A 121,896-nucleotide genomic window follows, 5' to 3' on the forward strand; every position below is an offset into this window, starting at 1 on the left:
AGGCAAATTCTTGACGGAAATAGAAGTAGAAGGAAGCTTCGGATGTTGTGTTGAAGGTTGGGAATACCTAGGATTTTTCAATTTATACTAGTACTATATTTTACGTAGTTTGATGATAGTAAGGTATGAAAAGATCGAAATGCCCCCATTACTACCAAGTAATTTTTTATATTGATACGAGTACAACCCATGGGTTCTTACATGGGTTGATTTGGAGTCGGGTGATGCAACTATGATCGAGGTTGTGGATATTCTGATATTCTTACATGTGGTGTTCGATGTGGTTTAAGGTAGTTCCTTAGAATCTCTTCATCTACTGTAACCTACAATTCGGGATTTGCTTGATTAGTCAATGAGGACCCTGAAAATGATTTGAATGAATATTATCAGCATAAGATTGAATATTGGCTGTTTTTTCATTTAACATTAAGAGAAAATGAACTGTAAAGATGCTAACTATGCTTCATCATTTACATCAAACAAAAGAGTAAACGAATACATCAAACCTTATACACGATGATGTCTGATGATATCTGGAAAAATTCAAATAAGGATTACAAACAGATAGGATTATTGCTTCAATAGGGTACATCATATAATGCAATGCACACCAGAAAGAATCAAAGAAACATGCTCTGTATTTCTCTAGCAAAATTCTATTTTTCACATATATAATGACCTACATCCATAGCTTGATTGACAAAATGTTGCTGCAACCTTTTTGCTTGGCTTGATTCGTGAGACGTTGAACTTTGAAGACCTGCAGTGAAGGATTTGGACTCGTGAATTTTACAAGTATATCTTTAAGAAAATTACTGCCTTATCTGCAGTTGATATATGAGGGAACTACATATGTTTTATGACTATAATATCATAATGGCTTACCTGTATAAGCAGCATCACACAACCCTGACAGAGATTTTATAACTTTGAATCTTTCCTATGTTTACGTATCTGGAAGTGGAACAACTGCTTCAAAGGCTTCAACAAGCATAGACACCCTCCGTTTCCGAGCTGGAGTTAGTTTAGTGACAATATGCTGAACTGCATAATCTAGCATCCACTGCTCAGCCTTTCTCCGTTCGTCCATCATTTGGCTTTTCAAGTCAATTTTCTCTGGTTCTGGATCAGCCATCTGAGGAGAGGACTGATGAGGTTGTGGTTTCAGTTTCCTAGCCTTTTCCAGTGCTTTAATGGATCTCTTAAGGAGTATGAGCTTTTTCAGTTTGCTCCAGTTCTTGGCTTTGGGCAGCTCAGATTTTTTGCTGACCTTCGATTCCACTTTCATTTCGTCGTGTGTACTAACAGTGTCATGTAACAAGCTTTTTCCTTCCTCGTCCATTGAAACTCCATCTTCGCTCGAAAAGTTTTGTCCTCCAATTTCACTGGAGTTCCTTTCTAAGAAGTCTTGATCTGAAATAGACTCGCTTGTCACTGACTGAGTATCAGAGGAATCATCTTGAATTTCAGGTAGGAGGATTTCATCAACTGCCTCTTTTATGAGTTTGAGAGCATCAGATTTTGTGAACCCACCACTCAGATTGCTCGGAACATGATGCTTTTCATTTGAATCATCGGTAGACTGCGAAAAATGGTTGGGATAGTCACCATTGTTTATAGCAGGTGATTTAGTATCTTCCCCTTCTTCGTCGTCTGCTCCATCAAGAAGTTGATTTCCAACTCTTTCAGCAATACCTGATACCACATGCTGATATATCATGTGCCACATCTTGATATAATTTTTCCTATCCATTCCAGTGCTGCTTCGGCCACTATGTTTCGTCTGCTCCTCTATTCGATCGGATCTAGCATCTTCTTGAAGACATTGTGTGGTTGGTATAGCCTCTGTCTCTGTCTCGTCTGCCATGTATTTCTCTAAGCTCTCAGCATGAGAAGCTGGACCAGGAGTTCTCTCAGTTGCCGCTGATTTTCCATTACCATCAAGAATCAAGCTTTCGGTTGGTAAAATTGGGTCCCCATTTTCAGATTCTGGACCTTCTGGCTTTAAGTTTCGGTCACTTGACATGAACTCACAGTTGAAATACCCAGATTTCAAAATGACATTTGCATCTTTATCACCTCCTGCAGTTTCTCTTGGATTCTCATCTTTGGATGATGAAGGTACAGATTTCATGATTGATGTAAACATCCCAGTCCTTTTTTCAGCCAAACTTTGAGACGTTACTAATGATTCACCAGAATTATCATTTGAATCATAGAGCTTCTCAGCTTTCTCGGTCAACTTAGAGCTAGTTTGTTGGTTCAACATTGCTTTTCCAGTAACAGGCGCCTCCTCTTTACTTCTTCCGTATCTATCAGCAACAGACTCATCAACTTTGTGGCTAGTGCTACAGATATCTGAGCCATTACTATTGAGCCTGGGGATTCTGAATTGAACTTGTGGCTCTTCTTGAGTTGGAACCACCGTTTCGAATGCTTTTACAAGCAACGCTACTTTCTTCTTCTGAGTTGGGGCGAGCTGACTCACTGCCTGGCGAAGTGCAAAATCGAGCATCCACTCTTCTGCATTTTTCCTCTCGTCCACTGTTTGAGGTCGAAGATTGACCTTTTCTGCTTCAGGATCAGGATTAAGTGGCAGATGCCGTGGCTTCCTGGGGTTGAATTTTCTTACTTTCTCCAATTCTCTGATGAATCTTTGAAGCAGAATCCACTTTTTAAGATTACTCCAGTGCTTCGGTGCTTTCTTCTCAGATTTGCTTACAACCTTTTCACTGGTCTCTGTAATCTTTGGAAATGAAGCATCATCAGTTTCCTTAATCACTGGACCTGAAGCATCATCAGCTATATGACTTTCCTTCTCTGAAGTAGATGACACATTGCCGTCTCCTTTATGATCATTAGTTTCTCCATCATTTTCTGGCACACAAAATGTGAAAAAATGGGATGGTCAGTTCAGTTCCCTGTCTATATGGATATGGAAGGAAGGAAACTGAGGCAATAAACATGTATATAGCATTATTTTTTTCTTTACCTTCACTTTGATTATTTTTGAGGAATTCTGGTCGTTCACTTTGATTCTTTTCTGTGAGTTCTGGTTGGGGAGTGATTTCACCTGTAATTGACTGGTCATCAGATGTCTGATCTTGAACCTCTGGGAGAAGAATTTTCTCGATTGCCTCTCGGACAAGCTTGATGGCAAATAATTTTCGGACTTCAATATCTTGAATTTCTGAGTCATAGTTCACTGTTCCCATATCTGAATCACTTAACTCCCTGCCTGAGGTAGAACTTTCCTTTGCAGGAAGAGAATCGGAACCATCCACCACACTTTCACTATCGGCATGTTGAAGTTGCTTTTCCGCTGATTCAGCAGCCACATGTGACGACATATGCTGATGTATGAGGTTCCACATGCTCATATGGCTTCGTTTGCTGAACTGCAGCTTGCTGCCTTCATGAGTAGGAGAGTTTGTTTCAGAATCCTTAACTTCCATAGCATCGTCAGCTCTGGAATCGTGGGAAGAGGTAGATTCAGTTGTAATGTTCCCTTCTTCATCAGAATTGGTATCAGTTGATGTTTGGCTATCAGAAGCTGATGAAAACAAGCTGTTCTTTCTGGTGGCTTCATTGGATATGACTGGAGTTTCTGGACAAACTTTGTTGGATGCTTCATTTGCGATATCCAAAGCTGCATTGTTCTCAAGATCGGTGCCGACCAGTTCTTTTGGCTTCTCAAAGAGGGCCGATGGATTTGAATCCAGAACATAGGTATCTCCATCCCGAGGAATCTCACTTTTGTAACCATCATCAAGACTTGAGGAAGAGACTTTATTTAGGGACAAGTTGGCATCAATTTGTCTAGGACTGGACGTAACTTGTTCTTTGATATGGCAAGAGCATCTAAAACAATAACCATTCGCCCCGAAAGACGGCCCTCCAAATTCTTGCTCCTGTGAAGAGTATTTTCTCAATATATCAAGATTCTCAGTGTAACTTCTCTCAGGGAATGATGTTTCGCCAAACGCCATTTCAATGAGGCCCGCCTCTCGGATCTCGTCATATCTATCTCCAAATAGCTGAGCTTCCTGTTTAGCATAAATATCTGCATAAGAATCATCACCATTTTCATTTTCAACACCAGAAAATGTTATGCCATCACTGACTCTCTGCCGATCCAATGTTTCAACGATAGGAACAATTTGGCTTTTCTGTAGATTCTTCTTTCTACCAATAGAGTCCTTTGCTCCAAGACTGGACTCAGCTTTAGGTATTATGCTCTTTTGCTTCTTCAACGTCCGCCTTCTTTTGTACAGAAAACGCTTTGGCGGCGGAACAGGACTTCCATGGCAATGCCCATGTAGAGAGCAATGATGGTATCGACAAACTTTCACAGCCGACATTTTCTCCAATTCCGTTCCCCCATCATGAAGCTCCACCGGCTCAGGAAACTTTGAATCCTTGAGAGTTGAAGAATACGTTGCTCTATCAACTGCAACATCCTCAGAAACCTTACCGCTAGCCCTCTTCGGCTTGAAACTAGTCTTCTTTATCAGGATTCTCACACTTCTCAGGCTAGATGTTCTTGACAGAGCTTGCAAAGATTTATGCTGTGGGGAATGCATTTTTTTGCCTTCGGAACAGCTCGTCGCCTTCAAATAGTGAGGCGACGACTCAGAAGAACCGGTCACTGAATCACAGTGAGAAGTTGCTGTATCATCAAATAGCGTAACAGGGGATCTAACAAATCTTGATTTTGCTCTTCTTCTGAATGACCTAACACTCCCAAAATCACTGAGTGCCTTGTTATTCCTAGTTCTGTGTTTGATCCCACTGTTGGTAAGTTTTGGAGCATAAGGTCCACTAACTGCTGATCCACAAGCTGAAGAACTAACAGAAATCATGTCTTCACAATCACTTCCTCCCTGTTCATAAAACAACACATGAAATCCCAAACTTCAGATTTTGCCATTAATCTACCTCTGCTACTCATCAAGATTTCTACTCTCCTGGGACCCCCACCAACACAAGAACACTAATCAACTAAAACACAAGAAATCCAAGTAACTTTTTCATGTCAATCTTACTGCTAAACAATCAGAAGAGACAATTTATATTCATCCAAATCTTTCTATATACATCTTATGAATTTCAAGAATTGGAAAACTCACCGGAGAATTTTCCTTCTTTGCATCAAAACTGGTTCTGGCCCTGATATAATTTGGAGATGAATCACAAGACTCCATCAGGACTTTTGCTGCTGCAAACCTCTGATTAAAACACAGAGTTCTTGTTTTTTCCTTTTTGCTAACTCCTCTGATTTCTGCAATAATCTTGCATAAGAGGAGTCAACTGCAAATCAAAGCCTCACCTTACATGTATTTATCAGAATTTACCATGGTCGGGAGCAAATTTTTGGCCATAAATTATTACACAGGTAAAACAAGAATCTAGGAATGAGTTTTCACAGAATCAAGAAAAGTCGCAGGTGTGGATTTGTGGCGGAATTGCTGAACAAGAGTTGGCTATGAAGCTTCTTGGGTTTGGACCAAAGGTTTGTGACAGTATATGGTTGTCTAGAAGATTATTTGGCAAGAAATGGGAGGTGATGACTGAAAATGCTGAAGATTTCAAAGTGGGATTTTGTTTTCAAGCAATTTGGTATTTACTAATCTAGAGATGTTTGTCCCTAAATATGTATGTTTATTTATGTCAGCAGCAGAAACAGCAAGACTTTTTACTTGTGAATTCCGGGTGTCTGTTTCTGAGGTTTTGACTTGTAAAAATTGGTGTCTTGACTTGGCCTTTTATATATATCTCACTTCACTGTCTGCTTTACATTTAGAAAGAAAGAACTAATAATAAAGATAGATTATATTCTAATTATGTAAATATATTTTTTTATTTTTACAAAATTATAAGTTTTTTCTTTTTTAAAATAATTCGTAAAAACTTGAAGGACTAAATTTGATTAGGAGGAAATATGAGGAACCAAATTTGAATAAATGGCATACATGAAGGACCAAAAATAATATTTACCCTTTAATTCTACATGTATATAAAGTGTATTTATAATTAAAATTTAAAAACACACTCACAGAGTATTAATATAATTTATCATAAAAACAATTAAAAAAAAATGTGTATGAACTTTTAGTGTTTGGCCATGATGAATTGGGAGTAATAAAAAATCATATTATACAACATTTGGATCCAATCTGAGACATCTATCTGTCTGCCAACATTAATTGTTGTTTGATTGATGATGATTTTCAGTGTTTGTAACTTTGTACAGCAGACTGCAGACCAGACCCATTTATATATTAAATATATATTTAATAAAAGAAAGATATAATTACATTTACATTACATAAAATCATTTTTTTTATAATTACACGTACACTCACCCTTTAAAATTAAAATACATGAATGATTTATATAAACAGATCATAAATTAAAAGTGTAAATATAATTATTTTTAAAAGAAAATGATGGTAGGACAAAAGCATCAAAATACAGACATATTAATTAGATATATTCTCAAAAGTAAAAGTGGTGGTTGAACATAATATTCAGTATTAATAACTTGTGGTTAGTCATTGTGTGTGGCAGCACCGACTTGTTGACATTTATCCCACCAATTTATTTTTTTTCAACAAATAGATTTTTTCGTTAATTTAAATTCACTAAATTTGTTAATATTAATAAAAAATAATAATAATAATTTATATTTTAACTTATTATTGAAAATATAATGAAAAAATATATTGAAAAATTAATAATTATTTCCAAATTTGTGAAAGAACAATAATAGAGTTTGAGATGTACAACAGCTAATATGTATAGATTTGTCACATGGGATTCCAACTTTTTCCTGTCCTATGAAAATTTAAGTTCAAAGTGTAAACGCGTTGATCATAACACCGCTTTTGTGCCAAGAATCAAAATTTTCAAAGATCATTTACGCCTTTTTCTTTTCTTTTTTATTTCAACTTCAATCACCGTAATGATGGGCTAAGAATATATATTAAGATAATAAATAACATTGAAGAAATATAAAATAACTTGATGAAGGGAAATAATAAAAGACTAATATACCCTTAGTATGAAGGATAGAGATAAAGGCACAAAAATAGAGATTAAACCTATTACTCACGTGGATAAATCTCAAAGATGGTTAAGGGCAATCTTATACCCGAAAAAGGTGGGCCACGATCGCGAGATGACCGGTCGTGGAGGCGGGCATAAGGATCGTGCAGAGGACACGCAAGGGGTCAGTATAAAGAGAAGAAAGAAGAGAGAAAAAAGGGTTGGTCTGGCTTTTCTATTTCACTTTTCATAATTTTTAGTACTTCTATTCTTTACTGGATAAAATTCTCAATACTGACTTGAGTGTCGGAGCATCTACGCCGGCACCTAATCCGGCTAGGTGAAGTTTGTTCTGTTGTCAGGATATAAAGGATCCGTCAGAGCTGAAGGGGACGATACCAAGCGCGACCCGCGATCTCGGTCGGATCATTTGGCGCCGTCTGTGGGAACGTCAGGTGACGGATTGGAACGCGTTTGAGAAATGGAGACTCCTGCAGAAGATCAAGCACCCGTTGTACATTTGTCACGGCAAGAAATGGATACTCCCATGACGGATCGGGAGGGAACTGTACAATTGACACGAAGGGAATTACAACAAATGATGGAAGAAGCGGGGAGGAAGGCCTTGGTAGCCTATGAGAGAAGAACGACAACTCCTTTAGAAAGGGAAATCGCGGGAAAGAGGTTGTTTCAGGAAAGAGTCGAGGTGCAAGACAATGAAGGAATGAGTAGACCGGGGGCGAATAGAAAGGGCCCGCAGCCCTCTGATGTGGGATCTAGTAGCAGGGCTTTAAGTCATCCCAGAGGGCTAGTCATATCTCGAGCTGAAGTAGATAATGTCAGTAAGCAGATAGCCCAGCTAGGAAAGCAAATAGATGAACTCAAGAAGAGAGGAGAAATAGTAGCTCACAATCGTAATTCGCCATTTGCTAACCGTATACTTATAGAACTGGTCAACCCGAGCTTTAGGATGCCCGACCTCCCAAAGTATGATGGAACTCGGGATCCACAAGAGCATCTAGCTGCTTTCGATATGGTAATGAACTTGTATGGACAGTCGAGCTCCATAATCGCCAAGTTGTTTGTTACCACGCTAACAGGAAAGGCCCAAGAATGGTTTACGAACTTGCCCCCAGGCAGCATAGATTCGTATGAGCAACTAGCACAAAAATTTGCATTCCACTTTGCGAGCAAGAGAAAACAGAAGAGATCAGCTACACATTTATTTACCATTCGACAGGGGGAAAATGAAAGTCTGAAAAATTTTATGGGACGTTTTAATAATGAAACGTTGGAGGTGCAGGATCTTAGGATAGACATGATGACCAGTATCCTAATCCATGGATTGAAGAAAGGAGTTTTTGCATCGGCTCTGGCACGGGACCCGCCAATAGATGCAGAGCAGTTGATGGCCATGGCGCAAAAATACATTGATGAAGAGGAGATGAATGCAATGAAGGATGAGAAGTGGAGAGTTACATCAGAACGAGCAAGAGATAGGAGATTCACCAGAGATCGTGATGTGCGACCAAAAAAGGAGAAAGAAAGGGAACCACCTTATCAGCCGAAATATAGCAGGTATACTCCTTTAAATATGACTAGGGCAAAAGCACTCATGCTGGTGGAAAAAGATAAAGTTTTGATGTGGCCGAAGCATACGAGGGTTACTCCAGCCAAAAGACATTCGAATAAGTATTGTCGGTTTCATCGAGAAAGAGGGCATGATACGGAGGAGTGCTATCAATTGAAAGATGAGATAGAGCGACTAGTGCGACAAGGGTATTTCAGGAGACAGAACCCCCATAGCTTTGAAGAAAGGAGACGAAATTGGAGGGGCAGATCAAGCAGTAGGGATCGTAGGTCAAATTGGGCAGAGGAACGAAGGAACCAGACAGTGGCGGAGAACGCGCCTGTGAAAGGCATTATCGACACTATTGCAAGAGGATCAGAGGGATGGTCGAGAAGAGCTAGGAGGAGATTCGAAAGAGAGACTAGGTGGGAGCGACGTAAGCAAGGGGTGCATATAACGAGCAACCCCGAGATCGTGTTTGGAGATCAAGATGCAGGAACCAGGGTCGTGACAGATAATGATCCCATGGTGATACGAATGGACATAGCAAACTTTACGGTCCATAAGGTTCTGATAGACAATGGGAGTTCAGCAGATATAATATTTAAGGAAGTATTGAATAAGATGGGGCTTGATAATATAAGGCTGGAGCCAGTAAATATTCCCCTGGTAGGGTTCGGAGGAAGCGAGGTCGCATCACTGGGGACGGTGAACTTACCTGTCTCTTTGGGAGAAGAGCCGAAACGCAAAACATTGATGGTAAAATTTTTAGTTGTTGATATGCCTTTTGCTTACAATGTTATCCTGGGGAGACCTGGGCTTAATTCTTTCAGGGCAGTAGTATCAACATATCACCTCAAGATGAAGTTCCCTACTCTATCCGGGATAGGGGAGGTCGTGTGCGATCAGATTGAAGCCAAAAGGTGTTATAATCTCTCTCTGGGCAAGAGTGAGAAAAATGAAAAGAGAAAACTTCAATGTGGGAAGAAAGAAGATTGGCAGGCACTGAAAGCGGGGAGAATAGAACCTGTTGATCATAAAGAGGTGGAGTTGATACAAGGAGACCCGACCAAGGTCACCAAAATAGGCACCAACTTGGGACAGTTCGAGGGAATCATGATTACTTTCTTAAGAAGTAACGTGGATATGTTTGCATGGGATCCGTCAGATTTTCGGGGTATAAACCCGGAGGTGATAGTACACAGGCTAAACGTGGACCCATCCATGCGACCTGTCCAACAGAAGAAACGAACTTTCGGAGGCGAGAAAAATGCGATCATTGAGGGAGAGGTAAATAAATTACTTAAAGCGGGTTATGTATCTGAGGTTCAATATACGGATTGGTTGGCTAATGTGGTCGTGGTACCGAAGCCGGGGGGTAAGTGGAGAATGTGTACAGACTTTACGGATCTCAATAAAGCATGTCCGAAAGACCCTTACCCACTACCTAGGATTGATGTCCTAGTCGATTCGACGGCCGGATATAGGACATTTTCCATGATGGACGCGTATCAGGGATACCATCAGATTTTTAGGGCACCAGAAGATCGAATAAAAACCTCCTTTGTAACTGACCGTGGGATTTATTGTTATAATGTTATGCCTTTTGGATTGAAAAATGCAGGGGCAACATATCAAAGGTTGGTGAACAAGATGTTTGCTCGGCAGATAGGGAAAACCATGGAGGTATATGTGGACGACATGTTGGTTAAAAGTCAACAACCAGATGAACATTTGGAGCATTTGAAGGTAGCTTTTACGATCATGAGAGAACATGGGATGAAGCTTAATCCTAGCAAGTGTACATTCGGAGTAGGCGGGGGCAAATTTCTTGGATACATGGTCAGCGAACGTGGGATTGAAGCTAATCCAGAGAAGATAGAGGCCATACTGAATCTGAAGTCGCCTACATCTATCAAGGAAGTTCAAAAGTTAACAGGTAGAATTGCTTCTCTTAATCGCTTTATTTCTAGGTCTGCAGATCGCAATTTACATTTCTTTAAAATACTGAGGAAAGTGAAAGGATTCAATTGGACCGAGGAATGCGAGCAAGCTTTTCAAGAGTTAAAGATTTATCTGAGATCGCCGCCTCTTTTGGCGAACCCTAGAGAGGGGGATGTATTATATCTTTATCTGGCTGTTTCTGATAATGCGGTTAGTTCGGTATTGATAAAAGAAGAGGGAAAGGTTCAGAACCCGGTGTACTATGTAAGTAAGATGTTGCAAGGAGCAGAAACTAGATACGCGGAGATCGAAAAATTAGCGTTGGCGGTGGTGGTGACGGCCAGGAAGCTAAGGCCGTATTTTCAGTCGCATCGGATAGTGATAAGAACTAATCATCCACTCCGAAACATTCTTACCCGACCAGAGGCTTCAGGTAGAATGATAAAGTGGGCGGTCGAATTGGGGGAGTTCGACATCACCTATCAGGGTCGAACAGCAGAGAAAGCTCAGGTTTTGGTTGATTTCATGGTGGAGATATCCGGTACTCAAAAAGATGTAGAAACATGGATGTTACATGTGGATGGATCCTCCAATGCCAACAATGGTGGAGCAGGAATACTGATCGAAGGACCAGCAGGCATGGAGATTGAGGTCGCCGCTCGGCTGTCTTTTCCTGTTACAAATAATGAAGCCGAGTACGAAGCTTTACTCTTGGGTTTGGAGCTAGCACTAGAAGCGGGAGCGCAGATTCTTGAAGTATACACTGACTCGCAACTAATCGCTATGCAGGTTGATGGAGTATATGAAACTAAAGAAAGATCTATGACAGATTATTTGAAGAAAGCAAAAGAGTGGATGCAGAAATTTTCCAAGTGCACTGTTCGACAAATTCCCAGGAATGAGAATGAAAGAGCCGATGCGTTATCAAAGTTAGGGGCTACGCTGGTAGGAATAAAGGACAGAAAAATCACAGTGATCGTGAAGGAACGATCAGCGATCTCAGAAGGGATAGAAACCAATATGGTAACTTCAAGATGTCTGTGGATAGAAGACATAGCAGCATACTTGAGGGAGGGGATTTTGCCTACTGATGCCGGACATGCTAGACGCATCAAGTTTAAAGCTCCAAGGTTTGCCCTAGTAGGGACACAATTATATAAAAGAACAGTCGAGGGACCCCTCCTCAAATGCTTAGAAGACGCACAAGCCAGGTATGTTCTACAAGAAATTCATGAAGGTAACTGTGGAAATCATTCGGGGGCCAGATCCTTAGCTCAGAAAGTAACCCGACAGGGATACTTTTGGCCCACACTAATGAAGGATTGCAAGGAGTTTGTACGAAGATGTGAGAAGTGCCAGAAATTTGCCTCACAGATTCACACTCAGGCGGTCCCGATGATCCCTGTTCCAATTACATGTCCATTCGACCAGTGGGGTATAGACATAATAGGACCGTTTCCTCCAGCTCGAGCTCAGAAGAAGTTTGTCATAGTTGCGGTGGAATACTTCTCGAAATGGGTGGAGGCAGAAGCTGTCTCAAAAATCACGGAAGGAGAAGCAATAAACTTTATATGGAAAAACATAATCTGTAGGTTTGGAATACCTGGGGTGTTGATATCCGATAATGGGACCCAATTTCAAGGAAGAAAAATAATTGCGTGGTTGCACGAGCTGAAGATACAGCAAAATTTCACGGCAGTAGGCCATCCCCAATCGAATGGTCAGACGGAGGTCACAAATAGAACTATATTACAACATCTGAAAGCCAGGTTGAGTTCGAAAGCAGAATGGAGCGATGAGCTCCCAGGAGTACTATGGGCCTATAGAACAACTCCTCGAACCTCAACAGGTGAGACTCCTTTTTCTTTAGTTTATGGTTTTGAAGCTGTAATTCCTGCAGAGATAGGAGAAGAATCGCAAAGGATCATAAACTTCGATCCAGAAAGGAATGGAGAACAACGAGCATTTGACCTAGACATATTGGAAGAGAAAAGAGAGGCAGCGCGAATAAGGATGTTACACCATAAAAGTCTAATGCTGAGAGGTCATAATAAGAACTTGAAGCCCAGGTCGTTACAGGTGGGGGACCTGGTATGGAGAAAAGTGGAGGTCTCGAAGCATGTAGGAAAACTCGATCCCAACTGGGAGGGGCCTTTCAAAGTGGTTGAGATCGTCGGGAAAGGCACATACAAGTTACAGGATGCTCAAGGCAAGGAGTTACCCCGACCATGGAATATTCAAAACCTCAAGCGATTTTATGTTTAAAACCTCTATCTATTGATTAAATACTGGAGGATATGGAAAAGGTCGTTACGTTCGAATAGAACGATCTTAGGAAAATTGATCTGGGAAAGATTGTGTAGTCTGAAAAAGACTGATGTAAATAATAACCTGCGAAAGGTTAAGGCATGACCTGAAAAAGGTCACTAAAGTTAGTTTTCCTTCTTTATCTGTGAAAGATCATTTCAATTTTAAAGCTCCATCTATCTCAAGTTTGCTACAAGTAGTAAGTTGATCGCATTAAACTGTATCTGAAAAAGATCAAATTATCAATACCTTGAAAGATCGAGGTTACATATTATCAGAAGAAAGATGGAAGTTACATATTTTCTATTTCATCCCTAAGAACAGAAAATTCATCATTTTCAGAGGGTGTGTCATCCTCCTCAGGTAAGGGCTGAAGGTTAGCATCCAAACTGGGGTTGAGGCGAGATATATCAAAGTTGGGAGCAAATCCTTGAAGGCGAATAGTCTGAGATTTGCAGCGATCAAAACCTTGTAGCAGGTAGTTGGCGGCTTTAATTTCCACAGCAGAGTCAAAGGTGGGGGTCTTTAAAAAGTCCCGAACACCTTGGAGGCGGATCTCTCGAACCTGCTGATTAAACTCCTCCGACTTTAAGAAGATCTCGCGACCTTCAGCAACGCCCACGATCTTCCCCGCGGCATGACCTGCATCAAAGCCTCGTTTTTCTCCTTCGGAAGCTGCTTTGGAAGCCTCAGAGACCACTTGCGCTTCAAGCTCTTTGATGCGAGCCTCCTGGGTCGACATCGATCTCGACCATTCTTCTTCCTTGGAGGAAAAACTAGCGAGTTGGGCCCTCAAATCGCGGATTATACGCTCCGCTGCCATTTGGTTATGGCGAAAACCAGCACACTTCAGACTAAGTCCTCGTACAAAGTTGGATGCCTAAACAGAAAACGATTAGGGAATATCAGGGACAAGCAAAAATAAGAAGCATGAAATAAAATACCTGTACAAGTGAGTGGGCACAATGTTCTTCCATTCGGGTGAATGAGGTTTGCAAGAGAGCTGCCTGATCGAGAGGAAGGCAGTTAGCATCATACAGCTCCCAGGAATCTTGGCCTGAGCGAGTTCGAAATACTGAGCTATTAGGAGAGATTTGCCAATCAGGGACCCATTTTTCCCCTTCCATTTGGGCCACTGGATGATCGGGGCCTCGAAGGTCTGATCGAGCAGTTCTCCAGTAGTCAGTGAGACCTCGCAGTACATCCATATTTCGCCTAATCTCGGACCCGGTTCCGGTCCCATCCGAGGGTAATCCTCCACCAGAGTGAGACTGAGTAGGCCCTAGGAGGTTAGGACGGAAGGGTGATTTCCCCCGGGACTTCCTCTTTCGGGAGGACTCAGCAAAATCTCCATCATTCAGAGCATGATCCTGCAACCTCCAGCTAGGAGACTGAGCGGTAGGATGATTAGGGGGAAGAAGGTTGTGGGCCTGAGTCTCTTCACTACCCACTTCGATGGGAATCGGACAGGGAGGAGTAGTAGTATCTGGGGTTGAGGAAGCGGCTGCCACAGGTTGTGAAGAGGCATTTTGCATAGTAGCTTGGGCGTGAGACCGAGCCTGAATCTGAGCTCGCAGACGCTTGTTAATACGAGCTTGACTCACCATGGAAACTGCAAATAGAGAAAGGAGAATCCAGTTAAATGTGGTAGGATAAAATAAGAAGAAAAAGTAGAAAATCGGATCACCTAAGGTACCCTCCACCTGGAGAGGGGCAGGAGTTAGATGGGCGAGCCAAAGTATCTCTTCGACTAGAAGCTTCTTGGGATTATACCGATAGGAAGTAATGCTGCTTATCTGATCCCCATCTAAGCCCTCACCTTCCGTAAGAGGGGTAGGTTTATCTACCTTCCAGTCTAAGGAGAAAGGCCATTCGCGACCAGGAGGGGGTCTAATAAAGATAAAATGGGATTTCCAGGGACCGACGTTGGATGTAAGGGGGTCGAGGAACCTACATTCCTTTCGGGAGGTTAAGTAGAAGAAACCATAATCTCCAGATCGTACGGAGGTCGTGAAGGAATATAACGACCAAAAATTTTCGAAGCTTAGTTCAAACCTATGTACACGCATAACAATGATGAACAGAATAATGTGGCGTATGGAGTTGGGGGATAGTTGCATAGGGCATAGATTCAGGCGGCGAAGGATTAGGGCTACACTAGGGGGCAAGGGAAAACGTAATCCTGCCTCAAAGTGTTGCAGAGAAAAAGAACAAAACCCTGGAGGAGGACGGTGCATATGATCGGATGACAAAGGAATTATTATCTCATAGCTAGAAGGAATGAAGAATTTTTCTTTTATCTTCTGTGTTTGTAACTTCACAGTGCTAACTATCTTGGCCCAGGGAGTAGGCTGTACGACCGGTTGGGGATTCTCAGGAGCAGGAGCCATACTTAAATTTAGGTTTCTAGTACGATTAGAACGGGGTCTGCGCCTAGGGGGAACTAAATCCCTAAGAAGCATGTTGGAAGGAGCGGACGAAGAGATATCAGCAGAATTAGAACCTATGTTAGAGGTATTAGAGGAAGACATGGTACCTGGCCGACTTGGGGAAGAAGAAGAGTTGAAGAAGAAACAGCCAGCTAGAGGAAGAAAAACACTCGAAGATGGAACGCCTCGCAGCAACAATACTCGAGAAAAAAGCGGAAGGGAGAGAGTAATTTGAAATGCTTTCGTATATATATATTTGGGAGGGCGGTGAAGAGATGACCGTTACCCAATCAGCATACAACAGCTGCCCCTTTGAAGAACGTAAATCGATGCGCAGCTCGATAAGAGACACGTGGACAATCGTAAGGATATCAAGAACTGCAAGCGAGCCGTCGGACAGAGCTGTTCAACTTCTTGAAGTGACGACACTTCAAAAAGTGGGGGAGTAATGATGAAGGGAAATAATAAAAGACTAATATACCCTTAGTATGAAGGATAGAGATAAAGGCATAAAAATAGAGATTAAACCTATTACTCACGTGGATAAATCTCAAAGACGGTTAAGGGCAATCTTATACCCGAAAAAGGTGGGCCACGATCGCGAGATGACCGGTCGTGGAGGCGGGCATAAGGATCGTGCAGAGGACACGCAAGGGGTCAGTATAAAGAGAAGAAAGAAGAGAGAAAAAAGGGTTGGTCTGGCTTTTCTATTTCACTTTTCATAATTTTTAGTACTTCTATTCTTTACTGGATAAAATTCTCAATACTGACTTGAGCGTCGGAGCATCTACGCCGGCACCTAATCCGGCTAGGTGAAGTTTGTTCTGTTGTCAGGATATAAAGGATCCGTCAGAGCTGAAGGGGACGATACCAAGCGCGACCCGCGATCTCGGTCGGATCATAACTATAATAAATAAAAAAAATTAAAATTTAAAATTTTAAAAATAAATAATAAATCAAAATTAAGTAAGACGTCAAAAAAATACGCTTATTTTATAATAAAGTACAAATGTAATAAGAATATTATAAAAGGAAATATACCAAATTGGGCTAATGATGGGCTATTTGTTTATAGTGTTATTAATTGGGCTTCAGCCCATTACATCAAGTCCAAAAACAATCTATAACTTATCATTGGGCTATTAGTTCTTCCGATTCAAGCAAATATATGTAATGGGCTTTCTAGTAAGGGCCTAGAGGAAAAGGCCCAATCTGCACGTCGTCCCAATTGAATCAACATTGGGAAATTATATCTGTTTTAATAATGACAACGAGAAATTATCATAATGCAATACGTTTTTGTATATTTCTAACTGAACTAATTTTAAATTTAAATAAATTAAATTTTTCGATTTAAAAAAGATATACGTTTACCCAATATTGACAAATAATAATACAAATATTTTTTAAATTTTATCATTTGTCAAGGCAAAAAATTTACGATCAAGTCTTACCTTAAAGTACACGAAAAATGTTATTATATATATATATATATATGTATATATTATTTTTATTTTAATATTCTCAATTGTTTTAATTCTAATAATCTTCTTTTATATACTCAATTTTCAAGAGAGTATTGTTTCAATATTCCTCAAAAAGACATTTTGTTACATTACATGATTTATTCTTTATGGATTCTTATTAACTCCTAAACATGATTTCTTGCGAGCATAACTTGTTCCAAATAAATTTTGGGGTAACATTATAAATGACTTTCTTGATATTTATTATAATTATAAATATTTTTATTTATAAAATTATAAATATTTTCTCATATTTATTAGTCGTATAGCAAATACTCTTTATAATGTGCTCTGATAAGGGACATTTACCAAACGGCTATTAACTTAAAAAAATTATAATTTTTTAAATAATAAACAAATATTTTATAATTATGATAAATTTAAAAAAAAAGATCATCTAATTTGCCCTAAATTTTAAACTCCTCACAATTGAAAATTTTCAACAAATAATTTGATCTTCTTTTTGAAAAAAGAACATAGTAGGACAAAATCTTGAAATTTAAAACAAAAAAGAAGAAGAAAGAAACTTGTCATAATTTGGATTGCCTCCTCCGTGGAACAAAATTCCCAAGAAAATTTTGAGAGCCCATCACGGGGAAATAGACATTGCAGTAAGGAAGTCGTGTACTCCTTATCTTCTCCTCTGACAACAAATAATTATGTGTCTTTTATTATTATGTAATATGCATGCGTGGATGGTTGTATGTGTATTTGCATATTTTATTACATGTTAATCCTGCGGTAGGCGTCGCGTAGGATTGCATCAGACCTCACTTTTTTCAACTGCGAAACCGTATCGTTATCTGATCTGATCCAACCTTCCGGGCTTTGCGACTCCCAATGCGTGTAAGGGTTGAATTCGTTTTAATATGTATGTCTACGTGTACGCATGCGATCTCAAGTTTGAGGTGCTGCCTGCCTGATTCCCTTTTCTTGGAAGAGAGATTAAAATATTTGTGGTGAACTATCGGCTGAACAGCGTGTTTTCTTGCATTCTTGTTGAGCGGTGGAACTGTGAAGGGTTTGTTGTGGGGTTGATTTGAGGACACTTTTTGGATATTGATCGAGGAGGGACCGTGAAAAGGTTGAATCTTGAGGGACCTATTGTGGGTCTTTCTCTCGTTTCGATTTCTGGGTTTTACTGTGGTGAAGAAAGCTTGTGATTTTGGGTGTCGAGAGCTGATTCTTGATCGAATTGATCGTCAAAGAGTTCAAATTTAGAGGTTTGGGGGCTCTCTTTCTTTGGTTTTCCTTTTTCAAAAAATAAATTCAAGCTATTGCTTTTGATTCTTGATCGTTTTTTTCTTTGATATATTGGGGAATCTTTGTTTAGAATTCCTGGAGAAGTCAGTTGTATATCTCTCTTCTTTATGTTTTTTTATTCTTGCGGCAACTGCAGCTAGAGTTGTACCACGAAGAGTTGTTTATTGGGGACTTTAATTGTCATTTAGGAGATTTTGTACTTAGGTATTAGCTTCTCCTCGCCATTTGGATAGAATAAACCTTTAGGATTAACTCGTTGGTTTAGCTGAAGGCATGGATATAAGCAATGAGGCTAGTGTTGATTCGTTCTCGATCGGCCCTTCTACGCTCTTTGGGCGGACAATTGCGTTTAGAGTCTTATTCTGCAAGTCTATGTCACATTTAAGGCATCAAATCTTTGGGATGTTGTTAATGTACTATTACAAATTCAAGAACTGTTTAGGGAACTACCTGTCACCTGTAATAGCATGGTTTCATCCTCGGAATCCACAAGGGATATTAGTAATGGTGACGGTGATTGCTTTCTTGCTGAAACGATACACTAATGTGAAAACGAGAGCAGAGATGGCGTATAGGAGGAAGTTTTGGAGAAATATGATGAGAGCTGCATTGACCTATGAGGAGTGGGCTCATGCTGCTAAAATGCTGGATAAAGAGACAGTTAGGATGAATGAAGCAGATCTTTATGACGTGGAACTTGTGAGAAATAAACTTCAAGAGCTCCGCCATCGGCGTCAAGAGGGTTCTCTTAGAGATATCATATTCTGTATGAGGGCTGACCTTGTTAGAAATCTGGGTAATATGTGCAACCCAGAGCTTCACAAGGGGAGACTCCAGGTGCCCAAACTCATAAAGGAGTACATAGACGAGGTCACAACTCAACTGAGAATGGTGTGCGACTCCGATTCGGAGGAGCTTCTATTGGAGGAGAAGCTTGCTTTTATGCATGAAACCAGGCATGCTTTTGGAAGGACAGCTTTACTTTTAAGTGGGGGTGCTTCTTTGGGAGCCTTCCATGTCGGAGTTGTGAAAACGTTGGTAGAACATAAGCTTTTGCCACGGATAATTGCTGGTTCTAGTGTGGGGTCAATAATGTGTTCTGTTGTTGCTACTAGGTCATGGCCTGAGCTTCAAAGTTTCTTTGAGGATTCCTGGCATTCGATTCAATTTTTTGACCAGATGGGTGGAGTCTTTACTGTTTTTAAGAGGGTCATGACACAAGGTGCAGTTCACGAGATCAGACAATTGCAGATGATGCTGAGAAATCTTACAAACAATCTAACTTTCCAGGAAGCCTACGATATGACAGGGCGGATCTTGGGTATAACTGTTTGTTCACCAAGGAAGCATGAACCTCCTAGGTGCCTCAACTACTTGACTTCACCCCATGTTGTCATATGGAGTGCTGTGACGGCTTCTTGTGCTTTTCCCGGTCTTTTTGAAGCTCAAGAGCTGATGGCAAAGGACAGAAGTGGAGAAATTGTGCCTTATCACCCACCATTTCATTTAGGACCTGAAGAGGCTTCAGGTTCCTCAGCTCGTCGCTGGAGAGATGGTAGCTTGGAGATTGATTTGCCAATGATGCAGTTGAAAGAACTCTTCAATGTGAATCATTTCATAGTGAGTCAAGCAAATCCTCATATTGCACCTTTGCTGAGGGTGAAGGAGATTGTTAGAGCTTATGGAGGCAACTTTGCCGCAAAGGTACTTTTTAGCAGACTTCTGTTTCTCAAACTGTTATGCTCATCTTCCATGATGTATGAACCCGTATCATAACATTAGCTAGGATGGATGCTTTGAGACCCTCAGACATGGAAGTATATAGTCGTCTTGAGATTTCTTATCTTTTGCCCATTCCTGATTAGATCAATGAGCTAAACTCTTTATTCAAGCACTGAGAAGCTTTCTTAAAACAGCAAAGTTTAACCGTATTCTTTTCCGTGTGCATGAAAGCTACTGCAATGCAACCAGGAACTGTTGCTAACAAGTTCTTCCACTTTTTCCTTTTATTATCGAATAATTTTTTTCTGGTTCTCCTTTTGCATCATCTTTGCTTAAACAAAGAAACTGATGAATTATCTTTTCTTTTTTGTTTTTGAATTATCTGACGCTGCAGCTTGCTCAGTTAACTGAGATGGAGGTAAAACACAGATGCAATCAGATATTGGAGCTTGGGTTTCCACTGGGGGGAATCGCCAAGCTGTTTGCTCAGGATTGGGAGGGTGATGTAACCGTTGTAATGCCGGCTACTTTAGCTCAGGTATAAATAAAGTATTACATATTGTTTATGTTTCCCATCACAACTTGGTCTATTTTGTGTAGATTCAGCTACTTAAAGTTTTCTTGAATTCTTTCGGTTTTTGATTTCAGATATCAAAGATAATTCAGAATCCATCTTATGTGGAACTTCAAAAGGCAGCAAACCAGGGCAGAAGATGCACTTGGGAGAAGCTCAGTGCGATAAAAGCAAATTGTGGGATCGAACTCGCTCTCGACGAGTGCGTTGCTATACTAAACCATATGCGTCGGTTGAAGAGGAGTGCCGCGAGAGCAGCTGCTGCTTCTCATGGTCTGCCCAGCGCAGTCCGATTCAATGCCTCAAAAAGAATCCCTTCTTGGAACGTGATTGCCCGAGAAAATTCGACTGGATCACTCGAGGAAGACCTACTTGCAGACGTCGCATCTTCTTTTCACCAAGGAGTAGGCGGTTCGACGGGGCAAATGGGAAGAAATTGGCGCACGCACCGGTACACACACGACGGAAGTGACAGTGAGTCGGAGAGCGTTGACCTCAACTCCTGGACAAGGTCTGGTGGTCCCTTGATGAGAACCACTTCAGCAGATAAGTTCGTCGACTTTGTACAGAATCTGGAGGTGGATTCAAGGTTGAACAAAGGGATGACGGGCCACTCAAACAGCGTCGTCATCCAATCCCCTGGAAGGGATCAAGTCCATCAAGCCTTGAGGATTGCAATTCCTGACAGAACTTCAGACACGGAACATGACCAGAGAGATCTCGGTAATAGAGCTCCAGTGATAAACGCAAGCATCATGGTGGCCGAAGGCGATCTTTTACAGCCGGAACGAATCCACAATGGTATAGTGTTCAACATCGTGAGGAAGGAAGTCTTGACTCCGTCCAACAGGAGTATCGATTCCGAACACAACAGCTCTCCTCACAATTCAGTTGCTGAGTGCGTGCAGCTGGACGATCCCGACAAAGAAATGGATGCTAGCTCGGTCTCAGAAAGCGGTGGTGATATCGGAGAAGACATTCACGTCGATGGGGCCGTGCATCACGGTGACAATGTATGTGATGATAAGCATGTGATGGATGGTTGATGGTTGGGTGAATTATCCAGATGCACACGCAAGAAATCTTAAGAGTCCATTCATCTCTTCCTAGTAGTTGAAGTTCAGGTCAAGATTTGTAGGTTACAGTTGTATGAATTCATCTCGAGAAAAGAAAATTGCCCCTGTTTCAGAGCAAAATTTGTAGGAATAAAAATGTAAATTCATTTCCAATTCAATGGCAGGAGATCCCTCTTGCTGATAAGATGTTGAGGATTAAGATCGTCAAACTTATATGCAAGCATGTCACAACGTTCAAGTGATCAAAATTATCACTTTTAGCCCCCACACACTTCTGATCTCGTACGCCTAAAGTTCACTTCTGCGCAGTTTTTTTTTGTTAAATATATAAGGAATACACTTTCCTTTTCTAAGGTTTGGTGTATTTACATGTAGATCCTCTATAGTTTACGAATTATATCTAGCACCTCTAAGGTTTGCTTCCATCTAACAAATAAGTCCCTTTGTTAGTCAAAATTCACTAAATTTGCTGATATTAATAGAAAAATCAAATGAAAATTGATATTTATCCTCGATTGGTTTATTACTGATTTATTGTAGGTTAAATAATTTTTTTCCGACTAAACTAACATTATAAAGGTGAAATATACTTCTTCACATGCATTAGCATGAAGATGTATGCGAGTAATTTGAATATAAAAAGATTTATTTGACCTGTAATAAGTCAATCGAGGGTCTTTTTTATTAACATTAGCAAATTTGGTGAATTCTGTCTAACGAATGGACTTATTTATTAGATAGAAGCAAATCTTAGGGGTGTTCGATGTAATTTTTCAAACCACAGGGGATTTACGTGTAATTACACCAAATTTCAGGGGAGAGGATTGTAACTATCCCAATATATAATAAAAATAAAAAATGTATCATGGAATTAAAAGTATTATTTTTTTAAAATTATGCGATCAAAAATAATATTTTCGTAATCAATAACACCAAAAATAAAAAGATTTTAAATTACACAACGCAAACTACTATTTTCCGATTCGAATTTCATTAAACGCGTTATATATATCAATAATTGAAGGCAACTAGAGAGGAACAACAACTCCAAGTGGATACAATGACAATCCACTAGAAATTGGGAACCAACAACATCTGACCCATGGAAATAATTAAACAAATGGTGCATCAAACAGTACTAAGTATTCCTCGTCTGTGGCCCTTTACTCCCCACATGACTTTGTTGGAAGTGCTCAAAAGACAAGTTCACGTAAATACAGCCACACACACACAAAATGTAATAAAGTTGGTCAAAATTCAAAATGGCCTTTTACACTGTCCGAAGCGTGTTCCTCTTAATTAGTGGTCCAATACATATTTTTGGGCACGTTCAATATTTGTTTGCACTTTGTCAGCTTAGCTTGTCATGACCCCCATTATACTACTATAGTATTTATTTATTTATAACAGTGCGCCTTGGATATAACTATCTTTAGTGCTTATTTATCAAGAATATTTCAAATAAATTTAAGTTGACAAAACTATTCATAATGTTATCGATAAGTATTGCTGATATAAAAATAATAAATTTAACGAAATTTATAAGTCAATTAGAGATTTTTAAGTAATATTTAAGAAGAAAGGTGGTCAACCCTTGACACGAACAATTTAATGCGATAAGGTATAGAGATTTTGGACGGCCGCACGGACCACCTCTTAAAATAAAATTGAGTTAGAATTATAATTTACCCCTTAATTTATTTATTTTTTAATCCACTACTCCATAATTGTCCCACTCATTCTCCATATTTTTTTCCACACAAACTTTTAAATATTTAATAAATCCACAATTATAATTATTTTTTTTCTCACCTTATTGCTATTTTTTCTTCTCATAATCTTCTTTCTTTTTCCTCAACTAACACTACATTTGTATCGTCTCACTTGATGCTATATATGTCTTAAAATTGACCAAAATATATAATTTAAACACAATGATTAATATAGAGTAACATACATTGAGGTCGGGTTATTTACACAAATACTCCCTACCTTTTTATAAAATTACAGTTACACCCCCTAAGGGGTGTTAGTGGAATATTTTTTAAGGGGTGTTAATGTAAGTTTTGCATTTGAATAGGGAGTGTAATTGTAATTAGTACTATAACCTCTTTGGGTGTAACTGTAATTTTGCAAAAAGAAGATAGTGTTTGTGTATTTTGACATAACTAATTTCAAGGAGTGTCAATATTATTTACTCTAATATTTTTATCATAATTTTTTTATTTGTCCACACATAGCGTGTGCATGAACTGCCAGTTATTATAAAAAAAAATTTTTTATCGTATTATATTTTGAATATTTAAATATATTTTTAACAAGATAGTCAGAATAGTAATTTCAATATTTCTTAATAATCTTACAATTACAAAAAAAAAACTCCTCTCAACCACTACTCCATATTTTTTTTTCTTATAAATTTTTATATTTTTAATATATTTACAGTTACAATATATTTTTTCTCTTTCACCTCACCCCACGTTTCTTTATTCTCACAAGTTTTTTCCTTTGTCATCCTCACACCACAATTATCTCTTTTTTTTTTAAAAAAAAAAATTATCCTCTTCATCAAACCATATTTCTTTTTTAATATATTTGCAGGGACCACATGCATCAACAACCAATATATATAATATAATGTGTGATATGATCGATGCCCTATTGTGTATTATCTAATCCGATTGGTATAAATTTTAGGGTAAATTATAATAACCTCCCCTGAGGTTGACATAATTACAATACCCTCTTGTTGTTTGAAACTGATTTTAACGGTCGTCTAACAATTAGCCAATTCCATTAGTTTTTCTTAGGTTTCCCTCCATTTTTGTGATGAATTAACCAAAATGCTCTTGTGGACTAAGAATTATAATTTTATTTATTTTTAAACTTTTTTATTGACTAAGTGGATTATTTTTTAAATTTTTTCATTCAGATCGTCCGATTTTTTTACAATTTTGTAATTTTTTTAAAAAGAAAAAATACAGTAAGGACATAATTGATAATTTCATATTCCATTCAATAATTACATGATTCCATCTAATATCAGGGAGGTATTTGTAATTTTTAAATAACGAGAAAGTATTCGTAATTATGTCAAATCTCATAAAAGATTGTTGTATTACTTAAATTTTACACACAATAAAAATACTCAGGGGCATTAGCCCATGTGCAATGAATATATTCGAACGATCAAGTTAGTAAACTTAAAATAAACATTGAAACATATGTAATTCGAATTTAAATAAATAGGCACGGATCTCCATCCTGTTTCAAGAGACATCTTGATTCAAAACACAAAATCCACATGAATTAGGACTAGGGAATAAATTTGGTAAGAGAGAGAGAGATGTAGTAATTCCATAAGAACTTCCACTAGAAAAAAATTAATTATTGTATATAATTTTAATAATTATGTACTAAAATATCATGATAAATAATTTTTATTAATCATAGTTAAATGCAAAAACATCAAATTCCTACCAAGAAAATGTTATTTGAAATGGTTAAGTGCCATGGTAAAAATATTTGCCATGACAATGTTTTAATCACCCTCGCAGATATCGATGTGAACAACTGTTGTATTGCCGTGGTAAATGACTATTTACTATAATCATTTTATTTTTAATCATAATAATTAATTATAATTAAATATTACATTTTTTTTTTGTAGTGTCCAGCATATGCAGAGATGTAGGTATGAATGCTGAGGTTAAGAGAACATAATTTAATTCTGAAAAAGCAAACAAACTGTAAGACACAGATGTTTGTTTGACTCATCTGTTGCTTGGTGTAAATAAATAATATAAGTGAGATGTATATATATAGGACAGGCGATTTTTCAGTTTTTACTACAGAAAGCGTGCTCATATATATAATAGGATTTCATAAGCACATGTAGCTGGAAAGCGCACTGCCCAAATTCGAATATTCAATTTCCTGATCAGACATCCTCTGTAGTCTGTACCATCATTATAGGTTAATATTGCTCTCTATGTCTAATGTCTGTCCACCCTTATAATTTGTTTAAGAGGTATTTATAATTTTTTAAATAATAATAAATTATTTATAATTATGATAAATTTTAAGAGGATTTGTTGTAATTTACTCTCTAACAAAAAGTAATTTTTTTTATTATTGATTTCTAATATTATAAATCAAATTTAAAACTTTGATTACTGTTTTAAATAAATTAATAAATTAGTGACGAAAATAATAATTTTGATAAAAAAATTAATAGATATTTTGCAATTAATATTATTTTCGTTTTTTTGGGAGTGAAACGTGCAATGGGTGAAATATTGTTTAATTATTTTGGGGATGGATAATTTCAACCGTTCAAACTCGATTTGATTAAATTTTAATTAATTGATATAGTATAGTTATAATTTACATTTTAAGGAAATTAAATAAATAGTTAGTGAAGTGGACCAATTGATTATTGAATTTGGCCACATGGGTCTTACAACATTTTAGCTTACATTTAAACATAAAAAAATTAAATATAGAAATAAATTACATTTATGTTTATAAAATTCGCACATATATATATATATATATTTTAATTATGGCAACGTTTCAATTTTGTCATATTTTATAAATGTATTATCATTTATTAAAAATAATTTTTCTAAAATTTGTCATAACAAATACCTTAGTATTTTTTGAAAAATTACAAATACACATCTGAAATTAAGACCATCTAACAAATACCTCTCTACAATTGATCGTCAGGAAAAATCTTTGTTAGACAACTATTAATTTTAAAGAATATCTATAATTTTTTAAAGGGAAAAATGCAAACAACCCCCTTGTGATATCGCAAATGAGCAAATTACCCCCTTGTGAAAAAATAAATAGCGATTTACCTCCCTATATTTTTTAAAATACAACAATTTACCCCCCTATGATTTTTAAAATGAAGCAATCTACCTCCCTATATAAGGAGGTAAATTGCTTCATTTTAAAAAGTATAGGGAGGTAAATTGCTATATTTTTTTCATAGGGGGGTAATGTGCTCATTTTTAATATCACAGGGGGATAAATTGCTATTCACCCATTTTTTAAATAATAAATAAATTATAAAAAATATGTTATAAGCTCGTACAAACACCCTCTTAACCGAGAAAGACAACTATTCTTGCCATGTTGGGTAATAATGCTTACAAAAAAGCGCCACTCTTTCTTTTCCTTCTTCTTGGGAAACAATAACGTTAGCATGTGGAGGTGTAATTATTTCATAACCAGAATGAAAGGATTTGGTATTTGCTTAGAATGTGTTTGGATGAAAAAATTTGGATATGAAGAGAGTATTTATAAAAAGAATTTTAAATGACTTTATATTAAATGAATTAATTTAAAATTCATCACAATATCATAAAATATAGTTCAAGAAAGCTTAAGAATTTGAAATCCTTTGCAACATGAATTTTAACCAAATAAGTTTGATTGATTTATTATTATGGATTTAAAATCCTTTGCAACATGATTTTAACTAAAATTATACTTACACCCCCTCTGAAAATTTATCATTTAAACCCAACCTTTTTTCATTAAGGTTTGAACGAAAAATGCTGACATTAGCAAAATAATTATATAAATATTTAATTGTACGATAATTTAACATTCTCATATAATAATTTTGTACTTGTAAGGGAGAAATATAATAATGTTAACCTCATCCCGTATAATTTTAAAAAAAATATTAGAGAAAAAATATAATTTCGCATTGTTAGAGGGATTTTATGCATAATTAACTCTAAAATCACTCTATTATACTAGTGTGTTTTTTTCCTTTTAAAAAAAAAGAAAAGATTAAATTGAAGTGGTGGGAAGCTTCTTGCAAGGTAGGTCTGAAGTGAGATGAGTAAGTTGTATTTTGGGCAACTATCAAAATTGGCCAGCTGTTGTGATTCATAATTTCTTACATAAGTACTAAAGAATACATCAGGGTACATAGGACTGCTCCCCCATTTTTGGAGAAATTGATGGGTTTTTTGGATTTTATTTCTGTGATGACTGATGAGGGTGGTGCTGGTGGAACATCACAAGAACCACACCAAACAATGTGTCAATTTTCTTGCAATAATTCTCATTCTAATTCAACTCTCAAATGCACAATTTTCTTACACTTTTTTTACTTTCACTATAAAAATTAAATTATTCAACCCACCACACAGTAAATAATTTTGATTCACCAAATAAACCCAACCCCCTATTTATCAATCAAATTAAATTACTAGAAAGGGACGTAAAAAATTAAGCTTTAAATAGTAAATGCATAAATTTTATGAGGAAGAAAGTGGTTAGGAGTTCGGCTTATTACCATCCTCTAGTACCAAGTGCATGATGCTTGTATGGAACAACATCCCATAAATAATTTTTTTAACAAGGACTACGACTGCGCTTTGTGTCGAAAATAAAAATCAATCACATAATAAATAATATATAGATATACGTTTATCGGAAACTACGTTACAAATGCGACAATACTCAACTTTAACTATTAGGTAGCAATAATCGATTATCGATGGCGTTTGATTTTTTTTTAATATCATATATTCTTGGGATAATTACATTTACACTCCCTGATTTATGATCTATTTATATAAAGTATTTTTATTTTTTATATAATTATAAAAATTATCATTTACAGTAAAAAAAATAGAGATAATTTGTATAATGATGCTGAAATTTAGGAGGTTGGTGTAATTTTTGAGAGGAGAGTGATAAATTCAATTGTACTTGAAGCCGGTACCGTACATGAAGGCTGATAGCTTCCTTCCATCCTTACCGAAGCCTACGCCGCTTTTTGAATCTGAAAACTCGGTAAAAAAATAAGTTAATTCCCTTTACCATAATTATTATTTTATCTTTTTATTAGATTTGGTAAAAAATAGTTGCAATTTTCAAGGAGGTCATATCCAACAAAAAACTAATAAAGAAATAAATCATATTGACATTCTTGAACTTACTTCGGAAAACATAAACACCACATCTGGTATTTTACCGGTTTTAACTATAATGTACCTCATATAGTGTTTGTATAAGTTTTTGCACCTGGATAGGGATATAATCGTAATTACAGTTATAATTTCGAGAGATATATTTAAAATTTTTCAAAAAGCATGAAGTATTTGTTTATTTAGATTTAGGGTAAATTATATATACCTTTTCTGAGGTTCGGCATAATATCCATTCGTTACTAAAAAATTACAAGTATCTCCCTCAAATAGAAAATAATTATCTAGCCCTTATACTCTGAATTAAAAATTACTATGTTACTCTTATTGATTTTTTTTAAAAAATAAAATATTTGAAAATTGTAAAAAAAATTGAGAATAGGTAAAATAAATAATCATTTGAGAATATCAATTCTTAAAATTATTTTATAAAATTCTAAAAAGTATATAAAATTATAGTTTATGATTCAAAAGTGCATTTTGAACAGTTTAATATAAAAATTAAATGAAAAAGTAAACAGAATGGACCTGTTGTTATACGAACATTAAAATCAAAAAAATATTTATAATTTTTTAAATAATAATAAATTGTTTATAATTATAATAAATGTCATAAGATATGATTGTGATTTAGCGTTTGGATTTAAGATATAGAAGCGTGAATCCTAATTTACCCACAAATAAAAATTAAACGAACTACTAAAATTAAGGAATTAAAGTAAAATGAAACTCATTGTTTTGCAATAAACACTCCTCCAAAATAAAAACTTGCACTCTCTCTCTCTAGGAAATTTCGAGGAAGGTGAGTATGGCTCCCCCAGCTCCCCATGCATTTAACCCTCCCTTCTTCCTCTCCCTTTCCTCCCAAACCCCAACAACATTTTTCATTCTCCTTTTCTTCCCTTCTCTCTCTTGGGGTGGATTTTCGTTTTCGCCATGAAACTCGGCAACATCATCCCCGGAAAGCTTTTCAGGTCCAAGAAATCCCGCTCCGTCTCCAGATCCGAAACCGATCCCTCCTCCTTTAGCTCCCAGACCACCTCATCCTCCTCCTCCTCCGAGGATGGTTCCAAGAAGCCCAACGGATTGTCCACGCCAACCAGCGTCCTGCCCACCTTGTCCGCCGATATTTCCGCTGAGGAATGGTCAGAAATCTCCGCCGACGTCTATTTCGAGCTGAAACAAGCGTTTGAGATGATCGACAGGGACGGCGACGGAAAGATAAAGAAGGAGGAGCTGGAGGCTTTGCTCTGCCGGCTAGGGGCGGAGCCGCCCAACCAGGAGGAGCTGCAGCTGATGCTCAGCGATGTGGACAGGGACGGCGACGGGTGCATCACGTTGGAGGAGTTCTACGCGATCGGGTCGGCCTTCGCGCCGCCCACCTGCGACATGGAGCTGAGGGACACCTTCGACTTCTTCGACTCGGATCGCGACGGGAAGATCACGGCGGAGGAGCTCTTCAACGTGTTCAAAACGATTGGGGACTCGCAGTGCACTTTAGAGGACTGCCGGCGCATGATAAGTGGGGTGGACACAAACGGAGACGGATTCGTCTGCTTCGAGGACTTCAGTCGTATGATGGAGCTTCAGCAGCAACGATGATTGATTTTCCTTTCTTGTTCATTTCCAAAAGAATAGAATAATGAAAGGAAAAACCACCATTTGCTGCCCTCCAGTCTCCAACCCCCCCCCCCCCCCCCCCGTTTTTTATATATATTTTCTTAAATCTTTTTCGGTCTGGGCCTGAACGAATGTGTGTAATCTAGAAAGATTGGACGGCGAGGAGGAGGTCAAGAAGGATAGTTGAAATGAACGGCGAGGATTAATCATCAACCTTGTTTGAGTCTGGAAGTATATAAAAACGCGAAGGCAAATATTTAGAAAATGTATTTTCTCAGAATTTAATTTTAAATTATTGAAGAATTAGTTGCTTGTTTGTTGGATCCAGGAAATTGGGGAACAGCCCAACACTTGAATTCATTAATTGGGCCCAATAACATGGCCCACTTCCTACTGTGGCTGGCAACTGTCACCGCGTCCTCTCTCTCTCTCTCTCTCTCATGTGTTCATCCCACTCATACCTTTTTATAATTTTGTAAAAGATAGAAGGTGTTTATGTTATTAGACCTAATTTCTAATTTATGAAATTCACCATTTATATTTGACTGTCAATTTTTATTGAATATTTTTAATTAATGGGGATCCATTTTCACTATTTATACGTTATTCTTATAGACTGCATATACGACCGACTTCGTATAATTTCAATTAACTTGATTATTTGCCTCACCAAGTATGGCTGAAAACGATAGTTAATTATTATTATTATTATTTTATCTACATTAAGATAACTATTGTTTGAGATTTTTCGCTACTACAAGATTTGAATTAAAATGATTGACATGATATCGCTTTCACGCCAACAATTAATTTTCGATATTTTCTGTATAGTTTCTCCATGTAAATAAATAACAACCTTTGCTTCAAAGAAATATAAGTTAAAATGAAAAGTCAAAGACCACTAATATTAAAAGGGATAAATTTTAAATAAGTTTTCAAAATTATGAAAATAATAAAATAATTATATTAAATAAATTACGACAAATATCCACATAATTGATGAGATTCGAAATCACCACCGCAAATTTATTTATAAAACTTCAATCTTAATAATCAGATTAAACCATCATTGGTTATTACAGTAATAATTAAATGCCAAACTAATGTAATAAATGAAGTGTGACAAGAATATTTGTTGGAGCACATGCATAAAAAAAATGATTTTCAAGGCAAATTAGTTAAAACAATAAATAGAAAATAAATAAGAATTTTTGAGCCCGAGAAAAGAGGAAGATTCCATTTTTCAAGAAGTGGATGCATCAAAACGCACGTTGCTTTTCTCGAGATATATATTCACAGTCCACCAATCAGAATTTGCCATTTTCTCCAATGTTGAAGATTTTTATAAGTTCGTGACAGAGGCCTACTTCACGTTCACAGCCCACGCCTTCTGATATTATTTTTTTGGGGATAAGTATATATATTTATTTTTATGAGGTATTGTGTAATTATATTTAAATTATTTATAATTTTAAAAATTATATTGAGTTATTCTTAAAGTTTGCTTTGATTTAATAAATAAATTTCTCTATTAGTTAATTTTATTGAATTTGTTGATATTAACAAAAAATAAAAAAAAATTATATTTACTTCCAATTAAACTTAATATAGATTTATTGAATGTCAGATAAATCTTTTTATGATCAAATTATCCTTATACGTATTCATGCGTTAATACATCCGAGTAGGTATATCTTTACCGTTATAAAGGAAGTTTAGTTGGAAAAAAAATTATTCGATTTGTAATAAGTTGCTAATAAGTTAGTCGAGGATAAATATTAATTTTATTCTTTTTTTTTGGGTTAATGTTAGTAAATTCAATGAATTTTGACTAATATAAAAACTTATTTGTTAGACTAAATCATGTCTCAGTTGTGTTAGATGTAATTTCTCAAACATAAGGGATCTAAGTGTAGTTACACTAGACCTCAGGAGAGAAAAGTGTAATTATCCCTTTTTTTGTGTTGATAAAATGCCAGTGTTTCTTTTGTACTTTTTTTTTTCTAGTTTCTTTAGAAAAATATGATCTGTTGATTTGTATATTTTTATTTTTATTTATAATATATTATAAATTATAAAAAAATAGTTATTACATATTTGTAGAGACTACATAACACACCAATTAATTTATATTAATAAATTCCAGTAAATTACAATTTAGTTTACATAATTCCTATGATTATTCTATTTTACCTTGTCAGTGTTTTGATAAGTTTGAATAAGTTGATTAATTTAAGTAACTCGTTTTAATTGGTAAGACATTATTAATTACTTTTGATATGTTAATTATTTCTTATGTATGACTAATAGGAACAACTAATAATCCTTTAATGAAGGCAAATAGAAATATTTCATAATTAAATTATAAAAAAGTTATTTGACCGGCAATAAGTCAATCAAGACTGAATATGAATTTATATCTATTTTTTCTTTATTTTAATATAAACAAATTGAAGGATTTTAACTAACAGATGGATCTATTTATTAGATAGAAACAAATGTCAGAAGTACTAGACGTAATTTCTCAAATCATAGAGAATTTGCGAATAATTACACCAAAAGCTGCAACTCAAAAACAATCTATTTATTGTAAATAAATAGCAAATCATACTGATAAGTACATAATACGATGGATGTATAATTTATGCAGAACAATCAATTATATAATAAGCAGAGTAGCACTTGCAAACAAAATGAGGTATATTAAAACATTAACTCACTTGTACTCATCCAAGAAAGAAAGGACATTAACAATTGAATGCATCCAAACAAACCTATGTTACCTGATATTCGAGGAAATATACCTTGACTATTATTAAACGCCTAGCAGCCAAAACGATTCATTGATCTTGATCTAATTAGTACGAAAATTTCATGAAATCTTAAATAATTTAATGCCGCGTTTGGTGGGTTGTGGGCTGGAAAGTTGGAAAAGTAGGATGAAAATTTCATGGCGGTTTGGCGTCAAGTGAGGGGTTCAACTTGTTTTTTTCCTTTCTTGTTCCGTATGGAGACTATCATCATCAACATGTGCTCCCACTACTATTCCACCACTACTTATATAACATCAAATATATATATTACAGAAACACACACATATATATATATATATATTTGCTTGTATTATTATTATTTAGATTTTAATTCAGATTCAAATTGGCGTCTAGTTTGGGTCGAACAGTTGAAGGATCATTGAATTTGTGTCGATCAAGAATGTGATCGAACTGAAAAACAAAATTGATGCATGACTGAAACCCTTTAATGTTCAGTTCGAATTAGGAATGAGTATTGTATCTCAAATAGTATACAAAGCGGATCATACTCATTTCGATATTTGTAATCGGTCAAATCAAAATAAATTATTACCTAACCCAACACTAAAACTACACGGGCCCTTGTCTTATTTCATCGTTCTCTTGTGCTCTAGGGTTTGTTTTCTGGTCTTCTAGGGGTAAAATTTAGGGTTGAATTACGTTTTAAGAGTTATCCATTCCATATGCCCTTTCAGTTTATATGTGGAAAAGTCGTGTTTTTGTCTTTCTCAAATCAAATTTTGTCGAGATGTGACGCCACTCTTGATTGCTACTTACCATTTGCCCTGAAATTTCCTTTATGTTGATTTTACGTTTTTATTTGGTTTTTTCCAGAAATAAAATGGAAAATTATGTAATTGAAGTGGACTTTTGTTTACGTGTGTTTTGTGGACTTCGTGAGGATCACATAATGTAATTTCATGGAAGTTTCTTTTGGTTTTATATTTATATTTTTATTTGATTAGTCTTCTTTTAAATGAACATATCCTCCAAGAGCTCATCTAATAATTATTTTGAAAATTTTATATTTTATTTGAGTTTTTTTTACGATTAATCTATTTTTCTAAATTAGTTATTTCATAATCAAATTTCACAGGATTTGAGTACTGTAAAAATTAATTACGCGCGGTAAAAGAAATTACTGTATAATTATTTATTCATAATATTTTTTGTGAGATCAAGACTTAGCCAAAACACAAGTGAAACTAGTGATATCAGGCATTAAGTCATAATAAATAGGCATTAAGAAAAAGATTAATTATATTTAAACATCGAATTTATGATCTATTTACACAAATTGCTCATGTCTTTTGCATAATTACAGAATTAATGATGTGTGACTTTTTCGTGGTTTTTAAAAAATAAAAATAATTTATATAAATAAATTTAACGTTTTTATTGATGTATATGTAATTATTGAAAAACAGTGAGTTGTAGCTTTGAAAAACTTGGTGATGTGAAATGCAACTTGAATGATATGATGGCACAAAATGGAAGCATGAAAGAAAAGGACAGTGTTTGTGTGGGATTGAAGTTTTTCATTGAACAAGACAAAGATATTTGGTGTGGTGGGAAGAGTCATAATTGTTAATCAACAAAGAGAAAAGGTTAAACCATGCTCTAATACTTTTGATGTTTGCTTTCGAATAATAAAAAGGTATTTATTAATATTAATAAAAAGAATTTGAATGAAAATTAATATTACTCTTGATTATTTTTGGTCAAACAAATTTTTTATAACTAAACTACCTTTATAAAAATGAAGATAAGGAACAGACGAGGTGACTTTGATACGCTATTCACAACAATCAGACTTTGAGCGGGATATAATCAAGGTTCTATGCAGGCTCAAAGGCGTAAAATCCTCACTTGCATTAATGAGAAAAGATGTATAAGGACAATTTAATCTTAAAAAAGATTTCTTTGACCAGAAGAAGTCGATAATATATAAATCAATTTTGAATAAATATTACGTATAATTACAACAATCTTAAAAAAAAAAAAAAAAGAATGTAATTTAGTTGAAAAAAGAATATATAATAATGGGATGAATGGAAGTGAGTGAAATTTGAGGGTGTTGCCTATTAGCTTTTTGATTAGAGTAGGAGTTTTCCAATATGGATTGGTAAACTGTTTGGACGAGACCTCGTCAGAAATCATTAAATTTCAACTTATTATAATAACATGGTTAGATAACGAGCTGCTACGTGATACATTTGTATGGACGGTCATTGACAATAGGGGTTCGTGGGGCTGGAGAAAACTCTTTCGTATACGCCCATTGCTTCGATCGATGGTGGAGTATCAGATTGGTGATGGGAATTCATTTTATCTGTAGCATGATCCATGGCATAACCTTGGTCCCTTATTGAGAGATTCCCACGGGGTCCACGTCTGCTTGGGCTTCGGACGGTGGACAAGCTCAGCAGCGTTATTATGGAGGAACAATAACATTGGCCTCTCATTACGGACATTGAGTGCTTGAAGATTTTGCATGAATTGCCAATAATTCATAGCGAGACAGATCACATTATTTGACGATTTGAGAAGGGATGACCCACAGCTGCATCTCTTTACAGGCTATTGGACCCACCGAGACCCAAAGTAGGTTGCTCTTCAATACTCTCGAGTTCCCTAAAGATCCCCAAGTATAATTTCATCCTATGACTTGTGATTTTTGGGAAACTATCCACATTTGATAAACCATGACTATCATACCTAGGCGCCTGTATATTATGTGATGAGGGCGCAATGGAGACACATACTCATCTATTCTTTTGATGTCGTTATGCCAAAAGATGTCTGACAACAATTCGACAAATTGTTCGATTTGAATGGCCTAATAGAGAGTGGCCATAGGACGTTGAGTGGGCTGCAAAGAAATTGAGAGGAAAACATATCATTAACTTGGCTTATCATGCACTCCTTGCTGCTTGCATTTACCACATTTGGAGAAAATGGAATTTGAGAAGCTTTGAGCATACGGAGCGACCACCAAGCATCATAGCCACCATCATTGTGGAAAATATTAGACAGATGATTGTCAGTGTTAATTTATCTCGTTCTATTAGTTCATATGCGTTATATGGATTATGACGTATTCCTTGGCCTGTCGAGGGACAAACCACCAGTTGAGCACTGTTGTACTTTACAATCTTGTTTTATTAATAAAACTTACATTTACCCAAAAAAACTTATTATAATAACTTCTGGATTTTATTATTAATTGCATGAGGTAAGGCCCATTACATTTTGGGCCCAACGCCGAAGTGAACCAATTAGTTCATCACATGTGGCCTTTATATTTGATTTTGTTTTTTTAGGAGGATCAAAATTGATTCTCGACTCTTATTTCGAAATCAAATATGGGTGTCTCTTATAGACTTTGAACCTGATCCAAACAAAACACTATTTGTAATTTAAATTTGTTCGTAAAAATTATTATGCCAATTTATGATAAATAAAATCATTTCTTTATCATAAATTAGCTTAAGGGTGATATATTTATTATTTTATATATAAATAAATTATTCTCGGCAAGACTATAGTTGAATGAGGCTATTGACATGCTCGAAGGTTTTCCAATATTATGTTTATAATAATAAATTATCCAAATTCAATCAAGAAAAAGAAAAATGAAACCCAGTACTAAACCCTTGATTTTAATCGACATCTTATATTATAAAAAAAATAAATATATCAAAATTATTTAATCCAATTCTCACATAAAATCACAAGTAGGGCAAATTGAAGAGCATATGTACTCATTAAATCATACCCTAATTAGCCCAAATTGGGTTTCTATATTGTTGGGCCTGGCCCGACTGGAAGGCCCATCAATAATATTAACTATTTTTCTTCACAGGAGGAGAGCAATTTGCAACTGCTATATCGACTACACCTCCTCCTCCGACGCTCCCCACCGGCGGCGGCGGCTTTGAGTGCTAACTTTTGCGTCTTCCAGAAGATTTCTCACCAAGTAAGCTATTATTTTATTTTTTCGCGGTTTGTGATCTTTCCGTTCCATGTGAATACGAAGTATTTTCGCTGGTCGATAGTAGGGATTACTTTTGCTGTTTTACCTTGGAAATCTGAAAGTTATGATTTCTGCAAGGATATTATCTATTCCTGAAGTGGGTTTTCTTGGTACTGGTTTCTTGAATTTGATTTGATTTTTGTTCTGAAACTTATGTGATAGGCGCATAAAGATGTCGTCTTTAAGGAATGCTATTCCAAGAAAAGCTCATAAGGAGCGCGCTCAGCCGTGAGTTTTCTTTTTCCTTCTTTCCTTTCATTTTAGCTAATATTATGTTCCCGGCTTTGTTTATTTGATCATGGATTCGAGTCTTTTGAGTATTGGTTGTGTTTGTGTGTATGTGTATATCTGGGCTTAATTTCTTCAATGGTATCTTGTTTATGCCAGGCATGCAAGAAAGAAATTTGGGTTGCTTGAAAAGCATAAGGATTATGTCGAGCGTGCGCGAGCCTACCACAAGAAGGAGCAGGCTTTGCAGGTAACTTTGTGACTCTGTTTTTTGTTGTTCTGGGGAAGTATCTGAAAGTTATGAAGTATGTTTACACTTGTTGTTTGCCTTACAGAAACTTAAAGAAAAAGCGGCTTTTAGGAACCCCGATGAGTTCTACTTCAAGATGATTAAAACCAAAACTGTAAATGGAGTCCACAGATTGGAGTAAGATAGCAGATTTTATTTGATTTCGAGGGTATTTTTTGTATTGTCTCTAAAATTGCATTCTGATATTATTGAATATTACTTGAATGCTAAAGGAGTGAAGCAAACAAGTACACTAAAGAAGAGCTTATGTTGATGAAGACTCAAGATATTGGATATATTTTGCAGAAACTTCAAGCAGAAAAAAAGGTTCTAATTTTACAGTTTCAGGTCTATTTATCATTTCAAAACTTGAGAGAGCTGCCTTCCAGATGCATTGTTTTAAGATTGGTTTCTATGCAGAAAATTGAAAAGCTGAGTGGTATGTTGCATTGTCTTGACAACAACTCTTCTGGCAAACACGTGTATTTTGCTGAAGACAGGTGAGGAATTACATTTTTCCTGGTGATTCTTGATACATTAGGGATTCTTGGATTTAAATCAAATGCAATACTGAAGTTGATTTAAGGCTGAAGATGCTGCATGAATTTATGATGTGGTTGCACCGAGATACATCCTATTCCCACGAGTTTGACATATTGATGAGTTTAGGTTTCTAAAAGTTTTGCTTTCACACTTATTGTCTTAGAAAGAAGATCTAACGCATTAAAATAAGAAAACCAAAATGCTGTTTCAAGTGTTCGAGTGTCAGGTAGCACAGCTTGGAATTTGTAAAACTGCTACTTGAGTTCATGGAGCTCAACATTTACCCTTAAAAGTGACAAAAGTACAGACTTTGTTTTGATCGGATCATTACCTAGTCCTGGTTCAGTATATATTCATATGGAAGATTCAGTAAATATAGTTCTGAGTTTACCATTCTCTATAGTTTTTAGTGATTTGATCTGAATCAGTGACATTGACCTGGTTCCATACTGATTGGGATTGCAGATCAGTGAATATATTGCTACTTATTATTCTTCACCATTGTTGATCTGATTGGAATCAGGGACTTCCCTGGTTTGCTACTGATATGTATAGAGCATTCAGCCAATATCTTGCTGAGATGTTCCTTATTCGACGTTAACAATTGTAGAATAGTATTGCGATGGTCGGTAGCCACATGCTCCCTTGTGAGCATTTGATGAGCCATTGAGTGCGGTGTCATGTGTCAAGACTACTTTTTTTTTTTAAATTCTTTTTTAAAATGATTAGAATTGCATTTCATGTGTATATTAGCATGCTGTTTTGCTATCATTGACAATATTTTTTCCATAAATAATATTTTCTAGCTTACTGTCTGTATTCTTATGTTTAAAGGTTGAATTTGGAAACGTGAAGAATTTACTGTGAACAATTCAAGCACCGGTTGCTTTTAGTTAAATGACTTTAGTTGTTTATTTGATTTCTAGGGATGAAGCAAGAGAAATACGAGCAAAGGTGTCAGAAAACAGAGAAAGCCTCACTTTTGAAGACTTGCCTAAAGATGTCAAAAGGTATTGTTCTATTGAATTTTATCCTTTTCTTTTCTTATCGCCTTCTTTATTTCGATATCCTGAAAGAAAGCAGGCACAGCCAATTCTTATGCTATATTACAAAATGATATTATCTGGTCAATTTAGATGTATCATGGTAATGCCTGAATTTCGGACTTGGGAAAAATTGGAATCCGATTGAAAAGGAATGCTAAACAAGCTAAGTGACGTGTAATCACACACAAGATTCACATATCTTGAACTGTTTGCCAACAGAATGTATAAAAGATGACTAATTGAGGTATAAAATGTCCATTAAAGGTTATTTACGTGCATGTGCTGTGTGCATTGGTTGTGTGACCCCCCCCCTCCATTTCATAGTGTGCAATACATATGGCTCTTGTGCAGGAAGACAGCTGCTTCTTACCGGGAGCTAGAGGCTAGAAAAAGCCGAGTGAAAGAGCTAGAGAAAATATACATGGACATGGCAATGCAGAAAGAATTGCAGGTACTGATAGTCTGAAAACGTACGTTAATTACTTAGTGTTTTTTGATATGCTTGTTTGGGCTAATCATTTAAATGCTTTGCTGGGACAGAAGAAGGGCAGGAAACGAAAACTGCGCGAAGATGAAATTGTTTCTCCAACCTCTGGACCCGTGTACAAGTGGCGGCAGGAAAGAAAGCGCTAAATCTATCTTGCTGATGAGCATGTAGGACTTAATTTAGACAGACAATAACAAAACCTGCTACAATTGTGTGAATTCAGGAAAACCAAACTGATGATGCACACAAGATTTTTGCTCTTATCCCTCTGGTTAATTTTTTCGAGCTCAAGCATTGCTTGCGACAGTATGGATCATACTTCAGAGCTGTATAGCTGTTTGTACTGAGAATTAAACAAGGATCTACATTCTATAAATTCAGCGGTGCAGCCTTGATTTTAAGTAACCTGCAGAACTCATAACAGTCTATCAACATCCGATGCTCTTTGCATACTCCCAAAATGAATTATCTTGATGATTTATTGAAATTTAAAATGAAAAGAGAATCATCTTGATAATCTGGCAGCAACATGCTCTGCTATGGCGAGACATGAAGTTAGGCCAGGTGATTCAATACCAAAAAGGTTTATGAGGCCTGGTATGCCATGAATCTCCTCTCCCTGCAGAGTGAACAGAATTTTGAAGAGAGTGAATTTCTGACACAAGATCAAGAATGTCCATTCAACCATAAAACGAAACATGCTGTCACCTGTATTACAAAATCAATTGGACCCTGCTTTGCCCCAGAAAGTTTCGGTCGAATACCAGCATAGCCAGGCTCCAATGATCCATCCTTAAGGTATGGGTAGTACTTCCTTATTTCAGGATAAAACCGGTTTGCGCGATCTCCAGGCACAGAATAATCAAACCTTGTGACAGAACATACATGCATAAGATAAGATGATTTATGACAGAACTGGTACTTATCTCACCAACAAATACGCAAGATGATCATAAGAAGTTTAGAGTCTAACACTCTCTTGTTAGCCATGTCTGTGCTTTCTCAAGAACCCACTATCTTTTCCTACAAGCATAACAAAAAATCACTCAATTATGTGCCATGAATGTTAAATAGGGAAGAATTTATTCAACCAGACACTCATGCCAAGTTTGGTCTTTGCACCATATGGAAATAAGATGAAGTTACCACGCAAAATTCTTAAAAGTGAACTTAATGGATTTAACTGAAAACTTATCTGCTCCTCCTAAGTCCTAAGTTTGTTCTTCGGACAGGATGACCTAACAAAAAAGGGGTATTTTGTCCCTATAACACAGTATCAAATAAAACCTTACAAGTTGAGGAAGCTTGAAATGTCATCCACACCATCGATCCATTCAACATCAGGACCGAATCTGACTTGGCCATTTAAATCCAAGGTAACATGCACTCCGAGGCCACCATCTTCAGGTATAGGATAAATCAAATGTTGGAAGGGAGGCGATCTAACATTTGATAATGTAAAATAGCAACCACGGGCAAAGTAGGGTCTCGGAATAATTCCATTATCTAGGCCATGGATTCGCTTAGAAAGAGCCAGGGCACCCAGGCCTGCAGAATTCACAAGAATTCTGGGACTAAGAATTAGATCTGGTTTCAATGGAGACTTCCAATCCCAGTTCCTAAGAGCCTGGCTGTCAGAAATGTAAAGCTTGACACGGTCGCCATCGTATTTACCACCAGTTACAGTAGTATTGTAAGAGAAAGTTGCTCCATGGTTCTCAGCTTCCCCCTAAATGCTATATTCCTGTCAATATGCATATAATAACTCTAAAAGATGGCAAACCATTGACAAAAAAGTTGGTTTTTCCCCTTTTTTACATAAATTTTGGACATAATAGGATAAAAAGCAATACCAGCAGCGATAGCATAAATGAATGGCTATCAACTATCCCTGAAGCAGGGGATAGTAGAGCTTTCAGGCACTGCAACTCCGGTTCCATTCGTGTAGCTTCATGACCATCCATCATCCTTAGGCCTTCCACTCCATTTTCAATTCCTCGGGTCATCAGCAAATCCAACTTGGAAATTTCTGAAGATCCAGTGGCTACTATGAGCTTGCCAATCTGTTTATGTGGAATATGATGTTCTTCACAATATTTATACAGCAATTGCCTCCCTCTAACACAGAAGGCTGCCTGCAAAAGAAGTTTCGGATCCGCGTTTCTCGCTATAAGAGTTTCAAGAAATTGCCAAAACAGTGAACTATGGTAGTTTGAGCAAGATTCTTCAAGGTAACATTTTATGAAATTCATTGATAGGAATTGCTCCCTTCTCTATACAGCCAAAGTGTAAGCCTCCAAAGCAAATCAGAGTTCAAGAATCAACTGTTTGTAGCCCAGAGGTCAATCAGATTCAGAATGGAAATCAAGATTGGACAATTTACTACAAAGCTAAGATTACACAAACTCGAATATGATGACGAATTGGATCCAATATATATCAATAGCAAGAACTTTATGTTATATTTTATCCGAGAGATGAGAGTAAATACCTTGAGAGAATTGCGAGGGTAATAAATGCCAGCATGAATGACTTCACTGTTGCGAGAACTCGAGCCTGTCCCGAAAGTGGCCGCCGATTCTATCACTAATACTTCTCTGGCGAGTTTCATGGCAAGCTCACGCGCCACCGCTATCCCCACCACCCCGGCGCCTATCACCACCGCGTCCGTCGTTTCTGTGGGTACCGATTTATACTGTTCTGTGGAAAATAATCTGGGTTTTCTACCTGCAGCCAAGAGGGCCCGGAAAATCTTAGTTGCGGTGTCGGGTTTCATAGTCTTCAGACAAACCGGAACTTCGGCAAGAAGTTTGCTGGAGAAGATTGTGGTCTCTATATTTGGAGTAAGCAAGAATTAATGGCTAGCAAATATCGCCAAATTTATTAAAAAGGTCAGCTCACTCTTATACTGTCTCTGTTTATCTATCTATCTGTATATATATTATTTAAATGTATGGAAAGAGATGCACCTACAAAAACTAAAAACACAAGCACGCACTTCCACGCTGAAGTTGTTACTTTGAAAGGAAAGAACATACTAGATTCGTGAAAGACCATGCAGGTTTTTCTTTTGTCCTTCTTCAGACATTTATGTTGATGACCATTATTCTCGTTGTGTCTTAATTTTAAGTGCAATGACTCCTATATTTGGAATTTGATGTAAGGGGTTGGTTCAAATTCTTGAGTATCACAAAGATGATGTATGAATCTCTGCAACAATATCATAAGACTATAATGATCTCTGCTACTGCTGCTTGAATCTTGATGGAAGTCTAACCTTGCAAGGAAATATGCAGACATGATCAACATTCAACACCTCTCGTATTCTTTACTGTTCTAGCATATCAGTCCTATTTTGATTTTTTAAGTTATCCCAAAATGTGATAAAACTTCTCAGCAGAAGTAATTCTTTTCTTTCTACAACACATCAACATCTGCTCACATCCCAGCTTAAATTTTTACATCGAAATCTGATTTCTTGGCAGATTTTCAACACAAACCTGCCCAAAGCCATGTGTAGAAGGATTGTTTGGATGAATAAAAGAGCAAAAAGATTGGATAGTCTGTCAGACAGCTGCAAGACCATCCCAGCCAGCACAAGCTAACTGAGAACGATCCTCTACTGTTCCAGACAAGCTCAGTCGCCCGAGCCAGGGAGCTGTTAATCACGCTCTGGTCAAGCAGCCATGGGTTCATCCACCAGACTTGATTTCCTGTCTCCTTAGAACTCAAGGATACAGAGGTACGAGCCTATAGAACAGATCCTGTTCAAGTAAGGTCGTGCCCTGTGCTGTCGGGGGAACAAATAAGTAAAAGTTCGACCATGTCATAATCTCTCAATGTGGGAGGCAATTTAATTACTGCTTAGATTGTGAGTGCCCACTTTCCCAATATAAGAGGAACGAGTTCTTAACTGTCGATTAAGGAGTATATAGTATTTTCTCAAAACTGTCTATTAAGGAGTTCTTAACTGTACTAGTGTATGTAGTATCTTCTCAAAAAAAAAACTATACACACTAGTGATTGTTGTCTATTTTAAGAGAATCTGAGGGAAAAACAAAGAAAAGAAAGCTCCTTCATTCAAGTTCTCACAGAAGTCCTCAAGAAACCTTCTTAATCTTCAATATTCCTTCTCTTCGTTTCAATGGGTTCCGTCTTTATCACTTTTGTTATCTATCTTCATCTTCAAAGCATGTTTATGCATCAGCCCACAGGTTCTGTTTACGATTTTTCAATCCCCATCACTTGAAAATTCAAAAATACCACACTTCTGTAATTTCAGTACTAAATTCATGCAGAAGCCTTCTAATGCTGAAGCAAATCCATGCTTCAGTTGTAGTCTCAGATGGGCAAGAACTATCTTTTGTACTTGCTTCAAAGTTGATATCTTTATACGTTCAATTTGATGACTTTGGAAGCGTTATGTCAGTGCTTAAGGCTTTGAAAGAACCCAACAGTTTTCTTTGGAATTCAGTGATCAAGGCCCATGTAAATTCGGGGCTTGTTGAATCAGGAGTTTTTGTCTATAAGTTAATGAGACAAAAGGGTGTTCCATGTGATGGTTACACATTTCCAATATTGAGTAAACTGGTTCTGTTGATTGAATGTGGTGTAAATTCTGCCGAGATGATTCATTGTGTGGCAATGCAAATGGGCTTTGAATCTGATGTTTACTTCTGCAATACGATGATCGAGGCTTATGTGAAGAGTGGGTACTCTGGAAATGCTTTGAAGTTGTTCAACGAAATGCTTTACAGAGATTTGGTTTCTTGGACATCAATGATTTCAGGGTTTTCTTATGAAGGAAATACCAATGGAGCTTTTGCATTGTTTAATGAAATGCGGAAAGAAGTCGAACCTAATGAGGTCACAATGATTGTGATGTTGCAAACGTGTTCTACTATTGTTGAAGGAAGTCAGTTACATGGCTATGTGATCAGATTTGGGTCCTTGGTAGATCAGTCGTTGAAAAATTCAATCTTGAAAATGTATGCTGATTTTGGTAGCGAAGCCGATTCAGAACTTCTTTTCGAAGAAAATGCAAGGAGGGATGTGGTTTCTTGGAATATTATGACATATTTATATTCTTCAAAAGGCAAGACTGTGAAAATGGCGGATTGTTTGAGCAAAATGAGGCGTGAAGTAGAACCAAGCATTGAGACACTTACTGTGCTCATTGCAGGGCTTGGACAGTGCAGATATCCTAGTCAAGGTAGACAAATACATTGTCTTGCTCTAAAAACTGGACTTTTTGATGATATACTGATGACTATTTTGTTGGAAATGTATGCAAAGTGCGGGGATTTGGAGAACTCAAGTAAATTGTTCAGAGAAGTCTCTCACAGGAACTATTGTACTTGGGATGCTATTATATCAGGATGGACCGAAAATGGGCATCTTCAAAAGGCTCTTGAGCTGTTTCAGCAAATGGTAGCTGTAGGTATTCAGCCCAGGACTGAAAACATGAGAACACTCGTTGTTGCATGTATGCATCTGGGCGCTTTACGGTTGGGCAAATCTGTTCATGGATACTTCATAAGAAACTTCTTTTCCATCTCTGATGAAGGTGCTCAATCACTAGAGACCTCTATTATGAACATGTATGTTAGGTGCGGAGACATTCGTTCTGCAAGAATTTCTTTCGACAGAATGCTTTTGAAAGATCTTGTAACATGGTCATCAATGATCGAGGGCTTGGGGACACATGGTTTAGGTTCTGAAGCGCTTGAATTTTTCCATCAGATGAAGGCTGAAGGAATAGAGCCAAATAGTGTTACCTTCTTAAGCTTACTATCTGCTTGTAGCCACTCCGGCCTCTTGTACAAAGGCTGTGAAGCCTTAAATTCCATGAAATGGGAATTTGGCATTGAGCCCGATTTAGGTCATTACACTTGCATCGTGGATTTATTAGGTCGATCCGGCAAGGTTAAAGAGGCTTTATCAACAATCCTGAAGCTAGTGGCTTTGCCAGACAGTAGTATCTGGGGTGCACTTCTGGCTGCTGCTAGAGTTCATGAAGACCACAAAGTTGGACAATATGCAGCTCAAAAGCTTTTCGAGTTGGAAAGTGATAATGCTGGCTATTATACGCTCTATAGTAATGTACAAGCCAGCTTAGAAAGGTGGAACGACGTGGAAGAAGTTAGGAGTGCCATGAAGGACATGAATTTGATGAGGCATCCTGGTTGGAGCTGCTTAGAAGTCAAAGGAAAGTTTCACGGTTTCGTTTCAGGAGATAGATCACATCAGCAAATGGATGAAATACATGCAATAATTGAGTGTTTGTCTAGAAATGCACTAGATGTAGGGAGCTGATCTTACTCTTGCAAATTTTCTGTCATCAGTTTCTCTGGATATGAGAGTAATAACAAACAAGTTCTTGTAACAAAAGATAGATTTGCATGTTTGAACAGTAGAATTGTGAAGTAAAGAGATTACACATACTGGCATATAACCACAGGACCAAAAAATAAGTTGATGAGTCTGTCAGACAGCTGCAAGACCATCCCAACTGGCCTAAACCAGCTGAGAACGATCCTCTACTGCTCCATCAACTCAACTACCTGAACTGTGGAGATGTTAATCACGCTCTGGTCGAGCAGCCATGATTCATCCACCAGACTTGGTTTCCTGTCTCCTTAGAACTCAAGGATACAGAGGTACGAGCCTATAGAACAGATCCTGTTCAAGTAAGGTCGTGTCCTTCAACTTGGGGGCGACGACATTAATTTTGCTATTTATAAAATAAAGTTCCAATGTGGGATGGCAGTAACATCATTAAACAACCCACCTTATGCTTACAAATGAATTATTTGTATTGATATTAGTAGATAGTATTCAAGAAAATATTAAAATGTTCAGTTAATTGGGATAAGAAATGCTGTTTAAATGTTCATTCACTTTATTCAAAGTACAATTCTTGAATCAATTTCCAAGAGAATTAAACACAATACCCATCATCATAATAATCAATCATCAAAATGGAAACAGGAGAGCTTATTATGGAATTGCGATCCGGACCCCCACTGGCGTTAAAATCAACAGCTTTTCAAGAATCCAAGATTAGCCATGCCCTTCTTCTTCTTCTTCCTCTCTCTCTCTCTCACAGACACGCACACACCCACACGAGACACACGCATTGTGGATCTGCCGCTGTTAAACAATGGTCTCTCAATTTAGCTCTTCTTTAACTATGTTTATAACGCAATGACTCAGACATACGCATACAAAAACACCTACATAGAGGTAGAACAATGGTGGGGTTTATAAACATGAGAGCATTCGATTGGAAGGCGGGCCAACTTATAATGATAGCCCTTTTAGTCATGGTCGCTTCTTTCTACACCGGCACCCTCTTCGGCGAAAATTCTTCTTCCGTCTACGTACCACTCTCTCAGCAGGGCGTACAACAGAACGAACCCCCTGCCTCCAATGGTTCAGCACTAGCCTCTGGTTAGTTTACACATACTACATTTCTGGTATTGTTTATGAAAAAATCTCTAATTAATGCTACCTTGTTCTCTATTACAGTAAATTATTCACATAGTGGAAAATGAGAAAAATCTTATGAATTCTGGGTTTTGAGTGTATGTAATTGAAGTATGGCATTTTCTTTTGGCTAATTAATTTGAAAAAAGTTCTGATCTTTGCTAAGAATCTTTATCAGAAATGGGTTTCTAGGACGTTAGCAGTCAAGAATAGGAATTCTTATATAAGTTCAAGCTTGTAATAATGATAAGAGGAGCTCAGTTATGTCCTCATAGTCTCGATTTTGCAGTAAATTTGAATTTAAAGGTATGTGGTGTCTGCTTTGCAATTTAAGCACTTGTTTATAGTTCAAAGGAGCAAAAATAATGGAAACTTGAAGATGATATATGATATATACTGATTTTAGATGTAAGTTTAGTGCTGGAACTCACCGATAATATCTGGCCCATTCGAGGTTGAGCTCATGCTTTCAGATACTCCCATTTTGTGCTCGACGAATTACTGACTTAAAGTTGTTGCTTCATAGCCTTATGGTGCACACGCATATTCTTCTCATTAATGCTTCTTATATGTATGCTTGCAGGTGTATTTCCGAATAAAGTTAGTCTTACTTACAGGACTGTGCCACTTAGGATCCCAGAAACGGGGATGAACATATGCCCTCCGAAGTATAACGAATATATTCCTTGCCATGACCCTTCTTACATCAAAGAGTTACTACCACAATTAGATCTTTCCAGGAAAGAGGAGCTGGAGAGGCACTGTCCTCCGCCTAGTCAACGGTTGTTTTGCCTGGTGCCGCCACCAGCTGACTATAAGATACCGATTAGGTGGCCTACTAGTAGGGACTATGTTTGGCGAAGCAATGTGAATCATACCCGTCTGGCAGCGGTTAAAGGAGGGCAAAATTGGGTGCACAAGAAGGATCAACTATGGTGGTTTCCAGGTGGAGGTACTCATTTCAAGAATGGAGCTCCTGAGTACATCCAGAGGTACTTCCAGCTTTTAATTGTTTTGATTATTTTTTAATTATAGACGCTTATTATGAAGCACATGTGATGCTCTTAGTATTATGAAAGTTTATTTTCAGATAATTCCTTTAACTTATTTTACTTGGTTTGTTATGCGCTTCGTTCTTGCTTTATACCTTTGAATTTTCCAATTGGTTTGAAACCAGTATTTGTTTTTGCTGTATGGGCAAGGAAATGTCGTACTTGATGCGGCCTTTGCTGCTACAGGTTAGGAAATTTGACAACTAATGAGACTGGGGACCTTCTCTCTGCGGGGGTATTTCAAGTTTTAGATGTTGGTTCTGGAGTTGCTAGCTTCTCAGCTTATCTTCTTCCCTTACATATAGAAACAATGTCTTTTGCTCCTAAAGATGGCCATGAAAATCAAATTCAATTTGCTTTAGAACGAGGAATTGGTGCCATGATTTCTGCTTTATCCACTAAACAGCTACCATATCCCAGCAATTCGTTTGAGATGGTCCATTGCTCCAGATGTCGTGTTGATTGGCATGAGAATGGTTCGTTTTCTTACTTACGAGATGTATAGCATAATTGCAGTTCAAATGACATAATACCAGAGCGTTTTTCTCTGCATCAGCTGTTTATATGGGAAACTTTTGTTGGAAAGCGTAGCTTAATTATGTTTTAATACCACTGAATATGAAACACATACGTACCCGTGTGACCTTAAATGCGTTTATTGTTTTTGATACTTTACACTTGCAAAATATACAAATTGAACACGACAAGCATGACCCCATCAGAGTCACAAGTATTATCATATATTTATCCTTTTCTGGATGCAGATGGCATTCTTATCAGAGAAGCCAATCGCCTACTGAGATCAAATGGATATTTCGTATACTCAGCTCCTCCTGCTTACAGAAAAGATAAAGTGTTCCCTTTGATCTGGGATAAGTTGATGAATCTGACTTCTGCAATGTGCTGGAAACTCATAGCCCGGCAAGTGCAGACAGCAATCTGGATTAAGCCAGAGAACAACTCATGCCTCCAGCAGAATGCACTGCAGAAGCTTATCAGTATATGTGACTCAAAAGACGATACTACGCCATCATGGAAAACACCATTGAGAAACTGTATAGCAGAACGTGCTACACAGAAACTCCCTCCAAAACCACAGCGTCTCTCTGAGTATTCTGCTACCCTCAATAATCTAGGTACGTAAAGTAAATTACCTTTTATAGGTAATATAAGTTTTAGAATATTATGCAGTCAGCTCCCGCAGATAACTAGTAAAGTTTTTACTGCTCCAACTTTTTGCTATTACACATGTAAATGTGAATGTTGGAAAGATTCTAAAGTGTTCACCTCAAAAGAGTTGTACGCAAAAGATTTCCTTGGGCACACTTTTTGACTATAGATGAAGAGAAGCATGCACTGATGTATGCAATATGCTGATTCCAAAGGTCCTGTAAAACATTAGTTCTTACTCAGACTAGTATAATCGCGGACCTTGTTCAGAGTGTTATATCATCTGTTGTAATATGACATGCAGCAACAGAAGTTTCCACTTCCACTTACTAGTATTTTAATAATATCTGTTGGCATTATGATGCAAAACTTTTTTGGTTCTGCTCTTTTATTTCTTTAGAGCACTAAAATGTGCTATCCTTGACTCTTTTTGATCATTGAGTCCAATAAGAAAGGTCTGGTCAACCATGGCTCATGTATTTAGTGCAGGCATCAGTCGAGAAAATTTCTTGTTAGACACAATTTACTGGCAGGACCAAGTTCGTCATTACTGGAGACTGATGGACGTTGAAGAGAAGGAAGTACGAAATGTCATGGACATGAGTGCTTTCCTTGGGGGATTTGCAGTTGCTTTGAGCACATGGCCTGTTTGGGTTATGAATGTAGTTCCTGTAAGCATGAATAATACATTATCTGCTATTTACGATCGCGGCTTGATAGGTGCTTTTCATGATTGGTAAGCTTAAGATACAACCATTCTGCGGTTATTCCCATTAGCGAAAATGATACCAAAACTGGTACTTGTGCTTGCAGGTGTGAACCATTCTCGACATACCCCCGCTCCTATGATCTGTTGCATTCGAATCGTCTTTTCTCTCATTACAAAAATCGTGAAGCTGGTTGCTTACTTGAGGATATCATGCTGGAGATGGATCGCATATTACGGCCTCGGGTCAGTAACTCTTACTTGGGACCGTCAGCAAATAATTTAATGAAGATAATCTAGATTTTTCATGTCATTCAATAATTCTCGTGTAACCCGACAAATAATTTGCCACAGAATTGATAACAGTCAAAGCGACATTGCACTGGGATGAGGTTAAGGACTGTTGCTTATACTTATTAGCATATGAATCATAGTTTAGAGCCAACAATGAAATCTTAGGAACTCTGGATTTAGAAGGATGTTAAGCAACTAATTCTTCGCAACATCTTCTGATGTTGTGTTCCTTGTGAATGACTCCAAGAGATGTTTGTACATGCAACCACTCCACTATATACACGAGCAGAGCAGCATAGGCTACATCTGCAGTGGAGGAAAGTTGGAGAAAATGAAAACGACATTCTTGGGTTTATCTTCTGAAAATTTTCCATGTTCAGCTACAATTCTGATGCAACTACTCATCCTGGTTTCGTCTTTACACACTGCAAACACACAATTTCATGGCTGTCTTTACATGCAGGGATACATTATCATCAGGGGCGAAGATAAAAGCGTCATCACAAGAGTTAGAGATCTCGCTCCAAAGTTTCTCTGGGATACAAAGTTGCATTTTCTCGAAAACGCCCAGAAGAAAACCGAACAAGTCTTGTTCTGCAGAAAGAAGTTCTGGGCTATTCTTTGAAACGTGAGAAAGTGAACGGATTAGCTCATGCAGCAGACGGAATTTTGAGCGTCCATCGAAAACGTTTGTTCAGCATTACAGAGAAGATGAATATTTGTATTACATTTAAATGTTTAAATACAGATTTCTGTCTCCAAATAGCTTGATGTTTGAATACCATAGTTTTGTTTGTAACAGGAGGTGTATAATTTTCCGTAGAATTGAAATGGATAGGTAAAAGGAATTGATGGAGTTGTGTAGCAAGAATGGTTGATGTAGAGTTATTTTTTGATAGTTGATTATTTTGGATTGTTGATTAATGCTTTTAGTTCATTGTTATAGTATTATAATTAGTCCTCTCACTCAAAACAATTAAAGAGGAAATAAAAAGGTTAAGATTTTCAAGTTTTTTATTCGATTTGTCACGTGGTGAAGTCACTAGTTCTTCACTTGAATGTCGATGAATATAAATAAAAAATATAATGTTAGATCCAGTGAGAATTGGTTCAATTCTTAAATAGAGATTCGGGTAAATTCCTGCTGCATTTTGCGGCATTCAAATTGTGTAATGTCTCAACGAGTTTTAATAAAAAATAAAAAATGCGGCATTCAAATTGTGTAATGTCTCAACGAGTTTTAATAAAAAATAAAAAAATAAGAATTAAGTTCATTTAGATGGTCACAACAATTTTAATTTTAACATAACTTTAATTTATTAAAAAAGAAAAAAACCAAATTTTTCCTCAATGTGATTGGGACAATATTGTCAAAGTTACAACAACATTGGACATTGAACTTTTAAATTTGTAATTCCAATAAACCCCTTAGTTGCCTTTTTCTGTAGAGAAATATCTTCTAGTTGACTTTTTACTTTTAAAGAAAACAAAGAAGCAATTATCACTAGCACGAGGCCATTTTATTTTACTTTACTTTATTTTCCTTAGTAGATCAGATTTTTTCAATAACAATCAAATTATTGAAATTCCTAAGCATCTATTAAAATTAAATTTGATATGAGTAACAACAGTGGAATTTTTTTTCAACCCTTCAAATACTTAAATTAAACTTCGAATCTACATCCTTTTGTGCGGATCGAATCGGATCATTCACATATCCTCAATTGGCCCTCGATGGAGTGACACGCGGTACCATCTAGAACTTCTAAAATAGCGACGGTGCAGTGAAGGGCTCTTTATAAACAACCTCAAACAAACTATTCAAATATATTTTTACACGATTATAAATTTATTATATTTTTTAAAATCGTCAATTGAAATTGAATACTTTCAACATTTATTGTTGAGTACAACATCATTTCTCATTAACCCAAAAAATCATTGCTACAACCAGACAACCTTCAAAGTCCATAACCTAATAGTTGAGTGTGAAGAGGGTGAGGGTGGGGATGGTGAAAAAAGAGCAGAAATTATTGAAATGGAAGGTGAAAATTTCCTTAACAAAGAGCAGCAGCAGCAGCAGGAAGTAATGAAAAATTGAAGTTGACAAGACTGGACAACCCCACGCCTGTCGGGCGTACGTAGGCCCCCCCTCCCCCATTCTCACTGCCGATTACTACCAGTTGCACTTGCATGCCACCCCGCCCCTGTTTTTCTTTTTCACCCCCTTCGCCCGCCAATCCGCATTTGCCCCCATCTCACTTTACGTCCGCTCACTCTGTATATTAAATATAATAACTAATAAATTATAATAATTTTTTATTCAATTAATATATTAATATAATTATAAATAAATCATAATAATAAAAAATAAAAAATAAAAAATTAATTAATTTATGCAAAAAATTATATTAGATCGAGAGTGTTTGTTATCATGTCAAAAATTATATATATTTGTCGTTGTTTTCGAACCACATAAATACTCGTTTCATATTATTATTTCTCTGTCCATTTTTATCATTTTATCGTTATTTAGTTAAAAATCTCAGCGTAACATAATTTGAAATAAAATCAATCAAGATACTAAGATAGAAATACCACCAATATTTATTAGACCTCAATTGTCTGACCTGAGTGAAATCTGATACAGAGAATTCAATTAAATTAAATACTTATTATATATCAAATTCTTTTATTAAATTTATGAGGGAAAATGTTAAATTAAATAAGGCATGTATTTTTAGATATATAGTAAAAATGAAAATTAGATTTTTACAGGGAGTGGGGCCCATATGTATATATACGACCAAGAACTGAAACATTAGATTTAGGGGTACACACATCTTCTTTGACTCATTCAAAGGCGACAAAAAAGCTATATTTATCCTTTTACAGATTTATATTAAATGATCGAATTAAATGACCCATTGTTATGTAATAAAGCATACTCGATGTACGTGTATAATTTAAATTTTTATTATATTTATATAATTAAATAAAATAAATAAATTATTTATAAAAAAATTGTAAGATAAATTAGTTTTAAATATGTATGAACAAAATAAATTAAAAGACACTATTTTTAGTAAATTTCTTTATATTATATATATGAATAAAGTACTAGTTGTTGTGCACGTTGTACTTGTGTACGTATAATAAATAATCTTTCATATTTTAAAATATATTATCAATAAGAGTAAAATATATAACTCAATACATTACATTTCAAAAAATAAGGAAAGAAAGAAAGAAAAGAAAACTAATTTATTAGTTAATGTAAAATTTAAAAAGTTGATAAAGTTAGTTATCTTATCAGTTGAAAAGCATTTTTTACTTCACAAATTTTTGGTGCAAATGTGTCATTACCCACCGTTTGTGAGTGTGTATGGGCCTTTATTTTTTATATTAGTATAAATACGATTCATCAAATCGAAAAACTGTTTTAATACATCAATAATTCAAAACAAACAAGTCAAAGAAACAACAAATTATTAGGGAACTAAATATATAACTATTATATGAATAGACAAACACCCGCATTAGCCAATATACATTAAGTCGCCGAGATGGACCCTTAATAATAAAAATAATAAAATATATATATATAAAGAGAAAAGATCCTTCATACTCACAAACGGTGATTAATGAAAAATCATCACATTAAGTTTTTGGTGAAGTCAAAAAGCTCTTCAATTGATAAAATAGTTAATCCATTCGATTTTTTAAATTTTATATTAATTGATAAATTAATTATTTTTTCTTTCTTTATGCTTTTTTAATTAATACAAAATATATTATTATAAATAAAAATAAAATATTATTTATTATATACATGTAAGGATAACGGCAACTAATAAACATAAATGAAAAGAGGGAATGGGGCCATGAGATGCAGACAATCTTTATAAGTACTGTACTTTAGAGAGGTGTATTGAGTCAGTTTTTATGCAGAAAGGAAAGAAAGAGAGGCAAAGAGAATGACCCAAAACCAGTGCTGCTTTCATTCATACACTATTAACATCACCATCTCTTTTCTTTTTAATATCAATTCATATATATATTGGCCTCTATATTAAATTATTTTAATTTTGATAATTAATATAATTATAACCACATAAAAAAATTAAATAATATTTCTCGTCGTATATAAAGAAATTTCTTAAAATGAAATCAATGATGTTATTTTTACGGATGAAGTTTGTATGTTAATTGAAATAAAAGATGTAACATAATTTAAAATAGTACACCTAATTTATCATTCGCACGAGCAATATTTACTAGAGGTTGTTTACAAATCCACCCTTATCCATAATTTATTATAAAATATGGTTGTCCATTGGCGATCCAATTAAAATTATAAATATTAGGGTAAATTACAACAAATTCTCCTGAAATTTGACGTAACCACAAATAGCCCATTATTGTTTGAATAATTATCAATACCCTCTGATTTTAATAACTGCTTAATTTCTATATATCTTAGGGTGAATTACAAAGACCTCCTCTGAAGATTTGCATAATTACGAATATTCTTTTATTATCTGAAAATTACTAATATTACCTTGATTTTAACGGTTGTTTAAAAGCTCAATCCGTTAGGCTTTCATTTATTTTTATGATGAATTGATCAAAATACACTTATGGATTAAAATTATAATTTTATTTTTTTAAAAAAAAATTTTAATAATTTTTTAATCCTCCCTATTTGATATTTTTGGAAGTTTTTAATTTTTTGTGAAAAAAAATAAAAAATACAGTAAGGACAAAGTTGATAATTTCATACCTGCATCCAAAAGTTATATAATTTCTTCAAACATCAGGGTGGTATTTATAATTTTTCAAACATTGAAGGGGTGCTGGTAAGTATGACAAACCTCAGGGGAGGTTGTTGTAATTTACCCTAAATTTAATATGGTAAACGACCAAAATTTTCTTGTGGACTAAAAATTATAATTTTATTAAGTTTTAAAACTTTTATGAAAGTGAATAATTTTTTGTTTCAATTTTTCAAAATTTTCATCCACTTTGTTCAGAATTTTATAATTTTAAGTTTTCTTAAGAAAATTCAACAACGGCGAAGACAATTTTAAATCTCCATCCAAAATTTACATAATTAATGAAATATGAAAAAATATATATTTATCATTTTTCAAACAATAAAAAATATTCAAAAACTCAAAAAATTCATTAAATTTTATCCTATTTCATATTTAATCCAATGGAGTCATAATCAGTCATTCATCCTGCAAGCTCCTTTGATGAACTTAGAATCCCATCTCATCCACCACATCAAATTTGATGTATTGTGTGTGTGTGTGTTGGGGGGCAATGGGCATGCATGCAGAGGCAGCAGTGTGAGCAGACACAGAGAGAGAGAGAGAGAGAGAGAGAGAAGGCATAAAAACACAGCGTGGAAATCAGTGCCTGCTCCTCTTCTTTCTTCTTCTTCTTCTGCTCTTTCAAGAAACAAAAACATTTACAGCAACAACGTAACTGCGACTTCTTCAAACCTCCAAATCACACACACACACTCTGTGGAATATGGGTTTGTGACACGTGTCGCCTTGATGTGGTAACCCTAACCTGAGTCATCTGACGGCCCACAACAGTTTGTGTGTAAGAGAGAGGTGAATGACAAAGAGTGATTGTCATATCAGATGCATTTATGGAGTTGTCACATCCATCATATCACTGCTGCTGCTGCTGCTGCAACAACCAAATGCCAATCACTATATAAACTTTTGTTTAATTATCAGATCACAGTCCGTTGTTTCTCAACCTTCCGTTGTGCTGCGCTTCGCTCTCCCTCATATTTTAATCTAACGCTTAACCTTCTTCTTTCTTCATCTACATTTTGTTACGCTTACTTCCTCTCCTCACATTCCCTATAATTTCACATACATTTTTTATTATTTCAAAACTTATTTAACAAATATATACATTTTTAATTTAATTAAATTTACTTAATTTGTTGATATTACTAAAAAAACTTTAATGATATTTGATATTTAGTCTCGATTAATTTATTGCTCGTGACTTTTCATAGGTCAAAACAAATTCTTTCTGTCTAACTTACATGACGAATATATATATTTCTTCACATGCATTAACGTGTGAAGATGTAAGGGTAATTTGGTAATAAAAAGATTTATTTGATCTATTCCGATAAATTTTACAAAATCAATCGCCGAAAGGTTAAAATTGCAAAAATAAAAAAGTTACAAACTTTTTTGCAACCCCAAAAAGATAAAAGAATGAAACTACCAAAATCGTGAACGTCACATAATTTATTCTGTCAGCTTTTGCAAAAGAGTAAAAAACCAAAATGCCAAAATTACAAACCAAAATGCAAAAACTATATATTCCGTTAATTAATATATATAATTTGCATGGATGTTGGATCGTCTCAAATTATTATTGCATTCCATATGTAAATTATAATTGGAAAATAAAAAAAAAATTGGTAGCATTCATAGAGGTATTAAAATATGGATGTCTGAGCCAGAATTAGAAGTAATTGGGCAGGCTAGAATCAGAATTAACGACCTGATGAATCATGGTCGGCCCAATATCAACTATTCTCTATATTTTTTGGCACCGACTTATAGTCCAATAATTAGCACAGATCGAGCGGTGGAAACATCGGATTCCAAGCAACCTACACTCAACCACATGTCTTCATATTATGGGATTCACATTATTAAAATGAGTAACTGCTTTCAAAAAAAATATTAATTGATCACGATAGTGTAATGATTATAATCATGGTTTTTGCAGGTGAGACCAAAATAATTAACTATAATTAAAAATCGTAATAAAATATTTTGGTCATAATTAAAATCATAGTGAATGATATTAATTAATCAGGGTCAAGACTTAAGGTTTCGCGTTGATCTTGTATGATCAATGATAGATGATCTTGTATGGTCAAGACTTTTAACCGGAATCATTTATAATACAGGGAAAATTCTTTTTATTTATTTTTTAAATAGTGTTGCAAGTATGTACTACTTACGGTAAGTTACAACAGATAATTCTATTGACGTTATTATAAATTACATATATTCCTTTATTATTTGAAAATTTTGAAATATACTCCTAAAATTAAAGGCGATCTAATAAATAGTGTCGACAATAATAGGTTGTCACGAAAATATTAACTCATGTAACTTGCGAATGATGTGTGTTTATTTTTATAAGCAAATGGAAGTGTGGAGAAAGATCAAGAAAGTTGGACCTCCTCTTCTACAAGTGGGTGTTACCGTTGCAATACTTTTTTTTTTTTTTTTAAAACATAGTTAGTGTTGCAATTGGAGAAAGCTAAAGAAATTGCAAAATATTGTGCTTTTTTTGCCACATTAAAGTGGATTGATTTTTTTTTTTAATTTCAAATTGTGTTGTATATTCCATTTTATTTTAATTATATACACATTATACGTATAAAGATGATATATGTATTTTATTTAGAAATTTTTTTTATGTATTTGTTGTATGTATAAATATTTTAAATGAAATAAAAGCAACATGATTTAAAATAAAAAATTAAATATTCATAGTCTTTTAATCGTTAAAAAGGAAAATTATAATAAGTTTTTTTGAGATTTTGGCATAATAACAAGTACTCAGCCGTTATTTAAGAAAAAATATCAAGACCCCTGATTTTAGAGGTCGTGTAATAATTAATTCAATCCGTTAATCTTTATTAGATTTTTATTCATTTTTTCATGACGAAGTAATCAAAATGCCCTTGTGGACATTGAAATATAATTTTACTTATTTTTAAAAAAAATTATATAAAATTTATGGACTAAGTAGATATTTTTTTTATGATTTTTTAATTTGTTTCATCCACCAGCTCGTTCAATTTTTTATAATTTTTATTTTTTTAGAAAAATACAACAAGGACAAAGTGGATAATTAAACTTTCATTCAAACAATAAGAGGATATTCGTAATTATATCAAACCTCAGGAAAAACTCGTTGAAATTAACCTTAAAATAAATAAATAAATAAAGGAAAGAATGACAGACTTCAAATTAATTAATGATGTATTTTGGATTTGAAGGAAGTATTTAGAAAAAAGAAAAATTTATATTTTTAGTCCCATATATTAATAAAGCTCATTTTCAATTGGGTCCTATTTTTTAAACTTTTTATCATATTTAGTCCCATTTGTTTTAAAAGTTTCTCAATGTTAGTCGGAAGTAACTTTTTCATTTAATTTTTAACAAAAAGGTCACATACATTAAGTGTGGCAATTAAGAGGTTGTCTGGGGGGGGGGGGGGGGGCACGTGAGCATCTCATGTTTGGATCAGAGTTGCAGATGCAATTTTCACTTCTCTTGCCCTAATATGCAACAAATTCCCCCAAATCAAGAACCCTAAAATTGTGTTTTGAAAATCAATTCATTTTGTAAAATTACTAAACCTTTAGATTGTTGAGTTCAATCAATGACTCTTTTGGTACAATTCTTTTGTTTTGAGGTGGAGATGGCTCCTTGCAGCTTGCGAAATTAAGTTTTGAGGCACAAAAATATTGGTGTGAGCTCTAACTTTCATTTTCCCCTAATAAAGCATTTTTTTTTCCCACCAAAACAAGCCAGTACTTGCACTCAGTAATGGCCACGTGACTCTTCCGTTAAAAATTGGACGGAAAAGTGACTTGGGATTAACATTGAGAATTTTTTAAAATGTATGGGACTAAATATTCTGAGAAAAGCCTAACAAACGGGACTAAATTGAAAATGAGCCTATTATATGGCACCAAAAATACGATTTCCCCTTAGAAAAATAATTTTAATGACTCCATTCGAAAAAAATTAAAATTCATCCATATTAATAAGTATATAACTCAAAATTAGAACAAAGGAATTTGAATTATCCAAACAAATTTAAAGAATTTATAATTAATGAATATTAACACTTTTCGTCCCGTAACTTTGAGCATTCCCACTTTTGGTGTCATTGATTACGAGATTTTCACTTTTGGTTTTCTAATTTCCAGAAAGTAGCACTGTTGATGGTCTTATTACACCTTTCTATTAGATATTTTAATAGAAAATGTGATGTTCTTACCACGTGGTCGTTAGGGTCTTTACACTTTTGATCCACTATATATACAAAATTCTCACTTTTTGTTCTAGAACCGTAAAAAAGTAACACTAATTTGAGTCTCATGTACTTAACGACTACGTAGCCTTTTTCGTTAAACGTCTAAATAAAAGGGTGCCATTGTGCTAGTTATAAAAAAATTATGAGATTAAAAATAATAATCCCACCACCAATAAGAACAAAAGTTGAAAAAAGCCTAAGTAACATAATGGAAAATTTTGTTTCCCTAATTTGTTGTCAAGAATTCAAAATTCATAACTTAAAATCCTTCCATTCAAATGAAATCTAAGATAAATTGTCAACATTGGCAAAAGAGTTAAAATAAAGTTGTTGATGAATGAAGCAAGACAAGTCTTACAATTCCACCAGCAATATTTAGTGATTGAACACACCTATATATGTGGTGGAAATGAAAACAAGAAGCGAAGAACTTTTCAAAAATTCAAACACTCATATACCTATAGCCTATAAACATGAATGAATGGTTGAACCCCACTAAATCTTTTACTCTTTCTCAAAGCCTCCTTCATCATCATCATCATGTATATATATATATATATATATATATATGTTTGTGTGTGTGGACTTCATCAAGTCAACTCATGATCCGTACATCAACATATTCCAAAGATTAACCACTAGTCATGCATGTATCCCATATATATATAGGTGTGTGTGTGTGTTTGTATGTATGTGTTGATTTGCTGATGATGTTCGGACAACGTACACTTTGATGATTGCATGAATTAAAAAACATATGCAGTAGTAATTATAATAATTTGGAAAAGCAAGATGAATAGATTAATTAGCTGACAAAGCACACGACTCTATTTTAGTAGTGAGGAGAGAGATGAGAGGCCTGCAGAGACAAAATCTAAGTTCGTGGGATGCTGCTAAAAGTTTAGATATATTCATAGCTAGCTTAGGGTTTTCTGAAGTTTGCCTCTTTTTGGACAAAGATGATCATTTTCTGTGATTTCAAGCAACAAACATCCTTGTAAAGTTGAACAGTTAATAATAATTTCTTTTCTAATATAATTATAAGGGCCCTTTTATTCTTTCTACTTTCTTTATTTTTTCTGCTTATATATATATATATATATATATCTGTTCATGCAATTTGGAGGATTGGACCTGGCCTAGTAGTGGGTTATACACACATATATATATATATGTATGTATATATATAGCTTTTCTTAGAGGAAAAGACTTTACCTAATTTAATATGTATAGAGAGAGAGAGATAGGAGAGGGGGGGGGGGGTTCTAGGAGAGAGAGTGATAGAGGGCACTGTAGGTATATTGAGATACTGGGAGAGGTGGGGAGTGGGTGGGGGGTGGGAGGGGGGGGGGGATTATGAGCCTCATATGATGGTAGGGTCGGTAGAACAAAGAGAAATTGATGAAGTCAAAGGGAGGGTATATGAAAGTGGATTTTGGCAAAGTTGCTTATTCTTTTTCAGGATATATGTTCTCCTTAAAGCAAGCACCAATCCAACTGTCTTAATGCTTTTACATCAACAATCCTATACTACTTTGTTTCTCCAAAATTCTAATTCAGATCCATTCCAATATATATTTGGTTTTTTACCAACAATTTTTTCTTATTCTTTTATATATATATAGCTACATGCACCTCAATATATATATATATATGTATATTACAACAAATAATTAATTGTGAATTATAATTATTACATATATTGCAACTAATAATTTACTTAATTGATTAAATCCCATAAACTTCAAATCATCATATAAGTGGTTTCTGATTTTTAATCACTAAAAGGAAGGTCCGCAATCAAACTTGTCAAAATTATTATAATTCAACAAATTACGAAAATACAGTTAGTGAACAAATCATAACCATGTAAAAAGGATAGGTAGGACGAGACGGTATTTTGCCTTCACCTATACCTTAAATAGCGTAAATTTAGAGTAGTATAAATACCCATCTTCATCTTAATTTTTAAGGATAGTATTTTGATTTTATATCTTTTTAATTTTCTCCTTTTTTTGGCCGGTGTTCATCTCCTCTGACCAAAAAGAAAAAAGTCTTGAAACATAAAAAATTAAAAAAATACAGGATCAAAAAGTTTAATGATAAAAATGCTAGTAAAAATAAGTCAATAGGAATATATAGTAGTCCCAATTTTAAAATGTCAAGTAAGATACACATGCATTATTCGTATAAAAAAAGTGAACGTCGACGATAAAAAAAAACAAAAATAATGAAAATTAAAAAAATATATGATCAAAATACTACCGTAAAAAATTACTGAATTGGAAATACATTTCATTAATAACCTATAGAAAAAGTCGTCATAAGAGTAGTTAGACATTTATATATAGGAAGAATAAGAGTGGCAATTAATGTGAATGCTATTGAATGAAGAGTATAACCAACCAGCTATAAATATATATTCAATGTTTGCTCTTGTGAATTAAAATAAGTGAGATAGCGTAGTAATGACAAGAATAAATAGATGAAGGGGGTGGGGTACGTAGGGCTTGTGAATATATATATATATATATGAAATTGAAAAAAATCCTACCACGCCCTCGAATATTTGAATATATTATTAGAATATAATTAATTAGATGAGAAATTGTATTCCATAAATATATATTTTTCTCTAAAACTAGGATACATATTGGAGGAGTTGATTTCTTAATAATTAATAAAAAAAATAAAAATATTATATATATGTTATTGGCTGATCATTTACTGTTTTTGTATGATCCAAGTGAATTAATTAATCGCAATGACATTTTTATGATAATAAAAAAATTCATTAAAAAAGAAAAGACTGAACCCTAATTTATATGGGGCATCCGACATCGCTCCATCGATACTAGAACTACACAAAATTCTTGCATAATTAATTTGCTTTTAGCAAGATTTTGTGGAATCTTTTCGTTTATTCTGCTTTTGCATCGAGTAAAATTTGATATTTTGGTGTGATGGTGTCGGTATCAAATTAGAATAATTCACCCCGCTAGCCGAGAGAATAAAGGGGTACGTATGTAAAAATGAATAAAATATAAATTAAATAATAAAAAACTTTGATTATTTTACTTTATTTTTTTTCATACTTTTTAAAGTATGAATGAACAAAGCAATGAAGTTGTGTATATAGTTCCATATTTGGAAACTATTTGCTATAATTACATTCCACCTTAGTGAAATTACTCCACTTTTGGTAGGTTGTCCTTTTCACCCTCAATTAATTATCTCACAAATCATGCTCCCCAAGTCGTACGATTTTTCTTTAAGTCCTCAATTATAAATAAAATAATAATAATAATAATAGGAAGGTCCACTTCAAAAAGATTGAGAAAATAACATTTTTAGTTGAATAATTAATTAAATTAAAATGATGAATGATTGGTTACTCTATTCATAATATAAAAATATTATATTCTCTAATCACCAGAATTAAATAATTGACGAATTTTCGACTTTTTCCCCAGTTAGGAAACCTGGATGGCGCAAGTTGACGAGGCCACACATAAAAGCATCAAATTTTGATCAATTAAATATCCATACCCCTAATTATGATTGGAGACCCTACTTGTGACCATCAAAACTTAGAAATTTTTCATGTTGATTAATATTATCTACTAATTCATAATCAACATGTCGAAATTTTGGGCAATCAATTAGTTGTCGTTTAATTGGCCTCTGTCGGATTAATGAAAATGATAATAGTTAAGTAGCTTTCACCTTGTCGGGATGAAGATTAATTATGTTAAAATGCTACAGGATCCATCCACTTCAAAAATAATTACTCATAGCCCCTTTTTCTTTTTTTGTATGGAATCGTAGCCTCACCAAAATTAATTAGTTAGATTTATTTCTACTTATTTAAAATATTATTATTATTATTTTTTTTTTATAGTGGATGCCTTTAGAGTTAGAATAGGGTCAGACAGTTAGATGTTAGAATAAATAATGCATGTCATGGAAAATAAATCAACTAGTATTTACAAAGGGTCATGAATTATTAGGAATTGTACAAAGTCACGTTTCGTCCTGAAATTCCTTAGATGGTACAAGTATCAACGGTTATTATCTTGGATTCTTGGGCCAATTGGATCGAGTAAGACCTACCCGATTAAAAAATTCGTGAGTTCTTATCCTGTCCAGTAATTTTCTGATCTCTAGTGAAGTTTAAACTTGTTACATCCAAAGGACTAATGACTTAACTTTCACATAATTACACACAACTCTCTCACTGTGTATGCATATGTATATATACACACAATTGGCATACACTGAGAAAAATACGAGAATAATTGTCAATATATAAATAAAATAAAATGATTTGGAATCTTGTCTAACACATATATATATATATATATAATTTGTACAAACGACATTCTGAAATGCAACGCCGTTTTTGATATATAGCAAAAATATTTGGTGATCCCAAGAGTCACAAATCAAATAATTTTCACAAAGACCAAACTTTTGTCATTTCAATTATTTTTTATTAAATTTGTCAAAGCCCATAGAAATATATATATATATGGGAGATGCATGATGGGAAGAAGTCAAAGCTGGGTGACCTTCCATTTGAATGGGATGTCTCTTCAAGATCAAAAGGGTGAGATTTGATCATCTGGATGGCCATTGGTAGGAAGTGCAAATTTGATGATTCTGATCAATTATGAAATGGGGTTTGACTTGATGTGATATATCCCACCACAGATTAAATTGGACCAATATTTTCACCCCATCACCCTCCACAAAACCCAACTACGATCTTTTTCTATTTTCCACTCCTTTTTTTTCTTTTTCTTTTTTTATTATATACATACATATATATATAAGAGTGTGTGTGTGTGTGTGTTTTTTATTAATGTAGTAGGTAAATTCCAAAACAAATTAATTCTTTTTGTAATTTTAAAATTGATAAATATTTTTATAGGTTTAATTCTTCCGGGATATTTCTTTTAATCTCGATGAGTAATTTTAGCTGATTTTTATTAATTTTCTATTATCATAAGTTAGATTCTATTAGTAATTAATTATCTTATATGCAATGAGAATATGGTATTTATTAAGTCGTATTATGAAACTCAAATTCAAGGCACCTAAAAATTTTCTTGATTTGTACTAGGTTTACTTAATAATTCGACTATTTTTTTTAAATAAAAACAATGATTATATAATTACATCAATTATCAATAAATTAATCGATACATCAATTTGATCTATAAACTAAGATTATAATAAATTCACTTTAAATTAAATAATTACCTGTTATAATAAATTGATATATTTGAGAGACCCAAACTCATTATTTTAAATTTATTCATATAAAATTCAAAGTAAATTTAGACAACCTAAAATGGTGAAATTAAAATTGTCCATCCGTAGACCACTTGCACGTGCACATTTATATGCAGAGTTTCTATTAGGAGTATAAACATAAATAACCTTTTTATTTTCTAATTATTTCATTCCTTCTCTTCATATATATATATATATAGTCTCTGTTTGAGTATGTTATTTAGTATTTAGGGTAATTTGACCAAATAGCTTTAGAGTTTGGTGTTCCAATCAGCGTATAATGTATCCGGACAAAGGCAAAAGAAAAATCAATTTGGTGCAGACCAAACAACGTGAGAAAAATTTATGACATGTACGTAACAGCATTTATTTATTAATTAAGTGTATATGTATATATATTTATTTACAGAGGAGGAACATTTTGAAAGACAGCAAATTTAAGAGGGGATGATGCTATTGCATGTCCCCCTCTCCTATTGGAAATATTCATGTTGATTTACATATATTAATTTCAAGATCCAAGTTCGGACATGGAGGGCACATGTAATAAAGCATACCAAATTTGAAGCACAATAATTTTCACAGGTACAATTTTTGCTACTTTACTATTTTTCAGATCTTAGGAACAACTTTTATTACGTACTTTATTATTTTTTTGAGCTTTTATCTCTGTAATAAAATTTATTAACTTGATGTATTGGAGGGCTATACAGTCAGGTGTTTCTTAGTATTGTTCACTACAAAAGTTTATAAATTATTTCTTACATTATAAATCATTACGACTTGAAAATCTAATCAGTGTTTGCCATGATCTTATCTAATGATTATAAATTTAAATTCGACCAATATACATGTAACGATATTTTTTTATCGCATTTAGATGTATAATTAACATTTGATAGCCAAATATATTAATTTATGTAACAAAACTTGTATCTAAACCAATATATATATGTATATATATAAAGCCCTAACTCATGAACCTTAAAAACACAAAAGCATGCATTCTCAATGAGGGTGCTTGAATTAATGATGTCTTAGCCTAAAGTTAAAGTTGATGTCTGACGAATAAGTTTGATATCACAAGTTCGAGCCCACAAGTATTTAGGTATTTGTCTCGTTTTATATTATATTATTTTAATTTATTTTATAATTCTTTTGTATATTTTGATATATTGATCGAATTAGAGCATTATAAAATGAGAAGTATTTGATTTCAGGTAAATGTGATTTTAATGAATAATGCCTTGTCCAAACTCATATTCCTAACCATGGTCCTAATGGTAAATGAATGAGATTGGAAGCAAAAATGAAAACTAAGAAGCCAAAATTGGGGGAATTTAAAGGGTAGGTGGGTATAATAGGGCACACAAGAGAGGCAGGCAAGAAAGGGAAGGGGTGTTTTTGGAAAGTTGGGAGGGTTGAAATGACAAGTCAAATGTCAAATCCAAGGACTTCAAATCATAAGACAGTCAGTGATAGTGTTGTCCATCATATGCTAATGCTATTCCTTTTTTCCTTTTCTTTTCCATGTTTTGGGGCTTCAAGGGTGGGGTGTAAAACTACAGTTGCCTCTTCCCAAACTCTCCCACAATTATTCTTGTTTCTTTTACCCTTGTCTCAACTTTTATCAATACATTACTATGTTCTTTTTTTTAAAAAAAAAAAAATTAATTACACTTAAACCCCTTTAAAAAATAATATTATACTTTTGTTAAAACAACATTTTGAAGTTACACTTATTTGGAGCAATTCAAAAGACGTTCTTCGTTTATAACTGTACCTCTTTTATTAGTTGAAAGAAAATAGATGAAATTTTAATTTTACGTCTTGTTCAATATTTTATATAAATTATTATAAATACGGTTATTTTATTTATTTATCAACAGTTATGTTCAATAATTTAGGACAATATTTTCGATAATTTACACTATTTTGACTTTATACATGTTACATTTATCTCCTTATAAGTATAAAAGTATTACTAGAATATTGTTGTAAGAAAATTATATCGAATACTGAATAAGGGGTAAAATTAAAAATTTGTATATATATTTTTTTCCTCACGTCAATTTATATAATTAAATTTTAAAGGGTGGAAAACCGGATGGAATCTGAGAGTCAATGTGTAGGTGTATAATTGGAGATGAACCGGTGAAACCGTGGGTTCGTAGCAAAGATATCCAAGGTTGGATGGATAAATGGAGCTTCTGGTCCTAACTCGTAGTTGGCTCGAGTCCCCGGGTCACCCCCTCTGACCCGGCCGACACACTTTTCTACACTCCCATGGTCCACCCCCACCACCCTTCTTGGCTTTTTCCTCTATTTTTTCCCACTTAATTCATTTTCCCATTTTTTTATGATGAATATTAATAATTCTGATTTATTGACTTATGTTTTACAGCATCTTTTTGACGGCTTAAGCAATTTTTTGCCCTCTATTTTTTTTTATACTTTAGTGTTTTAGTTATTTTTTTTTTATACTTTAGTGTTTTAGTTATTTTTTTTTTATACTTTAGTGTTTTAGTTATTTATTTTTTTAAGATAGTAAATAGACTCTGTGAGTTTTTAATTTTTTTTATAGTTTTAATCTTTCAATTATCGAAATTTGTAAATATCATAAAAAAAAAAAAAAAAGAATATGCCACCTACTTTTTTTTAAAAATAATTTAGGATTTTGTTCCTATTGGTCAATTTCTTCCGGCAGGAAGTAAAATTTTGATCCTGTATTTTTTTTATATTTTAATCTTTTATTTTTATATAATAACAAATAAAATCCTACAGCTTTTAATTTTTTTGCAATTTTAGTCCATAAAATGACCAATAAAATCAAAAACCCTAATTAAAAAGTGCAAGTGCAGAGCATATTATTTTTTCCAACAATATTTACAATCTTGGACGACTGAATGACTAAAAATATAAAAAAATTACAGAACCTATTTACTATTATGAAAAGATAAAAGAGTAAAACGTCAAAATATAAAAGATACATGTTGAAAATTGCATTAGATCCCCCCCTTTTTTTTTACCTACTTTCAATCCAAAATTAAAATAATATCTTATTTTTCTCAACTATTCAATATTAGGTAGGGATCTATCTATCTATATATATATATATGTACTAAAACTTAATAGTAAATTAAGAAAAAGTGATATGTTTATATGTCCTAAAATAAATTATCATGGTTGATCTATTTTTCAGTTGCAATGTCGATTAATTTTATATTGTTAAACCACTATTAAAAAAAAGTCAATTGATTATTCCGTACACTATTTATTATATATTGTGCTTAAAATCGAACATAATAATCAATACGATCTACGATGATCAGATAAAAATGTAAAAATTTAAATTCACAATGATTAATCGACATTCAGTACTATAATTTTACTTATGATCAAAAAAATTTCCATAATTTCTTACTATAATGAAATGTATTGGCAGATCTTTTAATATATGCCACAATTTTTTACTTTTAACTATTATAATTAATCGCAATAAAGAAAATCATATTTACTTCTCGTGAATATGAATATATGACAAATTTAGAGTCTGAAACTTATTTTTAAAAGTTGATTATATAGAAGGTAAAAGAATTTAAATATTTTTTAGTTTGACTTTCTACAAATTAAAAAAAAATGAATTTTTTTTGGGGTACATATATTAAACAATTCTGATCACATAAAAGTAATTAACTAAAAATGAATTGCACATTGATGAACAGTGGATGGAAATTGAAGAGTAGTAGAAAATTTCATGTGCAGAAAAACGAGGTTAGTGACATCTGATTGAACTACATTTTCCAAGAAATATATCATTAAATCACAACACCACTAACTAAAACAATGCTTAGACCTAATATATATATATATATATATCGAGCCCCCAAAAAGATCCTTCTTCTGTAATTAGGCGTCAATTGAAGGACCATTTACGAAATTACTTCTTTATATATCTACCCCATCAAGATTTAATAAAATTTTATATACTTTAATTACCCTTTTCAAGATATTAAGTAACAACTATTATATTAATATGTATGACTCAAGAATTCATAATTTAATTAATTATAATATCAAGAAAGTTTTTAGTTAAAATAAGGTTCGGTCGGATTTAAATTATTTATTACGGTATACAAATAATTAAAATTTTCACCTTGAATCCTCGATATTCTCAATTTTTCTGCTTATGATAATTACTATATATATATATATATTGGTAGATATATAAATAAATAAAAAGTTTGATTTATTTAAAATAATCTGAGCCGCCCACTTGAGCCATTTATATTACATCTCTCTCCATGAAGAAATATCTTACCACATATATGTTAAGTTGTGAAGATTGATTTGAAGAAGAAAAGGATAACCTGATTCAACTTAGAATTCCCAAGTTGAGTTGGAGAAGGATAACCCGATTCAAAGTTGAGTTGGAGAAGGATAACCTCATTCAACTTAGAAATCCCAAGTTGAGTTGGAAAAAGGATAAGTCATGGCTATATATACTACTCTTATTAGCATTGTTTTAATAGAGCAAAGTAGAATAGAGTAGAGAGAAAAGAAAGAGTTGAGACGAGGGTGAGTGTTGTCTTTCACGTGTGGTGAAGACTTGCATACAAGTGTGTGTGTGTTGTACTCCTCAATTTTTCTCCTCTTTGAGTGTTTTCTCCTGGCTTGGTATCGCCCCCAGACGTAGGATTTATATCCAAACTGGGTTAACAAATTCGTGTGTCTTTTACTGCCTTCATATTCCACCTGTTATCCATCTTAACCCGATCCATTTCCTAACAACTGGTATCAGAGCCTGGTTCAAGGAGTTAAGATGGAGGGAAAGTTTCCAGTCGAACGGTTCAATGGTTCCGACTTTGGGTTTTGGCGTATGCAGATGGAGGCCTACCTGTACGGGAAGGACCTGTACGAACCACTTGCAGAGAAGTCCGAGAAGACGAGTGATGAAGAATGGAAGGTGCTCGATCGAAAGGCGATGAGCGCAATAATCCTGTCACTCTCTCGGAATGTCGCCTATCATGTGAAGGGAGCAAAGAGCACGAAGGAAGTTCTACAGACTCTTGCCGATATGTACGAGAAACCCTCAGCAATGAACAAGGTTATGCTGATGAAAAAACTATTCAGGTTGCAGATGGAGGAGAGGAAGTCGGTGGCCGATCACCTCAATGACTTCAACCAACTCACGACACAGCTGGCGTCTGTGGATATCGTGTTTGACGATGAGGTAAAAGCGTTAATTTTGCTTTCATCTTTACCTGACAGTTGGGATGTGGTTGTTACTTCAGTGAGCACTTCGTCTGGGAAGGAGAAGATGAAGTTCGACAACATCAGAGACATGATGTTGAACGAGGAAACCCGTAGAAAGCAAACGGGTGGATCATCTGGCTCTGCGCTACATACAGAGTCCAGAGGGAGACCTGACACACGGGGTAAATACCGTGGAAGGTCAAGGTCAAGGTCCAGGGGGAAGAACAAGGGCAAGAAGGAGATGGTGTGCTGGAACTGCGAGAAGCCCGGACACATGAAAAGCGAATGTCGGGCGCCAAAGAAGGAAAAGGAGGGCCGAACAGCGAATGCCGCGACGGAGGAGATCACGGATGCACTCTTGTTGAGTGTGAGCAGTTCTTCCGATGATTGGGTTGTGGATTCAGGGGCCTCATTCCACTCATGCAGCAACAAAGACATCATGGAGCCATACACCTCAGGTGATTTTGGCTTAGTTTATCTTGCAGATAACAAACCCCTCAAGATTGTAGGAAAGGGAGATGTGCGGATCAAATCAACGAATGGGTCATGCTGGACCCTACATGATGTGAGACACATACCAGGACTGAAAAGGAACTTGATCTCAGTCGGACAGCTGGATAGTGATGGATTCCACACGACGTTTGGAGACGCGAAGTGGAAGATCAGTCGGGGAGCAATGACTTTGGCTCGAGGACTAAAGTCGGGAACGCTCTACATGGCGGGAGGATCTAGTTCAAACATTCCCTTTGCAGGAACTGTATCGCAGGCTAACCTGTGGCACAATCGCTTGGGCCACATGAGCGAGAAAGGAATGAACGTGCTGAAGTCGAAAGGACGGTTGCCCGAGTTAAAATCGGTGGAGGTGGGTCATTGTGAACACTGCGTGTTCGGAAAGCAGAAGCGGGTGAGCTTCTTGACCACAGGAAGAACTCCGAGGAAAGAAAAGTTGGAGCTTGTTCACACCGATTTGTGGGGGCCAGCACCAGTGTCATCTCTTGGTGGATCAACGTACTACATGACATTCGTCGATGATTCCACTAGAAAGGTATGGGTGTATTTCTTAAAAAGAAAATCTGATGCCTTTGATACATTCAGGAGATGGAGGGCACTAGTGGAAAATGAGACAGGTCTACAAGTGAAATGTCTCAGATCGGATAACGGTGGCGAGTACAACAGTGAAGGTATCAAGAATTACTGCGCCGACCATGGAATCCGAATGCAGAAAACAATCCCGGGGACACCTCAGCAAAATGGCGTTGCTGAGAGGATGAACAGAACACTGAATGAGCGTGCGAGATGCATGCGATTGAAGAGCGGACTACCAAAGATGTTTTGGGCAGATGCAGTCAACACGGCTGCTTTCTTGATCAATCGAGGGCCTTCTGTCCCGTTGAACAACAGGATACCAGAAGAGGTATGGAGTGGTAAGAAAGTGGATCTTTCTTTCTTACGTACGTTTGGTTGTTCAGCCTATATTTTGAACGATGATCGGACTAAGCTGGATGCTAAGTCGATTAAATGTACATTCATTGGGTATGGGACTGACGAATTTGGGTATAGATTCTGGGATGATCAAAACCGGAAAATAATTCGTAGCAGGAATGTTATATTCAATGAGGATGTAATGTACAACGACAGGAAGGTAAGCCCGGACGATGACAAGAAGGAAAGGGAATTTGTTGATCTCGATATTTCAAATTCCGGGATCATGAGACCAGCAGATACGGATTCAGTGGGAGTTCAGACGGACGAAACCGAACAAACGGAGATAGAGCCAGAACCAGTATCGGAGGAACCGATTACTGAAAGCAGCACACCCTTGGCACTAGGTCGAGAACCGAGGCTGAGAAGGGCCCCAGATAGGTACTCCCCCTCTCTTTATTACTTGCTTTTGTCTGATTGTGGAGAACCCGAATGTTACGCAGAGGCAGTCAATGATGTCCACAAGAGCAAGTGGGAGCTTGCGATGAACGACGAGATGAACTCGTTGAAGAAAAACAACACATGGGAATTGTGTCAGCTCCCAAAAGGAAAGAAGGCCCTACAGAACAGATGGGTCTATCGGGTTAAGGAAGAATCAGACGGGAAGAAGCGGTACAAGGCAAGACTCGTAGTAAAGGGATTCCAACAAAGATACGGTATTGACTTTACTGATGTTTTTACACCTGTTGTCAAGTTAACTACTATTCGTCTTGTGTTGAGCATGGTAGCGGCAGAGAACCTGGAGTTACAACAGATGGATGTAAAGACAGCCTTCCTACACGGGGATCTTGAGGAGGAGATATACATGGTACAACCAGAGGGGTATAATGGAGATGATCAGCAGGTGTGTCGCCTGAAGAAAAGCCTGTATGGATTGAAACAGGCTCCGCGGCAGTGGTACAGGAAGTTTGACAACTTCATGCTAGAGATAGGTTTCTCTAGATGCAATGCTGATCATTGCTGCTACGTGAAGAGGTTCGATGAGTTTTTTATCATTCTACTCCTGTATGTTGATGACATGTTGATAGCAGGATCAAATGTCAAGGAGATCAATAGGCTCAAGGATCAGTTATCGAGGAAGTTTGACATGAAAGATCTTGGCGAAGCAAGACAGATATTGGGCATGAAAATCACAAGGGACAAAGGTATTGGTAAATTATGGTTATCTCAATCTGATTATATTGAGAAGGTATTATGCAGATTCAAGATGGAAAATGCAAAACCGGTTGGAACGCCATTGGGAAATCAGTTCAAACTATCCAACAGTGATTCGCCCCAGACTGACTCCGAACGTGCAAAGATGAGAGTCACACCGTATGCCTCAGCAATTGGGAGCCTGATGTATGCTATGATCTGTACTCGACCGGATATAGCACATGCAGTGGGAGTAGTTAGCCGTTTTATGAGCAATCCAGGAGTGATGCACTGGGAAGCTGTGAAATGGATTCTTAGGTACCTGAGGGGTACTAAGGACCGAGCATTGGTGTTTGGTAAGGGCAAGCTTACCTTGTTTGGGTTTGTTGACGCTGATTTTGCAGGGAGTGACTATGACAAAAGGAGGAGCACTACAGGGTACGTGTTCACATATGGCGGTACAGCCGTATCCTGGGTCTCAAAGTTGCAGAAGGTTGTCACACTGTCCACGACGGAAGCTGAGTACGTGGCAGTTACTGAGGCAGCTAAGGAGCTCATTTGGCTGCAACACTTGTTGGGTGAATTAGGGAAACCTCAGGCAGATGTGATTCTTCATAGCGATAGCCAGAGTGCGATCCATCTGGCAAAGAATCCCGCGTTCCATTCGCGGACAAAGCACATCGAGATCAAGTACCATTTCATCCGACAACTTCTGGAGAAGAAGGCACTGCAGCTGGAGAAGATCCAAGGAGAAAAGAATCCTGCGGACATGCTGACCAAGGCGGTTGCGATGGCGAAGTTGAAGCTGTGTACGGCTTCGACTGGCCTTGATGACTAGAGTGGACAAACCCGGCGGTACCAAGAAAGAAGTGGAGAAAAGCTAATCAATCTTCAAGTGGGAGATTGTTAAGTTGTGAAGATTGATTTGAAGAAGAAAAGGATAACCTGATTCAACTTAGAATTCCCAAGTTGAGTTGGAGAAGGATAACCCGATTCAAAGTTGAGTTGGAGAAGGATAACCTCATTCAACTTAGAAATCCCAAGTTGAGTTGGAAAAAGGATAAGTCATGGCTATATATACTACTCTTATTAGCATTGTTTTAATAGAGCAAAGTAGAATAGAGTAGAGAGAAAAGAAAGAGTTGAGACGAGGGTGAGTGTTGTCTTTCACGTGTGGTGAAGACTTGCATACAAGTGTGTGTGTGTTGTACTCCTCAATTTTTCTCCTCTTTGAGTGTTTTCTCCTGGCTTGGTATCGCCCCCAGACGTAGGATTTATATCCAAACTGGGTTAACAAATTCGTGTGTCTTTTACTGCCTTCATATTCCACCTGTTATCCATCTTAACCCGATCCATTTCCTAACAATATATAGGTAGAGAAAGAGAGAGAACTTCTCTCTCTCTCTCTCTCTCACATTCTCTCTTTCTCTCACAAGAAATAACAACAGTTGATCATCAAAGAGTTGAAGAAGAGATCAAGAAATGATTAAATGAAGCCACCAAGCTTTATTTACTCTCTCTTCTTCTTCTTCTTCTTCTGCTTCTTCTTCTCCACCACTACTTAAAATCTCCTTAATTCTACATATATATTTATATATATATACATCAACTACAGAAAAAAACACACACACCACACAGTGACTCTTCTCCTCTTTTTTCTTCTCTTCAAACAGTTGGGCGCAATGACCCCGGAGGACTCCTTAAGATCCCTTTCTCTTGACTATCTCAATCTGCTGATCAACGGCCAGGCTTTCAGCGATGTAACCTTCAGCGTAGAGGGTCGTTTGGTCCATGCCCACAGGTGCATCTTAGCAGCCCGAAGTTTGTTCTTCAGGAAATTCTTCTGCGGGCCCGACACCACGCAGTCGGGCCTGGACCCGTTGAGAATGGGCCCCGGAAGCGGCTCGCCCAGAGGTCACAGCTCACAGGTGATACCGGTGAATTCAGTCGGGTATGAAGTCTTCTTGTTGATGCTTCAGTTCTTGTACAGTGGGCAGGTCTCGATTGTACCTCAGAAACATGAGCCCCGGCCTAATTGTGGGGAGAGGGGTTGCTGGCACACACATTGCACCTCCGCCGTTGATCTTGCTCTTGACACACTTGCAGCCGCTAGATCCTTTGGTGTGGAACAGCTCGCTTTGCTAACTCAGGTTTCCATTGTTTTCATATCCACCTCTTTTTCCATTACTGTTTGTGATTTCCTCTGTCTTCTCCCTTTCCCTACAACACACATACAAGAGTGAGTTGTTGCATCACGAGAATTAAATACACTGATTTTCAGCTCCTCAGCTTGGATCCATATATATATATGTGTATATGATCTTGATGAAAAAAATAAATAAATAAATCCAATGCTTTCTTCCTTATGTGAATGGTTTTCAAGATTTCTATCTGCTGCACCTGATGCAACATTAATGGTTTAATTCCATTTTCTTGCACATTTCCAGGTAAGGAATTATGAGCTCGTGCATCACCATTTTCTTGTTCGAATTGTGAAACTTCGTGCTGTTTTGGGCATATGATGTCTGTCACTTGACAAGTTTGTCTTCTTGATTTCATGTAACATTAATTGTTTTGTTGAATGGATTTCCCCATTTTTTTGATCCACACTGAAAACTTTCTACATTTGGTTCTTTCATCTCTAGTCTTGTCTTCCACAGTTATCTCATTCATTCAATCTTTTCTCAGACAGCCCAACTTTCCTCATTTAGTTTTCTTGACGGAAATCAAATCTAACCATATTAATGCAAATACATAACAACACATTTGTGTAATAATAATGAACATCATGTCAACCAGCCCATCATGTTGTACTAATCACTTTTTTGATTGCAGAAACAATTGGCTAGCATGGTCGAAAAGGCTTCAATTGAGGATGTAATGAAAGTTCTAATAGCTTCAAGAAAGCAAGACATGCACCAACTATGGACTACTTGTTCTCATTTAGTGGCAAAATCGGGCCTCCCTCCGGAGGTTTTAGCCAAACACCTCCCTATCGATGTCGTGGCTAAAATCGAAGAGCTCCGACTCAAGTCCTCCCTCGCCCGCCGCTCCCTCATGCCGCACCACCATCCCCACCACCACGATCTTGGCGCAGCTGCCGACCTCGAGGACCAAAAAATCAGGCGAATGCGGCGAGCCCTCGACTCGTCCGATGTCGAACTTGTTAAGCTTATGGTCATGGGAGAAGGCCTTAATCTTGATGAAGCCTTGGCCTTGCATTACGCAGTTGAAAATTGCAGCAGAGAAGTAGTGAAAGCGTTACTCGAACTAGGGGCAGCCGATGTAAACTACCCCGCGGGGCCGGCGGGCAAAACCCCACTTCATATCGCCGCAGAGATGGTGTCGCCGGACATGGTGGCGGTGCTGCTGGACCATCACGCCGATCCGAATGTGCGGACGGTTGATGGGATCACTCCGTTGGACGTGCTCCGAACCCTAACTTCAGATTTTCTTTTCAAGGGAGCGGTTCCAGGGTTAACCCACATTGAGCCCAACAAGCTGAGGCTTTGTCTTGAGCTGGTTCAATCGGCGGCGATGGTGATCTCAAGGGAGGAGGGGAATGCAAGCGCGCCGTCGTCTGCCGCTATTTATCCTCCAATGGGTGATCAAGATCATGGTAGCAGCGGAAGCAGCGGAGCGGGCAACATTGCGGCGGGGGGCAGCCTTAACCTTGATTCAAGAATGGTGTATCTGAATCTTGGAGCACAAATAGGTGGAAAATTGAGCGAAGGAGAAGGGAGCAGCAGCCAAAGGGAAACCATGAATCGACATGACATGTACCATCATCACTCCCATGATCAGTATTAACTCAACTCAACTGAAAATGCATCTCTCTCTCTCTCTCTCTCTCTCTCTCTCTCTCTCTCTCTCTCTACATAAAAATGGATATATATATATATGCTTTCTTTCTCTCTCTTTCTCGATATATATAAGCAAAAAAAAAAAATTATTATTTCCATGAAGTGGGATCAAGACTTGCAAAATGACTGTTCATAATTCATGGAGATAATTAGTTAATGAATTAATTATGATTATATATATCATTTCTGGTCGGGATTGAATTCTTTCTTCTTTATTTTTCTTAAAGATTAATTAATTAATGCTATAAGTATTTGATCTTGAATTACACTCACCTGCTGGGCTTTTCTTGATTTATTCTTTTTTCTAGGACTTATGAATTAATTATAAATAAATAAAAAGAGGTGAAATATGAGATGGGACAAGAAGAGCAGTATCCAAGTTTTTGCTCTGATGGAGAGGACAATACAGGTCAATCTTTTCAAACCCCTCAACCCCCATTTTGTTTTCTTATATACATATATATATATATATAATTAATTAGTTAAATACTTCAAATTATTATATCTATATATACACATATATGTATGGTCTCCCCGTCCAAGCATGCACCAACCGTTCATCATGCATATATTCAATTATGAATTTTATTATTCGAAATTTATTTAATTTTATTTTTTAATGTGGAATCGGTGATTTTCAATCATTAATAGTATATAATGATATAATTAATATATGTTTTTGTCTGTGCTCATGACATATATATATTCCTATTGATATTAATTAATTATTTTCAAGAATGGATGTTTTTGGTTTCTTGTGGTGGTGGGGTAGTGGGTGTACTGTTTGGTGTTTTGGGGCTTTGTTCGGACATTAGACTTTTTCAAATAAAAATTTAATTTATTTATTTATAAGATAGGAGACATGGGCTACCTAGCTGTCTCTGTTTTTTTTTTTTTCTTTTTTACCTAGTTTGAATATTGGTAATAAGGTGCAAAAAATTGTGGGATTTTAAGAGAAATGATGATTTAGCTTTAGACAAATTGATTGGTTGTCTGGCACGAATGCAACATTGAGTGTGACCTCACAGGCAGCTTAATTATTATATTATTTGGTAATATCTAATTCTGGATTCCTTCCATATTAAAATCTCTCTTTCTGTCTCCACCTTCCCCTTTTTGGCTTCCATTTTCCAGCTGCGGGAAATTACACCTTATCAAACCCTACATTTTTGGACACTCTCTCTCCTTAATTTTACTTGTTTACTGTCCATTATTTGCTCAATTTTTGTTTACCTTTATCGTAACCAACAATGGTTGCACAATTGATCATCTTCATTTTCTACAGCTGAAAAAAAAGGCATGTGATAAGTACATAATCGTTAGTCGTGGGTCCAAGGAAGAGAAAAAATTGCAACAAGGAATAAGCCCATCTCAAAAATAGTCGTCTACTTTATGAATTTTTAAAAATAATCCCACTTTTCATAAAACTAGATGTGTTAGAGAAAGAAGAAAAAGTTGGGAATCATTTTTAAAATGAATTTATCTTACGTGACTAAGTTTGCAATTTTAGCCGTGAGTGTGCGATGAGAGGTCTCCCTAAACAATAAATATATAGCTAAATTCTTCAAATTTAGTTCATAAATGAATCATTTTGGCAATTACTTACAATGCTTAGTTCTATTACATATGTAATTTCTTCATAGAAATTAAAATATTTCAGTCTAATTATTGCCATTTTCCTTTGTAAAATTGTAGTCCAGTTTGGATTCTAGCAGATTTTCTATAGCCTAATCTTCTTCATATTCAACTCTTATACAATTAAAGTACGTAGTTTGCTGCAATATTATATTTTTTAGTATATTTACAAATTAGCTTCTCACATACATAAGTGTTGTACCTTTTTTTAATTAAATATATATATATATATGTATGTGGATCTTATATATATATATATATATACACGTAATTACTAATAATTACATATCATAACATCATTACATTTTCATTGTATTTGTTTTTAAATATTATTTTCTGATTGTAATTTGTGTCAGGGAACAAAAATTGCTGCCACTGAAATACATCTTATAGAGAATTAGAAATTCTACACACTATTTCCATATGATCTTTAGACCTATATATGTACTACGGAATTATTTATTTCATTCAGTTTGATCTAATTTTTCGTCGATCAGTACTAGATATTATTGTAAAGGGACGAAAATTAGCATTTTTGGTCCCATATATATATCAGGGTCGTTTTTTATTTTGTCACATTTGTTAAGATTTTCTCACATTGCCTCTTATTATAAATTGAATTTTTTTTTTCAATTTTACTCCTCTCACTTACATTTTTCATTCAATAATTATGGAATCCAGTAGTCTCACATGCAATTTTTTCGTATATTTTTCAATAATTATTGACGAAAAGTGCATGTATGGACTAAAATTTGATAAAGTTTTCAACTTATGAGATGCAATATTAGATTTTTTTCGATGTTTTAGAATTTTTCAAATAATAAATATACCATATATATATATATATATATATATATATATACACAGCAATTGTGCTTCTTACAGAGGACAACTTCTTTAGAATCGAGAATTTAGGGTTTTGTATGCTGCTACATTAATTAGGGTTTTTATTACGTTGTTGCATTAATTAGGGGAAGGCTTTAATTAACTGATGACAGCTGGATGCCCACTTGGCAGCTGTACATAACAGATAAATGCGATTTCTGTATAAACAGATAAAAATGCGATTTCTGTATTAACAGATAATCCACATTTAGTTAAAAAGTAAGATGAAAGAAAGCGCATAAAAAAAAAACTTCAAGAGATCATACAACATTTAATTTTAACCCAAGTACCTAATTGTGTGTGACTACATACATTTATCCCATAATTAAAGTAATTTAATTCCATAAATACGTTATAGTGCATGAATATCTTCGATATCGATTCCTCATTCTATCTATTTTTCAGGGTTAAACTACATTATGAGTCCACGCGGAATGTTTTCGGATTTTTTTGAATATAATATTCCAATGTTTAAGTCAGTTTTGTTTTGAGGAAAAAATTGTCCCCCCTCCCACCCCCCGTTTTTAAAAATTTTGTGATTTGTGTTAGTCACGTGCTGATAAAAATTAGAAAAGTAATAATTATACTCCCCTCTCTTTGAGGTCTGGTGTAATTATAGGACACTTACTGTAGTTTCGAAAATTATATTCAGCGTCTCTAAAGTTTGTTTTCATCTAACAAATAAGTCACTCTATTAGTCAAAAGTCACCAAATTTACTAATATTAAGAAAAATAGCGAAAAAAATCTATATTTACGCCCATTAGTTTATTACCAATTATTGCAGGTCAAATAAACTTTTTTGAATCAAATTACTCTTATACGTATTCATGCATTAATGCATGTGAGGAGGTATATCTTCACCACTATAAGTGTAATTTAATTAGTTAAAAAAAATTGCTTGGCCTGCAATAACTCATATTATATTAATCGAGGGCAAATATTAATTTTTTGTTAATATCAACAAATTCAGTAATTTTGATTAATATGGGTACTTATTTGTAGATGAAAGTAAATCTCAAGAATACCAAATACAAATTTTTAAATTATAAGAATTTTAGATATAATTACACCAAACTTCAAATAACTAGAGTATAATCATCCCATTAAAAAATTATATCTTAATGGTTGATTGAATTATGAAAAAATATATGTATTTAATGCAGGTAAAAATTTTGGAGCTGAGATAATGAGGTGTGATCATTGATTGGATGTTGCCTTGTGGTTTCTTCTGCACTTATGTCACCATCCGTACACTTTTCAGCTAAAAGTCATAAAGAAAATTACTTTTAAAAGATTTGCCTATTTTCATATATATATGAATTATTATTTTTCCTAGAATATTTACATAAAAGCTTGTTCACACCTACCTAATTTGCCTTAGATTAGACTAGCCTTTCTTTAAATTGCTGTACACACACCACACACACACACACATATATATATATATATATATATTATAAGCCACATAAAAACAATTGTGGGAGTGGCCAACATATTCTAAAGTGATGGGGCAATTACATTTATTTATTTTCATATTTTTGCTGGTTTGCAAGATTCTTTTAATTATATAAATTATTAAAAAGATTTAATTTGTAGATTATTTATTAGTTTGTACACAACATCTCTCAATCGGGCTAATTTTATTTTACTATACATACAGCCGTTATGTGGATAGAGGTCTAACAAAAAATTCGCACGTAAAGTAATCTATTCTTATCAATTGAGCCTAGAAGGAAAGGAAAGGGGAAGGGGGTGTTATAGTAAATGACAAACAACATAAGAATGACACAGAGTTGCCAGTTCTTTCCAGTGTTTCTTTCCTACATAAGTAGTTAGACTGAGACAGAGCTTTTACAGTTGTGTCCAAAACATAGGAACCATATGCCTATTGCCTACCTTACAAAAAGCTTTCAGCTATGTAGAGTGATAAGTCATGTGGCAAAGCAGCGACATTATAAGTAGACTAGCATTCTTGGGAAAACCCTACCTATGCACACATACATACCTTCACAACTCAATCCTAGTACAACCAGCCCATTCTGCATATTTCATAAATGCACATCAATGTTCTTGGATGGAACTTTGATAGTCATAATTTAGTTTTATTTTTAAGACTGTTAATTAGATGGTGGAAATCATGGAGAAAGAAGAACAATGTACAAACTCGAGTTCTTTAATTCAATCGTTAATGATGGATCGAGCATGTTATGTCTGTTTCACTGCAAAATGATGTATAAATTAATTTTTACGGCATGATTAAAAAAAGAGGGGTTATACATTTTTGAATTTAGTCCAAGATATAATAACAAAATATTCACACGTTTAAAAAAAAAATCAGGATTTTGATTAATCGTTGAAAGAGGAGAAGAAAAGAATAATTGTGAAGTCTTGCCGAGGATGGGGGAGATCGGAGTTAGGGGATCTATTTAGGAGTATTCGTGATCATATATGGCAACGGATAAATGGATGGAATGTTAAATTAGTTTCACAATGATGTGGGCTTGTAAATCGATCGCATTATCCTTTTTGATTTCGTATGAGCCTCACGGATTTATTCTGAAAAAGCATCTCGCTAGGAAGAGGAAGTTTTGGGACTTATAGCACTCAAGCTCCTCATGTACAGCTAATGTGGGACGCTTACCTTTATCATTACACGGGCTTGGGAAAGGGTGTTTTTTATATACAAAATCTCTCATCCTTTCTTATTCACCTTAAAAAGAAGAAGAACAAGCAGAAGAATTGTGAAGTTATTTGGGCCAAGCCCACAATTAGAATGGGCCTAGTACCTACAAAAACGGCCCACTCTGAGCCCGTGAATCATGAGGACTGATTTTACGTATATCGTTTTTGGGCTTTCCAAGCAGGCCAGAATAATATAATTTAAGTTAAAAATAAAATGAAATAAAATGTTTATTTCAAATTGCAAAGGATGACGTAAGCATAGACAAATTATGTGGTAATAATTAGTCCAGATGGCAGAAACGGAGCCCCCAAAATGGATTTCACCAAGAACATGGATGTGATCCCACTACTTATCATCTTCTATAATAATCAAATCATTTCTCCATAATTAAATTGTTTCCTTTCATGCTATGTAACTTTTTTCTTTTAATCAAACATTTCCGTTTTGATCGAAATCTCATAAATTTATTTAAAAAAAAAAGAAAAAAAGTTTCTCACCCATAAAAAATTTAAATCTTATACATTATTCAATAACTGCATCCATATAATATGAGACGATAATATATATTCATTGTTATTATAATATTTAATTGTAGAGGGATATCTTAATCCTTAAGTAATTATCCCAAAAATAGATGAATTGCGCGTACATTTTTCCTTTTTCTTTTTAAAAAGAAAAAAGAAACACGTCGAGCATCAAACATTGAAATTAAGACAGGTAGAGAATATATTCCGTCGACTCAATTTTATCGTGTTTACTTTTTATGTGTAAATTTTGTATTTTCATATTGACTAAGAAAAGAATCCAACGACATTACACCCAAAAGCATTGGTGTAAAGATCATATGATTCAGAGCTTTACAATCTTTCTTGCAGTATGCTTTGCCTTTTCCTTTTGTAAACCCAAAAAATAAAATAAAATAATAATAATAATGATAACGACGATGGATAATATCGACATTTCATTGACTAGAAAAAAACCCATTATTGGGATCATAAATTTCATTATATTACAATTTATTTATTTTTTAATTGAAGAGAAGAAATGATGAGATTCATATTGGCTAAATCCTTCAGGAAAAGAAACCTTTTATATTTGCTTTTCATATAAAAAAAAGAAGTGTGAAAACATGGTTGTTGTATTCAGACAGACACAGGCACAGCTGCTGCTTTTCCAAGCTTTATAGTGTAGGTTTTGTTCTAGATGAGTCCGGACAGAGTTGGCAGAGTTTCGCTTTATTTACGTAGTTAAGCTGCTAAGATTATGTTAATACAGAAAGTCATGTTAATTCAACCAATCAACGACCCCCACGTCTACCAATCTATATATATATATATGTTTATGGTAATAAGCTAATTCAACCTGTTTCTTGAAGCCCCCATAAGGAAGGAACAGAGTGCCCACCAATTAATAAGAATAAAAGAAATGGAAACAGCATTAATGCATTTCTCCAGACTCATCTATCTGTAATTTCTATGCATATATATATATAGACAGGCTCTGATGCGCAAAAACCATCTGCGGATTGTCTCAATACAGTGATTTACTTGTTTCTTGCAACCTCTCTCATACCTTCTTCCAACATGCAAAACCAAACAAACCAACCTCCTCCAGGTCTCTCTCTCTCTCTCTCTCTCTCTCTCTCTCTCTCTCTCTCTCTCTCTCTCTCACACACACACACACACACACACACACATAGAGCACATAGGAAAGTAGACTCAGAATTCTTGTGATGTAATCTTACCACTTCTCAAATCTGTGTCACAGGTTACCCGACTGAGAATCCTCCAACCGAAAAGAAGAAGATGAAGTGCCGGCCAAGAACAAAGGCGAAAGGAGATAGGGGCTTCATTGAGGGATGGTAACTATGCTCCTTCCACCCTGCTCACAACAACATATAATATAGTAATTCAACTAGTTACTCATAATACATGTATTGATGAAATGCCTATTTCCATGATCTCCAAGTAATTACAAACTCCACAGGCAGAACATGTTATGAAACAGCAGTTAACTCTGCATAATCTTCATTTCTTCCATTCAACTTCTACTAATTATTTCTTTGTCTGTGCAGCCTCTTTGCATTATGTTGCTGCTGGCTTTGTGAAGTCTGCTTTGACTAAATAAGATACAAGACATGAACATATGTTGATGTGCTGTTATTCTATTTTCACTCTGGAGTAGGTTGTATTGGCTTTGGCATTTGTACTTTCCATGAGTATCAGTTGGTTTGCTGTACTTCTCTTTGAAGAAGTGTAATAAATATGTACTGAAAATCTAGGACTGCATGTACGTGCAAATTGTCATAGAAATATTTAAATTACAGTTGTAATTTCTTTATTACCTTAACAACTGCAATTCTTTCTCACTTTCTCTGCTGTTTCCTCGTATCTGAGACAGATGAATCTCATCCCTATTATGCAGCATGTAACAGTAAACCTTGCGCTGAAAAAGAACAACATTCCCTAGAGGCTAATAACTTAGGATGAAGCTCCAAGCATAACATGCCAATTAAAAAGGTAGCAAAATAGTAAATGTCAAAACATGTCTGATGAGGATCTACAGGGTAGCACACAACCTTCATTATCCAAATAAGAAATAGCACTCAAGGATACAACACTTGAAGCACAAAATTTATTGCCAGTCGTGACAAAAGAAAGAGTTGCTCTACGTATGGAGCACCCCATAGAAAAAAATTGAACATCCCAATAACTATTTCTTAGTTTATGCTTTCTTTCTATGCTTCAGCACAAGGCTAATGATGTGAACTAAAAGCACTTTAAAATTGAATGTACAATCAATGTAATGGCTGATATGTGTGTCATCAATTCGGCTAAATGAAAGGCCACCACCACTCTAGAGCCAAAGAAACATTTGCCAGTATTCGTCATACTAACCAAGGATTTACACATCACAAAGTCCCCCACCACCATTCTAGAGCCAAAGAAACATTTGCCAGTATGCGTCATACTAACCAAGGATTTACACTCATCACAAAGTCCCTGCAGCAGGGAACAGTTTCTCCAGCACATTGTTAGAAAGGATGTGATTAGGATCAAGCTCGTTTCTTGCTTTATTGTATGCATCCACAGGAAATCTCTTCCTTAATCTTGCCTGCAGAGCAGCAAGCTCGTCTTTGTCCTTTGGGACCTATAAGCAAGTGAAGCGAATGTGAGAAAATGAAAATTAATGTGAACAGGCATCTCGTCAAAATACGCAGAGCTATGGACTTCAATTGTAGTTCAAGTTCATCTTTGTCTATGAGAAGCTAGGAAAGGGTTGAGACACAAAACAATTTGTTGTTGCAGCTAAAGACAAATACTTAAACAGTCTACTTCCTAATATACATTGAAGTACACACTTAATTTAACCTGGATGATTAAGATTATCCCATGAATGAACTGTAGCTTAACAAAAATGCTTGTTTCAATAAAAGCCCCAAGTAACATGGGAGAATTGCTCCACATGCACCAACAAAATGAGTAAAATCACCAAAAAGTAATTGTACCTCAATCTTAGCCCAATGTTCATAAGCTGAATATTGATCCCACAAATGTGCTTGGGTCAGATGCCGGTAGTGGAAAAATTCTTCAGTGATTTGCTTCCTCTGGCGAGCATCCATTGTAGGAAGATACATAATTATACCAACCTATTTTCCATAAAAAATTAAATAAATAATAATAATGATGAAGAAAGGGGGGGAATATAAAAATAAAAAGATAGGAGATCAACAAAATATTAAATATAACGAGTTATAAACAAATAGATGGCGAGATAGAGGTTGTCCCTATCTCAAGTGCAGTTAAGCAATGATATTGTCTCAATGCATTCAGGTACAGGAATATGTTATGGAGCCGAATAAAATTCAATAAAACCTTTTCAACAAGGATAGGTATTGTATCTAATCTGTTCACCATATGTATTTGCAAAGTTAGACTTGGACCATCTAGTTTACCAGATATTATTCAGCAGCCTCAACTGAGTTGTGGGGGGGGGGGGGGGGGTTGTTAAGGTATTATTATAAGCAAATGGCCCTACAACCAAGCATAGAAAATTTGGTATTACAGAGAGTACCCATGAGAATATGTCGTCCTCTGATGCGCTATAAGCTGGACTCATGAGGCTTCTGCTGCGTGCAGTCCATCTCTGCTCAATAGGTGCAGGAGCAGGTATATTTTCTTTCTCAATAAGCTGCATCAATTGTTCTATGTATTCTAGATCTTTCATACTAGGTTTTGATAGGCTTCCGGCTGGGAAACAGGTTTCTGAGACCCATTGTTGCCCACCACAATCAAAGCCCAGAATTTCGTCACTCCAGCCTACTCTATATCCCTCTGACTTTCTCCAGAATTCTGCCTCTGCCTGATTGACCTTCCTAATGTGTTCTTTATTGAGGGGATCCAGGGCAAGTAGCTTATCCCTAAGTTCCGTAAATGAAAGTTCATTGATATCTGGTTCATTTTCCTCAGAAGTATTTGATGTGACAGTTCCTTTCCTGTAAAAAAATGAAATCACTTGCTGAGGAGAGATACATAACTTTAGTAAAATTTGGAAACCAAACACCAATATGTTTTTCCATCAATTTTTTTTAATACTTTGGCCATGCAATTTACGGCTTGCTTCATAAAGTGCAAGTTATGAGAGGTAACCCATGTACCTGTACTTCCTCAATGATTCCTGATAGAGGTCTCTCACATGCTGTATAGCCTCTTCCTGAGTATACTGGGGTTTATACTTTGGTGGGCCTTTCCATTTTGATAGAGGATTACACCTCACAACCACAACTGTATCAGTATATGGAATATAAAGGTATTTGACATGCTTGTTTTCAGACAGAAGTTTTCTGCGAAAGAACATTGGAGGAAAGTTAATGTTTCAAGAAATAAAGATTCCTGATACATCTCAATTAAATTTTACAACATGTAATTCACATGAACACAGTGACAATGCCTGCACAAGATCTATCGAGGAGGTCTTGTGACTAAACTCTCTATCACAATAAACTAATCCTTAAACAGGATCACCTTTGATCTGCATGTCACAGAGAGAAGATATTACTTTACAATGGTACCTGTAGCTGATAAACTACAGCTAGGTCCAGAATATTGTATTGGTCCATTACCAACAAAGGCTTACAATTCATCAGATATGAAGATATTTCCCAGGTAATGGTTACTAGACCACGAAATTGGAAATAAGCAGTTATAGATAACCAGAGGAATTTTGCATTTAACCTATAAAAATAGCAATATGAAAAATCCAATCATTTTAGAAGTGCCCATAAATTTCAATGTGCTTATATATGCGTGAGCATGTGTCTATATAAAACCACAAACATATTGCAGCTGGATGCAGGATCTATTGCTAAGTGATGGATGACGTAAACAGAATCTTCTAGGTCAAGGATCATAACATACCAAAGCAAAGTCCAAAAGCTTCAAGCTAAGCTATATTTTGTATATGAAACTAAGAGAATAGAGTAATTTATGTTGTTTCTTCAAGTTATTGTAGTGGTGGAAGAAAGATTTGATTACAAGAAAATGAATATTACTTGTGATTCTTTTTTATCTCTTTCATGCTAGATACATATGTATGCTCTACAAGCTCCTGCCTCTCAACACACTGTAGCGTGACCTCCGCAACAACACCAAGCCCTCCAAGACCACAGCGAGCTAAATAAAAGAGCTCTGGATCTTTCTCTTTAGAGACTTCAATTGTCCCCTTGGCAGGAGTAACAAGTTTCATGCTGATAACTTGCTCATCTATGGGAGGCAACCTTGCGCCAGTTCCGTGCGCTCCAACCTGCAGATTTGCACAACAAGTGAGCCAAGAACTTTAAAGTCCAGAAGCAATTCAAACTAGAGCATTGTGTATGACTTAGAGAACACATAAAGTCATATGATAACAGAAGTTGGAGTATAGATTTTACCAAAACCATCAGCAAAAGCAAAATTCATTTTGTTTATCCTCTTCACCCTTATTTTATCCAATATCAATTTTAATGCACTAAAGCTCAGTGAGAGAGGAAGAAGTTAAAAGGAAAAGTGAAGTAGAAGAAATAACCCTGTTTAAGAACTAATAATTAGGGAAAAAAACTCTCCCACCTTCGTTCTTAAATATATATGCATACATTAAAATGTAAATATAAAGTTGTAGCGCCAGATTCCGCACATCAGAAACCAATCGTTCAAACAAATCAAAAACAAAGAAAAACTTCCAAATATCATAGCCATGAGATCCTACACTTCACTTGTAACCTGCACCAAAAGAGCAGCATTCCTCCAAAAAGAAAAAGGGGTATAAAATTAAACTGAAATTCAACACTCACCTGAACAATGCCGCCAATCTGCTGCTCCCTAATGGAAGCAAAATTCTGCAAAGTAAGTCCATACTCTTTAATCCCATCAACAAGCTGCTGAACCCTTATTCCCGCCTGCACTCTAACCCTCTTATTTTTCTCATCCACCTCCAAAACCTTATCCATCAAAGCCAAATTCACCATCCCAGCACGAGTCAGCCCAATCCCATTCGGTGAGAGACCTGACCCAACAGGCCGGATCTTCTGCTTTTTCTCATTGCATTCTTTGACTACAGCTTCGAGCTCCGAAATTGTTTCGGGCTGTACAAAAGTGCGGGTTTGGACTTCGTGCGTGCCGCTCCAGTTGGATACAGTGTGGAGGTCGGGAGGCAGAGGGGCGTAGCGGAAAAGCTGGGCCTTTTTGTGCTTGGCATCTTCGGGAAATGGGAAGGAGTAGTATGTGGCGGCGCCGCAGCCCAGGAGGAGGATGGTGTATCCAATGTATTTGCGAAGTTCGGCGTCGGTGGTGGAAGAGGGCGGTGGATTGGGTAAAGAGCAAAAGGGGCGCGGAGCAAAAGGCCGGGCAGCGGCGGAGCCGGTAGCGGAAGGGGGTTTAAAAGGTTGGTGGCGGTGGAGGACCGACTGGAGAGAGCGTCTCAGATTATTGGCTCGGAGCATCTGCGAATTTAAGGTGGGTTTTTGAAAGGTTTTAGCTTTGATGAAGACGAAGTTGGAGGAGGAGATCAAGAAAGTTGCTGAAAGGATTATGATCATCCAACTTTTTTGGGGTTGGAAATGGGGCCAACTTCTTTGGGTTAAATTTTGAGTTAATTACAATTACCACCCTCAAATTATATCATATATTGCAAACATCCCCTAAAATTTTATATATAGGGATATTTGGTGTAATGACACTTAGATCTCTGTAGTTTGGAAAATTATATCTAGTGCTCTTGAAGTTTGCTTCCGTGTAGCAAATTAGTCATTCTGTTAGTCAAAATTCACTAATTTTGTTGATATTAGCATAAAACTAAATGAAAATTGATATATATTATCAATTTATTTATAAGTGATCTATTATAGGTCAAATAATTTTTTTTCAAACTAAACTACTCTTATAACAGAAAAATATACGTCCTCATATGCATTAACACGTGAAGACGTATGAGGGTAATTTGGTTATAAAAATTTATTTGACCTTAAATAAGTCGGTAATAAGTTAATTGAGGGTAAATAGATTTTTTTTAATTTTTTTGTTAATATCAGCAAATTTGATGAATTATGACTAATGGATAAACTAATTTATTAGACAAAAGCAAACTTCATGAGTGCTAGATGTAATTTCTCAAACTATATGGAGTTTACGTATAATTACACCAAACTTCGAGAGAGGGTGGTGTAATTATACCTAAAATATATTAAAAGATTCTTTTTACTTATCACCGTTAATAATTTTATTAGACTGTGATTAGGGGTGGGCGTTTAGGTCGGATAGCTCAGGTCCCGACCCGACTTGATTGCGTTCGGGATTTTTTGGGTTTTTCTTTAAAAGAATTGGGAATTCAAAAAATTATATTGATGTACAGAATCCTACCCGATCAGATACCGAACTTTTATTAAAAAAAACCAAAACAAAATTATGTGTCTTTTTATATTTGAGTGTAGGATTATATACATTGCCTTCTCTTTTCAATCTTCTATATTCTTCTTCCCTCACAACCTCAACAAAAATCTCTTATTTCTATCAAACCGTGAATTTGTAAAATATCATAAGAAGATGATGGAATTGGAACACTAAATTCAAAGTTTAATATTAATTTTCTTTTCTTTTATTGTTTAGTTAATTATATAATCAAAATTCTATTACTTATTGTAAACTCAAATACTTTTATTAAAAATATAAAAAGGCAAATTTGCCTCTAATTTTTATTTTAATTATTTTTTTAAAAAAAGAAAAATTTTGAATATCTGACTGTACCTAAAAGTCTGAATACCCAATCTGAACTACCTGAACCTTCGTTACTTGCCCCGACGCTCACCCGTAACTGTGATTGATGTGGTGTTGATATAAATTCTTATGACCGTTCAAGTGTCCTATTCAATTTTTTATTTTTTTGTATAATTTTACCCTTCTAAGCACTTAGGCAAAAATGTGACGATATATCACCAAAAAATCTTAATCGAGTATCAAATTGATAGATTTATAGCTATTGTTGAACTAGACTTACTTTAAATCATAAAATTATCAAAATTTAGCACATTTTAAAAAAAATTGGAATTTAACTGCGTTCATATATTATATATTGTAGGATTTCAACCACTGTTCAATCTCCAATTTCAGATTGCTATATTCAACTTAGTTCAAAATGAGAATATTTGATGTTTTTTATGTAAATTTTGTTATAAAAATATCCGATTAATCATTAAAAAATTATTCAATTTCAATGATATTTTGTCGCTTGAAAATTGAATATTCTTAATTTTTTTTATTTGGAAATATTTTGAAATAATAGATTCTCATATTATTAAGTCTTGGAAAATATTATTACAATCTTAGTTGACAAATTGAAATAACATTATCTATAGGGTTAATTACACTTAAATAATATTTGAAAAAATGCAAAATCAAATTTTTTTTAAAAAAAATTAAAATTACACTTACACTATTTTTTTTGAGAATTTATTATTTATATCCAACCTTATTTCATTATGGTTTGGACGAAAAATATTAATATCAGCAAAAAAAAATTATATATATTTCAATTCTACTTTTCATTTAACATTATTATGAATAATTTTGTTTTATAAAAAAAAATATAGTAATTTTTAAAAAAACAAACAGCCCCCCTATTTTGAAGCAAATTACTCTGTTTCTTTTTCAAAACATAAAGAATAATTTATTATTATTTTATAACAATTTTTTTTTGTCATTTCTCATATTGCATAAATTGTATTTTTTTTCAATATTTATTTGTGAAAATTGCCTATAACAGTATGATGTGAAAAAAGTGGAGGATGTGGATATTGGAGTGCGAACATACCCACAAACCCATATTTGCTGTCGTTGAGGAGAGTCCACCACACGCTCACTAGCTCTCAGCTCCGCAGGGTTTCTGCAAAAATCTTCTCAAATTGAAAGGAATAATTTCTTCTTCGCCTTCTCTCCTTAAGAGTATGTGAGTGATCAAATTCCGTTTCTGTTTACTTTTCTCCAATCTAGTGAAGAAATCTTGAGGTTCTATCACAAAATGAACCGGTTCTTGACCGTGTTCTGAGTTCATGCTTCGTTTGTTGCTGCCAATTCAACATTCTGATTTGAGAATTAAGAAATCTTGAAACCCATTTTTGTGTTTTCCCAAGGACTGTAAAATCTTATCTTGTCTGAAATTATGGATACTCTACTCAAGATTCACAATAAGCTTGAATTTCTGCACCCCGTTCATGGGTTTGCTGATAAAGTTGGTGCCTTTGGCTCTTTGAAGACTCAGAACCTTGAGCCCAAGTTTCATTACAAGAAATCCCATATTAAGTTGAGCAAAGGTTTCTGTGTGAAGGCCAGTTCTAGTACCCTTTTGGAGCTTGTGCCTGAAACCAAGAAGGAAAATCTTGAATTTGATCTTCCCATGTATGACCCTTCCAAGAATCGTGTTGTGGATTTAGCTGTTGTAGGTGGGGGGCCTGCAGGACTTGCGGTGGCGCAGCAAGTGTCTGAGGCAGGGCTTTCTGTTTGCTCGATTGATCCTTCTCCCAAGTTGATTTGGCCTAATAACTATGGTGTGTGGGTGGATGAATTTGAGGCCATGGATTTGTTGGATTGTCTGGACACAACCTGGTCCGGTGCTGTGGTTTATATCGACGATAAGACGACTAAAGATCTTGATAGACCTTATGGACGGGTTAACAGAAAGCAGCTGAAATCGAAAATGATGCAGAAATGCATTTCGAATGGTGTTAAATTTCATCAGGCCAAGGTTGTGAAAGTAATTCATGAGGAATTGAAATCATTGTTGATATGCAATGATGGGGTCACCATTCAGGCTGCGGTGGTTCTTGATGCAACCGGCTTCTCCAGATGTCTCGTACAGTATGATAAGCCATATAACCCTGGGTATCAAGTTGCTTACGGGATTTTAGCAGAAGTTGAAGAACATCCATTCGACACGAATAAGATGGTTTTCATGGATTGGCGAGACTCACATCTTAACAATAACAAAGAGCTGAAAGAGAGGAACAGAAAGATTCCAACTTTTCTTTATGCAATGCCCTTTTCTTCACAAAGGATTTTCCTAGAAGAGACTTCCCTGGTCGCTCGTCCTGGAGTACCTATGAAGGATATTCAAGAACGCATGGTTGCTCGACTGAGTCACCTAGGTATAAAAGTAAAGAGCATCGAAGAGGACGAGCATTGTGTGATTCCAATGGGGGGGCCTCTGCCGGTTTTACCTCAGAGAGTTGTTGGAATTGGTGGTACAGCAGGGATGGTGCACCCTTCAACTGGCTATATGGTTGCAAGGACTTTGGCTGCCGCCCCAATCGTCGCCAATGCTATTGTTCAGTACTTGGGTTCCAACAGAGGCATTCTGGGTGACGACTTATCTGCAGAAGTTTGGAAAGACTTGTGGCCCATAGAAAGGAGACGACAACGGGAATTCTTCTGTTTTGGGATGGATGTTCTCCTCAAGCTTGACTTGCATTCCACGAGAAGGTTCTTCAATGCTTTTTTTGACTTAGAACCTCGTTACTGGCACGGGTTCTTGTCATCTCGGCTGTTTCTCCCCGACCTCCTACTTTTCGGGCTCTCCCTCTTTTCTCATGCCTCTAATACTTCGAGGTTAGAGATCATGGCGAAGGGCACAGTTCCTCTGGTAAATATGATCAACAACTTAATACAGGATAGAGAATGACTATGTTGTTCTTATTTTTCACGTGTTACCCCAGTTGACATATATATTTACAATTGATATTGGAGCAAATGCAATATAAATTAGCTGTTTTTCACCACTTCTTCTCCCAGTTTCAGCGTTCAGGTCATGCTCTTTCTACTCAGCAGCAAAACATTTACATATCTGTTGTTAACCCACCAGCTTTACTGGTTTTGCATATTAAGCTCACTGAAAACTGATTATGTAACTATAAAAGACGTTGAAGTCCTGATCTTGTGATGCAATGATCCTCCCGGATCATCTTGAAAAACCACTTTGAGTTGACATTATGCATTTTAGAGTGGATGAATTAATATCGTCTCTGGAAAGCATCTACCTAATTTCGTCTCAATATTTTGTTGATGATTCCTGATTAGGATGAACGTCGTCACTGATTATAGATGCAGGCAAAAATGACTACAAGTCCATAGGGCTCAGGAAGTTCTTATTCACATGCCCTGTTATCTGTTTTCTTGCTTTGGGAATATACGTACGTCTTTGCACTTTCCTTCTTCGTGTTACACTTGATTACAGGGTGCTTGGTATTATACGACTTTGGCATAAATGCTTGGATTCATTCATGATTTTATGATGATATTTTTTTTCTTTTTTTTGGTTGTTCTAAATGATATGAAGGTGGCGGAATTGGGCACTCCTTTTATTTGAATTACAATGTACATTAAACAATGTGAGGCTAATATTTGTGAAATCTTTCATGTTGCCTGAATTCTGGTATGAAGTCGTTTCTGCCAAACTCAAATAATCAGGTGATGCATTGCACTGTATATGGTATATATTAAGAAGTATCCAATCATATAAGTACAATTATATAACTCTATCATATCCAGTTCGAGTAAGAATCTTTGGTGATTATGTCCTTTCTGACTTAGTACAGGAATTTTCGGAAATATTTAGGAGTATTATAGAATATTGGGAACAAGGGGCTCGTTAAAAATTCAAGATAGAAACTCTATAATGTCGCTGCCCAATTTGGTTTAACGAGGTAGAAATATTAGAGCATTAAAAGGATTAGATACCAAGAATGAAATGTAACGTGCATTGTTGCAAGAATTTGGCAGTTTCTTATTCATGTCAAAACCTCGTACCTGCCCATATATAGGAGAAAACAGAGAGATGTCAGCCTAATGAACAATGGCTTCCATGTTTTCCAAATGGAAGCACCTCACTTTTCCTCTCCTCATGCTCTCAACTGCCCTTCTATTTCTCTTCACAAACTACCTATTTTTCACCATCAACTACACTAGACACTTGCAAGATGAGTTTCAAAACATGACCACATACCTTAATAGTTTAAGAGACCCTGAGTGGTTTGACGTTGTCTCAGGGGAGATCATGAGAGATCAAAAGATCAAAATAGGACAGACCAACATGGATCGGATCAGGGGTGAACTTCACACACGTGCAAGGAAGAACATGACCGCCTACCTTAGAAGCACGAGGAACCCTAAGTGGTTTGAGGTTGTTGCACGGGAGTTCAAAGATGAAACAATCAACATAGGGTTGGTCAACATTGATGAGGAGATTATGGATGGACTTCATGCAAATGCAAAGATGGTAAAGGTACACTTCAACCCTGTGGGGGAGGACATTCGATGGTCTGACTTGGCTCCTGAAAGGATTGATGAAAATTCAAAATGTCCTAATATTCCAATGCCAATTTTCAAGGATTATGAACAGTTGGATGTAGTAGTTGCTAGGGTTCCTCAGTCGAAATGTGAAGATGGTGGGTCGAGGAATGTACTTAGGTTGCAAGTAAACCTAGTGGTGGCTAACTTACTAGTTAGAAGCGCAAGGAAGAATAACAGGGCGGTGTTTGCCGTATTTGTGGAGTCATGTGACCCTATGTGGGAGATTTTTAGATGTGACGACCTTTTATGGAATACCGGCAATTCTTGGGTTTACAAACCTGAATTGACGAGGATTAATCAAATCCTGCTCATGCCTATCGGCCCATGCCAATTCCTTCCTCCATTCTCCCATCATGGTACGGTTTTGTCTTTGTTTTTTTAGTTACAAAAAACACTTATTTAATTTAGGTTTGGTCATATACTTTTTAATTACAGAAAACATTTTCAATTTATCATATACTAATCACGATCAAAATGCTACTATAGTGGTCACGTAGTTATGAAATATAGGAAAAAATGTAATTTTAATTATGTAAATATAGGGTCGTATTTTTTGTCATATATAAATTCATTTTGATAATAAAAATTCATAATTTAAGGACAAAAATGACTTGAATTTGCTAAAATAGTATGAAAAATGTAAATGACATGCACGTGACCAGCTTAATTAGGACTTTTGGCCATAATACTTCTTTTAGTTATTTTTGTTCTCAACATAACTTATCACCCATACTTTGACTAAAATTATATTTTTCGGCTCGTAATATATAAAACCAATCTAGCTCATGGTTTATTATGATTGAATTCAAGGTGAAGAAGCATGGACGAAGCTCAGACACATAGCCCGCCAAACCAACCACCACCTCCAACAGCCAAGAGAGGCGTACATCACCATCCTGCACACCTCAGAAGACTACGTCTGCGGTGCAATAGTCTTAGCCCAAAGCATTATCCAATCGAACTCAACCAAAGACCTCATCCTCCTTGCCGATGACAACATCTCACCGGAATCCATCGTGGGTCTCCGCGCCGCCGGCTGGAAAACCAAACGCATCCGCCGCATACGCAGCCCATATTCAAGAAAACACTCCTACAACGAGTGGAACTACAGCAAACTCCGAATATGGCAGCTCAAACAACTCTACGACAAACTAATATTCATAGACGCCGACCTCCTAGTAAACAGAAACCTGGACGAGTTCTTCGCCTACCCTCAGCTGACGGCCGCCGGAAACTATCAGAAACACCTCTTCAACTCCGGGTTGATGCTGGTGGAGCCGTCGCAGTGCACGTTCGACGTCCTGATTAAGAAGATGAGGGTGGTGGAATCCTACAACGGCGGAGATCAGGGGTTCTTAAACGAGATGTTTGCATGGTGGCACCGCCTGCCGGCGCAGCTGAACTACCTGAAAGTGTTCGTGGATCCCAATGATCATCTGCATTGGATAAACAAGGAGGTTTATGCTGTGCATTATACGGGCCTGAAGCCATGGAAGTGTTTCAAACAACTTGATTGTAACTGGGATGTGGAGAGATTCCACAGATATGCGAGTAGCTCGGCGCACAGGATGTGGTGGCGGGTTTACAGGGCCATGCCGGAGAAGCTGAGGCCATACTGCTCACAGGGCGGCGGACATGGAAGCAAGAACAGTGCGAACTTTTCTACGGCAAAGGGTCATCCTGTCGTGAGCATTAAGGGTACATAGCCATGGAAAACTCAAAGGTTTTTCTTGCAAGAATTTTTGAAGAAGTCGCGATTTTACTCAGACTTGTGCTGGTCTTTAGTTTCGATCCATCCTGTATTTCAATTGATTGTAAACAAAACAAGAAAAGTGTATCTTAATATATTTTGTTTAATTCATCAACAATGATTAAATTTTATATTATTTCAATATTGTATATGAATTTAGTAGTATGATTGAAGGGAAATAAAAGAATAAGCAAAGAGAAGAAATTAACAATATTTATTGGAGAAAAGTAACATATAGATTTTAGTAACAAATTTGCATTAGAGGAGAAACCTGAATGGCTTGTAAGTTTTAATATGTATTTTTCCTAACAACTCAACTTTTGAAGAATCCCAATTAAAGTATGAAGATGAGCAAGTTGAGGGTTGAGGGTTGAGGCAATGGGACTCAAATTCATCACAATTTGCATCAATACCTCCTTTCATTAAAAATTGGTGATACATCACCTTCCTAAAACTTAAAACCCAAGAGAATTGCACTAAATAAACCAAGTCAACTAGTCCAATTTTTTATAAGGATAATTATATCTTCACTCTCTAACTTATAAATTTATTTATAATCATTACACATATATCTATTATTAATATGGACATTATTTACACAAATTATTCATATATTTTAAAACTTACATGTAAATCTTCCAGAGACATAAAAAATCATAAATTAGATCTATATTTTGCCGTAAAAATAATTTATGCTATTATGCAAAAAAAATAAAAATAATTGGGTAAATAAATTATAAAGTAGGGGTGTTAATGAAATTATTTTTTTAATCAGAAAAAAAAATCACATTCGACACCCCCTTTTTTTTTGGGGGGGTAAAAAGAAAAATTATCACACTAATTTAGAAGATCAGAGGAAAAAGATTCTCCCTTTCAATAGTGTTCGGTTTCTTTCTTTTGTTGCTATCCTCCATTGAAGACAATACGAAGATGGAGGCTAAGATTAATCAATTCTTTGAGTCCGTCACGAGTTTCTTCAACGGTGGAGATCACATCCCTTGGTCCACTCCTGATGTTATCATCGTATGCATTTTTCTTCTTTTCTTACGTTTCTTTTTCTGCTGTTTCTTCTAGTTGAAAGAAATTTATGTAAATCGCAATCATCAACGAGAACAGAGTCTTTTTTGGCTTTATCTCCTTATTCCGTAGATGGGTTTTCAATTTCTGTTGTAAAGATACAAACTTTTTCAGTTAATGTTTATATTTAGAGAGGTGAATTCTTTATAATAATGCGTTAGCTTTAGTTTTCTCTTTTTGTTGTTTTGAACACATCTGCATATATTTTGCTCATATGTGTCTCTGAAAAATGCTTTTAAATTGTTGTTTCTAAGTTTTGTATGTCATTGTGAATTGTTGGATATGGATGTCAAGTCTTTATGAAGGGAGAAATGGTGGTTATGAGCAGTTTGAGTGTTGAAGTTTGAGAAATATATCTATATTGTTGTTGGTGGCAAGACAACAGGTATCGAGTTTCAGTGACCCTTTTGTGTTGGTGTTTCATTAATGATGTTGCCAAGTATAAAGATGTCAATACTCTCAGAATCCAATTTTCATTGCATTTTGTGTTGGTGTTTCATTAATGATGTTGCCAAGTATAAAGATGTCAATACTCTCAGAATCCAATTTTCATTGCATTTTATCAACTTTTTCTGCGATATCTATATTACCCTGCAGTGGCATCACATTATACTCTGCAACTACTAGGTCACTGCTGTCTAATTGTACTAAAAGGACAATTAGTTCAAGAGTTACGTACCTTAAAGACATTGATGTTGCTTGTCCTTTGAATTAAGAGTTTGTGAGAAATTTCTTTTATGCTTGTTCTCATGGCGGGTGCTTCTTGAAATCTCTAACTCTTTTCTGAAGTGCGTTCTCTTTGGTTGAGATACCTGATTCTTCTTGTAGTCATTCTGTTCCTTATTATCATACACCAATAGCTTTTGTACTTGGAACAAATTCAATTCTATTGGCGGTAGATTTCCATTTACAGGGTTTAAGTTTTGATTAGAAGTTCTAGAATTTGGAATACCTGACTATGCGTTTGTGTGTGACATGGAATGAAAGTTGGACGCAACAACCTGTGAATTTTGTAAATCAGTCAGCATGAGAAAAATAAGAGAATACTGGATGTATTGGAACATTATGCCAATAATCAGGTTGTTATTAGATACCCAAAGGGGTATTTGTCAATTACTCTGGAAAGGTAATCTAAAGGCTAATGTAATTCAAAAGAAGAGTTAAAACTGAAGTCTCAACCAAACTGGATGGGATATCACTTTAGCACTTAACTTTGTCTCGCATCCTATCAATCTCCTTAAATTTGATGCAAATGCCCTTTCTGAGAAAACCTGAAAGAATACTGTCAAAGCTTGTTATTCTGTATTGCAGAGCCTTGTTGTTGTTTGCACTTCTGCGTCTAATGTGAATTAACTTCTGAAATTTCCTTGCAATGCTTATCCTTTTCCTATATAGGCATCACTATCAATTGATTTATTGATCAGGTTATCATCTATAATACGATTTAACTGTTACACATGACTATCGCAGGGCTGTGAGAGAGAAGTTGCAGAAGCCACGAAAGAAGCATCTGATGATCAAAGAAATGAAAGTATTATGCGATTGTCATGGGCTCTTGTTCATTCCAGACAACCTGAGGATGTGCAACGAGGGATAGCCATGCTTGAAGGTGAAAACTTAGACGGGTCAAATTTATACTTTGAGCTTTTCACTCATGAGCATTGAAAAGATAAATACCTGGCTTAACTGAACCTTCATTCAACTATGTAGCGGAGAGTATTGATTGTCAGAGTTCGTAGTTCCATTATATGCTGCTTGAAATGATTGACAATTCTTGGTTGCATTAGTGTAGGAAAATTCTTTTTACATTGCTGACACTTTCATATTTGCTCTTTGGTGAATGATTTGTTTAAGTTGTCCATGCCTTTGAGTGTACCCCTTCACAAATCTATTGTTGCTCGAATCAACTATGACATTTGGATGTTCATCTCAGCAATACGTAAAATGAAGTCCTTAAATATACTTTTAATACCTAACGAGACCTTTATTCCCATGTCTTCCCATGAATGAGGATCTTTGATGTCTTAGTTTCTCACTTATGTTCTATATGATGAGAATATCATTGGGGAAGTCTTGTTAGTATGTGTTATTTTTTGCAAGACTAATCCATTTGAAATTGTTCGGTTTCAGCTATGTTATGTAATTTACTGAACACAAATGCATTTCATGTGTGATGTTTAGTTCATCATTTACTTTTACTGAACACAAATGCATGCATGACTTTTACTGGCAGCTTCACTAACCAACACGAATAGTCCATTACAAAAGAGAGAGAAGCTTTATCTACTTGCCGTAGGATATTACAGAAGTGGCGACTATCCAAGAAGCAGGCAGCTTCTGGACCAGTGCTTGGAGGTTTGTTATCCAACTATTTGGTTTTATTCTTTATGTTATCCAATGACCTACTTACGTTGCAGATGACTTCTCCAGCACTTAGATTCTTAAAAAAGAAACTATCACATGCTTTTTTTCTTTCAGATTGCACCTGACTGGAGGCAAGCTGTGTCTCTAAAGAAAACTGTTGAAGAACGAATCACTAAAGGTAATGCTCCGAACTTTGAAAGCTCAGTTGCCCCTTTACAATTATGACCATAGTCACCCTGATCATTCTTGTGTTTACTTTGCATTGCAGACGGTGTTATTGGAATCGGTATCACTGCAACTGCTGTAGGACTTATAGCAGGTGGTATAGCAGCAGCATTGGCTCGGAAGGGCTGATCATTTCTGTGCTTTTGTATGAAACAAAGATGTTATTTTAAGCCCCCTGATATTCGGATTGAATAAACTTTCACATGAAGCCTAGAGAGAAAAATAATTTTGCAGGGAAGTGAATAGAGGTTCTTGTGATATGGCATACTGTATTTGGTTGGTGATTTTACCAGATCAGTATAACGTTGCAGCAGAGTGCTAGATAAATTTAGGCATGTTTTTAGTCTTTAGAAATTGGATTTTGAGCAAATCCTTGTTTATAAATTGCACATAACTTCTTGGTTAAAGCCAAAAGAAAAGAAGATAAGACTCAATATTTATAAATCATACGGATACCCAAACAGATATTTTACATTACGCACATTCTCCATATTAGCAGAAGCTAGACATGAAACCATGACAGCACAAGGTTGTCTTAGAGGCGCACACAGAATTTCACAACTCTAAATAAAGCATTAAAACTGAAAGATGGAAAAGATTAGGGACTCCCCAAGTTTTATAGCAGCAGTGTCGGCCAAATTTGTAGAAAACATTGCCTGCACAGAACAAATACAAGGCAGCAGAAGGCCCTAACATCTGGAACAATGAGTTTCTAGCCAGATAACCATAAAACATCACCAAACACATCGATAAGTTACATGTAACTGTGTCAGTTCACCGCTGTATGTGACCTTCACGACCTGCCCTTTTTCCAGCCCATAGTAACAAGCTATTGCATCTTTCTCTGACATTCGTGGAAGCTGGAAAAGAAGAAAGTTGAACTGAAATGTGAGATGATGGGAGTATTTTGAATAAGCTAACTTCGTTGAATGTAGACATATTATAAAAGAGTAACCTGCTTTTCAGTTATGCTGTACTTCTTTAGTAGATCTTCTTTCTCTTCATCGGTAAGCACTTGATGTTTTGGCTTCAGTTCATGCCTGGTTATGTTGACAAGCAAGTCGGTGATCTAAATGCATAGCAAAAGTTTAGTCACCCTGAACGTCAATCTCTCAAAGAAGCATTCAATTGCAAAATGATGTAACACGACGTAATTAGTTATATGTAGTTCAAATATTAGCAGACAGGAAAAGTTGAAAGAAAGGCATTTACTGATGATACCGATAGTTGTAAAACCACAACAAGGGGAAGTGGAATAAATGCATCATTTGTGGGCTAACAGCAAAGCATTTAGGAATTTTACCTGGAAAATTTCGACTTTGAATGAGAAAAGATCCACAGCTTTTAAGGCCTGGTTAGTTATTTTATTCTGCACTACCAATATCAGCCGACTTAAGCTGTCTTTGTTAACTATCTGAGTTGCAATGGCACGGATGACATTTACTTTAACTATGCTCGGAGCACAGAAAATAACTAGAACCTGCAACAGAAACATGAAAATCTCAGCAGATTCAAATATTAGAATTAGGTACTTCAGAAAACTACTTAAGTATACCAAACGAGAGTTGCAACAAAATGAATCAAGAGAGGGGACGAAATTTATAAATCTTTGGCCTTTTCCCGTGGAAGATCTATTTGACTTCTTCGTAATGGGACTATATGTAACTCAATTTAAAAGCTCAAAACCAAATTTGCATATATGTAATGTCTATGGACGCTTTGGTCTGCAGAGACTTCCACCTATTTGTGTCATGGCACAGTTGAAAACTTGGGGAGAAAGTTCACTTGAGTCTTGTTGCAAGAAGTAACTTCTAGAGAAGTTCTCAAACATGAAAATGACCAGAGATTTCAACCAACTATGTTTTCATTTAATACATTCAAGAAGAATATGTTCACAAAGAATTTCTCTATGATGCCATATCGGGACCAAGAATTTCTTCCCCCTACCCCCAAAGCAAAGGGGAAAAAAAACTGCAACCAGAGTACCAAAACCCCAAATCCCAACACAGATACACAAACAAACACATGCTGGTGAAAATAAAAAAGTGGGGAAGAAAACCAAGAAATGAAAATCACACACATAGACACCAGAAAAGCGTAATGCACACGGACATAGCTCAATCGGAGTTAGCTAGTAACAATCTTCAACTCAAGAACTTCCTCATGCATGTGGAAGGAATACATTAATCTCGCATCAAAAGAAACAGAAAAGAGCAAAAAGCAAAATCTTTAAGGGGAAAGAAAAAGGAAACAAGAAGAGCGAGAAAAGTTTCAAAATTGAGTGACCTTAATAGAAGGATCATCCTTATGAAGAGCGGAAATCCTCAAGTCATCAGCATCAGGCATCTCCCCGTACTTGCTTCGGAATTCTTGAAGGGAAACCTCAATCTCACAACTGGGCACCGCGAATCCACGGTCTTTGAGCATTTCCAGCATCGTTCGTCGCGCCAGATAGTATCTGTGGCTCTCAATCTTGCCATCGTCCAACAAACTGGTCAGACAGGAACCGAAGTTCTCTTCAACATCAGCATCCACCACTGTTTCTTGCTTCATTCTTTTTTTTTTTTTTTTTGATATGGTCTTCTCTTTCGTTCTTGCTTGAATTTCTCTTTCTCTGGATTTTCTGGGCTTTTCTCCTTCTCTTTTCTGACCAAAATCTTTGTGGGTTTTGGGAGAAGTTTATTGGTTTAAATGGAATCTCTAGGTCTATCTGTGGTTGGTGCTGCTGGGCCGTTGTAAGAGTACTCTGGTTTCCGCTATGTACTGTGGGTTTTTGGCTCAACATGAAAATAGTGTTTCATTCGAGATCAAGAATGTTGGAAATATGAGAATAAAATTTGGGTTTAAACATTTTAAAAGTATAACAAGGTCCTGATTGGTTTATATCTATTTAATCATACTAATTGTGGCACCCCATTGTTACATGTATATAATATATAATTTTTCATGTTTTAAAATATTATAAATAAAAGTAACACATGCAAACCAATACATTACATCAATTTTTATATATTAATGTATGATTCAAAAAATTGAATAAATTAGTTATCTTATTAGTTGAAAAACATTTTCGACTTTACAAAAATTAGTAAGACAATGTCATTAACTGCCATTTACGAGTATAGAAACTCTTTCCTTTGTATATTAGTATAGATTAAAAATGATTTATTCCCCTTCAAAAATTAAAGTCCGACTTTGATGGTTTTTTTCGTTTTATCTATAACCAATGATTGTAGATGTTTAATTTCTGAAAACAAGCACTTAAAAATTGAGGTTACAGAGTGCTTTTCCAAACTAGATTGTATGTGAATATTACAAGAATTGTGTGCATAAAAGAGCCATCTTGTAGAAGTGGACACTAGCATATGATATGTTACATTGATGGAGTGGTGGTCTTGATCCCTCCCTTCACTTGTTCCTCCAGATTCAGATGTTATGCCCCTGAACAAAGATTAAGTTTCAATTCAATCAGTCTGCTCAAAATAATCATAGTCTGGTATCAAAGGTAACTTTCTACTAAAACTCAAATCTTATCAAAACATATCAGATAGATAACCAAGTCTGGCTTTTGGAATATCCAACTATCCTTTTACCCTTCAAAGAACCCAATAGTTGATAGAGCATGACTGCATAAACCTTTACTCGTTCAGTAGAAAGCTAGCGTGCAAAACAGTAGTCAATGAACAATATGAAGAAAACAGCCATCTTCAAGAGCAAGACCAGAAAAAGGAAAAGTAAACTGACCTGCTAAGTGGTTTTTCCGAAGTTTGACCTTGTTGGCAAATTGTTCCATCTTCAAGCCCTCTACCATTACCGCCATTTGCACAAAAACTCAAAGTTCAAAATGCAAAGAGGGATTTAGTGCCAACTCCATTAAGTGCATAGTGTGTTCATGACATATTTTTACAGCACTTTCAACTTAAATTTCAGGATCAAAATCCAGTATTTGTTCACTTTAGTCTGTTCATGCTACCAATTGCTTTTGGCTTATGATGCACTTTAGTGACAGAACAAGAACAGGTTAAATGAGGCACATTCAAGGAAAACCATCGTCAGGAAGAAAGACTACCAATACCTTTACAGTTTTTTTGCACCAAACGCAGCTGTTGTAAACACAACAAACCTTAAGGTTTCAGGTTTCAGGTAATGATAATAAGAAAGATGAAATAGCATGAGTCATTCATGATAGTGCATTTAATTTTATTTCTAATGTTCATGATAGCTGCATGCTGCATATTCATATAAACATATCAGCTTAGCACATAGCAATCAACTCCATAGCCAAGAGCATTTGAAAATTTGCATATCTCTCTCTGAATCAAAGCAAACATCAACAAAGCAATAATAAGAATCCATCATACTCGACTCTACAAAATATTGTACAGAGTACGGTACTAAATGCTGTGCATAGGAAGCAGCAAGTTTAAACTCAATTAGAGAAATAATAGAGAACATTTACAATCTGCTCAAACTCCAACACGATAGGCAACAAGCATATTATGTTACTTGTTTATTGATTAAGGTTGCCCCAACTATGAACGTGAATACCCACTACACAATCACTAATAATAAATGAGACTAGACATGAGCGCAGACGAATAGATACACCACCCATTAGCAGCAACACTCGATAAATAACCTCAAGGAGAGACCCATAATACTTCTCATTTAACGAGCAATTGAGCTCAAGGGCAGCAACCAGAGCACCGAATCAATCCATTCTCATTGCAATCAGGACATCTCCTCAATTTTCCTTCTTCTTCTTCATAAACCTTCCGACTCCCGTTGCAATTTGGGCACGGCACAAACCTTGCATCCCCACAACTCTCACACACAAACCCCAGATCTTTAAGTGGAAAGCCTTCCAATAGCTTCCCCAACTCTCCTGTCTCATTAAGCTGCTTAATCTCCTCAGCGCCACCAATGTACTTCCCTTTAACAAACACCTGTGGCAAGCTCACCGGTTGTCCTTTCAAGGCATCCTGCAACTCAGTTCTATACGACCGGTCCATAGATATATCCCTCTCGTCAATGCACACTCTAAAGCCCCGAAAAATCACCCGGACAGCGCAACAATCCTCATAAGTCTTCCTTATGCCCCTCAAACTAGTATAATACAATACAATCCTATCCTCAGCACCCACTAAATAAGAAGATTCATCACTGTCAGACACCAAATTGTTCACATCATTCGACTCCAAAGACTCGGCCTTTTGAGATTCCGAAATGTCTTTAGGCTTTTCACATCCATTGTGTCTACCCAACAACGCCTTTTGATAACTGGATACCACATTGTAGTCCATCTTCGCCAGCAACGATTCCTCAGATAAGTGCTTCCACAAAGGCTTAGATACCGGGTTCTCCACAAACTCATAAGATTTCACTATCTCACTTACATCCATCTCCTCATTACCTGGCTTTCTGGGAGAGTCAACCATGTGGAAATGAAATTCCTCTTCATCAAGGCCTTCCATGAGCTCCCAAGTGTTGATAACCGAGTCTGGGGATAAAGGGTCCTCAGAATTACCAAAATCTTGAATCTTCCCCATCTGGGCAGTCTGATTCGCAAAATCTTGGCCGTCGAAACTGGGGTTTGGGGGGTCAACGAGCACAAGCGAACCATAGGTGGTAGAAGTGAGAGAAACAAAGTGATTAGAGTCTCCTTTCCTCAACGGCGGGTGGTGCACTAAAGGCGTAGGGAGAGAAAGAGTTCTGGAAACCGGCGTAGAAGAAGGGTCCGAAAACGAGTAATAAGGAGACTGCAGCAGGGAATTCGAAAATGAGGAAGAAGAATTAGATGTGGGATTTTGCTGTTGAGTGACAAAATTAGCAGGACGAGAAGCAGAGCAACCCATGATGACGATTGAGAAACGAAAACCAACCAAAAAAGAAAATGAAAGCTGATCTCTTTTTCCCCTCTCCTCTCTCCCCCTTTCTTCACAATGTATGCAAAAGTACAATGATTGAGCTGTTTCCCCTTTTATCTTTCTTGGCCTTTCTTCACTAAAGATTAGGACTGAAAGACGGAACAGAGTCTTGAAGATGAAGCGTTGGTGGAATGGAGTTGTCAATGGTGGAGAGAAAGTTGGGGGTGGGGGGTGGAGGAAATACGAATTTAATGCAGTGGGATATAGATATAGATTAGAGAAGAGGAAAAGCAACCTGGTTTGAAAGGGAACTGAACAAGACTGGTTATAGTATTACGGAATCTTGCTTGCTAGTTTTTGGAACTTGTGGTTGAAGGTTTTCAAGTTTGTTTATTATTATTATTATTATTATTATTATTATCACAAGGCTACAATAAAAATCTTAATACTATTCTATTCTCATATTAAAATATTATTAAGTTAGAGTGGATTGTGATCCTCCATAAAATATGAAAAAAATTTATCCAAATTTTCGATTCAAATGAATCACTGAGTAAATATAATATACTTATCATGTTATTGATAAATTTTTTTAAATGTACATCAATCAAACAATAAATATATTGCACTTATTATATTATTAATTTAAATTCGACCAAGTTCGATTGTGATATACATACAAATAGATAGTCATAAATGTGTAAATATATTATTGATTTATTTAGAATATGCATCATAGCATAAAAATTTTCAGTATGCAATTTAATCAATCACTTTGTACTGAAAATTGCAACGTGGGGAGATATTAATAAATTGGACAATTTGATGAAGAAATTTATTTTATTAAGTATGGATTGTTCCACATGCATTACTAATTCATGTTGATGAACTATCGACGTTATGATCTAATGGTTAAAATCAAACGTTGCAGCATACACAACGTGAGTTCGATTATTATTAACATGTTTGATGGAATGAAACTATTTATTTTATTTATCGTGTAATTAGACCTTAATTCTTAATCACATGCAATTCTTGGCCGTCATGCATGTCACATACACAACTCCTTTTGACGGGGACGCGAGGTGCCATCCCTACTGTCCCGTTTACGCCGATGCTCATAAATCGTATGATACACTCATCAACGGTATAAAATTTTCCATTTTCCTTTATCATATTTACAAGTTCCCAAATTCTTCCCACATGGATGATGTCTCTGGATTTTGTTTTATCTACATTCACAATATCTTTGTTGCAATGTATTGAATATCTAACATCCCAATCAAAAAAATTGTATGCCATTGCAATTATTTGTTCTTTTTAAGGTCAAACACGTGAACCCTTCAATAATTGTGATTTATTTTTTTATTTTACGGATATACATATATATAATATAATATAGTTATATTAGATAGCTACATTAATGAAAACCTAACTTGTTCAAAGAGAAAAAAGTAATTTATTTGATATTATCATAATTATATATTAAGGAAAGACCTGTAACACATTATTATTTAATTAAGATTTGCCAGGTCTAATTGCAGCTAATAAAACCTATTCATACGAGAAATATAATCTTCCGCGACAGGGGAAGCTTGAATAAAGATTGTATCGGATTTTCTGTTGCAACCCATATTTCATCTATTATTTTATTTAAGGGTGAATAACAATTTACTCCTGTAATATTGAAAATGAGCACATTACCCCCCTATGAAAAAAGTATAGCAATTTACCCCCTTATACTTTTTAAAATGAATTGCTTCATTTTAAAAATTATGGGGGGATAAATTATTGTATTTTAAAAAATATATAAAGGTAAATCGCTATTTATTTTTTTCATAAGGGGGTAATTTGCTCATTTGCGATATTACAAGGGAGTTGTTTGCATTTTTTTATATTATTTAACATATATATATGTAGTGTGTAACTTTTCTTTTATATGATATCATTTTTATATACATGTATATTGAATAAAATAGAATATAAAATACAATTTACAACTCAAAAAAAAAAAAAAAAAAAACAATCTGAATAACGACACAAAAAAGAAGAGATCCAACATCTCAACCCACTAGTGAACTCCACAATTATGACTTCCATCAAAGGAAACAAAAAAAATATAAAGTAATGACAGGTTGATCACACCACCACAGCTACCTCACTCACATATCATTGTAGATTTAAATGAAATAATCATATCATTAGCTTATTTTTCCCAATATACGAATTCGCATCCAAATATTAAATGCATAGGCATTTAGTATATCAAAATGTTACCAACTTTTGTAAGTAATCTTATACGTCAAAATGAATATAGGTATATGTGTTCTCATCTAATTACTTATTGTCAGTGTGATCGAGGCCTACTGGTCCAAGACGATGTATTAGGTCGGAGTGCAGTCGGGTACGGTCCAAATAAAAAACAGAGTTTCGTCTGTTTAGATACTCTTACCATTTCTAACGATAATATTATCTTTTTCTCGTCATCCAATGTCCGACTTTGATATTTTATTAAATTCAAAATTACAAACAAGTGCAAGAGAAATCATATGAACTTGGTTTTTTTCAGACTCCAACCATTGGGACCCAATACAAACTAAAATGGCTCGGGAGAACTTACAGCAATTAAGAAAGGAGTGGATTGCCACCCAGATCCCACACCTAATTAACAACTCTTAGATACGCTGCTGATACCTACAGAGAAGAATAATAAGTTCACACCAGAGTGTTAAATAATTCATACAGTTTCTCTGCATATATTTGTTATATAACTAACCCAAATGTGATTCACACTGACATACTGGTAGTATTTTAATACAGACTGCACAACCATGAATTGCACGGTTGCGTAGATATTCTTTTGGGACAAAATTAGCTTATCACTTACAACATAAACAACAGTCTGCTTTGTTGTCTGCTTCCCTCTGTATCCTGTTGCTGTCGAAAGAAATTTCATGAAATATATATGTACTAAGTTACTATCTGCTAATTCTCTGATGAAAAACTGAAAATTCGAAATGAACCTCTCATGCTAGCATAAATGAACATGAACAAATTCTTGGGTCTTGGTTTATTATTGAAGAAAATTACTGACCCTCAATGGAAATCGTACATCTGCAGTGTGGATCCGATGCACACACTCAGACAACCTATGTATGCGAATTTGTGCACTTCCTCCAATCTGTAAGCAACCATCATGCATTTTGTTCCAGTTCATATGGAGAAAACCTGAAAGCAAGAACATTATCCCTGAGAAATGTATATATTTAATAAACTCATTTTCGTTTTTCTTTAAGGGCACAAGTATAGCCAATATTGTTTGAAAGCGCTGTTTGAAAAGGGGCAGCCAATAATAGCAAGGAGCAAAATACAGTCATCTCGTTTGTCAGTGCAGAAGGCATAAATAATATTAATCTTTGCTTTTTACTGTAGAAAAGCAGAGGGAGAAGGAGAAAGACAACGAGGATTGAGAAGTGAGAATACTGAGAGACTGAACCAGCCCTTTAACACCATACTGCTGCATGTGTCCCTTGCCCAGCCAATTAGCATCAGAATTTGCTCTATGTCCTAATGACAAGGGTCCTCCACCAGGAAGTTTTCTTGGGATTGACTGAAAATAAATTCATGGCATCCATGTTTGCAGATAAGCAATTGCTAGAGTATGAGTATCTTCCAGCCAGAACCAAATTGGGTCCAGAAAATACATGGCCCAACAACTTTATTCCTTCCTGTTTTTAACTCTTTTTAAGAGATCATCTCATACAAGCAACCAGTTGATAAGATCATCAAAAGGAAATGGAATATTCAAGCCAGATGCATTTTCAAGGTTCTGTAGTCCAGCAATAGCCCATGCATTTTTTTCCAAACAATTCATTTTCAGCACAAATACCACCAATACTTAAAGCTCCAAAATGACAAGAATCAGAATGTACACCTTGTTGCCATCTTTTGGAGTCACCTCAGCAAGGGTTCACTAAAATCTTACTGTTTGTCCATACCGAACTTTCAGTATTTAGTCATCCAATTTTCCAGTACCAACCCCTCCTTTTGCATGGACAGAATTCTTATATTAATAAATTATCCTCTGAAAAAATCTCTTCCATCACAATATTGTCAAATAGTGAAAAACCAATCTTCTTCATTTTCTTATGAAGATTTAAGAGCAAGGAATGTATAGCTTCACTTTCACTATGAGATCTATCTCCAACAATAAACACATGGAATTTGTTCCCTACTTCAATCCAACTGCAACCAGGTTGTTTCTTCAAGCGCCCATCCTTCATCTTCAACCTCAACATTTCAGCCTCTTTCCACTTCCCACTTGTAGTGTATATATTCGATAGAAGCGCATAACTGCCAGCATTTGCTGGCTCCAAATCCAAGAGTTTGTCTGCTACCAGTTTTCCTATATCAGCATTACCATGGATATTACACCCCAAAAGAAGAGTTCCCCAAGCATATGCTGATGCTTTAAGTGGAAGTTGTTCTATCAAATCAAATGCCTCCTGGAGCCTTCCTGCTCGACCATAGAGATCAATAGTGCATGTATAATGATCTTCTCTCACTTTTATGGACTTGTCCCTCAAAAGCACTTCAAAGTAGTTTAACCCTTCCTGCACCAGGCCAGCATGGCTGCAAGCAGAAAGCAATCCCACATACGTAATATCATTTGGTTTGACACCTACGTTTTGCATATCCTCGAAAAGCATTATTGCCTCTCTTCCACATCCGTGGTGAGCATATGCAGCAATCATGGAATTCCAACAGACCAAATCCCTCTCGCATCCCAACCCATCATCAAACATTTTTCTAGCCATTACCAGCTCTCCACATTTTGAATACATATTTACTAGTGCAGATATCACGAACTCACTTTCCTGATAAACAGTCTTGCTAATTACTTGGTGAACTTGCATCCCTTCACTAAGACCAGCTAAGTCACTACAAGCCCCCAAAACACTCACAAAAGTCCCTTCATTAGGCTTCACCTTTCTATCCCTGCTCATGTAATAGAATATTTTCAATGCTTCTTCGCTTTTACCATATTGCACACACCCACTTATCATTGCAGTCCAGGAAATAACATTCTTTCCTGGCATTTGATTAAACAACCCCCATCCTGTTTCTAATTCACCATTCTTAATAAAACCAGTGATCATTGTATTCCATGACTGCACATCCTTTACTGGCATTTTCTCAAACAAACTATATGCTTCACCCAGTCTCGTATTTTGTGCATACCCACTAATCATCGCATTCCAAGAGACTACATTCCGCTCAGGCATCCTATCAAAAAGTAATCTAGCCTCGTCAACCCTCCCATTTCGTGCAAATCCTGATATCAATATAGTCCAAGAAATCACATTCCCTATAGGCATTTGATCAAAAAACTCCCTCGCCTCCTCAACCCTTCCACAGTTTACCAAACCTGAGATCACAATGTTCCAAGAAACAACGTTCCTCTCTTCCATCCTCTCGAACACGTGGAGCGCCTGCTTAATCCTATCACTTCTTACATACCCGTCAATCATAGTGTTCCAAGCGACCACGTTCTTATCAGGCATTTCATCAAAAAGCCTCTCAGCCTCAGAAACTCTCCCTATTTTCCAGTATCCGGACATCATAGCTGTCCAAGTAACCACATTTTTCTCGGCATCACCTCTATCAAACAACTCCCTAGCTTCTTTAACCAGACCACACTTTACATAACCCGAAATTAAAGCCGTCCATGAAATCACATCCCGCTCTGGCATTTCTTCGAACAATTCACGTGCCTCAGAAATATAACCCTCCTGACACAGCTTAGTGATCATCCAATTTGCCTTAGCTACATCTTTTTTGAGTGTGTAATCTTCTCTCGGGAAAAAGAAATCTGAATTTTTCTGGGTTCGACCTATTGAGTGATAAAGTTTCAAAGTGCGGGCATCTTGGAGCTTGATGTAGCTTTCTCCTAACACGTGCATGCATAATGGCGTAGGTTTGATGACGTTAAGACCATGCCTCAGAGTTCTTGATGCCCGAATGGAAGTCAGCATAACAGATTCACCTAAAAATCCTGTTAGTATCCGTATACTCTAACCCAATGACAGTATATAGTACTTTATACCTTCAGAAATACATTAATTGCATAATTGCCTCAAACATATTAATTTTATAATGTCAAGTAGTTTAGTTTAATGATTTTTTATAAACTTAAATACTACAAAGAATGCTCTTAATTACTAATTAATTTAATTAGCATCTAATTTTCCAACTTATTATAAAATTGGTAGCAGTGCATTTTAAATTGCTTTAGTTAAAAATATTAGCTTTGTTATTTAGATTTCAAGAATTTATTTAACTATTATTACATATATTTCCATAATTCACTCAATTTCTCGTATACTTTATCGTGCAAAACATGCCATTAATGTGCAGAGCACGTCTCATTTCTAGTAAACAAAGTTGGTGAATATGATGAAAATAAGTATGTTTAAAACCTCAAATGAATGCCATACATATTCCCGTCTTTGACATAAATACGATCAATAGATTCTAACTATCTCAAACTCTTTTTGTAATTCTATTTCCATCTTAAATTTGATCGTACTTGTCAATACATAAATCTCAATCATTCATTTTATATATTTTTATTAACTTTATAAAAAATTTGAAAGCGTTCAATTGCATCAAAAGAAATAATTTATCAAGATGACTTGTTAAATGAAATAATTTAATTAGAAGAAAACATCAATTTTCCAACTTGTTAAAAGTAATATTTGTGTTTAATATTTTATTAAAAGAGAATCATATCTATTCTTAGTTAATAAAGCAAGTACTTACGATGTCAAATTCTTATAGCACTTGATGTTGCTTTAATAAATTGATTTCCCATTCAATTATTAACGTAGCAATAAAAAAATTTCACTTGAAAATCACAGATACTTAAGGTGACCAACTATAGAAGTTAAATTAATATAAATTAAAAACATGATTACTATGTTTGAAATTATTTTTTGGGTTCTTGTTTTGTTATGTTACTGCTTCTATTTCATGGGATTTATGCGGTAAAGATGGACTGTTAGAGACTACGATATGCCAAGGATTTGAAGAAGGTCAACTTCATTTTCAAAATGGATATGTACGCCATCGTTTCCATCTCCAGTGGGGGTAAGAATTCGCGGCAAAAAACCAGCACTGACAGATTGCGAAGGCAGCACCAACCCGCGTGGGATTTCCCAATGAAGTTCATGATGGAGGAGGCGGCTTTATAACAAAACCGCCGCACCACTCGATTTGAAGCTTATGTGCAAGAAGGTGAGGGAGAAACGTATTCTGCCAGAGACGAGATATACATTAACATAATGCAAATAAGGCTTAAACAATTGAAAATAGCCCCCAAAACAAAGAACACAAACTGACCCAAACGTTCATCTATTTTAAGTTATCTCCAAGATGGCTCAGAAATAGATTTATAATTCATGTGTATTCTCATCTATATTCACTGGTTTGTGTCTGCCTACATTATTTAATTTGCACATATCGCCACGTGCAATAGATGTATTCTTTTATATATATAATATTGTAAAACTGTCTTAATTATACTTGATGATGTTTGTCAAATATACTTGTATTTCTAATTTCATACTACGATTATGCATATATTTTAATTATTCATTTTATATATTTTTATTAACTTATAAAAAAATAAAGTGTGCAATTAAATTTAATTGTTTGAAAAGAAATCATTTGTGTGATTAGGGAAACAAACTTATAGGTTAAAAATAAGTTAATATGCTTATGTTGCTTTTCTTTTTTCCCCCGACGTCGGAAATGTCAAAAAGTAAACATAAAACAGCAACATGTGTTAATTTGTGGTGCACTTAATTTGAATTAGGATGGAATCAATATATATATTGTTCATTTTATATATTTCTATTAACCCTATACAAAATTTGAAAGTTTTCAATTAAATTTAATTAATTAAAAATAAATAATTTGTGAAGATGTCTAGAGAAACAAACTCACAAGTCAAAAAAATAAGTTCGTATTTGTTTTATTTGCAATGTGTCGAAGAGAAAAAAAATAAAATAGTAATGTATTTTTGTTGTTCATTTAATTCTAATTCAGATGGGGTCCAACATATTTTTTTACTTCTAATTTATCTTTGTGATGTTTTGGTTAATCTTTACCATCAAACAAAATTATTTTCGGCTAGGAAGAAATTAATTAGAAGGAAACGTGAACTTTCAGACTTGTAAAAGTTCATTTTCATGTTTTAAACTTTTAGTGAAAGACGATCATATCCAGTCTTATTTAAATAAAGTAAGTACTTACGATGTCAAAACTTTCTCGTGCTTGATATTCATTTAATCAGTTGATTTCTCGTTCTGTTATTAAAAAAATAATAAAAATTGCTTGCTTGAAAAGGAATAAAACTAAGTCATATTCAGAATTATTTGTTTGTAAAGAAAATTTATAATTATTTGTTTGTGAAGAAACAAATTTTAGGAGAATCACATGGTCAAAACTTTAAAAAAAAATGGTCTGTGAATTAATTAACACATTTTCTTGAGTGGTAATGAAAAGCAATATATTTAATTATCTTATTTTGATCAATGTTTGTAGTTTTATCATTTTGGTAGAATTAATTGAGGAAAGTATATTGAAATATTTTACTCTTCTAATATGATCGAGAATTTTTTCCTTGTTTTGCTTTGTTATATAGATTTTAAGAATTTATTTGACTATTATTTTATATATTTTCATAATTCACGCAATCTCTCATGTACTTTTAGTTAATTGTATCATGCAATACATGCCATCACGTGCCATAAATGTGCAGAGCACGTGTCATTTCTAGTATAAAAATTTGTGAATATGACGACAAAAAGTATATCTAAAACCTCAAAATGAATATGATGACAAAAAGTATACATAAAATCTCAAAATGAATATGATGACAAAAAGTATATCTAAAACTACTTTCACCATAATCGATTTTCCTGCCTGTGATAAGCATTTCTCTTTCTAGCACAAAGTTTCTTCCATATTTTGTCTCTGGTACCTTTGAGAACCTCTTTCTTAGCTCGTCCTAGAATTGAGGGAAGTCCAAGACAAATTCCTCGATGGTCCTCCAATCGCATACCGAGAAAGTGAGTCAGCTCCTCTTTGTTGTTTTTCACAACTCATGTATATTCTCATGTATTTGTATTGATTTGTGCCTAACTATATTATGCAATCAACAGGTGCTCCCATGTGCGATAGATGTGTTATTTTACTAATATATATTTGTATATATATTATCAATGGTTAATAACAAACACTCTCCCAACATATAAGGAGTTTTGCACTTTTCCCTCTAATCATATTTTTTTAACAATCGACCGCCCATCCTTTGGGTTTTGTAGCATTTTGCCCTTTTATTTATTTTTAGGGGAATAAAATGAAAATATCTCGACTGCGTGAAAACGTGCGCTTTAAGTAGATTTAGATCGGGGTAAAATTATAATTTCACATCCTAATTTTAAGAAAGAAAAACAATATTCCAACTGAACCACCACCTTGGCGCCCAACACCCCACAACCCACCTCCTTCGTTGCCGCCCACCTCCAGCCGCTGCGCCACTACCTTCGCTTCCAACACCCTGGAGCCCACCTCCTTCGCCACTTCCCACCACCATCGCACCCAACGCCCCCATCGGGCAACTCCTTCGCTCCCCAAGACAACCGCTGCCCTCAACCGGTCGTCCCAACTCCCTTGTGTTGCCCACCACTTTCACCCCCCACAACCACCTCCATAAATCAAGTAACAATATCAAACATTTCCTCAATAAATGTTGCTACCTTACCAAAATCATCTTTTGCAAGAAATCCTCAAGGAATTGACCTGCCGCTCAAGTCCTTCACCCCCCCCCCCCCAAGTCCTGGGCCCTTGGTTGGGAAAATTTCTAGTTGTTGAAGATTTTGGGGTTTTTTTTAATTTATGTTTTTCTTAAAATTGAGATATGAAGTTAGAATTTCACACCGATCTAAATTCACTTAAAGCGAATGTTTTCACGCAGCTGAAATATTCCTATCTTATTCTCCTAAAAGTATTAAAAAAGAAAATATCAAAATATTACAAAACCAAAGGTTGTTAATCAGTTGAATTCCCGTTCTACTTAACAAAGCAATCAAAATTGCTTGCTTAAAAAGGGGAAATTTTTTAAGGGGGTCATAACAAAAAAACCTAAAATTAAGTCATAGTTGGAATCATTTGTTTGTGAAGAAGAATTATGATTATTTGTTTGCAAAAAAGCAAATTTTAGGAGAATCACATGATGAAAACTTTAAAAACAATGGTATATGAATTAACACATTTTTGTTAGTGGTAAATAAATGCAATATATCTAATTATCTCATTTTGATTAATGTTTGTAGTTTATTATTTAGGTGAATTATTGAGGAGGGAAATATGTTGAAAACTTTACTCTTCTAACATGGTCGATAATTTTAGCATGTGTCATCTCTAGTAAAAAAAAAGTTGGTGAATACGATGACAAAAAATATATCTAAAACCTCAAAATGAATGTCATATATATTTCCGTCTTTGACATAGATATGACCAAGAGATTTGTTGCTCTTTCAAACTCTTTTTTCAAGTTTATTTCAATATGAAATTTCATCATACTTGTAAATGCATAAATTTCAATCGTTCATTTTATATATTTCTATTCAACCCATAAAAATTTTGAAACCGTGCAATTAATTAAGTGAAAGACGATCATATGTAGTCTTATTTTTAAAAAATATGTATGATGTCAAATTCTTATACATGGCGCTTGATGTTGTTTTAATCAGTTGATTTTCTGTTTTATTGTTAACAAATCAAGCACTTTTGTTAGCTTGCTTTGTTAACAACAGAACGGGAAATCAACTGATTAAAACCACGTCAAGCGCCATAGGAATTTGACATCATAAGTACTTGCTTTAATATTAATTAAAATAAGACTAAATAACAACATATGTTATTTGCATTCATTTTGAGGTTCTAGATATACTTTTTGTCATCATATTCACCTAATTTTTTTACTAAAAACCGCACATGTCTGCACATTAATGGCACGTGATGGCATGTGTTGCACGATGCAATAGACTAAAAAGTATACAAGAGATTGCATGAATTATGAAAATACATGCAATAATAGTCAAATAAAATTTGACTATGTGATTCTCCTAAAATATGTTTCTTCTCGAACAAATAATTATAATTCTTCTTCACAAATAAATCATTCCAAAGATGACTTAGTTTTCAGTTTCTTAATACTTGCACCACCTTGAAAATTTTCTCCTTTCCAAGCAAGCAATTTTTATTGCTTTGTTACCAACAGAACGGAAAATCAACTGATTAAAACAACATCAAGCGCGAAAAAAATTTAGCATGGTAAGTACTTGCTTTATTTAAACAAGAGTAGATATGACCGCATTTCAATGAAAGTTTAAAACATAAATATTATTTTTTACAAGTTTGAAGGTTCATATGTCCTTCTAATTAATTCTGCCTAGCAAAAAATAATTTTGAATGATAGTAAGGATCAACAAAATATCACATGAAAAAAATTGAAGTAAAAAAATATATTAAATCCCCTCTGAATCAATTAGAATTAAGTGAACAACAAAACTACATTACTATTTCACTTTCCCTCTTCGACATATTGCAAATAAAATAAATAAGCAAGATGAGCATATTAACTAATTTTGTTGACTTGTAAATTTGTTCTCTAGTCATCTTCACAAATTATTAATTTTCAAGTAATAAAATTTAATTGAACACTTTTATTTTTTTTATAGAGTTCATAGAAATATATATATATATATAATAATATATATATTAATATGATAACATTTGTTGCACGTGGGAGCACGTGTTGATTGAATAATATAATCGGATACAAATCGATGAATATGATGATAAAAAGTAAATCTAAAACCTCAAAATAAATGCAAATGGCATATGTTGTTATTTAGTCTTATTTAAATAAATCAAGTACTTACAATATCAAATTTTTATGGCGCTTGATGTTGTTTTAATCAGTTGATTTCCCGTTCTGTTGTTAACAAAGCAAACAAACAAAATTGCTTGCTCTGCTAACAACGGAATGGGAAATCAAAATTGATTAAAAAACAACATCAAGAGCTAGAAGAATTTGACACCATATGTTTTTTTTTTTTTTTAAATAAGACTAAAAAGGGACATCTTTCACTTAATTTTTTAATTGCATACTTTCAAAAAATTTATGGGTTCAATAGAGATATATAAAATGAATTATTGAAATTTATGCATTAACAAGCACGATCAAATTTAAGATAAAAAATAATTGTAAAAAGAGTTTGGAAGAGCAAGAAATCTCTTAGTCATATCTATGTCAAAGATGGAAACATGTATTGCATTCTTTTTGAGGTCTTAGACGTACTTTCTATGATCATATGCACCAAATTTTGGTACTAGAAATGACACGTGCTCTGCACATTAATGACTTGTAATGGCACGTGTTGCACGATATAATAAATTAAAAATATATAAGAAATTACGTGAATTATGTAGTACATGTAATCACAGTCAAATAAATTCTTAAAATCTAAATAACAAAGCAAAAGACTAAAAACAAAAATATTCTCAACCCATGTCAGAGGAGTAAAGTTTTTAACATATTTTCTTCCTCAATTACTTTGACTTAAAAGATAAAACTACAAACATTAATCAAAATAAGATAATTGAATATGTTTCTTTTCATTACCACTAACTGAACTGCTTAATTCATATACCATTATTTATTAAGTTTTGATTATGTGATTCTCTTATAATTTATTTCATTGCAAATAAATAATTATAATTTATTTTTGCAAACAATTGATTCCGAATATGACTTATAGATATCTTTCTTATGACCATCTCGAAAATTTTGTCCTTTCCAAGCAAGCAATTAATCAAGTGCTAGAAGAATTTGACATATCATAAATACTTGCTTTATTTGAATAAGACTAGATATAATTGTCTTTCAATAAATACTAAAATATTAGTATCATTTTTTACAAGTTTAAAAGTTCACAATTGATTTGTTCAACCAACAAATAATTTTAATTAATGTTAAGGAACAAGAAGAAATCACCTAGAACCAAATATAGATAGTTAAATATGTCTAATCCCATCCTAATTGGAATAAGTGAACAACAAGCATACGTGATTATTTTATTTTCACTGTTCGACATCGACATATTGCAAGTTTTAAAAATAATCAAGATTCGTATACTAACTTCTTTGTTTTTTTTACTTGTAAGTTTGTTTCTCTAGTCATCTTCACAAACTATTTCTTTTGAACCATTAAATTTAATTCAATGCTTTTAAACATTTTACAGGGTTCATATATATATATATATATATATATATATATATTAGTAAGATAACCATCTATCAGACGTGTTGTACGAGCTGATAATGTAATATAGTTGGAAGTAAACCAATATAAGTATATGAGATTAATATCATGAATTATTAATAACAACATTTGTATTTAGGCATATCAATGGGCTAATAATGCCCATGCCCAGACCCATACTTTTAACTCGTGGCTAGACGCATTAAATTAAAATAATTGGGTCTGAATTAGGTAATATACTCGTTATTACCCATTTTAACGGTACCCAATTTTCCCCAATTCCATAAACCACTCTTCTAGAACTCTCACCAACTAAAATTGCTCAGCACTATTCTTCAGTCCACTCGCTCTACCCTCCACCCCCGACACCTTCGCCGTTGCAAGCACCGCCCACCTCCACAGCTAGCCCAAACCCTTCTACCCCATTTGCGATAGAATAGGAATTGGGATGGAAAGGGCAATCCCAGCCATGTCATCAATAATGTATCAAGATTGCAATCCAGAATTCCAAATACAATCTCAACAAATCAACGGTTTGTGTTACCTTTTCCAGTGGATTCTTTGGCTTTCCCTTTTTCCATGGAGGTCTTGTGTGTGTGTGTTTGCATGTGCTAGCGTGTGTATTTATGTTTGTGTTGGGAGTAAATTTGAGTTTTCTTGTTTTATACTTTGTGTTCTCATCTCTCTTAATACCACATTACAATAAAATTAATTTCTCTCAACATTAGTAACAATGCCCAGATAGTTTGATTTCTCTCCGTAAAGTTTTGGATTTAGTTTAATTTGATTAATTATAAAAAAAGAAAATGGGTCTGTGTCTGACTTGATTTGAAAAATTGGACTGTTAAAATGCTTTTGGGTCTGGAGATCTATTTGATCTAGGGTTGGGTGGGTAAGGCCTAGGCCTACCCACTGATAGTACTATTTGCACTCTAACATGCCAATAACCTTCAAATTAAAACTAAGACAAACAATTATTATTATGTACATAACAAGAAAGTCATTCCAAGTGTTTTGGATCTATTTCTGGGTCTTCTTGGAGATAACCCAAAATAAAAAAAATGTTTGGGTCAATTTTTTTTTTCTTGTTGGACTATTATTTTTACTTTTAAGCCCAATTGGGTTTATTTTTAATCATCTTTTCTCATTTTCCCATTGTTTTGTATCATTTATGACAGAATAGGTTTCTTCCTCATCCTCTTGCACATAAGCTTCATATTGATAGTGAGGAGATTACGCTACATCGCCGCCTACTCCACCATGAACTTTATCAAGAAATCCCACGTGGGTTTGGTGCAACCTTTGTGATCTGTCAGTATTCTAATCTTTTGCTTCTAGTTTCACCCCAAAGGTCCCCCACTAGAGATGGAAACGATCGTGTAGACATCAATTTTTGAAATGAGGTTGACATTCTTCAAATTCTTAGCATATCAAAGTTTCATTTCCAAAACCCGACAATCCATCTTCACGACCACCAATCCCAAAAAAAAAGAAAGAAAGAAACAGTAACAAGAGAAACCAAAGCACTCAAAAAAATAAATCAAGATATAGCGATAGTGTATTTAATTTGTATTTTACTTGTATTGTTGACCACTTTGAGTAGTTCTCCTTTTCAAGCGAGCAATTTTATTACTTTGTTAACAACTGAATGAGAAATCAATTGATTAAAACAACTTGAAAGAAGTATAAGAATTTGACATCATAAGTACTTGATTTATTTAACTAAGGCTAGATATGATCGTCTTTTAATAAAATATTAAAATATAAATATTACTTTTTAGAAGTTTCAAAGTTCATATTTTCTTCTAATTAATTCATTCCTCTAATAATTAATTTTGTAGCATGGTAAGGAACAACAAGAAATCACGTATAACAAATAAACGTAACAAAATATGTTTGATCCCTTCTCAATCCAAAATAAGTGAACAAATAATGCACGTTACTATTTCTTTTTCACTCTTCAACATATTTCAGGTAGAAAAATAATCAAGAGGAGTATATTAACTTATTTTGTGACTTGTAAGTTTGTTTCTCTACCCATCTTCCATAAATTATTTCTTTTTAGGCAATTAAATTAATTGCACGCTTTCACAATTTTATAGGGTCAATAGAAATATATAAAATGAATGATTAAAATTTAGGATCAGTTTTATTTTGTCATCCAAATTATGATTATTTTAATACTTTGGCATTTAATCTTTTTCTTATATCAACTTATCATCTCAACTTTATAAAATTTTGTACTTTGTCATTTATAATTATTTTGTCAATCAAGTTTTTTTGTTAAAAAAACATCACATGCCATGTACATGTGATATTTAAGGGTTATGTGATGTGATATTTTTCACATATGCACATATATGATATTTTTTCGGTCAAAACTTAAAATAAAATAACAAAAAAACGGTATATGAATTAATTAACACATTTTCGTTAGTGGTTATAATGAAAGGCAAAATATTTAACTATCTTATTTTGATTAATTTTTGTAGTTTTATCATTTATGAAAGTATGTTGAAAGCTTTAATCTTCTAACATTGTTTAGAATTTTTCTTCATCTTTTGCTTTGTTATATAGATTTCAAGATTTTATTTGACTATTACTATATGTATTTCCATAATTCACTCAATTTTTTGTATACTCTTAATTTATTGCATCGTGCAATACATACCATTAATGTGCAGAGCACGTGTCACTTTTAGTAAAAAATTTGGTGAATATGATGACAAAAAAATATATCTAAAACCTCAAAATGAATGCAAATGGCATGTGTTGTTATTTAGTCTTGTTTAAAATAAAACAAGTACTTAC

At 35.2% G+C, this 121,896-nt stretch overlaps 15 protein-coding genes, 1 long non-coding RNA gene and 2 other non-coding genes across 23 annotated transcripts in view; 10 read left to right on the top strand and 8 right to left on the bottom strand.

Moving 5' to 3' along the window:
• The window catches only part of LOC105160049 (uncharacterized), a 10,452-nt gene extending 4,737 nt beyond the window's left edge, over positions 1-5,715 (bottom strand). Inside the window, exons 1-3 of the mRNA XM_088879624.1 lie at positions 5,130-5,715; positions 2,993-4,883; positions 951-2,877 (exon numbers count right to left, since the gene is read on the bottom strand). Of these exons, the coding sequence (XP_088735750.1) occupies positions 951-2,877; positions 2,993-4,883; positions 5,130-5,204 (3,893 nt within the window). The 5' untranslated portion in view covers positions 5,205-5,715. The remainder of the gene's footprint in view (positions 1-950; positions 2,878-2,992; positions 4,884-5,129) is intronic.
• An 11,692-nt stretch (positions 5,716-17,407) lies between these two features.
• LOC105159874 (triacylglycerol lipase SDP1) lies at positions 17,408-21,657 on the top strand. Its single transcript, XM_011077083.3, has 3 exons — positions 17,408-19,790; positions 20,203-20,346; positions 20,457-21,657. The coding sequence occupies exons 1-3, from the start codon at positions 18,360-18,362 to the stop codon at positions 21,426-21,428; spliced, it is 2,547 nt and encodes an 848-aa protein (XP_011075385.1). The 5' UTR covers positions 17,408-18,359; the 3' UTR covers positions 21,429-21,657.
• A 7,515-nt stretch (positions 21,658-29,172) lies between these two features.
• Positions 29,173-30,430, top strand: LOC105159875 (putative calcium-binding protein CML36). The gene has a single exon (XM_011077084.3). The coding sequence runs from the start codon at positions 29,354-29,356 to the stop codon at positions 30,017-30,019; it is 666 nt and encodes a 221-aa protein (XP_011075386.1). The 5' UTR covers positions 29,173-29,353; the 3' UTR covers positions 30,020-30,430.
• A 6,243-nt stretch (positions 30,431-36,673) lies between these two features.
• EDA14 (embryo sac development arrest 14) lies at positions 36,674-39,884 on the top strand. The gene is made up of 9 exons (XM_011077088.3): positions 36,674-36,829; positions 37,049-37,114; positions 37,274-37,364; positions 37,450-37,541; positions 37,637-37,730; positions 37,824-37,903; positions 38,873-38,956; positions 39,344-39,443; positions 39,533-39,884. Exons 2-9 carry the CDS (start codon positions 37,059-37,061, stop codon positions 39,623-39,625), a joined length of 690 nt encoding a protein of 229 aa, XP_011075390.1. The 5' UTR covers positions 36,674-36,829; positions 37,049-37,058; the 3' UTR covers positions 39,626-39,884.
• On the bottom strand, positions 39,843-42,289 carry LOC105159876 (FAD-dependent oxidoreductase family protein). 2 transcript variants are annotated; one of them, XM_011077085.3, is made up of 5 exons: positions 41,971-42,289; positions 41,333-41,614; positions 40,772-41,208; positions 40,188-40,347; positions 39,843-40,098 (listed from the first exon to the last, which is right to left on the bottom strand). In XM_011077085.3, exons 1-5 carry the CDS (start codon positions 42,253-42,255, stop codon positions 39,985-39,987), a joined length of 1,278 nt encoding a protein of 425 aa, XP_011075387.1. In that variant the 5' UTR covers positions 42,256-42,289; the 3' UTR covers positions 39,843-39,984. The 2 variants fall into 2 exon arrangements, with proteins under 2 accessions (XP_011075387.1, XP_011075389.1); XM_011077087.3 differs by having other exon boundaries at positions 41,333-41,803; positions 41,971-42,108.
• LOC105159878 (pentatricopeptide repeat-containing protein At4g35130, chloroplastic-like) lies at positions 42,232-45,869 on the top strand. The gene is made up of 2 exons (XM_011077089.3): positions 42,232-42,370; positions 42,965-45,869. The coding sequence occupies exon 2, from the start codon at positions 43,788-43,790 to the stop codon at positions 45,792-45,794; it is 2,007 nt and encodes a 668-aa protein (XP_011075391.1). The 5' UTR covers positions 42,232-42,370; positions 42,965-43,787; the 3' UTR covers positions 45,795-45,869.
• LOC148788235 (small nucleolar RNA U3) lies at positions 43,040-43,261 on the bottom strand. Its single transcript, XR_016065397.1, has one exon. It is a non-coding gene; the product is annotated as a small nucleolar RNA U3 (small nucleolar RNA).
• Positions 45,870-45,959: 90 nt separating the features above from the next.
• LOC148788236 (small nucleolar RNA U3) lies at positions 45,960-46,178 on the bottom strand. Its single transcript, XR_016065396.1, has one exon. It is a non-coding gene; the product is annotated as a small nucleolar RNA U3 (small nucleolar RNA).
• Positions 46,179-46,358: 180 nt separating this feature from the next.
• LOC105159879 (putative methyltransferase PMT7) lies at positions 46,359-51,113 on the top strand. Its single transcript, XM_011077090.3, has 7 exons — positions 46,359-46,931; positions 47,551-47,959; positions 48,206-48,495; positions 48,784-49,155; positions 49,679-49,925; positions 50,003-50,141; positions 50,653-51,113. The coding sequence occupies exons 1-7, from the start codon at positions 46,733-46,735 to the stop codon at positions 50,812-50,814; spliced, it is 1,818 nt and encodes a 605-aa protein (XP_011075392.1). The 5' UTR covers positions 46,359-46,732; the 3' UTR covers positions 50,815-51,113.
• A 22,774-nt stretch (positions 51,114-73,887) lies between these two features.
• LOC105159880 (BTB/POZ domain and ankyrin repeat-containing protein NBCL) lies at positions 73,888-76,382 on the top strand. Its single transcript, XM_011077092.3, has 2 exons — positions 73,888-74,620; positions 75,306-76,382. The coding sequence occupies exons 1-2, from the start codon at positions 74,153-74,155 to the stop codon at positions 76,278-76,280; spliced, it is 1,443 nt and encodes a 480-aa protein (XP_011075394.1). The 5' UTR covers positions 73,888-74,152; the 3' UTR covers positions 76,281-76,382.
• A 6,511-nt stretch (positions 76,383-82,893) lies between these two features.
• On the top strand, positions 82,894-83,905 carry LOC105159881 (uncharacterized). Its single transcript, XR_847636.3, has 3 exons — positions 82,894-83,151; positions 83,305-83,398; positions 83,612-83,905. It is a non-coding gene; the product is annotated as an uncharacterized LOC105159881 (long non-coding RNA).
• Positions 83,906-84,149: 244 nt separating this feature from the next.
• GLDH (L-galactono-1,4-lactone dehydrogenase) lies at positions 84,150-88,619 on the bottom strand. The gene is made up of 6 exons (XM_011077093.3): positions 87,866-88,619; positions 87,089-87,339; positions 86,195-86,380; positions 85,612-86,032; positions 85,046-85,186; positions 84,150-84,687 (listed from the first exon to the last, which is right to left on the bottom strand). Exons 1-6 carry the CDS (start codon positions 88,607-88,609, stop codon positions 84,529-84,531), a joined length of 1,902 nt encoding a protein of 633 aa, XP_011075395.3. The 5' UTR covers positions 88,610-88,619; the 3' UTR covers positions 84,150-84,528.
• A 2,222-nt stretch (positions 88,620-90,841) lies between these two features.
• LYC (lycopene cyclase) lies at positions 90,842-92,836 on the top strand. The gene has a single exon (XM_011077094.3). The coding sequence runs from the start codon at positions 91,225-91,227 to the stop codon at positions 92,737-92,739; it is 1,515 nt and encodes a 504-aa protein (XP_011075396.1). The 5' UTR covers positions 90,842-91,224; the 3' UTR covers positions 92,740-92,836.
• Positions 92,837-92,989: 153 nt separating this feature from the next.
• On the top strand, positions 92,990-96,293 carry LOC105160051 (putative UDP-glucuronate:xylan alpha-glucuronosyltransferase 4). The gene is made up of 2 exons (XM_011077316.3): positions 92,990-94,762; positions 95,217-96,293. The coding sequence occupies exons 1-2, from the start codon at positions 93,910-93,912 to the stop codon at positions 96,110-96,112; spliced, it is 1,749 nt and encodes a 582-aa protein (XP_011075618.1). The 5' UTR covers positions 92,990-93,909; the 3' UTR covers positions 96,113-96,293.
• Positions 96,294-96,987: 694 nt separating this feature from the next.
• LOC105159885 (mitochondrial fission 1 protein A) lies at positions 96,988-100,149 on the top strand. 2 transcript variants are annotated; one of them, XM_011077095.3, is made up of 5 exons: positions 96,988-97,179; positions 98,704-98,842; positions 99,467-99,588; positions 99,712-99,775; positions 99,866-100,149. In XM_011077095.3, the coding sequence occupies exons 1-5, from the start codon at positions 97,087-97,089 to the stop codon at positions 99,949-99,951; spliced, it is 504 nt and encodes a 167-aa protein (XP_011075397.1). In that variant the 5' UTR covers positions 96,988-97,086; the 3' UTR covers positions 99,952-100,149. The 2 variants fall into 2 exon arrangements, with proteins under 2 accessions (XP_011075397.1, XP_088735940.1); XM_088879814.1 differs by lacking the exon at positions 96,988-97,179 and adding an exon at positions 97,234-97,368.
• A 262-nt stretch (positions 100,150-100,411) lies between these two features.
• On the bottom strand, positions 100,412-102,567 carry NRPE5 (Eukaryotic rpb5 RNA polymerase subunit family protein). The gene is made up of 4 exons (XM_011077097.3): positions 102,109-102,567; positions 101,126-101,302; positions 100,778-100,891; positions 100,412-100,682 (listed from the first exon to the last, which is right to left on the bottom strand). The coding sequence occupies exons 1-4, from the start codon at positions 102,373-102,375 to the stop codon at positions 100,557-100,559; spliced, it is 684 nt and encodes a 227-aa protein (XP_011075399.1). The 5' UTR covers positions 102,376-102,567; the 3' UTR covers positions 100,412-100,556.
• A 1,597-nt stretch (positions 102,568-104,164) lies between these two features.
• Positions 104,165-106,009, bottom strand: LOC105159887 (Glutaredoxin family protein). Its single transcript, XM_020693339.2, has one exon. It carries the CDS (start codon positions 105,675-105,677, stop codon positions 104,508-104,510), a length of 1,170 nt encoding a protein of 389 aa, XP_020548998.1. The 5' UTR covers positions 105,678-106,009; the 3' UTR covers positions 104,165-104,507.
• Positions 106,010-108,234: 2,225 nt separating this feature from the next.
• LOC105159888 (Pentatricopeptide repeat (PPR) superfamily protein) lies at positions 108,235-111,826 on the bottom strand. 4 transcript variants are annotated; one of them, XM_011077100.3, is made up of 4 exons: positions 109,624-111,826; positions 108,784-108,917; positions 108,577-108,626; positions 108,235-108,383 (listed from the first exon to the last, which is right to left on the bottom strand). In XM_011077100.3, the coding sequence occupies exon 1, from the start codon at positions 111,722-111,724 to the stop codon at positions 109,754-109,756; it is 1,971 nt and encodes a 656-aa protein (XP_011075402.1). In that variant the 5' UTR covers positions 111,725-111,826; the 3' UTR covers positions 108,235-108,383; positions 108,577-108,626; positions 108,784-108,917; positions 109,624-109,753. The 4 variants fall into 4 exon arrangements, with proteins under 4 accessions (XP_011075402.1, XP_088735938.1, XP_088735939.1 ...); XM_088879812.1 differs by having other exon boundaries at positions 109,190-111,826; XM_088879813.1 differs by having other exon boundaries at positions 108,577-108,620; positions 109,173-111,826.
• Positions 111,827-121,896: the final 10,070 nt, after the last annotated feature.

Source organism: Sesamum indicum, linkage group LG4, assembly GCF_026168435.1.
Source record: "Sesamum indicum cultivar Baizhima isolate 11 linkage group LG4, ASM2616843v1, whole genome shotgun sequence".
Taxonomy (NCBI): domain Eukaryota; kingdom Viridiplantae; phylum Streptophyta; class Magnoliopsida; order Lamiales; family Pedaliaceae; genus Sesamum; species Sesamum indicum.

What these genes read in the sequence shown, in the direction of transcription:
- LOC105159874 (XM_011077083.3), top strand. Translation starts at nt 18,360, where the DNA reads ATGGATATAAGCAATGAGGCTAGTGTTGATTCGTTCTCGATCGGCCCT. An exon ending in GAGGCAACTTTGCCGCAAAG is followed by an intron (nt 19,791 to 20,202) that starts GTACTTTTTAGC and finishes CTGACGCTGCAG; the next exon opens with CTTGCTCAGTTAACTGAGAT. An exon ending in TGCCGGCTACTTTAGCTCAG is followed by an intron (nt 20,347 to 20,456) that starts GTATAAATAAAG and finishes TTTTGATTTCAG; the next exon opens with ATATCAAAGATAATTCAGAA.
- LOC105159875 (XM_011077084.3), top strand. Translation starts at nt 29,354, where the DNA reads ATGAAACTCGGCAACATCATCCCCGGAAAGCTTTTCAGGTCCAAGAAA.
- EDA14 (XM_011077088.3), top strand. Translation starts at nt 37,059, where the DNA reads ATGTCGTCTTTAAGGAATGCTATTCCAAGAAAAGCTCATAAGGAGCGC. An exon ending in CATAAGGAGCGCGCTCAGCC is followed by an intron (nt 37,115 to 37,273) that starts GTGAGTTTTCTT and finishes TGTTTATGCCAG; the next exon opens with GCATGCAAGAAAGAAATTTG. An exon ending in AGAAGGAGCAGGCTTTGCAG is followed by an intron (nt 37,365 to 37,449) that starts GTAACTTTGTGA and finishes TTTGCCTTACAG; the next exon opens with AAACTTAAAGAAAAAGCGGC.
- LOC105159876 (XM_011077085.3), bottom strand. Translation starts at nt 42,255, where the DNA reads ATGAAACCCGACACCGCAACTAAGATTTTCCGGGCCCTCTTGGCTGCA. An exon ending in ATTTCAAGCTTCCTCAACTT is followed by an intron (nt 40,348 to 40,771) that starts GTAAGGTTTTAT and finishes TTCTGTCACAAG; the next exon opens with GTTTGATTATTCTGTGCCTG. An exon ending in CAATTGATTTTGTAATACAG is followed by an intron (nt 40,099 to 40,187) that starts GTGACAGCATGT and finishes TTCACTCTGCAG; the next exon opens with GGAGAGGAGATTCATGGCAT.
- LOC105159878 (XM_011077089.3), top strand. Translation starts at nt 43,788, where the DNA reads ATGCTGAAGCAAATCCATGCTTCAGTTGTAGTCTCAGATGGGCAAGAA.
- LOC105159879 (XM_011077090.3), top strand. Translation starts at nt 46,733, where the DNA reads ATGGTGGGGTTTATAAACATGAGAGCATTCGATTGGAAGGCGGGCCAA. An exon ending in ATAGGTGCTTTTCATGATTG is followed by an intron (nt 49,926 to 50,002) that starts GTAAGCTTAAGA and finishes TTGTGCTTGCAG; the next exon opens with GTGTGAACCATTCTCGACAT. An exon ending in ATCGCATATTACGGCCTCGG is followed by an intron (nt 50,142 to 50,652) that starts GTCAGTAACTCT and finishes CTTTACATGCAG; the next exon opens with GGATACATTATCATCAGGGG.
- LOC105159880 (XM_011077092.3), top strand. Translation starts at nt 74,153, where the DNA reads ATGACCCCGGAGGACTCCTTAAGATCCCTTTCTCTTGACTATCTCAAT. An exon ending in AGCTCGCTTTGCTAACTCAG is followed by an intron (nt 74,621 to 75,305) that starts GTTTCCATTGTT and finishes TTTTGATTGCAG; the next exon opens with AAACAATTGGCTAGCATGGT.
- GLDH (XM_011077093.3), bottom strand. Translation starts at nt 88,609, where the DNA reads ATGATCATAATCCTTTCAGCAACTTTCTTGATCTCCTCCTCCAACTTC. An exon ending in GAGATAAAAAAGAATCACAA is followed by an intron (nt 86,381 to 87,088) that starts GTAATATTCATT and finishes GTTCTTTCGCAG; the next exon opens with AAAACTTCTGTCTGAAAACA. An exon ending in AGGACGACATATTCTCATGG is followed by an intron (nt 85,187 to 85,611) that starts GTACTCTCTGTA and finishes TATGGAAAATAG; the next exon opens with GTTGGTATAATTATGTATCT.
- LYC (XM_011077094.3), top strand. Translation starts at nt 91,225, where the DNA reads ATGGATACTCTACTCAAGATTCACAATAAGCTTGAATTTCTGCACCCC.
- LOC105160051 (XM_011077316.3), top strand. Translation starts at nt 93,910, where the DNA reads ATGGCTTCCATGTTTTCCAAATGGAAGCACCTCACTTTTCCTCTCCTC. An exon ending in TCCTCCATTCTCCCATCATG is followed by an intron (nt 94,763 to 95,216) that starts GTACGGTTTTGT and finishes ATTGAATTCAAG; the next exon opens with GTGAAGAAGCATGGACGAAG.
- LOC105159885 (XM_011077095.3), top strand. Translation starts at nt 97,087, where the DNA reads ATGGAGGCTAAGATTAATCAATTCTTTGAGTCCGTCACGAGTTTCTTC. An exon ending in AGGGATAGCCATGCTTGAAG is followed by an intron (nt 98,843 to 99,466) that starts GTGAAAACTTAG and finishes TTTTACTGGCAG; the next exon opens with CTTCACTAACCAACACGAAT. An exon ending in TGAAGAACGAATCACTAAAG is followed by an intron (nt 99,776 to 99,865) that starts GTAATGCTCCGA and finishes TTTGCATTGCAG; the next exon opens with ACGGTGTTATTGGAATCGGT.
- NRPE5 (XM_011077097.3), bottom strand. Translation starts at nt 102,375, where the DNA reads ATGAAGCAAGAAACAGTGGTGGATGCTGATGTTGAAGAGAACTTCGGT. An exon ending in TCAAAGTCGAAATTTTCCAG is followed by an intron (nt 100,892 to 101,125) that starts GTAAAATTCCTA and finishes CTATGCATTTAG; the next exon opens with ATCACCGACTTGCTTGTCAA. An exon ending in ACAGCATAACTGAAAAGCAG is followed by an intron (nt 100,683 to 100,777) that starts GTTACTCTTTTA and finishes CTTCTTTTCCAG; the next exon opens with CTTCCACGAATGTCAGAGAA.
- LOC105159887 (XM_020693339.2), bottom strand. Translation starts at nt 105,677, where the DNA reads ATGGGTTGCTCTGCTTCTCGTCCTGCTAATTTTGTCACTCAACAGCAA.
- LOC105159888 (XM_011077100.3), bottom strand. Translation starts at nt 111,724, where the DNA reads ATGCTGACTTCCATTCGGGCATCAAGAACTCTGAGGCATGGTCTTAAC.